Source organism: Triticum dicoccoides, chromosome 5B (genome assembly GCF_002162155.2).
Source record: "Triticum dicoccoides isolate Atlit2015 ecotype Zavitan chromosome 5B, WEW_v2.0, whole genome shotgun sequence".
Taxonomy (NCBI): Eukaryota; Viridiplantae; Streptophyta; class Magnoliopsida; order Poales; family Poaceae; genus Triticum; species Triticum dicoccoides.
In genome coordinates this window covers 331,680,645-331,811,588 of record NC_041389.1, presented here as the reverse complement: position 1 = coordinate 331,811,588, position 130,944 = coordinate 331,680,645, and the positions used below count along the sequence as shown (strand labels likewise).

The 130,944-nt window shown below is 45.1% G+C and overlaps 4 protein-coding genes across 7 annotated transcripts; 1 reads left to right on the top strand and 3 right to left on the bottom strand.

Moving 5' to 3' along the window:
• Positions 1 to 1,989: 1,989 nt before the first annotated feature.
• Positions 1,990 to 4,207, bottom strand: LOC119308740 (ras-related protein RGP1-like). The gene is made up of 2 exons (XM_037584879.1): positions 3,543 to 4,207; positions 1,990 to 2,658 (listed from the first exon to the last, which is right to left on the bottom strand). The coding sequence occupies exons 1-2, from the start codon at positions 3,773 to 3,775 to the stop codon at positions 2,211 to 2,213; spliced, it is 681 nt and encodes a 226-aa protein (XP_037440776.1). The 5' UTR covers positions 3,776 to 4,207; the 3' UTR covers positions 1,990 to 2,210.
• Positions 4,208 to 8,411: 4,204 nt separating this feature from the next.
• On the bottom strand, positions 8,412 to 12,481 carry LOC119308738 (SURP and G-patch domain-containing protein 1-like protein). Of its 4 annotated transcripts, none has more exons than XM_037584878.1 (9): positions 12,363 to 12,481; positions 11,650 to 12,049; positions 10,619 to 10,745; positions 10,402 to 10,508; positions 10,170 to 10,313; positions 9,645 to 9,782; positions 9,374 to 9,553; positions 8,902 to 9,080; positions 8,412 to 8,814 (listed from the first exon to the last, which is right to left on the bottom strand). In XM_037584878.1, the coding sequence occupies exons 2-9, from the start codon at positions 12,035 to 12,037 to the stop codon at positions 8,788 to 8,790; spliced, it is 1,290 nt and encodes a 429-aa protein (XP_037440775.1). In that variant the 5' UTR covers positions 12,038 to 12,049; positions 12,363 to 12,481; the 3' UTR covers positions 8,412 to 8,787. The 4 variants fall into 4 exon arrangements, with proteins under 4 accessions (XP_037440775.1, XP_037440772.1, XP_037440774.1 ...); XM_037584875.1 differs by having other exon boundaries at positions 11,650 to 12,039; positions 12,363 to 12,473; XM_037584877.1 differs by having other exon boundaries at positions 10,203 to 10,313; positions 11,650 to 12,039; positions 12,363 to 12,473.
• Positions 12,482 to 12,636: 155 nt separating this feature from the next.
• On the top strand, positions 12,637 to 17,523 carry LOC119308741 (meiotic nuclear division protein 1 homolog). Its single transcript, XM_037584880.1, has 10 exons — positions 12,637 to 12,762; positions 13,277 to 13,357; positions 14,142 to 14,258; positions 14,611 to 14,649; positions 14,937 to 15,044; positions 15,117 to 15,179; positions 15,259 to 15,310; positions 15,469 to 15,513; positions 15,597 to 15,676; positions 17,164 to 17,523. The coding sequence occupies exons 1-10, from the start codon at positions 12,760 to 12,762 to the stop codon at positions 17,197 to 17,199; spliced, it is 624 nt and encodes a 207-aa protein (XP_037440777.1). The 5' UTR covers positions 12,637 to 12,759; the 3' UTR covers positions 17,200 to 17,523.
• Positions 17,524 to 21,347: 3,824 nt separating this feature from the next.
• LOC119309479 (transcription factor TGAL7-like) lies at positions 21,348 to 102,312 on the bottom strand. The gene is made up of 15 exons (XM_037585470.1): positions 102,232 to 102,312; positions 101,965 to 102,079; positions 101,574 to 101,860; positions 101,243 to 101,479; positions 29,778 to 29,929; positions 29,000 to 29,100; positions 28,456 to 28,520; positions 28,175 to 28,354; positions 27,978 to 28,064; positions 27,636 to 27,695; positions 26,810 to 26,887; positions 26,644 to 26,701; positions 26,227 to 26,495; positions 22,497 to 22,724; positions 21,348 to 21,871 (listed from the first exon to the last, which is right to left on the bottom strand). The coding sequence occupies exons 1-15, from the start codon at positions 102,310 to 102,312 to the stop codon at positions 21,701 to 21,703; spliced, it is 2,169 nt and encodes a 722-aa protein (XP_037441367.1). The 3' UTR covers positions 21,348 to 21,700.
• Positions 102,313 to 130,944: the final 28,632 nt, after the last annotated feature.

Below are 130,944 nucleotides of genomic sequence, written 5' to 3'. Positions count from 1 at the left end.
GATCCGGGTGGCGCGGGGCGCGGGCCGGCGGCGGCGGCCGACAGGGCCCGGAGGGCCTCCCGCGGGCTCCGCAGGGCCGCGGCGGAGGGAGGAGAGAGAGGGTGCGGGCGCGGGTGAGGTGCCGAAGCCGGATTGGCTGCGGGCGGCGGCGGGGTGACGTGGCGACGCCCGATTCGCCGGGGTGAGGTAGAGGCTGGACGTGTCCGGCCGTCGGTGGACATGTCCGGCGGCGCGAGGATGAAGATGGCTAGGGTTTGCACCGCGAATTTGGAAGGGGGAGGCATATATATAGGTAGAGGGAGCTAGGAGAGTCCAAATGAGGTGCGGTTTCGCCCACACGATCGTGATCGAACGACCGAGAGCATGGAGGGGAGTTTGCTGGGTTTTGGGCCACTTTAAAAGGGTGTTGGGCTGCAAAGAGAAAGGGGCTTCTACGGTTACCCGGTTAACCGTTGGAGTATCAAACGACCTCCAAATGGCACGAAACTTGACAGGCGGTCTACCGGTGCTATACCACGGCCTCTTGGTAAACCTCGGGCCATTCTGAGAAAGTTTAACACCCGCACATGAAAAGAGGTAAAAGGGGGCGCCGGAGGACATAGGAGTGCCGGATTGCAAAACGGACAACGGGGAAAAAGCTCGGATGCATGAGACAAACATGTATGCAAAATGAGATGCACATGATGACATGGCAAAATACAACACGCAAGCAAATGACATGGCAACAACGGCGAATAACTGGCAGACACCTGGCGCATCGAATCCGGGGCGTTACACCATTCTTCTTTAATAGTACTACAATATGATACACACGCTCATGCATATTTTAGTGGAAAAAAAGACCATGATACCGTGCACCAATGCCACCGTGTGCCTACTTTGGTGTTGTGTGTTGCTTCTCAATATGTAAACCGGGAGAGATTGAGAGATGGATGTGTTATGACTTGTGAATGTTGTTGTAGATTGTTGTGAATTTTGCACTGCTTACATGCTAGTGCGCACCAAATTCTTTGTTGTTTCTCATGTATGAATGAATATTGTTATTGTGTTGTTGTACATTGTTGTCACAAAAAACCAATGGTTGTCTAATCGCCAGCCTCCTCTAGCCGGAGTCGGTGGGAGCTACCGTGTTGCCGCCTCACCCTCTCCTCAACCTCCCCACCGCGGTGCTGGCCCTCTAACCCCCTGCCCCCTCCCCCAATGTACAATACCAACGACCACCCTGCACCCCCGACCCACACCAGTCAAGTTTCTGACACGCTCCCGCCTTCGACTCTGCAGCATCACCGGCCCCCGCTCGTTGACAGCTCGCACTTGCCATGGAGTCCACGGCTTCCTCGTCCCGTGCTCATGGCGAAGCAGAAAAAAGTGACCGGCACAGAATTTGTTTTCAAGTGCTTGATGTTTAGCGAATGCGGAAATATAATGGCTTAGGGTCCTAGGATTTAGAATTAACGGAGTCAATATATCATCATAACTACACTACAAAATTACAGCCAAGAAACCGTCTATATATCAACCAAAGGATCCTCATAGTGCACTTAAGCCTATATTTAATTAGTCATCATAGCAATACCTAAGTAGTTGCTATATCTTGTTGTTTTTAGTCTATACAATTCAAACAATGCATAATATGGTTCATGCCACCTGTGCTTACCATGCTGTACTCCTGACGAACGGTAAGACAGAGATGAACCGAGTACCAACATTGACAGTACTCTTGCATTAGTATTCAGACATTATTTCTCAATAAAGGGTACTTTATCAACTCATAATGCCATATGAAGCGGATATAAAACAAAACAAGCTCACACCCAGGCTCTATACAACTAGTAGGATGCATGCAACCAAAGTATTCAGATATTTGTATCAGCCGGCCCTTGCAATTTTCCTCATGTCGTTCTGTAGTTCGTTGACAGATATACGCGGCAGCACACGCTTTCGGTCTAGTATGTTTGTGGAGAGCAAAGGGAGAAGAACAGCAAAACCAGCATGAAAGGTTGGGCTAATTACATCCCAAATAGAAGGATTCGTGATAACTGTACGCCACTGTATAATCAGATACAAAATCTAATCATCAACAAGATTACAATTTATGTGAGTCACCTATTCATGTAATTACATCCCTCCTCCCAAGAATCCCACACATTCAGCGTGTCGATGCCGCGGGATCAACTTAGAAACTTTGCCTGCCAGAAACAAGATGGTATCTAGGAGGACATACAACATGCTGCCTTGGCCGGAGGGGCCGGCTCCTGGCCAGGGATGATAACTTTCGTTCCTTTCAGCAAGCTCGAGTTCCCGCCGGAGTTAGCCTCGTCGTTGGCGACAAGGTTTTTCTTGCTGACAGTGCGGTATATCTCCTCGAGGCCTGTCATGAAGGCCCTCTCCACATTGGTGGCCTCGAGAGCGGACGTCTCCATGAAGAAGAGGCTCTCGCGCTCGGCGAACTCCTTGGCATCCTCCGTCGGGACAGCCCGGAGCGAGCCCAGGTCCGATTTGTTCCCGATGAGCATGATAACGATGTTCTTGTCAGCATGGCTTCGCAATTCCTCGAGCCACCGCGCCATATGATCGAAGGACTGGCGCTTGGTCATGTCATATACTAGCATAGCTCCTACTGCGCCTCTGTAGTAGGCACTTGTTACTGCTCTGTACCTGTTACCACATTCAGTGCAGCTGGTTTAGGTGCTGTGAACAATCAAATAAGCAAGCAAGCTGGGGTAGGCTAGTATTACTGTTACCATTCATTTGCAACACCAATCTGTACAGTTCAGTTGCAAAATTAACAAAATATTCATCAACAAACTGCTAGTTATTACTCTTAGGTGCCAAAAGACATTACTATTAGGTACCATAAGCTGATGCTGGGACTTATTGTCTAAGCTGCTTAATGTGCTATACTTCTGTGTTTTACTGCTGCGAAGTTGGTTAAAGTCTGCTGCGAAGTTGGTTAAAGTTTTTCGGCAGATTCTAATCTTACCCCTAACTGAAAATACACAACTATATATGATAATAGGTAACTGTAATTCCTGATAGGTGTCAAAATGTAAGGCATGCTATTCTGATGTAACCGTCTGATCTTACATTATGGTCAAACAAACATCAAATTTGTTACCATGGAAATATTAGCGTTGTTGTAAACGAACATGCTTAACATCTGTAGTATGTCAATTCTAAACACAATTTTCGGTTGAGGACACGTCACCAGAGCAGGGAGACAACGAATAATAATTCCCTTTTAAAGCAGACAGTGTATCAATTCCATCATAATTGCATGACAGAGCAACAATAAGGCCATTTCTCCACAGACAATAATTTCCTTTTGAAGCAGCAGACAGTGTATCAATTCCATCATAATTGCAGAGACAGAGCAAGTAATAAGGCCATTTCTCCACGGACAATGACAAATCCAATCCATCACTATTCCACTCACCAATCCTCATTCATTCATAACCATAACTAGGGAACAGACAAGAAGATAAGATAAAACGCTCGAGGCCGTGACGGTGGGTTTAGGGTTTGATGAGTGATTTACGTACCTCTCTTGCCCCGCGGTGTCCCAGATCTGGGCCTTGACGGTGCGGTTGTCGATCTGGAGGGTCTTGGTCTGGAACTCGACGCCGATGGTGGCCTTGGAGTCGAGGCTGAACTCGTTGCGCGCGAACCGGGCCAGCAGCTGCGACTTGCCGACGGCGGAGTCGCCGATGAGCACCACCTTGAACACGTAGTCGATCTTCTGCCCCATCTCCCCGTAGCCGCCGCCACGAGACATCTCCCTCTCTCTCTCTCTCTCTCTCTCTCTCGGCTCTTAATCTCCCTGCCTCAACAACCAAGACCAGACCAGCAGGACCTCCTCCCAGGATCCCGGCGCCGGTCAAGACGCGGCGGAAGGGCGATCCGTCCCGTCCCCTTTCTCCTTCTTCCTGGCTACTGAAACCGCAGGACTGTCTGTTGCATCAAGAACGCGGAAGGCGGAGGGAGTGCTTGCGATTTAGGAGAAGGGCGAGGGGAGCAAGTGGTGGGTGGGATTTGGCGAAGCGCTGATTTGTTATTTGGAGAAGAAGAAGAAGATGATGGTGGTGGTGGTGGCGGCGATGATGATGATGAATTGGTTTGGTTTGGTTTGTTTAGTGTTAAAAAATTAGGGAGGAGCAGCAGTGTTGTGTTGAAGCGATCAACAGGAAAGCGGGCATGCACATGAGGTGGAAAATCAGCTGCCAAGACGTGCTCATATATATATATATATATATATATATATATATATATATATATATATATATATATATATATATATAATGTACCGGTGCAGCGGTGCTGTTGCCTTCTCTCCTGTGCCACAAACAGTGCTTGTTCTTTTTGGTAAAGAAAAAACGGTGCTTGTTCTCGGGAGAAATTGACCATGACAGTATGGCACACGTATCATCCGACTGCAAAAAAACGTTGCGAACGAGCTTATAACGCATTAAAATACTTTTACGACGTCCCAAGTCCTCGATCGCCCTGCACGACTCGGCACTTGGGCAGCGGTTCTGGTTTTCGTTCGGCGAAATCCCACGTGCTACACTTGTTGCTTCATTCGACACTCATCGTTGTGGACAATGCAGCAGGGTGGCTTTCGGTGCCTGCTGGTGCTGCCGCAGCGAGGCAAGGAAAAGCTTCGAGGCGGCCAACAGCAACGGCGCCATGATCAACGACACTCTTCGTCCGCACGCAACAGCCTTTAATCGAGCAACCAGTTTCCCTTTTGTCCTTCTTCATTGGTTTTGGCTTTTGGAAATGAGGTGGATTATACCATGATAATCCAGCTGCTAATGGTTTTCGTAAATGACCCCTCGTCTATTTTTTTTCCATTAAATTTACTTCTACACATATATTGTTTAAAACTTCCTTTGTCACTGGTTCGACAGTTCAAGATTACAAATTTTAGTAAAGCAAATTTTCGAAAGAAAGAAACATTGGCACTTGTTTTCGAACAAGACCTCGCAGAAGCGGATTTGTAGCACCATGGTGCTCCACACCCCTATACGAACATTAAATCAAAAAATACAGAGAAATTTGAAACAAAAAATCCTGAGATTTTGGGATATCAAATCTAGGTTCCAATCTACTTCCGTATGAAATTTCTTGAAAAAAATACCAGGAAATATATTCGTGGCAAGAAAGACAAAAAATTCTTATGTATAGAAAAAAAACTGTTTGGATGGATTTTTGCTCGGACAGTATTTTTTGGTATTTCTCTCCTTAATAATAAAGCACGGATTAACTTTGTCGGGTTCACCGTCATAATACGTTTCTTCTTGTGGTTTTACGCTTTCAGTTTTTTGAATTTAAAACATATTTGAGGTGGTACTAAATTTTCGTCTGTTTCGTACCTGTAAGAAAATGGCTCGACCATAACTTCATGCCACAAACCATCTCATCTATCCAATATTCATGTACATGGATATTCTCTACAGTCTACAACCTGCCGGACAATGATTCCTCACATTATTAGTCCCACATCGCTCCTTCAAAACAATTTTCATCAATTTTTATACAGTAGAGAGAGTTGCTCAGAATAGATATGAGCAAGACGCCTAAACAGGATCGGAAATTAAAGGAAAGATGAATTTATGAGGAGTGAATTGTGCACGCTCCAAATTAAGGCAGCTTGATTTCAGGAGGTATTAAAGGAACGCTAAATTTCGGGAGTAAAAAAGGAATTGAGGCTGTCTTGGCTATTTAAATTAAAGGAATGGTCGAATTCAGAAAGGATGTGCACGCTGCAAATTTAAAGGAAACGACATGACAGATGGATTTGGAATAAAAAGAAATGGGCAAGTCTAGCGAGCGGCCGGCCTAAATTCTAAATTGTGTGCACGTACTATTCCTGTCTATGCTACAGATTTGGTTTAGTAGTTCCTTTTCTTGCTACGTATTATATGCCAGCATATGTATCTTTTCTTGTGCATGCATATGTATGTGCATGTGTTTGTTCGTATTTATTTTGTGATTTTAAAATTTCAAGAAGGCATAACTTTTAATCCGTGTGTTGAAATTCAGATACGTTTTCACAGTTGAAACCCTCGCGACGTGCTCTTTAAAAGTAGATCCTACATGAGGATGTTTCGACGAACTAGTTTTCCTACCAACTAAACGTCAATGTGTGTGCAACTAGACTACATTGCCGCGCCAACTGAGCATATATGTGTGTAACTAGTCCTGCCAACTAAATATCAATGTGTGTGCAACTAGACTACATTGCCGCCTCGATTGCGCATATGTGTGTGTGCAACTAGTGTTCTGCCAACTAAACATCAATGTGTGTGCAACTAGAATACATTACAAGCCAACTGAGCATATGTGTGCGCAACTAGTCTTCCTGCCAACTAAACATCAATGTGTGTGCAACTAGACTACATTATAAGTCAACTAAACATCAATGTGTATGCAACTAGACTACACTACAAGCCAACAAAACATCAATGTGTATGCAACTAGACTACATTAAAAGCCAACTAAGCATATGTGTGTGCAATAGTATTTCTGTCAAGTAAACATCAATGTGTGTGTAACTAGACTACATTACAAGTAGGGAGGATGGTTGCACATCTATGACTAGGTAGTTGGCCACGGCAATAGACTAGTTGCAAATTAGGTTGTCATGGTTGCTATGTTGCAACCTCATAGGAAGTTGGATTATGCAGCTCTAAAATTTTGTTTTGAAAAAAGTTGCACCATGTAGTACTAAAGTTGCACAACACAGTACTAAAGTTGCACCATATAGCTCCAAAGTTCGCATCAAAAAATTTCATCGAAACATACCCATGCGGGATCTAGTTTTAAAGATCTCGATGTGAGGAGTCCAAAGGTGAAAACGGATCTGAATTCCGATGCAAGGTTTGAAAGATATGACTTTTTAAATTTTTGTGAAAGGTTGTTAACTCAGTCACATGAGAGAGAATAGACATCACGTACTACTTTTCCTTCTAATTATATTCCCTGGTCCACTATTTTAAAGAGCAACAGTCCAAAACCAGTTCAAATAATTCAACACAGATGACACCTGGTCTATGTCTGCGCGGAATCGAGTGGCCAGGAGCCGGCCGCTCGGCTCGCCCAAACAGTGCGTATGCACTTTTTAGATTTTAGGAAAAGAAATTGAGCCTGCACTACGTTTCTTGGGTTCCTGCGTCCACATACTGTTGGTCATGTGCTAAACACTGATAATGTTGATTGACATAAGGCAGGAAAGGGATAAGATGACAGATGAAGGGATGGTAACGGTGTTCGAGATGCTTAGTTTATCAAAGTCCCTACATGGCATTGTTCTTGTGGGGTCTACATGGTATTGTTCTTTTGATGTCAGATCTCTCCTCTACAGACAGTAATCACAAATTTCTCCTTCTCGATAAGAAGTAATCTCATATTTCTCTTTCTTTGCAGAAAGTAACCTCCCTGTGGTAAGATTTTGTTTGCTTTTCCTTGGGAAAAAATACAACTATTTGGTAATATCAATTTCTTAGTAAGGTAAACCGTCCGCAACATGTCAAATATGTGGATTTATTTCATGTGAACACTGGATGATTTTATTCCCTTTTTGCTAACTTGACATATGACATCTTCACAAAATCATTTCTGGTAGCTTCAATCGAATAGCAGTGCTGCTATGCACACGATGGTTTCAAACGATTTGTGCATGATAGTGCATATCCGTTCGTTCAACTGTATCATCAAAGGGTAGCAGACGGCCATCACTCCCGCCGTGCAGCTGTCGTGCATGCCTTTGTCGTCTGCCAAACAGTTTCGATCGGACAGTTCTCCTAGATTTTTCAGCAATTTCATCTCATCCGGTAGTTTGATAGTTTTTTTTAGACTGGAAACAATCTTATGATATTTATTTCTATTCCAAAAAAGTTAATTTGTGTAGCAGACTGAAAACAATTGGATGTTGATGTAATGGTGGTCTGAGATTATTGAGAGTGAGCACATGCGCCTGCGTATGGGTGCTTTCTATTGGTACTAACTCCGTAATTAAAACAAGATCTCATCTTCATAAAACTAGCAAAGGTGTAGATGGTAGGAAGAAGAGATGACGTGACTTTTTGAAGTTCACCATCCAATCCAAGCATCATAAAAGATAAGCCTTACTACTCAAAAACCTATTAATAATTTTTAGGGGAATTTTGACCATCTATGTGACTAATAAAATATAAAATATATGCTATAAAAAGTATACTGTTGACTTTGTGTTCAAAAGAGGTTATCACAGTGTAATGTTTGTGACACAGTTTATATTTTAGTAGTTAAATTTATGGTTAAACTTTAACCCAAATATGAGGGTGCCTAATAAACCACGACGGAGGGAGTAGCCACAAAAAACAACCAACAGCAACTACAACCACACACTCGCTTTGCACTAGCCAAAATAAGAAACAGTAATCAACTGAAGGAAGTCCCAGCAGAAAATCCATAATCACAAAGTTACATTGTCCATCAACAGAGGTAGAAATACATCACCATTTGAAACATCAACTTTGGCATAAAACACCACCGTAGGACACATTCATAGTAGTAGTACTTAAACAAACACTAAAACAGCAAGGCTACTGCAGAACCCCAGGAAGCCCCAAAGCTGTGGCATCCCAAGTTACTTGCTGAATAAATCAACTTCTGGGCTTCTCTGCTGATGAACAAAGCTTTCAATACTGTTAGTCATTTCCCAAAGCAGCAGTTAGTTCTGTGAGCAAAACATTGCAGCAAAATTGGTTTCTTACGTCTCCCCCCGGCTGACCTCCCCTTGTATCAGTAGTATTGTTTCCTTGGGTTGTTCTGCAGGAAATAGCACAACATATATGAGACAAAAGTATATAACAGATCATTCATTAAAGAAGGTCATGGCTTGGCTGGGCAGTATACCAGTGGGTTTGGCCTATGGCGGTAGCCTAGCATCATTCGCTTCTTGTATTGCTCGTAGATGTCATCTTCAGATGACACCTCACCAGGTTGGATAGCACCAACACCAAGGTGGTCCTGTTTCACATCTCCAGCCATAATGGGATCTGCACGGCCACTTCTCTCGCTGCCAAGACCCTCACCTGCACAATAAACTACATTTAGCACCTACAACTGAATTGGGTACAATATCATAGGATTAATTAGGTCACTGAGCGGAAGTGTTCAACAGGGGGGAGGCTAGCGGGAATGCATGCAGACGTAAACTTAACAATTCACCAGCCAGCCAAATGGATTATTAGGAATACGGGATTCATTGTTTCATTTGGGTTTCTTGTTATAAAAGAGAGTCCAACAGGCCAAGTAAGATCCAATGCCAAACAGGCATTTACTAGAACTGGAACTTTGGTGTTTAGTTTTCAATTTGAAGACTAACCTTCCCTCCAGCCCATCTTAGACAGAAGCTTGTGCCCAATATTATCGGCCTGAATCTTAGCCTTCTCTGCAGCTTCTTTGGTAGCCTTTTGTGCTGCAGCATCATTACAGCGTGCCATGAACTTCTCGAGTTCTTCTTGAGGAATGAAGTCTCCCATGTGGTGTCCCTTCTTAGGAGGACCTGGAAAGAAAGAAAAGATGAATAGCAAATATGAAGTCTCTACAGCCTTCAATCAGAGCGACGAACAATAAATGTGAAAAATGTACCCTACCCTGAATAAGGCATGGAGGTGGTGGCATTTCATCTTTTGACTGCCTTGGTGGTCTCTTCCGTTCTTCCTGTGCAGCTTTCTTCATGTAGAATTCCATCAATGCTACTGGATCTGAGGGTGCAGACATACTTTGACCACCTGTAATAACATGAGACAGCATCAACCAACTACAATTTAGAAAACAGAAAAAAGGATCGAACTGCTAGATAAAAGACATATCATCTTCTGAAGAAAACTATAATGTAGGATGATAACAGGATATAGAGTTCAGGTGTTCACATAAAGGCACATCATAATATGTCCATTCTATTCATTAGGCTACACGAATACTACAGTACAGAGCATGCCAAAAAACTCAGAGAAGAAAATCAGATGAATTAAGTGACGGAGCAGAACTGCGAACTCAAGAAAACATTACATAACATGCGTACCCAACTTTGGAATAGTGTGGAAGCAATCAAACCAGAGTAGCACGCAAGCTTAAGAAAAGGAAAGTGATCCGCAAAGACACCTCAAGTAACTTACCATGACTAGATGAGCTTCCCTGGGATGAACTACCTTCATATGCCCCATATAAAGCGGAAGCAGGTGTTTGATAGTTAGATCTTTGTTCAAATGAGCTTCTCTGTGTACCAGTATGTGCTATGGAGCTTGCAGTGCTTGAATTAACTGCATTTTACCAAGAAAATATGCCATCAGAACTTGCATTGATGATAAGTGATACCAAAAGTAATGATATTGTCTGTCTGACACGAACCAATTTTTGAAGCCTGAGCATCCTTTGTCTGAGCATGCACCTTTTCCTCTTCAGCAAGCCGAGTCTCATAATATTTGTAGTCTGAACAGTTCTTATCAAACAGAAACCTGCAAATAACCAAAGGTTAAGAGTTTATTATTGCAATACAATTCCGATCTCCAAATTTAATGTAAGCATTTTTTTTTTGCGTTGATAAGCAAAGCTAGGGCCGTCATACTTGAATGGTGAATCTCCAGGATTCTTCTGGCGTGTAATATCCTCAAACTGTCTCCCATTTTTGGCAACAAAGCTTGCTAATTTGTCAGCAACCTGCCTCACTGTCATATCATTTGGTGGTGCTGAGGCTGCATGTCACTTAAGAACTCATTAATATCAAGCGCGTGAACAAGGGAATGCAAATTACTGCAGTAGCAGTAGCGCCATATTTCCAACCCTTTCAATCAACATCCTTCCCAGCCACGTCGATACAGTTAATCTATAAGCTGCAGCCATAAAAAAAACCAAAACCTTCACAACTTTCTGCTGCTAATAGCATTTGGAACATATTACAGGTGCTGAGAACTGATGTCCATATTAGACAAGCTACTAATGTATGGATGGCTAGGCAAAAGCAGATTTTCACTGGTAGTGTGCAATGTAAATTGATTTTATTAGTAGTTAAATAATAGGAGTTGGAGAATATTACAGATGCCGAGGACCGATGTCCATATTTGACAAGCTACTAATTTATGCATAGCTAGGCAAAAGCAGAGTTTCACTGGTGCAATGTAAATTGATTTTATTAGTTAAATAACACCAGTTGGAGCATATTAGATGCTGAGGACTGAAGTCCATATTTGACAAGCTGCTAATTTATGCATGGCTAGGCAAAAGCAGAGTTTCACTGGTGTTGTGCAATGTCAATTGATTTTATTAGTTAAGTTGACAGGTAAGATTTAAATACTATGATGATTAAAATATCAGATAAGCAGTGTATCTTTGTAAGTATTGCAATTCTCAGGTCAAGAGCCAAGAAACAACTGTTTTTTGCACCAACATGTTTAGCTCAGAATAAGTTCATCACATTTGAGACAATCTTGATCACAATTGAACACATGTGCATAGAAGATACAACATTTCTAATGTTCAAAAATATTTGTCAGAATTCGAAGCCCTTAAAGCTACTACCCATGGTAAGGGCATATGATCTCAGAGAGTATTCATAAGAGAGAAATACAGTAATAGCAGCAAATGAAACAAAATGATTACCAACAACCCTAGCTGGGGCAGCAGCTGAGGGAGCATCAATGGACTTGTGCCGCTTCGCATGATCCCCCCTCTCCACACCGGCAACGTCATCGTCGTCCTCCTCCTCGGCTCCAAACTTGACAGGCACAATGGGGATCTTGTTCTTCTTGAGGCTAAAGGCCAGCTTCCCGCCCGACAAGACCGAGCCGGACTTCTTCACCTCGAGCGGCCCCTTGTTTGCCACAATGACAAGGGGCGTCTTGGGGTTGACAGGCTTGGCCGGCGCAGAGGAGACAGCACCAGTGGTGGTGGCGGGGGCTGCGGGCTTCTCCTTGTCCTGCATCTCCTGCTGCATCTGCTTGAATCTCTCCATGAAGGAGCCGTCGTTGGCGAAGAGGCCCTTATCCATGGCTACACAATCCTTTAAGCTCCAATCAAGACACCGCCATGGTGGTCACACAAAAGGTAACAGGTCTACGGAACATAATCCACCGAAATAAACCCTAGACGCATGCATGCAAGCGATCATCCCTATTTATTTACTTCCGGAAGGATGGGAATCTAGCCTCCCCCTCAGAAAAATTTCAACAAATTTATAAATCTACAAGCAACGACCGGCCGATTCAGCCGAAACTTGGCGTGCAAAAAATGGGGGGAAATTCATCGACGGAGATGCGAGGCCTCGAATCGCTGGATCGGATCGGGCGGGAGGGCGGATGGCAAGGGAGAGTTACCTGATCGAGAGAGACCGGACGGGGGAACCAAACCCTAGAAAGGAATTTGGTGCGATGGGTGGTGGTGGGGAATCGGGGAGGAGAGAGAGAGAATATGACGATGGAATGATGCCGACTCGACTCCGCGTGGGTGGGAGAGGCAGAGACAAGTCGGGTTCCGGGCCCAGGCCGCGGGCCTGCGTCGGCGCAGCCCAGGAGCCCAATTCCTAGGCAGGCCCCGGGGTCCAAAACGCTCCCTCGTCTATAGAAGCAAACCGAAACCGACCGGCCTTCCCCTCTCGCTCTCGCGTCTCTCGGCGGGCGTTTACTCTCCGGCGACGCCAACCTCCCGTCTCCGGCGACCGGCTGCCGCCCCGCCCTCCCTCTCAACCGGCTCGGCGGTGCTCTATAGCCTGCAATGGTGAGTTCCTTTTCCTCCCGACCCTCTTCTTCAGCCTTGCGCACCAGTCGCCGCCGAATTTGGTCGGGGCCGCCGCCGGGTCCCTGAATCGGCTGAACTGGAAGCGAAGTTCCCTCTTGCGCGCGAGGTAGTTGGGTTGTACACCGAGGAGTCTTAGATTGGAGAGGTCGGTACATTTCGGACTGTGAATCTTCCTTCCGGCACTAGGTTTTCCGCTATCACGCTGCCGGCCATCGTATTTAAGGTGCATTTTGCAGCTTACAGCCATATAATTCAGTTTGGCGTAGCATACGTGCTGCCTCGGCAAATCTCAGACTGTCAGTTGCTTGTGGGTCACTGGGTATGCTGCTGGGTGCAGTCGGGGTTTACAATGCCATGGGGCTGTGTTGGTAGTACTACATTCCCTACGACAAATTTGGAATTGTGCTGACCTTTTCTTGTATCTGCAAGCATCTTTATATACTGTAAAATAAATGGATGATGTTTAGCTGATTATTTTCCATATCATGCTTAGTCTAAGAAGAGGGGCCTTTCCTTGGAGGAGAAGCGGGAGCAAATGCTTCAAATATTTTACGAGAGTCAAGACTTCTATCTGGTAAGATCTTCTGTGGAGATTTCGTTGTACTATTCTACCTCAGTATAGCAAGATTAGCTGTTTGCAGTGACTGCTTTTTGTTCAGAAGCAACAAACTCATGGGTTATTTTCTTTCTGGTGCTAATGTGGAAGTTTTAGCTTGAAGATGTACCGACAGGTCTTTTATGTAGTTTAATTATACTTTGGAAAGTTGGTGATTGAAGTAAGCTAGTGATATGCCAGATGCCAAGCTAATTTCTGCAGTTCATTCCTGTTTTCGTGCTATGTATTGATTTTAAAGTATCAAATTGTCACCTCCATCTTACATTATGTATTTTTCCACAAGAAATCAGTATCTGTTTCCAGCTACTCTTCACCATTAATACCTGAACCTACAACTGTATATATTAGTGCTAACAGTATGTATAATACTCCAAAGTTTAGGTTAAAGTTGTAGGTTCAATATGCACATGCAGCGTCATCATTACTACACTGATGGTTAAAGTTTAGGTCAAAGTTATACTTAAAAGTTTAGGCTAAAGTTGTAGGTTCAATATGTACATGTAGGTTCAATATACACTGATGGAGTACTATATACAACTGTATACCAGTGTCATCATGCTTTGATGAACTTCTGTTTTCAGTGTACTTAAAGTTTAGGTTTGGATGCTCATGCAGGCATGCCGCCTTTTGTTTTTTTGCCTTACAAACACTCGTTAATATGTACATAGTTATTGTTTCTCCGTGTAGACTGTTCAATATGTTTTGGTGTTCCATAAATCTCTAACTGTCTTTGCTCTTTCAGCTTAAAGAGCTTGAGAAGATGGGTCCTAAAAAAGGAGTGATCAGCCAGTCTGTTAAGGATGTTGTGCAAAGCCTGGTGGATGATGATCTTGTCTTGAGAGACAAAATAGGAACTTCTGTAAGTTCTTCTGCTTACCAGTTATTGTAGAATTTCTGCTTATATGTTTGTGTAGCATGAATTGGAAAAGAATAACTGTCTTCACACTTCCCGGTCATGTAGCTATTTGCATATAGGATATGCATTAAGTTGATCTATCTTTAATTCACAAAAGGTTTATCGACTTATCGTGTTCTTCAATGATTTAGTTAAGATAATACGTTCTTCAAGATATTGTGCATGAGTCGAACATACTGTAGCTTTGCATGCTGTGTGCATCACAAAGAGAGGGCATGCCAATTGTTTGTTTGACTTACATTATCATCCATGTACCTCTAGTTTCTAGTTTCTGAACTTATTAGTATCCTTGCAGGTGTACTTTTGGAGTCTTCCCAGTTGTGCCGGAAATCAGGTATTGCTATGATAAACTGAACTCTGCTCTTCTTTCATTGCATAATGTCATTATTAAACTTTGACTTTGCATGTATGTATGGTTGGACTTCCACGACAACCAACAACACATGTTGATACCAATTAAGTCCATCACCTGTAACTTCTTAAGAGCGACTTATAACAGTGATGCAGAGTAGAAAAATCTCAATAAATTAATCTCTTTCTAGTGCACTTCCGTATCCTTGTTGATCATTAAATGTTAGAATAGAGATTCAGGCTAATCCTCTTCTTTGAATTTGTTTTTAGCTGAGGACTACCTACAATAAGCTGGAGTCTGATCTTTCAAACTCTAAAAAACGTTACATGGAGCTTCTTGAGCAGAGAGACGACTTGAAAAGAGGCAGGGAAGACACTGTAAGTTGTTCTCCATCTCCTCTATTGAGCTGTGCAAGGAGCATGTAGATCAACTCATGTACATTCCTCTAGGATGAGAGAGAAGACGCTTTGGAGGAGCTGAAGGCTGTAGAGCTACGCCATAAGAAGTTAAAGGTTCATTTACATCTGTTAATCTCTTAATTAGTTCTTATCAGTGCCATGTGCAGCTCAACATTTTCTGTACTCGTTTCAGGAAGAACTAGCTGCCTATGCTGATAGTGATCCATCTGCACTAGAGGCGATGAGTATGAGATCCATCATTCCTCATTTTACTATGGGCGTTGGCACTTGGACATTATTGTTTTGATACATCGCTCTGACCTTGTTTCCATGCAAACATCCCGTTTCATCTTAGTTCTTGCAGTAAATTACTTTATTCTAAACTGTATGGTGATGATTGCAGAGGATGCTACTGAGGTTGCCCATTCGGCAGCTAACAGATGGACAGGTACTATTAATTCCACTTGTCAACTTTATGCTTTCGGTTGCCTATCATCACTTAGGCTAATATCATTTTGAATGAAACTTCAGACAACATCTTCACTTTGCAACAATGGTGTTCAACTACATTCCCGCAAGCAAAAGAACAGCTTGAACACATGTACAGGGAGGTATGTTTTCTGCCCTTCTTGGGTCGATATACGATTAAAATTTGGAAGGGAAATTTGGAAACTAGAGAGATGGCATGTTGTTACTTGACTTCTTGGGTCGATATATGATTGAAACCAATGATTCATAAGCATCGCTTGAAGATTGGAAGAATCAACAGTTTGTAGTTAGTAGAATGCTGCTTGGACATTTTCATTGGTACAGTACAGAGTGGATTGACATGGTTCTGGGCAAGTGCAACAATAACTATTGATGAGCATAAAAAACATTCAAATGGATGAAACCATAAATATAGGAAACTTAAGATCACCTGCCTCATTGATATTACTATATTAGCAAGTAAATTAGCATGCATGTACAGTAAACCTTTATTATCCTTCAAGTCCTTGCTAGCCACAGCTAGATCTTTTTTGCTGGTCAGCCAATATATTTCTTCTTTCTTGTTAACTACCTACACAATGTTCTGGAACTCTTTCTTTTCCTTCAGTAATATTGCTGTAACATGATGGTTATGCTGATTATGTAAGGCTGCGGTACATGAACACTAGAATTTGCTGTATGCTTGCCATTTGGGCTCTAGAACAGGGGTGTAGACACCTGAGAAGAGGAGCGGGGCAGCCTCCATTGCACCGGTGTCACTGTCATCTACTAATTAATACTCCCTCCGATCCGAAGCAAGTGTCGCAGTTTTGAACTAAGCTTAGTTCAACCTTAATTCAAAGCTGCGACACTTATTATGGACCGGAGGGAGTATTAAGTATCACATATTTACAAAGGAATTTGCTCTCGGCCGGTCAACTGACCACAATAACCCAATAGCTAACTTCGGACCAGCTCTATAACTATGAGCCAATAAACCATGTCCATCTGTTATTTGTTCTTGCAGCTCATGTCTCCTATAATAACATAACAAACTTATGACTGCCATCAGGCATAAAAAAGGCTGCGACTAACCCATCTTCGTGGACTAGATGTGGCTTGTGCCATGTATCTTTTATCCATGGAGTAGTGGATCTACGTGAGGCATTGTGTTTATATCCCTCGAAGCTGCTTGCCCACTTAATTGTGAAGCCTTTTTGTCCAGTAGAGCTCCTTCACCGTATGTGTTCAGCTTGATCAATTTAAGTGTTTAAGAAACTAAGAGTAAAATGGCATGCCATGCTGCCGGCATAATCAAATAGGACACCAGAATTCAGAAGTTCCTGCCATCCTTTTACTAGTTTGTGCTTGCTAGGAGATGGAAACATGTGTATAAAGAATTGAATGTTTCGAAGGTGAAGATAGAGTAGTTTTGATGGATTGATTTGATTGATGTCACACGTAACAACTACTAATAAAGTTTGAGATATGGCTTCATCTTGGGGAAAAGCGTGGGCTTGTTTGCACCCTCACTCCCTCAGCAATGCATATCATCATGTCCTCGACAAGACGATTTTATTTCACAAACCAATTCTGCTTTCTTCTGACGTGTATTGTCGTTAAATTTCAGGTGGGCATAACTGAAGACTTTGAGTATCTGCAGTAATGCTCAACAGCCTGCATATGCCCTATTGCAATCATCGTATGCAATCTCCCTCAGCACGTGGTGTTGGATCTAAAGTAGTTCACCAAAAATTGGTGAGAATCACCCGTACCGTCGGCTATTTAACTTTTGAGCAGATGATGCCATTATCGCACATGCTCTGTTATGTAAAAGTCAGATGCCTTGCCTATAATTGTCGTCAGGAGAAAATGTTGTACGATAAAACGGTGCTACAAGATGAATTTGGCACATGCATTTAAGAGATTAGCAATCTGACGAGGAAAAGTAGAAGGATCTGAAATAAGAAGAGACTAGAATGACACGTAACTAACACGACCTTGCGAAAGGTAGAACAGGCCTCTTATTCTATATGGAGGACGTTCCCAAATAGAAATAGGTCTTCTCTCCAATATTCTTTCACACCCTGGCCGCAAGAATCTGGATTTTGTCTTTTGCGTTGTTGTCATGTTTTGGTTACTACTCTCTCCGTTTCTAAATATTTGTTTTTTGAGAGATTTCAACAAGTGACTACATACGGAGCAAAATGAGTAGTATTTTATTTTTTAGCACAAAATACTACTCTAATATAAGAGTGTTTTTGACGCTCGAGGGAGTACCTACTAGAAAAGAAGAAAAAAGAAAAAAAGGTATCCATTGCTGTGACCATTGAGGCTTCGTTTTGCTAAGGCATGTGGGTGCTTAGTATGTCGTTGCTGTTGTAAGCTATGGTCTAACGGCCGTGGAAACCAAAAGCTGGAAAAGTGTGGTTCTTCGTAAGCACAGTCATTGTATTTTATACACCCTCCGTCCCAAAATAAGTGTTTTAACTTTGTACTAACTATAGTATAAAGTTGTACTAAAGTTGTCCCTAATACAAAGTTGTATTAAAGTTGAGACACTTAAGGGAGTATATGTATAAGCACAATTCTGTTATCAAGTTACAAAGGGGGCAAAAAAGGTGGCTAACCACCCATTTTTGCAGTAATTCGCAGTAATACGAAACAAATACCGGAGCTGTTTTTGACTTTGACCTCGTTGCCCACCATGAATTACTAGTACTACATCAGGAAGATACTGCACGATTTTGCAAGCATAGCAGATAGGCCAAAGACCGTGTCATGATGGAACTTCTGAACATTCAGCGCTTTGACATTTGTTCTCAGAGAACATTCAGTGTCTCGTGCTGAAAATAACACCAGGCTTAATTATTCATTTCGATCCTCTCCTGTGGGGGTGACTTTCTCGCTGGTCTCCTGTGTGTGTTCTTAGAGGCTTAGTTTGTTCAGAGTGCAAGTTTCTGCATGAGGGGGTTAACAAGCGAATTTCACTGGTTCTTCCCTTAAAAAAATGACATGCGAATTTTGTAGTAATGGAATCTTATAGGAGATTTTCCTATGGTGTCATTTAGACCGTAGGTTGGCAAAAATAAGTTCTCTGATATGAAAAATAGTGGGAACAGTTAGGAAGTACTCCCTCCGTTCACAAATATAAGATGTTTTTGGATATTTTAATATAGACTACACATGGACTGAAATGAGTGAAGGAACACTAAAACGTATCTATATACATCTGATTCAGAATGAAGTTAGAACATCTTATATTTGTGAATGGAGTGAATAATTTCCTAGCCGTGTGGTAGTTGGTTCATATATAATCTTAGCCCTCATGTCAGTTTTTCCAAAGAAGGCGTGGCTTGGGTATAGTCTATAGTCTATACAACCACATGTTAGCAGGGTTTTAGTTCCTTCTCGGTCTCATGAAAAAAGAGCACTATCATTGTAAGATTGCAGACAAACTGTACTACAGAGGTTGCTAGCTTGAAACGTACGCCTTCCGTGCAATCCAGCCTATTCATATGCTGCAACCATACTGAGTATAACCTTGAACCTTGCTTTCATTCAGCCTATTCATATGTTGCAATCTGTACGCCTTCCGTGCAATCCAGCCCATACTCCAGAATAAGGTCGAGAGGGGCTTTTCGTGAAAGCTGGGAACTGTGATAGATAATTGTTTGATTGTTCTTTTTTGGATTTTGTAAAAAAATGTCATGTGCGTGCTGCTATAAATCCGAGGAAATAACATGTCAATTTTTGTCCAAATATCTGGAAATGAATATTTATGCGGATTATATAGTATGTATGAACATGAACATCAAGAGGACTAACTAATGCCTATGATAGTGTATAATTCCTCTACTAATTAATGTGATAATGTCATTTGTCCATAAATCAGTATTACAGTATTTGTTCAATATTTGTACCACCACTATATTCTTAACCTACTAAGTAATTAAGGACTTAAGTAAATTTTTATTTTCCCGCAGATAAAGTTATATATTTCTATAGATTAAACCGGTGCTTAATTGTCAACTCACCTATTTGGTTGCTGTTCTCCACACCTTGTGAAGAATTACTCATGCTTTGGAAAGTATTACCTAATGTTCTCTGTAGAACAAGCTTGATGTGGATGTGGTTGATAAATTGTAAAGGCAACTATGACAAGGATTGATAATACTATGGTCACTATCTAACAAGAATCTGTGATATACTTTTTGCGTCCTGAATCAACTAATGCAGTCTAGTTTCTTATGATGGGGCAATGAAAGAAGTCTATAGGGGCAACCAGATGAAGGAAGACTCACACAGAGCACAAAGAGGGATGATAAAGTGATAAAAGAGCGACACCCTCGAGAGGAATTGATGGGAAATCTGACATAGCTTTTGTGTGAAGATATACATGCAATAGTGTGTCCTTGAATTTCAAGGTTTAGGTAATTTTCTACACACTTGAAAAGTCCTACGAGAGAGAACATAGAACGAAGAAAATATTGAAGTGTCAAAAATGACAAAGTCATTATCTTGGAATATCCATGAATATCTGGTTTGAACAATGGTGGAATGAGTGTAAAAAATACACTCATCAACCTTTTTTTCTTACACACAATATTTGAATATTTAGACAACAAAATTACGAATATATTTGATTTCAGTATTTTTCAAAGTAGTTCACCAATGATTATCTCTCAAATCACTTGTATGCTCAAGAGGCAAGGGAGATATTTATACAACGCCCACAGTACAATACTGAAGTCTTCCTCAAAAGGGTGAAGGACGGGCAGGCGATTATCCACATGTGTTGCCCCACAGTTGCGCATACCTTTAAGATCATCAAAGGCACTATATTTGCCTTCTGCTTCAGCAACTTTTCATATGAGATCCATCTGTGTATTCACTATTCACCGTATATGATGCCACTTTTCAAAAGTTTTAGATGTCAATTATATGAAATCATGGTGGACATTTGCTGCATACGAAATGTGTTGTGTGTTGAATATAAAATTATGGTGAACATTTGTTGGATATGAAATGTGAATTTGATAATTGTAACGATGAGCAAATAAATCTGCTATTCTGGTCATTGCATTTCACAGGGTTGCGTATATCAAAGTGTGTGCAATGAACACATGAAACACATACGATTATGACACAGCGTGTGCCGCTACGAACCAACACACACGATTTTGACATATATATATATATATATATATATATATATATATATATATATATATATATATATATATATATATATATATATGACATTGTGTGCAATGGACAAACCAACACACACATTCCCCACAATAAAATCGTGTGCGATCAATAAAAATACATGGTAGTGCTTCTCCACGCGCGAACAATGAGGTATACAAACACACATGACTCCTACATAATAATCATGTGCGATGTACGACCTATATCTCACACATACTCGTCTGGCTAAATGTGTGCAATAGCTCATCCCATCACACACGTTCGCTCCGAGTTTATCGCGTGAGATGGGTTCCCCTATTGCACACAGGTAGCCCATATCGTGTGCGATGCACCCCCTATCGCACACCATGGCAAGACGACAATTCACATATCGTGTGCGTTAGAGATTTCTAATCGCGTGCAATGGATGGATCTGCACTAGTGTCAAAAGGTTTAGGCTAGGAGAACATTTCAACCTCTACCCACTTTTGTGGGAAATAAAATAGTTGGTGAACATTTTGAACTTTTTCTCAAAAGTTTTCATGGTGACGGTTTGTTTCAGAATAAAATATTAACCATCCAACATGCTAATCAAGGAACTCAGACATATAATGCTATGACTTTCTTGCAAACATCCGCCAGACCATATCCAACTCAATTTTTCTCTAGATGAACTTAAATTATCCAATAGTTGCTGAAAATCAGTTAGCTAGGAAGAAAAATGGTTGGAATTAAGTCACCACACTAATACCCTAGCATTCTTCTCTGGCTAGCAGCTAACACTGTATGTACACCTTACAAAATTAAGTTGCAAGTTTCACATGTGCAGATCGACCGAGAGCTGAACTCCCACACGTGCATGCACGCACACCCTCTCTCCCAGTGTGCATGCATGCATATGCTGGACCTTAATTAATTAAGCTAAATCTCGCAATCAATCGACCGCTGCTGTTGCTTGTGCCCATGGTCTTCTTCTACGGCGCCGGCGGGCCCTGCTCGTCGTGCCGTGGCCTGGCAGCCCAGAGGGTGCTGACGGCGCGGAGGCGGTGGAAGTAGTCGGCGATGGCGACGAAGCAGTGGGCGGCCTGTCGGACCGTCAGCATGCCGTGCAGCTTGTGCAGGGTCTCCTGCCTCAGCCCATCTGCCTGCGGCGCACAGAAGGAAGGAACACTATTAGTACTAGTAGTTAACTTGGACAATCATTCATGTACACTTGAACAGTGCTAATCGAGAGAAAACGTCGACTTCCGAACGGTTCCATCAAGTGGCAACATAAGATCATGTGGGAGATGATAAACTACGTATGGGCTGGTTCGATCGATCTGTCAGGATCACTCTATAATCAAGCTGCTGCTACTTTTTCCTGCACATTAATTCTTCAAGATCATGATGTCCCAACTTCTCCATCTTGTCATCCCTCAATTCTATGTTAGCGTGCGTCTGTTCGTACGTCTGCAGCGTCTAGCGCACACGTGTGTGTGTGGATGGACGGGCCGGGGGCTTCGATCTCCTTCCGAATTTGACTTGGCGCAACGCGTCTGGCAGGTGGCACCTGCTGGCTAGCTAGGTTTCGCCTAACCTAAATTCGTCCGGCCGGCCATGCCGTGCATGCTGATCCCAACAACCATGCATATGATGACGCAGTGCACGCGTGTGGATGATGCTGGCCGCACGTTCGTCTCACGTCCTAATTAGGGTCTCGTAGTGGGCCCCAGACGCAGCCTGATAGTGATGTGACGTACACATCACATGTGATCATATACTACGCACCTGCCTGACGATGGCTTCCATGGAGGAGATCTTGTTGAGGGCGAGCGACATGTGGCCCATGAAGTTGCCGGCGGCGGCCTCCGGGGAGGCGATGGTGTCGGAGAGGGAGTGCTGGAGGGTCCCCATGGTGTGGTTCAGCGACTCCTCCGTCTCCTGCACCCAGCGCTGGAGGTTGTAGATTCCCAGGAGCTGCCCCTCCGACAGAGACCCCACTTGCTTCAACATTACCTGCATTAGTTAATTAATTATTAAGTAATCCATCATATAGAGTTAAGCGTATATCACTTTTGAGAGCATTTTGAATTTATGGACATCATATAATATGGTTTAGGTTTAGCTTTATGTATATGTACTCAGCATTGATCAGAAATTAGATGCCTAGCTTCTAAATTAGTATATATTGAAAACATATATGTCTATTCTCCACAAAAATGGAAAACAAAAATATATATGGTCCATGTTGGAAAACAGAAATTAATGAGCGCGTCTAGTGCACTTCTTTGAAGGAAAGTGTAGAGCACATTTCATCAACACATATACATGATTTACCCATTCCATCTGGAATATGTATAGAGTAAGCTAAAAAAACACTACCTAATATATGCCAAAAAGTCCACATGAAAAGACACTCAAAACTACGTGATATTCTCTTTCTGAGAACTTGTTGTAGGTGATCTTCTCGGGCCGAGTTTTAGATACACACACGCTTCTAGGATATATGTGCCTACATATATACCTTCTAGAAGGTCAATGATATACAAAAGGATCACAGTTCAGTGAGAAAAAACATGATTGACATTTTTCTCTATCTAAAATCGGTGCATTTTTTGTTATTATTACAAAATTAATTAGTATGCAGGAGATTGATGATTTGTGAGAAGACGGTGTGGAAAATAAAGTTAGACTGATCAATTCACACACGTGACCCATAAACTGAACTGCTAAATAGTTGGTATATGTGCACTCTTTTGATCTGAAATTTTCTCACGCCGAACCGTATTTCATTAGCTATGTTTTGGGCATTTGAATATACTGCTCGCTGGACAGTATAAACCACGTACAAAAGCAAGCATGATAGTCAGTTTCAAAATCCATTTTTTATATACGTTTAACATGAAATATGTGCAGTTCCTGGTTTCAGCATGGCCAAGAATGTTAACTTTGTACAATAAGTGAACGGCAGAAGAATCACTATGTGTTTCGGAAAACTGTCCCCATCACACATCTAACTTCTCCTACACATGTTTCTGGCCAATATTACCTACTCCCCAATCAATCCATTGTGTCTCAACAATGCACATGCATCCAAAAGCTAACCTGCTTGTTTTTTTCCTTCCCCAGTTTCAACTATTCCATCAAGTATGTATTGGACCCTCTTAGCAAAACCTTTTCAGTTTTGGAATAATTTAAGGGACCTCTGGAGTTGTTGACCATGTAATTAGAACGGGCAAAATTAAGATGCGTTTTAGCTTTTCCAAAGCCGGCCTAGAGTTGCTGGAGAATGCAAGTAATACAAGGGGCACATTAGCTAAAAAGGGCAAGGCAGACATTATTAGACATTCATTTTGATGGGAAATTTTTTGGAAGTGGTGACTCAACCTAACATGTCTTTAGGTTTACTAGCACACGCACTTGTCCCAAAATGTATGTTGTACTCGATGTTTCTCACACAAAAAATGTACATAAATGAATGGAATTTTGAGGGAGGGGGAGGGGGGTCAGGAAAGTCAGGGTTTTATGATTTGGGAGGTAAAAAAATAGCTAGAACTATATGTCATAACGTTTGTGTTTTTTTTCACCATGCACATAAAACTTTGAAGTGTCTAGACCGAATTGATTCTTGCGATGTCACGACGATATCGAAATGTAATTGAAACAATCATCTAGCTAGAGATCAATGCCAGAAAATGGCCAACCCCAGGTAGGATATATATAGTGTGGTAGGTTCGAAGTGGCATGTTTCTTGAGTGAATTGATCAAGCAAAATGAAATCAGGGTATTGCATAGATCAATTGACATGTATGTATTGATATTTGAAGGATTAATTGACCTTTTGAGGGGGCGGGGTACCATATAATAAGGAAGAATCTTTCATCAGGTTTGAGATGATTAATTAGTTCTTCATATAAAACATATGATTCCATTTTATAACCGAGTTAGTTACCATATGGTTGCAAGAACTTAGCCGATGAATAAACTACATGCTTCCAGCCCACTATATTGTTTGCAAATGTTGTTCATATGTATTGCCTAGACCATGAGATACTTCTTCATAGTTTTGCACTATATGAGCTTATTTGGTTAAAGGAGAGTAAGAAACACAATCATATTTTCAAAGAATATTATTTTTGCAATCGGAGATTCCCATCTAATATAAACAAATGGCTTTATAACATACTGGTACAATACAGTATTTCCAGTCCCAATGGTAAATGCATGGTTAATCATATTTGGCCGAGACTCTAAAAGGGAGTAGTAGGGGAATCATGGACATTAGGCTCTCACCTTACTAAACTAAACCTACCGGGACCTAGAATAAGTTGACATGATATCAACTAGATGCACATTTATATTTTTTGGGAAAAAAATAGTCTTTCTAGCTGCATCCTAAATCGAAGGGGAGCCTTGGCACAGTGGTACAGTTGTTGCCTTGTGATTATGAGGTCACGGCCGGTTCGGGTCTTGGAAACAACCTATTGTAGAAATGTAGAAAAAGGCTGTGTACAAAAGACCCAAAGTGGTCGGACCCTTTCCCAGACCCTGCGCAAGCAGGAGCTACGTGCAGTGGGTTGCCCTTTTAGCTGCATCCTAAATCAGATGATCTATCTAACTGCAGGGCTAAATCCACTACCATAATGTTTATTGAGTTACATTTCCACATTCAGGGATCGAGACAAGCCCCAAGATAATGGGTCTTAAGGTTGAAATCTGTAAGCCCATAATCCCATGAAAACCTTCTTTAGAAATTCGAAAGAATGACTTTTTTTCATAAATCATAGCCCTAGCCCTACCCCTCCCCCCTTCTAAAAAAGGGACTAACCAGGGCTAGCCCTTGGTGGCATTTTTTTATAGAAGCAACAACCTGAGCACCACAGGGGGGGGGGGTGTCAAGACTCGAACCCGGGTGGGTTGCGCGTGCGCTCCCAGACAACTGACCAACAGAGTGACGCCCTATTCTCCCATGCCCCCTTCCGTCTCCACTTCTCTGAACCATCATGGTTGGCGGCTCTTCCCCACAACCCAATCTAATGGATCTGGGGAAATCAACGCTCACGCTCCTTGTGGTGACGCTGGAATCAATGTCACTGTGACGTGGATGTGGGCAAGGTACTTATTTCACTGTACCCCAAACAAATAACACGAGGACACAAAAACTTAACAAACTAGACAAAGACTCCCACAAGTGCGAAGAGATCTGCCTTCTCTCTTGCCACCCGAGGACTGAAGTTTGGCAGAGATAGAGATATACAAACATGAAAAGTATTGCACATCAAAATCTTTTCCCACTTCCTCGTCGCTCATCAAGGGCCCACAATTTGACCTCCTACGCTTGCTTCCACACCCCCCTCCCCCCTCACCCAGAAAACCACATGGTTGAATACATACACTAGCTAGGAAATACTTCCCAGAACATGAAATTCAATTAAGCGAGAATAGCAACCCTATACCGTCTTTGGTATTGAATGGGTAGGTCTTTCCTTGCAAAACAATCAAACTGTTGTGTGCATACCTTGATGACCTCCGTGGGTCGAAACCCACCCAACCAAAGGAAGCAACGCTCTGCGGGGCTGGCCCACACACCGCATAAGAGATGGAAAATGTCGATCCTGGCAATCGCGGCCTTGAGGTTTAGCAACTCTTCATGATGTGCCATGGCACCACCGACCAACACCTGCACCTGGTTGTCCGGCGCATTGTCGTTCAACAATGCCCTGAGCTGGAAGATCAGCTTGCTGTGCTCTTCCACCCATCTCCCATACTCCACATCAAACATACCAGCTGCCCATCATAGATATCATATGGAATATTAGAAACAATATTGCAACACTTTCCAAATGCATAATTAGAGACACATTTAGAGGATTGTTTCAATAATTCGCAAAATTAAAGGGATTGATTGATTGATTGGTTTTCAGTGTCTCATTACCAAATGAAGGGGCAGAAGGAAGGCCTTGGTGGTGCTCTCCAGTACCCAACAAGACACCCTGCAGTAATTATTTTAGCATGGAGTTTGTCAGTTGTCACGAACTGATTCATAACTCTAGCTAGGATAGTTAATCAAAAAATCAAGTGGTGTTTTCCGTTTTAGTTACCTGTACTCTTCCTGCTTGAACCTGTTGTTCGATCTGGCTTAGCCTAATCCTACTTGTCTCCAACTGTTGGATGTAAGCCTGAAGAATGAAGAGGTAATTACCTCTAATTAGTTCCTTACATAGTTAGATATGCTGCATCAAGGCGTATGGAAATGCACATTCTGTTTCGGTTTCTGAAGGTCCTGGATCTAGAAATATTCAAACAGCGCTTGAATAAAGAGTTCACTCGACGATATACAAAAGTTATTTTCCTTAAATATATCAGGATGATGCATGGAAATTTGGTAGCATACAAAGCTTACTTTTCTGCTACTAAATTAGTCTAATTTCTATATCTGCTCGCACATAATAATGAGAGATAACTGGCACAAATAACCATAGGTCTTGAGGTGCTATATTAGTTTGTAGAGCCAACCAGTCACGGCATGATCAGAATATATTGCACCAGGGAATATCGAAACATAAATAGCGATAACACTCTTGGAAAGTAACATAGTTCTCTAGCTACTTGGTCTGTCAAGTTCAAGAAAATAAAGATATCCCTGAGCACATAAGTCTGTAAGAAAGAGCCAAAAACTGCTACATCACAAATCTCATTTAATCACTACTAGCAGACAATGAAACCCCATTTATTTAGTGAAGGGAAAAGTATAGTTGACTAATGGCGGTGTTAATTGCATATGTTGAACAGCGTATATACATATGTTTGGACCTTAATTAATGCCACATGTATTAATGTATGTTTATGAAGATATGTACATACATAAGTATATGCATGCATGATTTGTTTCTTTAAGTTGTGGTGTTTCTTGGTTGACTGACTCACCTTCTTTCTGAGCCTACTTTTCCTGGCTGCCTCTCTATTCTGTGCAAGCCTCCTCAGTGTCTGCAACATGCACATATAAAATACACACACATGTCAAAGTCAAGAGTCATAACATATATATGCAGCTAGGGTTAACTACCATTTGTATGTATGTGTGTAGCCTGCCTGCCCTGTAGACAGTGACTGTTCACCCTCTCATAATTAGTACTATTCTATAAGAAAACCTCTTCTAATTAGTTATGTTATTTTACCTTTAGACTAAATTAAATTAATATTTTTCAAAATATTTACTATTTGTGAAGATATTTTTTTTAGAAAGAAGGCCTAGGCTAGCTAGTTTACCTTAGGGTCCTGTGTTCTCCTGCTCCCTTCCCTATCTGGGTCTGTGCTAGATGATGTTGCACCCTTCCCACTGCTGGTTCCTTCCTTCTGCAAGCCACATTTGTTACAAAAACATGTGAGACAAAGGGGGGACATTTCTACATATATTTTGCATATACTTCTCTAGATAGGAAGGAAGAGATCATAAAATAAGATACCTTGATGAGACTGGCACTGTTCTTGTTGTCCTTGGCTGAACCAGTCAGCAAGGGTGTTGCATTGGGGCCGCCGGCGGCACCTTGCAGCACTAGCTGCTGCTGTTCAGGCCTCTTTGGAGACGCCTGCTGCGGGTTACCGCCATTAGCAAGCATGGCCGCCATGACTGCGCCGCCATTAATCTACACTTACAAATATATCACCATCACGCCATCCATGAAAAATCAATTAAATTGACCGTATATATTGTGTAATTTGCGTGCATACGTACGCATATACGTACCTTTGCAGCAGGGTTAAGCGGCTCGGCGGCATGCATGGGCTGCGAGGGGAAGATGTTCAGGGTTTCTGCAAGTGGGAGTAGGATTGATTAACAAGATGCTGCAACTCGTAGCTAGAGAGAGATAGAGAAAAAGATGTTGCGTGGTGCTTTGGAAGCTAGCTAGAAATATTGAGCGATTGGAATTAATCCACAATTAAAACTAATCGTTCTTGGAGAAAGTGCTTTCGATCTTAAATACATGTGGTACTTGTAACGCATGCTTGGGGCTGCAATTCAACAGGGTGCATGAGAAGGTGAAAATGGAAAGGAATGTGTGAGAAGAGGAAAGAAGGAATATTTATAGCTTCTTTAAGATCAAGTTCTTGCAAAGGGGGGAGACAGTCTGTTACATGTCACACTCTTCACACAGGAAGAATTACCAAATTAATACCAAGAAGGAACACATCATCAGGAACAAAACACACGAAACCAACAACAAATTAGACACAGCAAACTGGGTGATTAAGCATATGAATATAAGTGGGTTTTTTTTCCGAAAACTTACGTCGTTGTTCCTGAATCGACTGTGGGTCATGACCATCTAGGTAGAGAAATATTGCCGTTTGATCAAAATCTGCCATGTCGTAGCTCGTCGACTCCTTGCTCCTAAAAAGGAAATTGGATGAGGAAACAAGCAATAGTCAGTAGTTGAATACATCAGGAAGCAAGTAGGAACACAACTTTTCTTTAATGGAGCAGATAGAAGAGTCGGTGTGTGAAATCCATTAAAAAAGTTTTGATCTTAGCTACTTGCTGAAAGGTACAAGGAAAAGAATTGTATCCTAATATTTGGAAAATTTGTTGCCCTCTTTCCTTATCTCAACCTCTAAACTATTTCCATGTCCCTAACTAATCACTCGATAAGTAATTTGACATAGTGATAGAGAGCTGGACAGTTCCTCATGTATGTCTGTGTATGAATTCTTCAAAACAATCAAAAACCCAAACTCCACAAGATGTGAAATGACGGTAGAAGAATCTTGATCATTTTGCTAATTAAACTAGTTACCTCTATGCATAGACACACAAGAACAATTCCTTCGGTGACTGAGAAAATAAAATTAAACCTAGAGAGGAAGCGGGTGGAACCAAAAGGTGAGAACAGAGAACTAAAAGGAACAAATATCAGTATGAAGTTGGTGAATTCCTAGCTATTCTATGGAACCAAACAAGCAAAAGTGTGCTGTTCATCTCTTTGCGTGGAGGCTGGGGAGACTCAAGGAGAGAACTCTAGAAAGGCCAAAAGAAGAGGGGAAAACGTATAGCTCGTGTGATCAACTTACATGGAGGAAGAGGCGATCATCGGCGGTGGCGGGGCGCTCCGGAAGCCCAGGGGGAGCTCCGAGGGTTGGTGATGGTGGTGATCTTCTTCTCTGATGCCTCCCACGAAGCCCTTATGAAGGCTCTGACCATCCTCCAGCTCGTCTCTCTCTCTTCACACTATGCACATCTCTAGCAAAAGGATACAAAATCAGACATTAATTGCAACTGACTTCTGTTTGCACTCTTCTTTTATACTTGGCACCAAAGATATAAAGAAAGGGCTGCAGCTTTTCGTCTGGAAGTCACCTAAAATCTTCCCCCTACTCCCCTTATCTTTTGACCAAGAGAGAAGAAGACTTTTAAGAGAGAGAGAGAGAGAGAGAGAGAGAGAGAGAGAGAGAGAGAGAGAGAGAGAGAGTGTTAAGGGTTGAGCAAATACTAGCTAGTCTGTATTAATTGGCAGATTGTGAGAAATTTTATTTCTACCATTCATAATTTGTTCTTCTCATTCTTAACACTTCCTAATCAAGTTTATATCAGTCTTCCACTACATGTCTGCTAGTTTTTTTTAGCTAGCGATGTTGAGCCAAAATATTATTGGAGAGAATTTATTTAATTAATATTTCCTCGTTAAAAGCGTATATATAAGATTTAGGTGGCCATGCGTGCGATCAGATAGGGATCGACAAAGAAGATATGAAGATGTGCCGCCAATTGTAAAGAGGCTAAATCTCCTCCTTACTAGCCTAATATTGAGTGTGGTTTTCTGTAGGTCGAGCTATATGATACCCTCTTATCATAGCCATCAATTTCGACATCGTGATCCGTGCAGGCACATTTGTCTGTTTTGCTTCTCTTGAACGAAACAACATATAAACTTCGAACTTTTCAGAACAATAAAAAATTCTAGGAACAATGTGGAAAAAACTTTTGTTTTTTTTCATGTATTTTAAATGCTTAAAATAATTTTTTAATCAAAAAAAGTCTCATTTTGTATATTTATGTCAGACCAAAAAAGCTGAATACTTTTTCACACATTGAAGTTCTAAAGTTTGTTTGATCTGCAAAGTTTGAAGTCCATATGTTGTTTCATTTGAGAAAAAAAAAGTTTTACGTAGTAAGTTAGCTGGAGAGCACAAATCTCAAAGCAATGTTGTTGGAGGGGTGAGGATAAGGGGTTCCATGTAACTCAAACTTCATAGGAACTTTCTGCTAATTATTTGAACAATGCAAGAAGATGATATAAAAATTTAATGACGGAGAGAGCCATAGGGGTGGGAACATATTAGTCCATATTGATTATATTATTATTGGAAAATATATGTTTGTTTTTTCTCTCCTTATGTGACTACCCGTTAAATCTTAGCATATCATTTTAGCCATTACTTCCTAATTCCATTAATAGAATCATTGTCAATGGTTACAGGTTTGTGAGATATATTGAGCAAATATTCAATTATTCGCTCCTCGCTATACTCATTTATAGCGGATCTTGGGATGGGAGTTGTGTCCTTTAATGTGATCGACTAGGACCGTCAAAGGACAAGATGACATGCTAAAGATCAGAAAAGGTTTAAACCCGGTCTCTTCTTAGTAGCTGGAAGACTATGAGAACTTCCATCTGTGTAATCTCTCATTTTATTTTTTGTGTTTGCCACTTCCAGTTTAGATTTATTTCATATTGGCCATTGTCATCTAATTCGAAAAGGTGCATCTAGTCCCTTATTGGATTTTGACGTTTAATGAAAAATGTTTAATAGGAGTGTTTGACAAAGAAACTACCACTTTAGAGGTTTTTGTCCCCCAAAACTACCATTTTTTAAAAAGTGACCGAAAACTACCAGAAGTTGCTAATTTTGTGACTAAAAACTACCAAGTCAGCCTGGTGACCCTTTCAAGCGATTTAAACGCGTTTTCGACAAGACCTGCCCACCTGTCAGGCCGACGGGCTGCCTAACGGCTAACGGTGACGGCCGGTGGTATAAGTGCATCTAGTGCCCCTTAGTGATTTTGGTGTATTGAAGACTTATAGGTTAAGGGACTTATGCGTTTGTGAGTGTACACAGGTCTATAAGTCTATGAGGAGTTTGATATTTACAGAGAAAGTCGACCCCTAAAAATGAAGTTCTTCGACTGAAGACTTTGGATTTCTGAAGACTTTGAAAGTGAAGAAATTGGTGTGACCTTGAAGACTTGGAATTCATTCGAGGAAAATGAAGCGTGAAGACTTTTGTTTTCGTAGTTTCATTTTCTCTTTCTTGAGTCATAGGAAACATCGTACTGTTAAAGGGGGTCGAGGAAATACTAAGGAAAAATTTCCATGTGATGCTCAACTCAAAATCCTACACCTACCAATCCCTTTGAGTGAAGCCATTGGAAATCTCATACAGTTCAGTCAATTTCTTCAGTGACAGAGACGAAGTTCTTCTGGTCGCTCAGAAATTTGTTCTGACTGAGGAGTTAGGAATTCGCCAGTGCGGATTGCCTACATAGTGAGGAACATGATAGCCCTGAGGAATTTGAGAGTCAAAATTCCGACCGTTGCTGTGCTATGTGCCAGCTATCCCAAAATATCTACCCACCTAACGGTCATATCATTGAAGGACATTTATGTCTTATCATGTCGGGCTGCTCCCTAGGCTAAATAGCCGCCCCCTACAACCACTAGCTAGTTGGCTGCTCCAAGAGAAACTGACACTTGTCATTTGAGAGCATCCCATCCTCCGAGGACTTTGAACGAAAATCATCAAGTGAGGAAAACCCAAACCCAACAGACCTACAAACCCAAAGTGATTGAGCATCACTGAAGAGATTGATCCTGCGTGGATCCGACACTTGTTACCTTTGAAGACTGTGCTTCTTCCAGACGGTTAGGCGTCATGGTCTAGAGCATCCAAGAGGAATTGTGGATTGCCGAGTGACCTAGTCTGTGAAGGTTTGGAAGTCACCTGAAGACTTACCATGAGTGATTGGGCGAGGTCTGTGTGACCTTAGCTCAAGGAGAATACAGTGAGGACTGTGTGTCCTCAGGTTTAAATACCTAGCCGCTCCAACCAGATGTACAACTGAGATAACAGTTGGAACTGGTCTACCAAATCATTGTCTTCACCAAGCTTACTGGTTCTATTTCCTTAACTCTTTCATTTCCTCATTTCAGTTGTTGTGTGCTTGTTCATATCTGTTTGAAGACTTTGACTACAGACTTTGTCAATTTCCTCAGTTCAATTTCTTCAGTCTGTTTGTCTTCATTCTGTGTTATCATGTGTTTACGCTTTCTACACTATGTGCTTGTCTTCATTTCATCATGATGACTATGCTTGTGTTCTGTTATGTTTACTTTTGAGTACTTATTCTGCTGCAAGTAGTTCTTCGCTAAGGAATTTCCTCACCAGCAAATTCCTCAGTGAAGAATTCATAAAAATCGCCTATTCACCTCCCCTCTAGTCGATATAATGCACTTTCAATTGGTATTAGAGCAAGGTACTCCCTTGTTCTGTGTGATTTTGGTTTAACTGCCTGGAGTTTTAGTTATGTCGACTGCAGGTATGATCAAGGTCTCTGCTGGGTGTCCTACCTTCGATGGCACGGACTACCCCTACTAGAAGAATAAGATGCGAATGCATCTTGAGGCAATTGATAACCATCTCTGGTATGTTGTGGAAAATGGTGTTCTCTCAGTCACACCTTCTCTGAACGCTACTGATGTGAAGACATTCAAGCAACTCGATTCTCAAGCGAAGAACATCATATGTGGCGATCTAAGCAAAGGGCAGTATGGAAGAGTGAATGCTTTGGAAACTGCTAAGCTTATCTGGGATAGGCTGTCCAAAGTGAATGAAGGAGTCTCAACTCAACGTGACTCTCGTGTTGACGTTCTTTGCAATCTCTTCAACCGCTTCAAAAGACTCAACAATGAAAATGTTCAACAAACCTTCGATCGCCACACTGACATCTCAAATGAGCTTCAAGCACTTGGTGCCACTGACACCATCGACCATGAGGTGGTGAAGAAATTGCTGAGATCGCTTGATTCTTCATTTGATACTCTGGCACTGATGATTCAAGAACGTGCTGATTACAAGTCACTTGATCCCCCTGATATCCTCGAGAGGCTAAACACTCATGAGTTCCAGCTTGCTGAGAAGAGAGATCTCTATGGTTCGAGATATGGCAGATCACGTGCTTTGAAGGCCAAGGCAGTATCTGAGTCTGAGGATGAAGACTCCGGTAGCAGCCTTGGTGATCCTGATGAACTGAGCCAGGAACTAGCACTGCTCGTGAAGAAATTTCAAAAGTTCTCAAGACGTGGTCGCTTTGGAAAATCCTCAAGGAGCAATGATTCCTCATCCAGTGACTGCAAGGAGAGGCTATGCCACAAATGCAAGAAACCTGGTCACTACATTCAAGATTGTCCTCAGTGGGATAAGGAATCAAATAAGAAGAAATACAAGGATTATAGTTCTGATGATGCAAAGAAGAAGAAGAAATCTTCAAAGTCTTCATCATCAAAATCCTCAAAGTCTTCATCTCACAAGAAGAGCAGCTCCAAGAAGGCTCGGGCATTCATTGGCAAGGAAATGGACTCTGAGGCTGAATCTGAGGAACATGATGAAGAGGAGGCATCTGAGGAGTCCGAGTCTGGTGTGGCGAGCCTAGCTCTCGCTACTGCACTCGTCAGCAAGTCTATCTTCAACTCTGAAGAAAATGGCATCACCAACAAGGCTGATGAAGGCAATGATGACTTCTCTCCCACCTATTGCTTCATGGCAAAGGGTGCCAAGGTAACTAAATACCCCTCCTCTGAATCTAGTGAGGATGAATCTAATGAAAACCTCAAGCCTAGCTACTCTAAACTTGCTAAGATTGCTGTGAAACAACAAAAGGCTTTTGAAAAGGTTCAAAACATGCTAGACAAAAGTGATGATATGTTGGGTGAAGAAATGGATCGCACTAAAACCTTGACTGAAAATCTTCAGAGACTTCAGTCTAGGTTTGACAACCTTCAAGGTCATCATAACACTCTCTTATCTGATCACGAGAAGCTTTCTTATGAATTTCTTCAAAGAAAGCAAGATCTTGAGAAGCTAAGGGTGAGTTATGAAGATCTTCAGAGGAGCGTGATTCATTACTTGCTCAAGAAATCAACGCTACTCAGGAAGAATTTGATCCTCCATGTTTGAAGTGCATTGAACGTGAATCTGCTAATTCTTCACATGAATGTTCAAATGCTTCTAATGCTACAAATTCTTCATCTGTCTCTGATATCACTAATTCCTCATCTCTGATATCACTAATTCCTCATCTGAGGACATTGCTAGTATCACTGATGATGCAGGGCTGAAGGAATTGTACATGACAGGCATATACAAAAGCCTCAAAGGGCATCAGACTCTTTGTGACGTGCTTAAAAAGCAGATCCTCAATAGGAACCCTAGGAAATAGGGTATTGCCTTTGAGAGGAAACTCAATGCTGATGGAACATATTGGAAGCCTAAGCAGTACCCCAAAACCTCATGGGTTGCTTTAAAGGGACCTCTAGTTGATCCATCCAATTTATCTGGCTTTACATGTGAATCTCCTCATTCTTCTGATGAGTCATTTGACTCCAACTATAAACTGTTCAAAAATCAGAATGGTGAAGTATTTGCTAGATATGTTGACACTAACTGCAGGAACGGTTCCCCTATGAAGAAAATCTAGGTTCCCAAAAGTTGCCTTGAAAGTCTTCAGGTGAATGTCCTCATGACACCACCTGTGAAGAATAGGAACTCCAGATAAATTTTTTCATATGGACCGAATTCTTCATATGGATCCAAGTCCTCATACAGACCAAATTCCTCATGTGGATCAAATTCCTCAAAAGGATCAAAATCCTCATATGATCATCATCGTGCTAACCCCTCTGTTTCACAAGGAAGGGCTAAGGGCTATGAATACGAGCATTATTCTTCTAACCATTATGTTCATAAGTCCTCGAAGAATTTCTCTGCTTATTCATATGCTTATCCTAACCCCTCTTATGTGACACGAAGTGGACTGGCTTCTATGCCACCTTTCTCATTTGGTGCTTGCAGAGTGATGAATTCTTTGCCACCCCTTTAGATGTGGGTGGTGAAGAAAAAGAACTAATCTCTTATGCAGGGCCAGGTCTCAGACGTGCTTAAAACATCTGAAGAATTTGCTGGAGACCTGAAAATACCTGAAAGGACGCATGCTAGTCATGAAGAAATGAACTTTCATTTCTCACGTCCTCATACTATTTTATCTGTTCTATTGCTTGATGAAATTGATCTGATGATATTGATGTCATATTCTTCAGTGATGAAGTATATGAGTTCGTAAGGTGCACTAATTCATCTGCAGGATGATCAACCCAAAGCCAATGAGTGGGTCCTCGATAGTGGATGTACAAATCACATGACTGGTGACAAGAATCTATTGATGGGCGCTCCCTTATCAGCATCGCATCTGAAGCATATCATCTTCGCTGACAAAGGCAAAATTCAGTCTTCGAAGGCTTTAGGAGAGGAGACTTGTATATTGTTGATTTCTCTACAGGACCACAACCGGCCGTATGCCTACTTGCAAAAGCTTCAGAAGGCTGGCTATGGCATCGACGACTTGGTCATGCTGGCATGAGGAATCTACACACACTTGCGAAGAAGAAGCATGCCATTAGCATTGAGATGTTGGAAATATGCCCTAGAGGCAATAATAAATTAGTTATTATTATATTTTCTTGTTCATGATAATCTTTTATTATCCATGCTATAATTGTATTGATAGGAAACTCAGATACATGTGTGGATACATAGACAACACCATGTCCCTAGTAAGCCTCTAGTTGACTAGCTCGTTGATCAATAGATGGTCACGGTTTCCTGACCATGGACATTGGATGTCGTTGATAACGGGATCACATCATTAGTAGAATGATGTGATGGACAAGACCCAATCCTAAGCCTAGCACAAAGATCGTGTAGTTCGTATGCTAAAGCTTTTCTAATGTCAAGTACCATTTCCTTAGACCATGAGATTGTGCAACTCCCGGATACCGTAGGAATGCTTTGGGTGTACCAAACGTCACAACGTAACTGGGTGGCTATAAAGGTGCACTACGGGTATCTCCGAAAGTGTCTGTTGGGTTGGCACGAATCGAGACTGGGATTTGTCCCTCCGTGTGACGGAGAGGTATCTCTGGGCCCACTCAGTAGGACATCATCATAATGTGCACAATGTGACCAAGGGGTTGATCACGGGATGATGTGTTACGGAACGAGTAAAGAGACTTGCCGGTAATGAGATTGAACAAGGTATGGGCATACCGACGATCGAATCTCGGGCAAGTACTATACCGCTAGACAAAGGGAATTGTATACGGGATTGATTGAATCCTCGACATCGTGGTTCATCAAATGAGATCATCGTGGAACATGTGGGAGCCAACATGGGTATCCAGATCCCACTGTTGGTTATTGGCCGGAGAGTTGTCTCGGTCATGTCTGCATGGTTCCCGAACCCGTAGGGTCTACACACTTAAGGTTCGGTGACACTAGGGTTGTAGAGATAATAGTATGCGGTACTCTGAATGTTGTTCAGAGTCTCGGATGGGATCCCGGACATCATGAGGAGTTCCGGAGTGGTCCGGAGGTAAAGATTTATATATAGGAAGTCCAGTTTCGGCCACCGGGAAAGTTTCGGGGGTCATCGGTATTGTACCGGGACCACCAGAAGGGTCCCGGGGGTCCACCGGGTGGGGCCACCTATCCCGGAGGGCCCCATAGGCTGAGGGGGCGTGGGAACCAGCCCCTGGTGGGCTGGTGCGCCCCCCTGGGCCTCCCATGCACCTAGGGTTAGAAACCCTAAGGGGTGGGGGACGCCTCCACCTGTCTTGGAGGCCAAGCCACCCCTAGGGCCACCGCCCCCTCCCTAGATGGGATCTACAAGGGGCCGGCGCCCCCCTTAGGCCCCTATATATAGTGGAGGGGAGGGAGGGCAGCTGAACCTGAGTCCCTGGCGCCTCCCTCTTTCCCGTGACACCTCTTCCTCCCCGCTTGCGCTTGGCAAAGCCCTGCCGGGATCCCGCTACTTCCACCACCACGCCGTCGTGCTGCTGGATCTCCATCAACTTCTCCTCCCCTTGCTGGATCAAGAAGGAGGGGATGTCTCTCCCAACCGTATGTGTGTTGAACACGGAGGTGCCATCCGTTCGGCGCTAGGATCATCGGTGATTTGGATCACGACGAGTACGACTCCATCAACCCCGTTCACTTGAACGCTTCCGCTTAGCGATCTACAAGGGTATGTATATGCACTCCCCTCTCTCTCGTTGTTAGTCTCTCCATAGATAGATCTTGGTGACTCATAGGAAAATTTTGAATTTCTGCTACGTTCCCCAACAGTGGCATCATGAGCTAGGTCTATTGCGTAGATTCCATGCACGAGTAGAACACACAGTAGTTGTGGGCGTTGATTTTGTTCAATATGCTTACCGTTACTAGTCCAATCTTGATTCGGCGACATTGTGGGATGAAGCGTCCTGGACCGACCTTACACGTACACTTATGTGAGATAGGTTCCACCGACTGACATGCACTTGTTGCATAAGGTGGCTAGCGGGTGCCAGTCTCTCCCACTTTAGTCGGATCGGATTCGATGACAAGGGTCCTTATGAAGGGTAAATAGCAATTGGCATATCACGTTGTGGCTTTTGCGTAGGTAAGAAATGTTCTTGCTAGAAACCCATAGCAGCCACGTAAAACATGCAAACAACAATTAGAGGACGTCCAACTTGTTTTTGCAGGGTATGCTATGTGATGTGATATGGCCAAAAAGAATGTGATGAATGATATGTGATGTATGAGATTGATCATGTTCTTGTAATAGGAATCACGACTTGCATGTAGATGAGTATGACAACCGACATGAGCCATAGGAGTTGTCTTAATTTATTGTATGACCTACGTGTCATTGAACAACGCCATGTAATTACTTTACTTTATTACTAACCGGTAGCCATAGTAGTAGAAGTAATAGTTGGCGAGACAACTTCATGAAGACACAATGATGGAGATCATGGTGTCATGCCGGTGACGATGATGATCGTGGAGCCCCGAAGATGGAGATCAAAAGGAGCAAAATGATATTGGGCATATCATGTCACTTTTTGATTGCATGTGATGTTTATCATGTTTATGCATCTTATTTGCTTAGAACGACGGTAGTAAATAAGATGACCCCTCATTAAAATTTCAAGAAAGTGTTCCCCCTAACTGTGCACCGTTGCGAAAGTTCGTCGTTTTGAAGCACCACGTGATGATCAGGTGTGATAGATTCTAACGTTCACATACAACGGGTGTAAGCCAGATTTACACACGTGAAACACTTAGGTTCACTTGACGAGCCTAGCATGTACAGACATGGCCTCGGAACACAAGAGACCGAAAGGTCGAGCATGAGTCGTATAGTAGATACGATCAACATGAAGATGTTCACCGATGATGACTAGTCCGTCTCACGTGATGATCGGACACGGCCTAGTTGACTCGGATCATGTAATCACTTAGATGACTAGAGGGATGTCTATCTGAGTGGGAGTTCATAAGATGAACTTAATTATCCTGAACATAGTCAAAAAGGTTTTTGCAAATTATCTCGTAGCTCACGCTTTAGTTCTACTGTTTTTAGATATGTTCCTAGAGAAAATTTAGTTGAAAGTTGATAGTAGCAATTATGCGGACTGGGTTCGTAAACTGAGGATTGTCCTTGTTGCTTCGTAGAAGGCTTATGTCATTAATGCACCGCTCGGTGTGCTGAACCTCGAACGTCGTCTGTGGATGTTGCGAACATCTGACATACACGTTTTGATAACTATGTGATAGTTCAGTTAAACGGTTTAGAGTTGAGGCACCAAAGACGATTTCAAAACGTCACGGAACATATGAGATGTTTTGAATGCTGAAATTGGGATTTCAGGCTCGTGCCCACGTTAAGAGGTATAAGACCTCCGACGATTTTCTTAGCCTGCAAACTAAGGGAGAAAATCTCAATCGTTGAGCTTGTGCTCAGATTGTCTGAGTACAACAATCACTTGAATCGAGTGGGAGTTGATCTTCCAGATGAGATAGTGATGTTTCTCCAAAGTCATTGCCACAAAGCTACTAGAGCTTCGTGATGAACTATAACATATCAGGGATAGAAATGATGATCCTTGAGATATTTGCGATGTTTGACACCGTGAAAGTATAAGTCAAGTAGGAGCATCAATTGTTGATGGTTAGTAAAACCACTAGTTTCAAGAAGGGCAAGGGCAAGAAGGGATACTTCATGAAACGACAAATCAACTGCTGCTCTAGTGAAGAAACCCAAGGTTGAACCCAAACCCGAGACTAAGTGCTTCTGTAATAAGGGGAACAGCCACCGGAATAGAATTACCCTAGATACTTGGTAGATAAGAAGGCAGGCAAGGTCGATGGAAGTATATTGGATATACATTATGTTAATGTTACTAGTACTCCTAGTAGCAATAGGGTATTAGATACCGGTTCGGTTGCTAATTAGTAACTCGAAATAAAAGCTACGGAATAAACGGAGACTAGCTAAAGGTGAGCTGACGATATGTGTTGGAAGTGTTTCCAAGGTTGATGTGATCAAGCATCGCACGCTCCCTCTACCATCGAGATTTGGTGTTTGCGTTGAGCATAGACATGATTGGATTATGTCTATCGCAATACGGTTATTCATTTAAGGAGAATAATGGTTACTCTGTTTATTTGAATAATACCTTCAATGGTCTTGCACCTAAAAGGAATGGTTTATTGAATCTCGATCGTAGTGATACACATTTTCATGCCAAAAGATATAAGTACCACTTACTTGTGGCACTGCCATGTAAGTCATATTGGTGTAAAACGCATGAAGAAGCTCCATGTTGATGGATCTTTGGACTCACTCATTTTTGAAAAGTTTGAGACATGCGAGCCATGTCTATTGGTGTATACGCATGAAGAAACTCCATGCAGATGGATCGTTTGGACTCACTTGATTTTGAATCGCTTGAGAAATGCAAATCATACCACATGTGCAAGATGACTGAAAAGCCTAGTTTTTAGTAAAATGGAACAAGATAGTAACTTGTTGGAAGTAACACATTTTGATGTGTGCAGTCCAATGAGTGCCGAGGCATGCAATGAATATCGTTATGTTCTTACTTCACAGATGATTCGAGTAGATGTTGAGTATATTTACTTGATGAAACGCAAGTCTGAATTATTGAATGGTTCAAGTAATTTCAGAGTGAAGTTGAAGATCATTGTGACAAGAGGATAAAATGTCTATGATATGATCATACAGATGAGTATCTGAGTTACGAGCTTTGGCACGTAATTAAGACATTGTGGAAATTGTTTCACAATTAATACCGCCTGGAACACCATAGTGTGATGGTGTGTCCGAACATCATAGTTGCACCCTATTGGATATGGTGCGTACCATGATGTCTCTTATCGAATTACCACTATCGTTCATGGGTTAGGCATTAGAGACAACCACACTCACTTTAATAGGGCACCACGTAATTCCGTTGAGACGACACCGTTTGAACTATGGTTTGGAGAAACCTAAGTTGTCGTTTCTTAAAAGTTTGGGGCTGCGACGCTTATGTGAAAAAGTTTCAGGTTGATAAGCTCGAACCCAAAGCGGATAAAATACATCTTCATAGGAAACCCAAAAATAGTTGGGTACACCTCCTATTTTAGATCCGGAAGCAAAAGGATTGTTTCTAGAAACGGGTCCTTTCTCAAGGAAACGTTTCTCTTGAAAGAATTGAGTGGGAGGATGGTAGAGACTTGATGAGGTTGTTGAACCATCACTTCAACTAGTGTGTAGCAGGGCACAGGAAGTTGTTCCTGTGGCACCTACACCAATTGAAGTGGAAGCTGATGATAGTAATCATGAAACTTTGGATCAAGTCACTACCGAACCTCGTAGGGTGACAAGGATGCGTACTACTTCAGAGTGGTACAGTAATCATGTCTTGAAGGTCATGTTGCTAGACAACAATGAACCTACGAGCTATGGAGAAGCGATGGTGGGCCCGGATTCCGACAAATGGCTCGAGGCCATAAAAATCCGAGAAAGGATCCATGTCTTTGGAAGAAATACTTGATGGTCGTAAGGCCGTTGGGTACAGATGGATTTTAAGAACAAGACAGACAATGATGATAAGTATCACCATTAAGAAAGCTTGACTTGTCGTTAAGATGTTTTCCGACAAGTTCAAGGAGTTGACTACGATGAGACTTTCTCACTCATAGCGATGCTAAGAGTCTGTTGGTGTCGGTGTCAAAACCGGCGGATCTCGGGTAGGGGGTCCCGAACTATGCGTCTAGGCGGATGGTAACAGGAGACAAGGGACACGATGTTTTACCCAGGTTCGGGCCCTCTTGATGGAGGTAAAACCCTACGTCTTGCTTGATTGATATTGGTATTGTGGATGTTTACAAGAGTGGATCTACCACGAGATCAAGGAGGCTAAACCCTAGAAGCTAGCCTATGGTATGATTGTAATGGTTGTTGTTGTTGTCCTACGGACTAGAGCCATCCGGTTTATATAGACATCGGAGAGGGCTAGGGTTACATAGAGTCGGTTACAATGGTAGGAGATCTACGTATCCGTATCGCCAAGCTTGCCTTCCACGCCAAGGAAAGTCCCATCCGGACACGGGACGGAGTCTTCAATCTTGTATCTTCATAGTCTTGGAGTCCGGTCGATGATGATAGTCCGGCCGATGATAGTTCGGCTGATCATGGTAGTCCGGCTATCCGGACACCCCCTAATCCAGGACTCCCTCAGTAGCCCCTGAACCAGGCTTCAATGACGATAAGTCCGGCGCGTATATTGCTTGGCATTGCAAGGCGGGTTCCTCCTTCAAATGATAGAAGATTGTGAACACCAGGATAGTGTCCGGCTCTGCAAAATAAATTCCACATTCCACCGTAGAGAGAATAATATATACACAAGTTCAATCTGCTGACGCTTTTTGCGGCATGACGTCACGCTACTACCAAGCCATTACTTGAATCGTTTTTTACTCTATCACCTCAGCGCATTTAGCGAAGAGGTTTCCTTGGCACGTCTTGTCGAAGCAGAGATCGTGTTTCCCCTTAATCCGGGATTCTCATCAATACGGACGTGGGTAACCCAACCGCACCATTGATGGTGACGCTTGGGGGATAAGCGAGTTTTACCAGGCCGGTGGGGGACGCGTAGACTTCGCCCGCCCATATAAGGGATAAGGATTCACCTTTTCACCTACGCCTTCTTCCTCCTTTGCTTATCCATCTCCGCGCACTCGAGCTCCAGCGCCCAAGCCCGCACATCTCGTCTCAACCTTCCACAGTTATGTCCGGAGCAAGAGGCAAGTGGATGACCTCCTCCGTTACGGAGGAGCACATCGAACGACTGCGCAGTGCCGGCTACCTGTCCGGCGACATCGCGCACCGGCTGCCCGATGAGGGGCATCTCATCCCCACCCCCAGGCCCCATGAGAGGGTCGTTTTTCTTCCCCACTTCCTCCGCGGACTGGGTTTTCCACTTCACCCCTTTGTCCGGGGGCTCATGTTCTACTACGGCCTGGATTTCCATGATCTGGCGCCGAACTTCATCCTCAACATCTCGGCGTTTATCGTCGTGTGCGAGGCCTTCCTCTGCATCCAGCCCCACTTCGGCTTGTGGCTGAAGACCTTCAATGTCAAGCCGAAGGTAGTGAAGGGCACTCAAGCGGAGTGCGGGGGCGCCATGTTGGGCAAGATGCCCAATGTCCTTTGGTTCGAAGGGGCCTTCATGGAATCCGTCAAGGGGTGGCAATCGGGGTGGTTCTATATCATCGAGCCGCGCGACCCTAAGTGGGCGGCGGCCCCCGAGTTCAGATCTGGTATCCCCACGCAGCTCACCTCCTGGAAAGAGAAGGGCTTGCTGTGGGGTAGTTCGGAGGAGCTGACGGTACTCCAAGCCTGTATCCAAAAGCTGGTGAAGAAGCTCAGGCTGGTTAACGCGGTCCAAGTCATGCTCGTCCGCCGGATTCTCCCTTGCCAAGAGCGGGCATTCAAACTGTGGGAGTTCAATCCAGAACAACACCAGGCGCTGAGCGGGCTCTTCGACACGACGTACGAAGGCGCCTGGAGGGTGCTGTTTAAGGGCGCCGAAGCCCCCGCATCCGCGACTGAAGATCGCGGATTTCGCTCGCAGCGTCAAGCCGACGAGGTAAGTGATTCTACCCCTTTACGGGACACTTGCTTTTCATAGTTTGACTCTATGCGGGTTTTAATTTCCCCTTTTCCTTTGACAGGACTGGATGAGGAAGGCGGAGCAGATTATCTGCCCGGCTCCCATGCCAGAAAACCCAGTAGACGCCCATCTAGCGAGGCTGCTGGTTCCGGCACCGCACGTGGTGCCGGAGAAGAAGGCCAAGAAGGAGGCCACGGGTGCTCGAAAGAGTTCCCGTTTTCAGGTGTTCGACGACTCCAGGGCGGACTCCTCCCCCAAAAACGAGGAGGAGAAAGAGGACTCTCTCCCAGAGGAGGGAGAGAGGAAGAGGAAGGCTTCCCCAACAGGGGAGGCCAAAGGGTCCAAGAGGGGAAGGACTATTCCCCCGGACAGCTCTGCCAACATCAATGTTGGCGAGGAAGAATGGCCTTCAAGGGCCAGGCCTCCGGCGAGATCGTAAGTATCCGGATTCCTGAATGATTTATAATTTCTTTTTCTGCGTCACATAGTGTCATTCTGATGCCGCATGTTGCCTGTAGTCCGGCCAATGATGATCTCCCCGCTTCATCGAGCGGGTCGTTGGCTCCGTCGGATGTAGACTCCATCCCGACCGCCTTCACCCCTCGCGACACCGAGGACGCCGAGGTGGGATCCCAAGAAGGGACCCATCAGGGGGAGGCTCTGAAGGTGCCACAAGGCAGCCTCTCGGACTTTGCGCCGAACTCCACATCAGAACCCGCAGTGGTTCCGGAGTCCGGCCGGCGGCCCCTTCGCACGAAGGGCAAGACCGTGATGCCGGCGGCTTCCGTCCAACCGGAGGCGCCGGACAATTTGTTGGAGGCGCTCCAGAGCGCTTCCATCGAGGAAGAACACCGCACTATTATGAGTGCGGTGATTCAGAAGGTACAGCTCGCCAAGAGCGGGCTGACCGAAGCCTGCAGCAGCCTTCTATCAGGATTTGAGGTAAGAAGATAAAAATATGCAATGTAATACCGCATAGACAGTAGCCCCTGATGCTCGGTTCGGTGTTCGAAAAGAAAAGCCGGACTGAGGATCTGAAAAAAAAAGATATACGCAGGGTTGCGAAAAAATTATGTCAATATGGGTTGCAGGCTGCGCTGCTGACCTCTGCCGCACTGACTGCGGAGGTCGGTGCTTTGAAGCAGGAGCTCGAGTGGTCCGAGCAAGAGCTCGGTCGCGCCAAGAAGCAGCTCCAGGACAAAGAAGGTGAGTAACACCACTTTGAACTTGTACCTTACAGAAAAGGATTTAGGTTGCAACAAAAAATAACAAGGATAACATGGGTACTGTAGGGGCCACGAACGAGGTGGCGACCCTGAAGGAGGCCGTGTCCGCGGCCGAACGCAATGCGGCCGCGGAATGGGCAGAGCGAGAAAAGCAGGAGGCGCAGGTGGCGGTGGTTCAGCAAGAGCTCCAGGCTCTCATGGAAAAGCATGAGAGTTTGGAGTGTGACTCAAAGACTCGAGAGTCCGAGCTTGCCTCGGCTCTCGAAAGTGCCAAGACTGCCAAGACCGATGCCCATAAGTCCCTTCAGGAGATTGAGTTGGTGAGGAAGATAGCGGCGGGTAAGGCATTTTTCATGCAAAGCAAGCATGTGAATGTAAATTACGTGTTACTTACCCGAATTCGGAGCTCTCCAGGGGCGTTTGCAGATCTGCCTCGCAGCGTGTCTGATGCCGCCGCATTCAACCGAGCCGAGGAGGGGAGCTCAATGGAGAAGGTCTTCTGGTCTCAGTATGCTGAGGCCGGCCATCCGGTGCCCCCTAGCGACCAGCTGAAGCAGCTGGTCGAGCTCCACAAGGTGGCCGAGCAGGCCATGAAGGGCCTCATAGTCCGGCTGTGGCCTGGAGAGGCCATGCCTGGGAGCTACTTCGGCCTCGTGCGACGGTTGTTGGATGCGTGCCCCTGGGTGGAGGTTATCAAGCGCTCCGCCTGTATTGAAGGTGCTCATCGGGCCCTTGCCCGCGCAAAGGTGCATTGGGGCAAGCTGGATGCGGAGAAGCTAATCACTGACGCGCCACCAGTGGGCAAGGAATATCGTACGCCCGAGATGTACTATAAGACTGTTCTGAAGGGTGCCCGCAAGATTGCGGATGAGTGCCCCAGGGATGTAATTATTGAGTAAATTCGCAATGTGTTATCCTGTGCGCTGAAAACTTTGTTTATATGCGCTAAGCAACGCTTGTTAATTTAAAATATTACCTTCTGTGCGGCCGTTTATTAAATTTGAGAGATGGCAAGTCGTCGGCTTCAGCCCCCATGCCACGAGTGCTAGGGTGTTCGGGATAAACTTGAGCACTCTTGTTCCCATTTTTGGGTCCATCTAGGGATGCGCTCAACACAACGAACAAGGCAACCGGACTTATAGTGCTTGAACACTCTCACTTAGCCATAGAATTCTATAATTTTAAATTTCAGCGAAGCCCCTAGTATTCGGAAGACCGAATTCGGGGCGCTATCCACGCCTTCATCAGACATTATCCGGAACTTCGCTCGAAGCGGCGTAGGTCTTTAAGGACCCGAAAAGACCTCTCGAACAGCGACCAGTCTCTCGCCTTATCATGACGGTCAGTTTTAGCTTTCTCCACTGAGGCGTTAACCCGGCTCAACCGGGGAGCAATCGCAGTGGTTCTACCAGTGCTACCTTAGCCGATAGAACGGAACGTAAGGTGCCCAACTTGGGAGCCGGGCAAACCCAACTATTGACCCAAGACATGATTCGAAGCCGATTCATATAATGCTATAAGTTCGGGGTGCCGCACTTGTGAAAGTGTGCGGACTTTATCACACCATAATGCGGGGAACATAAGCCCCTGGTGTATTTGGCCGTACCAAAATGTACGGATGCAACATGTCGTAAATGAACATATATATATAAGGTAATGCAATTATGGGCAAAAAATGCTGCATTTTATTCGAGAAGATCTGCTATGAGTGCGAAATGATACAAATAGTGCGGAAAGCAAGGGATTGGATGAATTAAAGGCGTCTCCCTCCAGGGGTAGGCCGCGGAATGGTGTATTTAACAAATTTAATGCTCGTAATGGAGACCACCTGAGTGTTCGTCGCGGCCTTTGTCCCTCCCTGGCTGTTGCATCATGAGTTCGGAAGGTTCGCCGCCGGACAGAGTTCTGTATAAAAAAGAGAGAAATAAAAGATAAAAAAGAGCGACACACTTGGGAGCCCTTGGTGTGGTCGAACCGCACTCTGGGTCTGTTGTGGTTGTGCCTCTCCCCCTATGCTCATGGTATCTCCAGGGCTTAATTATGTACGCGGAGAGTTTGTCTTATAATTGTGCGAGGGCTGGGGTTGAGGCCGCATTGCTACGCGTTCTTGGAACGTGCCAGCTGGTCTTGGTTGATGTTGCTCCGGGCGCGTTTGGCCGTGTCCGGTCGTTTAACGGCCGGACTCGAAAATTGCCTTAAAAGGCTGCTCTGTACTTCTGCCGCGAGAGCCGCTGTATGTTCCTCCGTTCGGAGGGAGCGTTCCATGTTTCCATTGACCGTGATGACTCCACGAGGGCCTGGCATCTTGAGCTTAAGGTATGCATAATGCGGCACCGCGTTGAATTTTGCGAACGCGGTTCGTCCGAGCAGAGCGTGATAGCCACTGCGGAATGGGACTATGTCGAAGATTAACTCCTCGCTTCGGAAATTATCCGGGGATCCGAAGACCACTTCCAGTGTGACTGAGCCTGTACAACTGGCCTCGACACCTGGTATGACGCCTTTAAAGGTTGTCTTTGTAGGTTTAATCCTTGAAGGGTCTATGCCCATTGTGCACACTGTATCCTGATAAAGCAGGTTCAGGCTACTGCCGCCGTCCATCAGGACTCTTGTGAGGTGAAATCCATCGACGATTGGGTCTAAAACCAATGCGGCGAATCCGCCATGGCGGATACTGGTCGGATGGTCTCTTCGATCGAAAGTGATCGGGCAAGAGGACCATGGGTTGAATTTTGGGGCGACTGGCTCCATCGCGTATACGTCCCTTAGTGCACGCTTCCGCTCCCTCTTGGGTATATGCGTTGCGTATATCATGTTTACCGTCCGAACTTGAGGGGGAAATCCCTTTTGTCCTCTGTTGTTCGGCGGCCGGGTCTCTTCCTCGTCATCACTGTGTAGCCCCTTGTCATTGTATTCGGCGACTAATTTGCCTGCCTGCTTGAATACCCAACAATCTCTGTTGGTGTGGTTAGCTGGCTTTTCGGGGGTTCCATGTATTTGACAGGAGCGGTCGAGTATTCAGTCCAAATTGGACGGGCCCGGAGTGGTTCTTTTGAATGGCTTCTTCCGTTGACCGGGCTTGGAGCCTCGGAATCCGGCGTTGACTGCCGTATCCTCATTGCTGTCGCCGTTAATGCGGTGTTTGTTTTTGTTTCGACCGACCTGCCATTGCGGTCCTTGGTATCCGGACTGCCAGCGTTTTTGCTGAGGTTGTTGCTGCGAGCTAGCCAGCTATCCTCTCCCGCACAGAAGCGGGTCATGAGTGATGTGAGGGCTGCCATGGATTTCGGCTTTTCCTGTCCTAGGTGCCGGGCCAGCCACTCGTCGCGGATGTTATGTTTGAAGGCAGCGAGGGCCTCTGCATCCGGACAGTCAACGATTTGATTTTTCTTTGTTCAGAACCGTGTCTAGAATTGCCTGGCCGATTCGTCTGGCTGCTGGATTATGTGGCTTAGGTCATCTGCGTCCGGTGGTCGCACATACGTGCCCTGGAAGTTGTCGAGGAATGCGGCTTCCAGGTCTTCCCAGCATCCAATTGACTCTGCGGGCAGGCTGTTAAGCCAATGCCGAGCTGGTCCTTTAAGCTTGAGCGGGAGATATTTTATGGCGTGAAGATCGTCGCCGCGGGCCATATGTATATGGAGGAGATAATCCTCAATCCAAACCGCGGGGTCTGTTGTGCCATCGTAGGATTCGATATTAACGGGTTTAAACCCTTCAGGGATTTGATGATCCATTACTTCGTCAGTGAAGCATAGTGGGTGTGCGGCGCCTCTGTATTGAGAAATATCGCGACGTAGCTCGAGAGAGCGTTGTCTGCTGTGTTCGGCCCGGCCGGAGTAGTTGTATCCGGCGCAACGGTATTCGTCGTGGGTCTTGGGGTGCCCACGTGATCCATAGATAGATCTGGATTGTCTTGCCTTGTCCTCCAATATATCCCGCAAGTCCGGCGCGTTCCCCCGTGGCTTCATGCTTTTTGAGCGATGCCGGGGTACGGTTTTGGTGGAGGGCTTGCATGCCTCTCTGTCACGGCCACGAGGTGGTCGGTCTGCCGTATTGTGCACTGGTGATGCAGGTTTGTACGCTTCCTCCTCTAGTCGGGGGAGCAACTTGCGTTTTGGGTAACTTTTGGAGGGGCGTTCGAGTTCATACTCTTCGGCCGCGAGGACCTCGGTCCATCTGTCGACCAGTAGGTCTTGATCAGCTTGAAGCTGTTGCTGCTTTTTCTTTAGGCTGTTTGCCGTGGCCATTAGCCTGCGTCTGAAACGCTCTTGTTCGACGGGATCCTCAGGCACGATGAATTCGTCGTCGTCGAGGCTTGCCTCGTCTCCGGAGGGAGGTAAGTAATTATCATCCTCGACCTCTTCGTCTGCCGCCCTCTCGTGAGGGCTTGCTTCTGCCTCCTCCTGCGCTGGATCGTGCTGGAGGGGGTTGTCTTCGGCACTTTCTGGGGTGTTATTATCTCCTGTGCCGGAATCTCTATTCTTGCTGTGGCGGGATTTAGAGCGGCGCCGCTGATGCCGGCGCTTGGGCTGTTTCTTTAAGGAATCGGCCTCCGTTGCTTCTTCGCCGTCCCCATCTTTTGGGGTGTCCACCATATATATTTCGTATGACGAGGTGGTCTTCCAGTGTCCTGTAGGCACTGGTTCTTGATAGTCTCCGGCATCGTCGTCCATACAGTCGATGTCTTCAGAGTCGTAGTCGAGTACGTCGGTTAGATCGTCGACGGTGGCTACGAAGTGGGTGGTGGGTGGGCCTTGAATTTCTTCGTCGTCCGCATCCCAACCATCCTGGCCGTAGTTCGGCCAGGGCTCTCCGGATAGCGAGAGATGCTTCAGTGAATTTAAGATATTGCCGAAGGGTGAGTGCTGAAAGATGTCTGCAGCGGTGAATTCCATGATCGGCGCCCAGTCTGATTCGACCGGCAGGGGCGCAGGAGGTTCGGAGTCCGGCAGAGAGTCCAGCACCTCGGAGTCATGAGCTTTATGCGGGACAAGGTAAGTGTTCAGCTCCATCGCTGTAGAAGTTGCAGCTCCCGAGGCGGTGTCCAGCCATCCGTCCTCGATCTGAGCGATCGGCTCCGGACTATGGGTCGGAGCGGATTCGTGTGCGGCCTCCAAGGTGCTGTCCGGCGGAAGAGTTAGGTCGTGCCTATCGTGACAGCGCGGCACGCTCGGCTGTGGCTCAGATCCATCGAAGATCAAGTCCCCGCGGATGTCGGCCGTGAAGTTTAGGCTTCCAAACCTGACCTGACGGCCAGGGGCGTAGCTTTCGATCTGCTCCAGATGGCCAAGTGAGTTGGCCCGCAGTGCGAAGCCGCCGAATACGAAGATCTGTCCGGGGAGAAAAGTCTGACCCAAGACTGCGTCATTGTCAATTGAAGAGGCCATCAAGCCTATCGGTGACGACACAGAGGAACTCTCAATGAAAGCACCAATGTCGGTGTCAAAACCGGCGGATCTCATGTAGGGGGTCCCGAACTGTGCGTCTAGGCGGATGGTAACAGGAGACAAGGGACACGATGTTTTACCCAGGTTCGGGCCCTCTTGATGGAGGTAAAACCCTACGTCCTGCTTGATTGATATTGGTATTGTGGATGCTTACAAGAGTGGATCTACCACGAGATCAAGGAGGCTAAACCCTAGAAGCTAGCCTATGGTATGATTGTAATGGTTGTTGTTGTTGTCCTACAGACTAGAGCCATCCGGTTTATATAGACACCGGAGAGGGTTAGGGTTACATAGAGTCGGTTACAATGGTAGGAGATCTACGTATACGTATCGCCAAGCTTGCCTTCCACGCCAAGGAAAGTCCCATCCGGACACGGGACGGAGTCTTCAATCTTGTATCTTCATAGTCTTGGAGTCCGGTCGATGATGATAGTCCGGCCGATGATAGTTCGGCTGATGATGGTAGTCCGGCTATCCGGACACCCCCTAATCCAGGACTCCCTCAGTTGGGATTATATTAGCAATTACTGTATGATTTATGAAATCTTGCAGATAGGATGTCAAATCATTGTTTCCTCGATGATATCCTTGAGGAAAGGTTGTATGTGATACAACCAGAAGGTTTTGTCTATCCTGAAGAACGCTAACAAATATGCAAAGCTCCAGCAATCCTTCTGAGGACTGGGGTAAGCATCTCGGAGTTGGAATGTACGCTTTAATGAGATGATCAAAGATTTTGGGTTTATACAAAGTTTATGAGAAACTTGTATTTCCAAAGAAGTGAGTGGGAGCACTATAGAATTTCTGATGAGTATATGTTGTTGACATATTGTTGATCAGAAATGATGTAGAATTTCTGGAAAGCATATAGGGTTATTTGAAAGGTGTTTTTCAATAGAAAACCTGGAATAAGCTGCTTGAACATTGAGCATCAAGATCAATGAGGATAGATCAAAAACGCTAAATGGTACTTTCAAATGAGCACATACCTTGGCATGATCTTGAAGGTTTTCAAGATGGACCAGTCAAAGAAGGAGTTCTTGCCTGAGTTGTAAGGTATGAAGTTAAGAGTTAAAGCTCGACCACGGCAGAAGAGAGAGAAAGGACGAAGGTCGTCCCCTATGCTTCAGACGTAGGCTCTATAGTATGCTATGCTGTGTACCGCACCGGAAGTGTGCCTTGCCATGAGTCAGTCAAGGGGTACAAGAATGATCCAGGAATGGATCGTTGGACAGCGGTCAAAATTGTCCTTGGAGTAAATAAGGACATGTTTCTCGATTATGGAGGTGATAAAGAGTTCGGCGTAAAGGGTTACGTCGATGCAAGCTTTAACACCTATTCGAATGACTCTGAGTAGCAAACCGGATACGTATAGTGGAGCAACCATTTGGAATAGCTCCAAGTGGAGCGTGGAAGCAGCATTTACAATATGACCTGGAGATTTGCGAAATACATACGGATCTGAATGTTGCAGACCCGTCGACTAAAACCTCTCTCACAAGCAAAACATGATCAAACCCCAGAACTCATTGAGTCTTAATCACATGGTGATGTGAACTAGTTTAGTGACACTAGTAAACTCTTTGGATGTTGGTCACATGGCGATGTGACCTATCAGTGTTAATCACATGGCAATGTGAACTAGATTATTGACTCTAGTGCAAGTGGGAGACTGTTGGAAATATGCCCTAGAGGCAATAATAAATTAGTTATTATTATATTTCCTTGTTCATGATAATCGTTTATTATCCATGCTATAATTGTATTGATAGGAAACTCAGATACATGTGTGGATACATAGACAACACCATGTCCCTAGTAAGCCTCTAGTTGACTAGCTCGTTGATCAATAGATGGTCACGGTTTCCTGACCATGGACATTGGATGTCATTGATAATGGGATCACATCATTAGGAGAATGATGTGATGGACAAGACCCAATCCTAAGCCTAGCACAAAGATCGTGTAGTTCGTATGCTAAAGCTTTTCTAATGTCAAGTATCATTTCCTTAGACCATGAGATTGTGCAACTCCCGGATACCGTAGGAATGCTTTGGGTGTACCAAACATCACAACGTAACTGGTGGCTATAAAGGTGCACTACGGGTATCTCCAAAAGTGTCTGTTGGGTTGGCACGAATCGAGACTGGGATTTGTCACTCTGTGTGACGGAGAGGTATCTCTGGGCCCACTTGGTAGGACATCATCATAATGTGCACAATGTGACCAAGGGGTTTATCACGGGATGATGTGTTACGGAACGAGTAAAGAGACTTGCCGGTAACGAGATTGAACAAGGTATCGACATACCGACGATCGAATCTCGGGCAAGTACTATACCACTAGACAAAGGGAATTGTATACGGGATTGATTGAATCCTCGACATCGTGGCTCATCTGATGAGATCATCGTGGAACATGTGGGAGCCAACATGGGTATCCAGATCCCGCTGTTGGTTACTGGCCGGAGAGTTGTCTCGGTCATGTCTGCATGGTTCCCGAACCCGTAGGGTCTACACACTTAAGGTTCCGTGACACTAGGGTTGTAGAGATAATAGTATGCGGTAACCCGAATGTTGTTCGGAGTCCCGGATGAGATCCCGGACGTCACGAGGAGTTTCAGAGTGGTCCGGAGGTAAAGATTTATATATAGGAAGTCCAGTTTCGGCCACCGGGAAAGTTCCGGGGGTCATCGGTGTTGTACCGGGACCACCGGAAGGGTCCCGGGGGTCCATCGGGTGGGGCCACCTATCCCGAAGGGCCCCATAGGCTGAGGGGGCGTAGGAACCAGCCCCTGGTGGGCTGGTGCGCCCCCCTTGGGCCTCCCATGCACCTAGGGTTAGAAACCCTAAGGGGTGGGGGCGCCTCCACCTGTCTTGGAGGCAAGCCACCCCTAGGGCTGCCGCCCCCCTCCCTAGATGGGATCTACAAGGGGCCGACGCCCCCTAGGCCCCTATATATAGTGGAGGGGAGGGAGGGCAGCCGAACCTGAGTCCCTGGCGCCTCGCTCTCTCCCGTGACACCTCTTCCTCCCCGCTTGCGCTTGGCGAAGCCTGCCGGGATCCCGCTACTTCCACCACCACGCCGACGTGCTGCTGGATCTCCATCAACCTCTCCTCCCATTGCTGGATCAAGAAGGAGGAGATGTCTCTCCCAACCGTATGTGTGTTGAACGCGGAGGTGCCGTCCATTCGGCGCTAGGATCATTGGTGATTTGGATCACGACGAGTACGACTCCATCAACCCCGTTCACTTGAACGCTTCCGCTTAGAGATCTACAAGGGTATGTAGATGCACTCCCCTCTCTCTCGTTGCTAGTCTCTCCATAGATAGATCTTGGTGACTCGTAGGAAAATTTTGAATTTCTGCTATGTTCCCCAACAGGAGAATGTCAAATTCCTCAAGGATCATTTGTGCGGAGCCTGTGAAGCTGGAAAGATGACCAAGGCCAAACATCCAGCGAAGACTATCATGACTACCACTCGTCCATTTGAATTGCTTCACATGTATCTGTTTGGTCCTAATCATTATTCTGCAGTTACAAATGATGCATCTCTATATGGCTTTGTTATTGTTGATGATTATTCTCGTTACACATGGGTGCACATTGTCACTTACAAACATGAGGTGAAGGAAGTCTTCAAACGATTTTCCTCGAGGGCTTCAACCAACTTTGGTGTGAAGATCAAGCACATCAGAAGTGACAATGGGACTGAGTTCAAGAATTCCGGTCTTGATGACTATCTTGATGAACTTGGTATTACTCATTAGTTATCTGCTCCATATACTCCTCAGCAGAATGGCGTCGTGGAGCGCAAGAACAGAAATCTTGTTGAGATGGCTCGCACTATGCTTGATGAATACAAGACACCTCGTCGTTTCTGATTGAGGCAATTGATACCGCGTGGCACATCATCAACAGAGTATATCTTCACAAATTCTTCAAGAAGACTGCTTATGAACTCCTCACTGACAAGAAACCCAATGTGAGTTATTTCAAAGTCTTCGGTGCTAAATGTTGGATTAGAGATCCTCATCACAATTCTAAATTCGCACTGAAAGCATATGAGGGTTTTATGCTTGGTTACGGAAAGGACTCGCACACCTACAGAGTCTTCAACAACGTTCTTCACAAAGTTGTTGAAATTGTAGATGTGCGGTTCGATGAAGCTAATGGCTCGCAAAGAGAGCACCTACCTTCTGTGTTAGATGAACCAGCACCTAATGAATCTATCAAGTTCAAGGCTACTGAGGATGTCATTCCTACCGAAGAATCTGCTGAAGAATTCATTCCAGAACATGAAGAACGCCGATCTGGTACACCTGAAGAAAATGGTGCTGAGGAAAATGGTCCTGAAGAAAATGTGGATCAAATTCCTCGACGACAACCCGCTCATCCTCGCGTTGCAAACGAAGTGCAATTTGAGAGAATCATCGATGACATTGAGGCACCAGGTCCTCTCACATGCTCAAAAGCTTCACATTTGTCTAACTTTTGTGGGCACTTTGCTTTTGTCTCTATCACAGAGCCCACTAAGGTAGATGAAGCATTTCTAGAGCCTGAGTGGATTCAAGCTATGCAAGAAGAATTACACCAGTTCGAGCTCAACAACGTCTGGGAACTGGTCAAACGTCCAGATCCTCGCAAGCACAATATCATTGGCACAAAGTGGATCTACTGCAACAAGCAAGATGAAATTGGCCTTGTGGTGAGGAATAAGGCACGACTTGTAGCTCAAGGCTACACACAGGTTGAAGGAATTGATTTCGATGAAACTTTTGCACCTGTTTCTAGACTTGAGGCTATTCACATATTACTTTCTTATGCTAACCATCATGATATCTTCTTACAACAAATGGATGTGAAAAGTGCATTCCTCAATGGTAAGCTTGAGGAAGAAGTATATGTTGCTCAACCCCCAGGTTTTGAAGATCCAAAGCATCCTGACAAAGTCTTCAAACTCAATAAGGCCCTGTATGGCCTCAAGCAGGCCCCTTGGGCGTGGTATGCTACTTTGAAGGAATTCCTCATGAAGAAAGGCTTCAAACCCGGTTCTCTCGACCCAACTCTTTTCACTAAATCTTATGATGGTGAACTGTTTGTGTGCCAAATTATGTTGATGACATCATTTTTTGCTGTACTGACCAATGCTATAGTGATGAATTTGCCTATATGGTGAGTGAAGAATATCAAATGTCTATGATGGGAGAATTGAAATTCTTTTTAGGTCTTCAAATTTGTCAACAACGCAATGGCATATTCGTATCTCAAGAGAAATACCTCAAAGATGTATTGAGGAAATTCAGCATGCAAGATTGCAAAGGGGTCAAAATTCCTATGCCCACAAGTGGCCATCTATGCACTGATGAAAATGGTATCGACTCCGATCAAAAGGTATACCGCTCCATGATTGGCTCTTTATTGTATTTATGTGCATCTAGGCCAGATATTATGCTTAGTGTTTGCATGTGTGCCCGATTTCAAGCTACACCGAAGGAGTCACACCATAAGGCTGTGAAGCATATTCTTCGATATCTAGCTCACACACCAACACTTGGATTATGGTACCCCAAGGGCTCGGCTTTTTATCTCATTGGATATTCAGACTCTGACTATGCTGGTGATCGTGTGGACGGCAAGTCAACATCTGGCACATGCCATTTCCTCGGACGATCTTTGGTCTGTTGGTCCTCGAAGAAACAGAACTGCGTATCACTATCTATAGCTGAAGCTGAGTACATAGCTGTTGGTTCTTGCTGTGCTCAATTGTTGTGGATGAAGCAAACTCTCAAGGACTATGGCATCAACATGAAGAATGTGCCTCTCTACTGTGACAATGAGAGTGCAATTAAGATTGCTCACAACCCAGTTCAGCACTCGAAGACAAAGCACATCCAAATTCGTCATCATTTTCTTCATGATCATGTGTGGAAGGGTGACTAGCCGATATCTTCACAAAGCCCTTGGATGAGAAGATATTTAGCAAGTTGAGGTGTGATCTAAATATCCTAGAATCTTCGAATGTTCTTTGAAAAGGACACTCACCCTAACACTTATGCAAAATTGATGACTTAGATGTGCAACACGCGAAGAAACATTTTTCTTCAATCAATGAAGACTAACACTCTAAGTGTGAAGAAATTAACGAAGAATTTGATTCTCAGAGCCCTACAACAATTATACGCGGTGTCTGAAATCATCATTCTTATACGGTGGGTCACGCCACCACCAAAAGTTGAAAATCTTCAATTTGAGTTTTTCCTCAGTTTTTGAAATTCCTCAATTGTTCAAATTCTTCAACTTTGCATTGTCTTCACTGTCTCCGTCGTTTTTCTTCATTGGCATATATATATATATATATATATATATATATATATATATATATATATGAGTTTATGTCCTCTACAGCATTCACTTATTGCTATTTCTTCAAGCTGTTTTTTCTGCTAAGTGAATGTGATCGGACCCTTCCCCCTCTATGCTAAACTCAACCCTTTTTTCACAAATTCTTCATGTGCGTTCTATTTGAAACTCGTTCAAAATCTTCACTGTGTCCTTGTTAGTTAAAGAAATTGCGAACGGAACTTTTAACTTATCTTATCTAAATTTTTAGCTTTGCCTCTCAAACCGTTCCGCATCCCACGATAATCCTTATCTATTCACCATGATCTCACATGATCGCCACCTCTCAGTATGTGGGTGACACACGTCAAGCGAATGAGAAGGGTCAGGGGCATGTCCGTCCAATTTCTTCAAGCGTACAGTTTTTCACTCCGACTATAAATACCCCCTCCCCTTCCTCACTTCTCTTTTACTCTGCTCGATCTCACTCCCACTCGAGTTTCTCAAACCCTAGCGCTGCCGCTACTTCATCGTCATCGGTGAGGAAGAGCTTCACTGCCTCGACCTCGTCGCCATCGTACTCGCGTCGGCTGTGGATTTCTTCACTCCGCCACCGCCGTAGCTGTCTTCCTCTGCCGAGTTAGGGTGTGGAAGATCTGAACTGATGAACTTCACATCTACACTTGCCAGTTCCTCGTGTTCTTCATCAAGGGTAATTAAAAGTTACTTTTACTGCCCTCTTTGATTCAAATGAATTCTTAAAAATCTTCAAAGGTGTTTATTCTTCAAATCTGCACACACTGAACACCTCACATGTCATCTGCTCTTGATTTGTTTCTCTAAGCAATAATTTTTCTTTAAGATTCCTCAATTGTGTGGATCTTCGATCTATACAACTCTGAAACCTAAGACAAAGAACGCTTGGTGAAATTCTTCAAGACTCATCTGGTCAAATTCCTCAAACTTATTCTTTTGAGAAACCTTCTGAGAACGCATATGACCTCTCCAAATTCCTCGCAACTATACTCTGTTCATAGGTACCCATGTCTGCTGCTGAATCACTAGGTTCTCATCAACTTAACTCATTTGCATCGTTCCTTGAAGAAAACTTGCATACATCTTCAGAGAATTCCATTGTTCAAATCCCTCAGCTGAAGAAAATGGCTGATGGTAAGAAGCCACAGAAGGGTGGAAAGAGGCCTGAGGTCAATACTGCTTTCGAGATCCCTGATGACATATACAAGGATTATTGCACTCCTGATGAGACCAAATTTGGCAAGGAGGACAAAAATCAGCGCAAGGTGCGCATACAAAGGATAGATAGGAGATGGGCACGGGAATGGAGGGAGTACAGATATGTTACTCCCAAGTATATGAAGAAATTCTATCTCAACCCTCCATGCCCAAGACTTCCGTTGGCACCTGGCCAATTGGCAGATCCCACCAGCCTCAAGCGTGGTGAGGGTTATCTTGATGAATGGGCAAAGCGCCAGGCCAAACTGGCCAAACAGGCAAAGGAAGCAGTGAGGAAATCTAATGAAGACTCTACTGCTGCTGCTACTGCTGCTGAGACCTCTGCAAGCAAGCCAAAGAAGGCCATGCCTAAGAAGCCTGCTCACAAGCCAAGGGCTTCTCCCTCAATGCCCTCACGGCCAAGTTCCTCAGCAATGCCCTCGCGACCAGATTCTTCAAAGCCCTCACGGCCAACTCCTCAAATCGCTCCTCCTCCTTCAAAGTCCTCAGTTCCTCCGACAAAGTCCTCAGATGCTCCCAACTAAATCCTCTGCACCTATGCATCTCTCCACGTGCCAAAGGACTACATGCATCTCAATTGCCTCAGGAGCTTCTACGTGTTCCTCAGCTGCACCAAATTTCTCAACTGGCCCCTCTCTACTGAAAAAGGCAACTGCTGGACGAGGCTCTCGACCAAGTCCTTTCAAGTGCCATCTGATGATGATGAGGCTGATGATGAAGAACTTGCCGAAATCATCAGAGACAGGCAGGCCAGGGCCGCTAGAGCCAAAGGCAGCAATGTGCCATTGTTATTGGATCCAAAGTTGATCCTAGATTTCATTGATCTATGGCACAAGGACCCGAACACACCTTTGCCAGAGATGAACCTAACTCCTGGTCAAAGTCATGTTTTGACTACCTTCATTGAAGAAGAAAAATGGAAATATGAAGAAGGAAGAAGAGTGAAGAAAACGCAGTACAAGAAAGAGCGCTTTCTGAGGGAAAATGTTCTGAAGCTTTCCCCTGAACAACTTGTTGCCTTACAAGCTAAGATCGAGCAACTGAGTGATGAATTTGATCGCTACTATGCTGACTGGCTTGGAGCCAAAGGCAGATTTGTGAAGATTACTGATAAATTCACTTCAAATGTTACAGCCCCAACGCAACAAGAAAATCCTCAGGCTGATGCATCTGCACAGCCTACTGAAGAACATGCCAGCACCGCTGATGACAATCAGGCTGCTGAAGAAAATGAAAGTACCAGGGCTAATGACTGCATTCCAGCCGCTGAAGAAATTGCCAGAGCATCCACTAGTGTTGCTCCTGAAGAAAATGAAGAAGTCAGGACAACTGCATCAGTTGTGCCTGAAGAAAATGAACCAAATTCCTCTGCTCCTCCTGCACCAATGCCAACTCCAATCTTTCCATCTGCATCAGATGTGAAGAAGACCAAGGCTGCAGAGCGCGCAACTGTGAAGAAAAGGAAGGCATCAACTTCATCAGATTCTTCAGCTCCGAAGAGGATGAAGCCTTGGACAAGCTCAATTGACAACCCAATTGACGCCGTTCCTGTCTCATTCATGCCATCAAAGGACCTTGTTCCTTTTGATGAAGATTATGTGATTCCAAGTGAATCAGATGAAGAAATTCCTTCTGCTGCTTCGTCAGAGCAGTTGGATGAAGAAATTGAAGTGGATGGAATCCCTTAAACACCAGTTATCTCCTCGCATATGCCTCAGTTTACTGCTGAAGAGGACGGCATTGAAGAAGTGGAAGATGAAGATGTGGACATCGGCTGTACCACACACGTGCTGAATGATTACTTTTCAGAAAGTCAGCATCCCAAATCTCCATAGTTCACCCCACTTCAACAAATTCCTCAGTCCCCTATTGCTACTGAAGTACAAATGGGATCTGAAGAACCTCATGCAACCCCACCTGTCCATGAAGAAATTCCAGCCACTAGTGCTGATGAAAATGTTAATGAAGAATTGAAGACCCATGCTGCCACTGAAGAAGAAGCTGAAATTCCTTAGCCTGTGGAAGCTGAGATTGCGATTCCTGAGGTAGTAATGCAATTGAGCGATACTCCTCACCCCAAGCCAAAGGATCCCTTCTCAAAGAAGCAGAAATTCAAGGCTGATGATTTCTTCGGCGAGCATGTGTTTTTCACTGAATTCAACCCATATGACTCTGCTCGTCTTAGAAGGAAGCGCTTCTGGACTGCCAGCTAGGCAAACTTCTATTCTTCACTGCTATTCAACAAAGACAAAGTCTTCGACCACGAGCATATTCCTCACGTGGACATGGAATCAATGCCTAATATGTCCATTTTGCATCATGCTTTTATATCAATATTTATTGCATTATGGGCTGTTATTACACATTATATCTCAATACTTATGGCTATTATCTCTTATTTTACAAGGTTTAACATGAAGAGGGGAATGCCGGTAGATGGAATTCTGGCTGGAAAAGGAGCAAACGTTGGAAACCTATTCTGCACAGCTCCAAAAGTCTTGAAACTCGACGAAACAACTTTTTGGAATTAATAAGAATTTCTGAGCGAAAGAAATACGCCAGGGGGGCGCGCCCCCTATGTCCTGGGCCCCCTGGTGGGCCTCCGGTGTCCATCTTCTGCTATATCATCGCTTTTACCCTGGAAAAAATCGTGGGCAAGCTTACGGGACAAAACTCCACCGCCACGAGGCGGAACCTTGGCAGAATGAATCTAGGGCTCTGGCGGAGCTGTTCTGTCGGGGACACTTTCCTCCGGGAGGGGGAAATCATCACCAACATCATCACCAACGATCCTCTCATCATGAGGGGGTCAATCTCCATCAACATCTTCACCAGCACCATCTCCTCTCAAAACCCTAGTTCATCTCTTGTATCCAATCTTGTATCAAAACCACAAATTAGTACCTGTGGGTTGCTAGTAGTGTTGATTACTCCTTGTAGTTGATGCTAATTGTTTTACTTGGTAGAAGATCATATGTTCAGATCCTTTATGCATATTATTACTCCTCTGATTATGAACATGAATATGCTTTGTGAGTAGTTACGTTCGTTCCTGAGGACATGGGTGAAGTCTTGCTATTAGTAGTCATGTGAATTTGGTATTCGTTCGATATTTTGATGAGATGTATGTTGTATTTTCCTCTAGTGGTGTTATGTGAATGTCGACTACATGACACTTCAACATTATTTTGGCCTAGAGGAAGGCATGGGGAAGTAATAAGTAGATGATGGGTTTCTAGAGTGACAGAAGCTTAAACCCTAGTTTATGCGTTGCTTCGTTAGGGGCTGATATGGATCCATATGTTTAATGTTGTGGTTAGGTTTACCTTAATACTTATTTTGTAGTTGCGGATGCTTGTAATAGGGGTTAATAATAAGTGGGATGCTTGTCCAAGAAAGGGCAGTACCCAAGTGCCGGTCCACCCACATATCAAATTATCAAAGTACCGAACGCGAATCATATGAACGTGATGAAAACTAGCTTGACGATAATTCCCAATGTGTCCTCGGGAGCTCCTTTCTCATTATTAGAAATTGTCCAGGCTTATCCTTTGCTACATAAAGGATTGGGCCACCTTTCTGCACTTTATTTACTTTATTTACTTGTTACTCATTACTATTTATCTTATCACAAAACTATCTATCACCTACAATTTCAGTGCTTGCAGAGAAAACCTTACTGAAAACCGCTTATCATTTGCTTCTGCTCCTCGTTGGGTTCGACACTCTTACTTATCGAAAGGACTACGATTGATCCCCTACACTTGTGGGTCATCAATGCCTTGCTTCTCTCCAGTCCTCATTGTGCTTCATGATGCAGGATTGCTCAACTTTTGCTCTGACATTGTTGATTGGAATGAAGAGCTTATTCTTCAGTTCTATGCAATGCTGCACATCACAGGTTATGTTGATGATATCAACACTTGGGTGTTGGACTGGATGACCGAAAATACTCATTACAAAGCACCGGCCTCTGAATTACTTCATGCCCTGCCAATTAGTCCTCCACCTGAAGGTTCTCGTTGTCTGTACCAAGAACCTGAACTTACTGCTCATTACATGCAAGTGCTAATGAAGCCTCTGAAGCCCGGTCAAGCCCCACAGACCAAATTCCTTGTGAAGGAATTGCTGTATGTGCCAAGAACAGTCTATCACATTCTGACGAAGACTTTGAGTCCAATCAAAGGCCACGACTCATATGATGAGGAAATTGTTCGCATCATGAAGAATCTGATGTTCAACATCATGCATGGCATCCCTGTCAATTATCATGATTTCTTCATGAGGACTCTGGCAAATGTTGCACTTTCTCCGTTTGAGCTGAAGCCTTATGCTCCTTGGATTATGAGATTCCTCATAACAAGGTCTTCACTCAACTATAAAGCTGATTTTCAGAATCACCTCAGCTACTTGCCCCCGATTGAAGTCCTCAAGCGGACATATTCCTCAGCTAATGAGAAGGGCAAGACACCGACAGTTATTGATGAAGGCATTCGTCCATTGGATGGTCAGTTTCGCAAAGCTGCATCTTATTCCACCAATGATGACTCTGCCACTCATGACTCTGCTGCCAATGCATCCAAGCCTAATCCTCAAACCACTGGTCCTCGTGTGATGACTGACCATGAGCTGCTCCTTAGTCTTCACCAGAAGGTGGATCAAAACCACAAATGGGTTAAGCGTCAGTTTGGTTCTATTCTTCACAACATGACTGCTACACATAATGCAGTGAAGAAAAACCATTACTACCTCCATGAAGTCTTCGATCGCACCTGGGCTATTCTGTCACATTTATATGGTGAAGAAGATCTGAAGCAAATGGGTTTCAAGGAAGATTTTGACTGGTCTGCTCCTCCAGCGAAGAAGTACAAGAAGTTCAAGGTTCCTTCCTTGGTAGCCAATTCATATTCTTCATCACGCGACACGGACGAGTATGAAGACTTGGACGACACTGCGGCAGGCCCTACAATGACACACGACCCCAACAACACTGGCGCTCCTCCATCATCATGATATTCTTCAGGGGCGTTAGTCCTCATTTTCAACCCTTTTGGTCATTCGATGACAAAGGGGGAGAAATTTGAGTTAGTCTTCAAGGGGGTCTATCTTAAATGGGCGTTTTTTTTGCTAAGTTACAACTCTCATTCTTTTGATGACTTTGCTGGATCGAGTTGTAAACTTAAACTCTATGGTGTCCTGATACTTTTGCGGAGGTCTTCTGCATGCTTATTCCTCATTCACCATATTTCATCATGATGAATTACATCAGTCACCATATTTCATCATGCATTTCAAATTCTTCAGATTATAGTTCAAATGCATGTATGAATTACAAGATATAGGGGGAGATCTCCATGATTATACTCTTCAAGTGTGCATTGCTTCAAAAGCAAATTCCTCACTATGCACATCTTCAGGGGGAGTTCTTCTATATCTTGCAATCAAATTCCTCAATATCAGTATTTACACTTCATATGTTTATCCCCGTTGAAAACTTAACCTATATTGTCATCAATCACCAAAAAGGGGGAGATTGTAAGTGCATCTAGTGCCCCTTAGTGATTTTGGTGTATTGAAGACTTATAGGTTAAGGGACTGATGCGTTTGTGAGTGTACACAGGTCTATAAGTCTATAAGGAGTTTGATATTTACAGAGAAAGTCGAACCCTAAAAATGAAGTTCTTCGGCTGAAGACTTTCTAAAGACTTTGAAAGTGAAGAAATTGGTGTGACCTTGAAGACTTGGAATTCATTCGAGGAACATGAAGCGTGAAGATTTTTGTTTTCATAATTTCATTTTCTCTTTCTTGAGTCATAGGAAACACCATACTGTTAAAGGGGGTCGAGGAAATACTAAGGAAAAATTTCCATGTGATGCTCAACTCAAAATCCTACACCTACCAATCCCTTCGAGTGAAGCCATTGGAAATCTCATACAATTTAGTCAATTTCTTCAGTGACAGAGATGAAGTTCTTCTGGTCGCTGAGGAATTTGTTCTGACTAAGGAGTTAGGAATTCGCCAGTGCGGATTGCCTATAGAGTGAGGAACATCATAGCCCTGAGGAATTTGAGAGTCAAAATTCCGACCGTTGCTGTGCTATGCGCCAGCTGTCCCAAAATATCTACCCACCTAACGGTCATATCATTGAAGGACATTTATGTCTTATCATGTTGGGCTGCTCCCTAGGCTATAAATAGCCGCCCCCCTACAACCACTAGCTGGTTGGCTGTTCCGAGAGAAACTGAAACTTGTCATTTGAGAGCATCCCATCCTCCGAGGACTTTGAGCGAAAATCATCAAGTGAGGAAAACCCAAACCCAACACACCTACAAACCCAAAGTGATTGAGCATCACTAAAGATATTGATCCTGCGTGGATCTGACGCTTGTTACCTTTGAAGGTTGTGCTTCTTCCAGACGGTTAGGTGTCATGGTCTAGAGCATCCAAGAGGAATTGTGGATCGCCGGGTGACCTAGTCTGTGAAGGTTTGGTATTCACCTGAAGACTTACCACGAGTGATTGGGCGAGGTTTGTGTGACCTTAGCTCAAGGAGAATACAGTGAGGATTGTGTGTCTGGGACTGTGTGTCCTCAGGTTGAAATACCTAGCCACTCCAACCAGACGTACAACTGAGACAGTAGCTGGAACTGGTCTACCAAATCATTGTCTTCACCAAGCTTACTGGTTCTATTTCCTCAACTCTTTCATTTCCTCATTTCAGTTGGTGTGTGCTTGTTCATATCTGTTTGAAGACTTTGACTGAAGACTTTCTCAATTTCCTCAGTTTAATTTCTTCAGTCTGTTTGTCTTCATCCTGTGTTATCCTGTGTTTATGCTTTCTGTACTCTGTGCTTGTCTTCATTTCATCATGATGACTATGCTTGTGTTCTGTTATGTTTACTTTTGAGTACTTATTCTGCTGCAAGTAGTTCTTCTTTAAGGAATTTCCTCACCAGCAAATTCCTCAGTGAAGAATTCATAAAAATCGCCTATTCACCCCCCTCTAGTCGATATAACGCACTTTTAGGTAGCCGTTAGTTGTGCCGCTCGGTCGGACTGGGTTCGACCAGATCAAAGCTGGTCCGCCGGCTCCCCAATTCCTCAATCTCCCCCGAGCTCACTCTCTAGACCTAGTTGTCAGCTCTCATGGCGACCGTGGATGCAAATCCGGTGACGACGGCATTGGCCGTGATGACGGCGGGGTTGGCGACTTCTCCCAAGTGGATAAGTGGCTAGGCATCACGAGGTTCGCGGCGCAGCAGCCTCCACAGCCAGTATCACAGCCTTCTCAGAAGATAGCTAGGATGGCGCTGCCTCACTGAGGGAGTATTGGATTAGGGGATCCTCGGGTGTCCAGTCTATTCGATATGGGCCGGACTGATGCGTGGACGGCAAGATTGGTGTCCGGATGTACTATTTTCTTCCCTTGTAAACTGAATATGTACAACCCTAGGCCCCTCTGGTGTATATATAAACTGGAGGGTTTAGTCCGTAGAGGCTATCATAACAATCATAGGCTAGACATCTAGGGTTTAGCCATTACGATCTCGAGGTAGATCAACTCTTGTAACCCCTATGCTCATCGAATACAATCAAGCTGGACGTACAGTTTTACCTCCTTTAAGAGGGCCCGAACCTGGGTAAACATGGTGTCCCCATTGTCCCTTGTTACCATTGATCCTTAGATTCACAGCTTGGGCGCCCCTACCCGAGATCTGCCGATTTTGACACCGACATTGAAGCTTCCATTGAGAGCTCTGCTGTGTTGTCAACAGAAGAATTGATGGCTCGCCTTGTCATCGACAATGATGCTATTTCCGAGGAGAAATTTCTCCCTGGTCAACTCTTTGTGTTTGTTGGCTTCGTGCTATGTGCCAACTCGACCGGTCACCTTGAGCAGGTCGACAGCTACGCCCCTGGTCACCAAGATCGGGTTTGGAAGTTTGAACTACATCGCCGATATCCGAGGAGACCTGATCTTCGAGGGGTTCACGGCCTCGGTCGCCGCTCCCCACCCATACGAAGGACGCCCTTCGGATCCACTATCAGATCCCGTCCACGGGTCGACGCTCGTATCTACCTCATCCTTAGATCCGGGGCGGACCACATCGTCCGAAGACGGGAGGATGAACCCCGCCGGACTCTCTCCTATCATGGAGCCTCCAGCCGGAAACCTAGATGCGACCATGCCGTCTGCGAACCCGAAGTCAAACGGGACCCTCCCTGTCATCGGGAAGCCAGACTCGCCAATGGACGTCAACTCCGAACTATCGAGGTCTGCGTCTATCAGGCTCGATCAAGTGGTTATCACCGAGCCTGGCTCCGCAGATCCACACACTCCTATCCAGATTTTACTCCTAAACGAAAAGTTGTAATTAATACAATCTCTCGCCATAATGGAAGTGTCACCTCCGAACTGTTGGGGAACGTAGCAGAAATTCAAAATTTTCCTAAGAATCACCAAGATCTATCTATGAAGAAACCAACAACGAGGGAAAGGAGAGTGCATCTACATACCCTTGTAGATCGCTAAGCGGAAGCGTTCAAGAGAACGGGGTTGAAGGAGTCGTACTCGTCGTGATCCAAATCACCGGAGATCCTAGTGCCGAACGGACGACACCTCCACGTTCAACACATGTACAGCCCGGTGACGTCTCCCACGCCTTGATCCAGCAAGGAGAGAGGGAGAGGTTGGGGAAGACTCCGTCCAGCAGCAGCACAATGGCGTGGTGGTGATGGAGGAGTGTGGCAATCGTGCAGGGCTTCGCCAAGCACCGCGGGAGAGGAGGAGTACTTTTGAGAGGGGGAGGGCTGCACCAGAACTTGGGTGCGGCTGCCCTCCCACCCCCCACATATATATAGGGGCAAGGGAGAGGGGGGCCGGCCCCCTCAGATCCAATCTGAGGAGGGGGCGGCGGCCAGGGGGGTTGCCTTGCCACCCCAAGGCAAGGGGGCGCCCCCTTTTAGGGTTTCCCCGAAGCCCTAGGCGCCTTGGGCCTTGGTGGGGGGGGGGGCGCACCAGCCCACATGGGGCTGGTCCCCTCCCACACTTGACCCATGCAGCCCCCGGGGCCGGTGGCCCCACTTGGTGGACCCCCGGGACCCTCCCGGTGGTCCCGGTACGTTACCGATAAAACCCAAAACTTTTCCGATAACCAAAACATGACTTCCCATATATAAATCTTTACCTCCGGACCATTCTGGAACTCCTCGTGACATCTGGGATCTCATCCGGGACTCCGAACAACATTCGGTAACCACATACAAACTTCCTTTATAACCCTAGTGTCATCGAACCTTAAGTGTGTAGACCCTACGGGTTCGGGAATCATGCAGACATGACCGAGACGTTCTCCGGTCAATAACCAACAGTGGGATCTGGATACCCATGTTGGCTCCCACATGTTCCATGATGATCTCATCGGATGAACCACGATGTCAAGGACTCAATCGATCCCGTATACAATTCCCTTTGTCTAACGGTATTGTACTTGCCCGAGATTCGATCGTCGGTATGCCGATACCTTGTTCAATCTTGTTACCGGCAAGTCTCTTTACTCGTTTCGTAACACATCATCCCGTGATCAACCCCTTGGTCACATTGTGCACATTATGATGATGTCCTACCGAGTGGGCCCAGAGATACCTCTCCGTTACACGGAGTGACAAATCCCAGTCTTGATTCGTGCCAACCCAACAGACACTTTCGGAGATACCTGTAGTGCACCTTTATAGCCACCCAGTTACGTTGTGACGTTTGGTACACCCAAAGCATTCCTACGGTATCCGGGAGTTGCACAATCTCATGGTCTAAGGAAATGATACTTGACATTAGAAAAGCTTTAGCATATGAACTATGATCTTTGTGCTAGGCTTAGGATTGGGTCTTGTCCATCACATCATTCTCATAATGATGTGATCCCGTTATCAGCGACATCCAATGTCCATGGTCAGGAAACCGTAACCATCTATTGATCAACGAGCTAGTCAACTAGAGGCTTACTAGGGATATGGTGTTGTCTATGTATCCACACATGTATCTGAGTTTCCTATCAATACAATTATAGCATGGATAATAAACGATTATCATGAACAAGGAAATATAATAATAATAACTAATTTATTATTGCCTCTAGGGCATATTTCCAACACAAACTACGCCCAGCTTGAACTGGGGGCTGAGAGCAGGGAATTTTACGTCCCACCCACCAGCCCCTTAATAGCCACTGCCGAGGATTTAACCGACATGCTAGATTACGCCTCCGAAGACATTGATGGCATGGACGATGATGTCGAAACCGAACCAGGTCAAAACCCGCCTATCACTGGGTGTTGGACGGCCACCTCTACCTACGACGTACACATGGTGGATACACCTGAAAAGAAGGACGACGATGGCACTCAAGATCCAGATGAGGACAAGCCCGCCGAGGAATCACCAAAGCGTAGGTGTCAGCGGCGCTGCTCATGATCGCGTCGTGCAAGCAAAAGCAATACCGGAACCGGAGATAATGACACTTCGGACAACGCCGAAGACCCCGACCACCCCGCCGAACCTGCGTTCGAGCAGGATGAAAGGAAAGAGGGTCAATACAGCCCCGAACACGCCGATCATGAGTATTCGGAAGACACTGACTATTTATCTGTCTTTGAAGAGGATCTTAGCCTTGGTAACGATAATTTTATCGTCCCAGAGGAACCCCTCGAACAAGAACGCTTCAAGCGACAGCCTATCACCACCGCGTGGAGCCTGAAAAAGAAACAACAACAGCTTCAAGCCGAACAGGATACGCTCAACGTGATGGACCAAGGTCCTAGCCACCGAAGAATACGACTTCGAGCGACCAACAAAGAGTTACCCCAAATGCAGGCTGCTACCACAATTCGACGACGAGGCCTTTGAGACAATACCGTCAAAATACAATCATGCTGATCAACCAGACCGACCACCACATGGACATGACAAAATTGCACATTATGCCGAACATCAGCATGCGCCCCCTCGCCTTAGAGGCAAGGAGACATCGGCTCTAGGCTACACGTATGACTTACGTCAGGACCTGACCAATAGAGCCAGCCATACTAGATAAATCTATGGATCAGGAGGATGTGCCCTAGCACGAGATTACGGCCATCAAGCCTGGCATGATGAATACAATCAAAGTTCGGTGTCAGCACCGAACGCAGATGTCACCCGAACTCCGTCGCGATGTTGCCCGGTAAAGAGATGCCACACACCCTATGTGCTTTACCAATGAGTTAATGCAACACCAATTTATGAAAGGGTTTAAACCCGTGAACATCGAGCAGTACGATGGAACGTGTTGGGGAACGCAGTAATTTCAAAAAAATTCCTACAATCACGCAAGATCTATCTAGGAGAAGCATAGCAACGAGCAGGAAGAGTGAATCCACATACCCTCATAGACCGAAAGCGGAAGCGTTTTATCAACGCGATTGATGTAGTCGTACGTCTTCATGATCCGACCGATCCTAGCACCGAACGTACGGCACCTCCGTGTTCAACACACGTTCAGCTCGATGACGTCCCTCGTACTCTTGATCCAGTTGAGGCCGAAGGAGAGTTTCTCCAGCACGACGAATGGCGACGGTGATGATGAAGTTACCGGCGTAGGGCTTCGCCTAAGCACTACGACAATATGACAGAGGTGTGTAACTATGGAGGGGGCACCGTACACGGCTAAGAGATTGTCTGTTGTGCTTTGGGGTGCCCCCTTGGCCACGTATATAAAGGAGGGAGGAGGAGGAGGCCGGCCTAGGAGGGGCGAGCCTATAGGGGGAGTCCAACTAGGATTCCCAATCCTAGTTGGAGTCCCCTTCCTTTTTCAAGAGGGGAGAGAGGGAAGGAGTAAGAGAGGGAGAAGGAAAGAGAGGGGGGCACCGCCCCCTCCCTAGTCCAGTTCGGACTTGCCATGGGGGGCGTGCAGTGGTACGTCTCCAACGTATCTACTTTTCCAAACACTTTTGCCCTTGTTTTGGACTCTAACTTGCATGATTTGAATGAAACTAACCCGAACTAACGCTATTTTCAGCAGAATTGTCAGGGTGTTGTTTATTGTGCAGAAAACAAAAGTTCTCGGAATGACCTGAAAATCCATGGAGATAACTTTTGGAAAATATAAAAAATACTGGCGAAAGAATCAAGGCCAGGGGGCCCACACCCTATCCACGAGGGTGGGGGCGCTCCCCCTCCCCCTGGGTGCGCCCCCCTATCTCGTGGGCCCCCTGATGCTCCACCGACCTCAACTCCAACTCTATATATTCTGTTTCATGGAGAAAAAAATCAGAGAGAAAGTTTCATCGTGTTTTACGATACGGAGCCGCCGCCAAGCCCTAATCTCTCTCGGGAGGGATGATCTGGAGTTCGTTCGGGGCTCCGAAGAGGGTGGTTCGACGCCGTCGTCATCATCAAGCATCCTCCATCACCAATTTCATGATGCTCACCGCCGTGCGTGAGTAATTCCATCGTAGTTGGATGAGATTTACCATGTAATTAAGTTAGTTTTGTTAGGGTTTGATCCCTAGTATCCACTATGTTCTGAGATTGATGTTGCTATGACTTTGCTATGCTTAGTGCTTGTCACTAGGGCCTGAGTGCCATGATTTCAGATCTGAACCTATTATGTTTTCATGAATATATGTGAGTTCTTGATCCTATCTTGCAAGTCTATAGTCACCCATTATGTGTTATGATCCGACAACCCCAAAGTGACAATAATCGGGATACTTCTCGATGATGACCATAGTTTGAGGAGTTCATGTATTCACTAAGTGTTAATGCTTTGTTCCGGTACTCTATTAAAAGGAGGCCTTAATATCCCTTAGTTTCCATTAGGACCCCGCTGCCACGGGAGGGTAGGACAAAAGATGTCATGCAAGTTCTTTTCCATAAGCACGTATGACTATATTCAGAATACAATGCCTACATTACATTGATGAACTGGAGCTAGTTCTGTGTCACCCAATGTTATAGCTATTACATGAGGAATCACATCCGACATAATTATCCATCACTGATGCAATGCCTATGAGCTCTTCACATATTGTGCTTCGCTTATTTACTTTTCCGTTGCTACTGTTACAACTACTACAAATCTGCTACCGTTACTTTTACCATTGTTACCATTACTATCATACTACTTTGCTACTAAATACTTTGCTGCAGATACTAAGTTATCTAGGTGTGGTTGAATTGACAACTAAACTGCTAATACTTAAGAATATTCTTTGGCTCCCCTTGTGTCAAATCAATAAATTTGGGTTGAATACTCTACCCTCGAAAGCTGTTGCGATCCCCTATATTTGTGGGTTATCAAGACTAATTTCTGGCGCCGTTGCCGGGGAGCATAGCTCTATTGTTTGAGTCACTTGGGATTTATATCTGCTGATCACTATGAAGAACTTGAAAGACGCAAGAACTAATATTTTTCCCTCAACTACGAGGGGAGGTAAGGAACTGCCATCTAGCTCTGCACTAGATTCTCCTTCTACTTTGAGTAAGCTTGCGACACCTAAACCTGCTACTGCTATGAATTCTGATATGTCACATGTTATTGATGATGCCACTTCTGCTATGCATGGTACTTATGATGAAACTACTTCTGTGCGTGATACTACTGTGCCATTAGGTGAATATCTTGATGAACAACTTGCTAGGGTTAGATAGAATGAAATTATTGAAAACGAAATTATTGATGATAGTGATGATGAAAGTTATCCCCCTAATTATGAATTGCCTGTTGTTCCTGAGGGTTATGTTATGGATGAAGAAGCTGCTAGAGCTATTTTTGCTTGCAATGATAGATATGATCTTAAGAAGTTATTAGCTAAATGAAAGCAGCAATCTCTTAATGCTAGAATGAAACCAGACCCCGCTTTTGTTATTTCACCTATCTGTGTTACTGATAAGGATTATGAATTCTCTGTTGATCCTGAGATAATTACTTTGGTTGAATCTGATCCTTTTTATGGCTATGAATCTGAAACTATTGTGGCACATCTTACCAAGTTAAATGATATAGCCACCCTGTTTACTAATGACGAGAAGTCTCGCTATTATTATATCCTTAAGATATTTCCGTTCTCATTAAAGGGTGATGCTTAAACTTGGTTTAATTCCCTTGCTCCTGGTTGTGTGCGTAGTCCCCAGGAAATGATTTATTACTTCTCTGCTAAATATTTCCCTGCTCATAAGAAACAAGCTGCCTTGCGGGAAATATATAATTTTGTGCAAATCAAAGAAGAGAGTCTCCCACAAGCTTGGGGGATGCTTCTCTGATTACTTAATGCTTTGCCTGATCATCCTCTTAAGAAAAATGAAATACTTGATATCTTTTATAATGGACTAACCGATGCTTCCACGGAGTACTTGGATAGTTGTGCTAGTTGTGTTTTCAGGGAAAGAACATTAGACCAAGCTGAATTACTATTGAATAATATGTTGACTAATAAAAATAATTGGACTCTTCCTGAGCCAATTCCTGAGGCAATTCCTGAGCCAATTGAGCCAACTCCTGAGCCTATTCCTAAACCAACTCCAAAGAAGAGGGGTGTTCTATTTCTCAGTCCTGAAGATATGCAAGAGGCAAAGAAATTAATGAAAGAAAAAGCTATTAAAGCTGAAGATGTTAAGAATTTACCTCCTATTGAAGAAATACATGGTCTTAACCTACCGCTTGTCAAAGAAACACATTGTCTTGATAATCCGACATAGGTAGTAAAGGTAAATTCTCTCTATAGATATGATAAAGTTGAAATCCTGTCTACTAAATTTCATAGCCCTTGCTTAGATGAATTTGATGACTTTATGGCTAGACAAGAAAGTTTTTATGCTTATGTTGGTAGAGAATTAAAGAATAATGCCTTCAAGATAAGACGCTTGAGTGATTATATGGCTAGAGTTAAAGGTGAACTTAAACTCATTAGCAGATATGCTTCTATGGTTACCACTCAAGCTGAACAAGTACTTAAGGCTCAAAGTGATTTGCTCGATGAATTAAACAATAAATATGACTTTGCCGTTAGAGTGGCTAGGAACCTTTGTATCATGAAGGCCACCCTAAGAGAATCGAGCAAGATTCTCAGAGAAATAATTTAGAGGCACCTAGTTCTCTAAAAAGAAGAAAAAGAAAAATGATAGGACTTTGCATGCTTCTAGTGAACCTGTTGTAGACACACCTGAGAATCCCAATAATATTTCTATTTCTGATGCTGAAACACAATCAGGTAATGAACATGAACCTAGTGATAATGTTAATGATAATGTTCATGTTGATGCTCAACCTAGCAATAATAATGATGAGATTGAACCTGCTGTTGATCTTGATAGCCCACAACCAAAGAATCAACATTATGATAAGAGAGATTTTGTTGCTAGGAAGCACAGTAGAGAAAGAGAACCATGGGTTCAGAAACTCATGCCCTTTCCTCCTAAACCATCCAAGACAAAGGATGATGAGGATTTCGAGCGCTTTGCTGAAATGATTAGACCTATCTTCTTACGTATGCGCTTAACTGATATGCTTAAATTAAATCCTTATGCTAAATATATGAAGGATATCATTATAAATAAAAGAAAGATATTGGAAGCTGAAATTTCCACCATGCTTGCTAATTATACTTTTAAAGGTGGAATACCAAAGGAACTTGGAGATCCAGGAGTACCAACTATACCATGCTCCATTAAAAGAAACTATGTTAAAACTGCTTTATGTGATCTTGGAGCCGGTGTTAGTGTTATGCCTCTCTCTTTATATCGTAGACTTGAATTGAGTAAGTTGACACCTACTGAAATATCCTTGCAAATGGCCGATATATCAACTACCATACCTATCGGTATTTGTGAGGATGTTCCTGTTGTGGTTGCAAATGTCACTATCTTAATGGACTTTGTTATTCTTGATATTCCTAAGGACGATAGTATGCCGATTATCCTTGGTAGAACCTTTTTGAATACTGCAGGGGCTGTTATTGATTGCAACAAAGGCAATGTCACTTTTCATGTTAATGGTAATGAGCATACGGTACACTTTCCGAGGAAACAACCTCAAGTTCATAGCATCAATTCTATTGGAAAAGTTCCAACTATCATTATTGGAGGTTTTGAATTTCCTCTTCCTACTGTCAAGAAAAAGTATGATATTCTTATTGTTGGGGATGTTCATATCCCCGTTGAGGTAACCTAGTGTTATTCGAAATTTCTCCGGTTCCGTGTTTATTCTGAACGAGTTTGTTAACAAGACTTGATCAACCTTGTTAGTGGATTCATTTTGATGATCATGAGATGGATGAAACTAGAAGGCACAACCTTCTGTACTCTCTTTTTACTTTCTGTTATTTAGAATAAATAAAGCTAAAATAGTATTATCTGTCTGTTTTCTGAATTATCCATGCAATAAAAAATATCCCGAAAATAAAAGTGCTCCAAATGCCCTGCAAATTTAGTATGATTTTTATGGATTATTTGAGGATTTTAGGCACTGAGAACTCTGCAGGGGGGCAAGCACCTGACCACGAGGGTGGAGGGTGCGCCCACACCCCTTGGGCATGCCCCCCTGTCTCGTGGGCCCATGGTGCCCCCCTCCACTTATTCCTGCACCCACACACTCCATCTTCCTCCCAAAAAAATCCCCATCCAACTCAAGCACGAGTTCTAGCTCATTTTGCTGCGATTTTCGATCACCTTGCTCAAAGCTCCATTCATAAAACTGCTTTGGGAGATTGTTGCTTGGTATGTGACTCCTCCATTAGTCCAATTAGTTTTTGTTCTAGTGCTTTATTCATTGCAAATTTTTGCTGCATAGGTGACCCTGTTCTTGAGCTGGCATGTCAAATTTATGAGGTCCCAAGTAATTCTAATGCATGATATAGGCTCTAGGCACTTGTGGGAGTAGTTGCTACCAATCTTGTTTAGTTTGATTCACTTTTATTTTGAAGTTACTAAAATTTTTAGAAATTTTTTAGAGGAAAGAATTATGTCCAGGAGAATGTACCAAGGTGGTTCCTCAACTAAGAGAGGACCTAGGCGTGCTATGCGTGAGCAAGACGATGAACCACCAAGGGAAGCCGAAGTGCGGGCTTGTGAGTGGCCAACAGAAGAGTTTATGGTCAATGCAGGCATTAAGGATGAATTTGACGCATATGTGCGCAATGCCGATCTTGAGGACTTCATACAAGATAAGTGTCCTCAGTACTACCAATTAACTGATTCATTCGTGAGAAGGTTTAAATTTTCATCTTCACGTAATTCTCAGAATGTCCTATTTGATATTTATGATGAATCTTATACCATGGACCTAGAAGATTTTACTACTGCTTGCAAACTCCCATAGTGGGGCAATGTTCATGAACCCCACAAATCTGAATATAAAGATTTTCTAGCTAGTATCACAGTGGGAGAATCTAGGGATATAGCACAAGCTACCATAGGGAGCATTCACTTTTCTGCTATACATTATTTTGCTCTCTTCATTGGTAGATGCATTAACGGTAAAGATGAAGCATGTCACATGTGTGTCCCTGATCTTTGTGTCCTCAAGAGTACTGTGTTAGGTAATAAAGATTACAACTTGGGGGCAATAGTTGCACGTAGGTTGCATAATAATGGTATATCTGGAGATTTATTTGGAGGGATTTATGCGACTCGTGTTGCTAATTATCTTGGTATATCTCCACGAGAGGGCGATATGGATTTGCCTCCCGCTTATTTAGATTATGACGTGATGGTCATACATCATTTTCTTTTGAGGAATGAACAATTCCTCCAGTATCGACTAATCTTTGACAGACATCGCGCTGTCCATGTTACTCTCCCCGCTCCTTCCCTTTTTGATTACCAGGCAAAACGAAGATATGTTGTTACCAGGGAGGAGGCAGCCGAACACGAGGGGTGAGCGGAGGCAGCTCGTCAACATGCCGCAGCTCAGGATGCATTGGCTGCTGCATCTCAATACGACCCCGGTTATAACTTCGGATATCAACCAGGCTATCCTTGGCATTAGACCAACTTAGGCCAAAAGCCTAAGCTTGGGGGAGTACGTATTTCTCACTGACTTTACATTCATGTTCACACACTATTCTAGTTGTCGGTGCTCATACTCTTTCATTGTATTATCCATGCTAGTTTAATTTTCTTTTTCTAGCTTTCTTCTTGTGTGTTTAATAAACCTTAAGAAAAAACAAAAAAAATAGTTAGTTTAATTCCATGCTTGTAGTAGTAATTAAAACGAAAACCCAAAAAGATTTCTCGTTCTTCTTTTTGCTTGTTGGGAGCTTTCCCGTGTAAATAGTTTTACTTTTCTTTGGGGGTCGAGAGTAGAAGACCATAATGAAAATGCTTAGTGGATCTCATATGCATGATTGTTGATTTAACTTAGAGCCCATATTACTTTGTCCTCTCTCTTGAATTGAATGCTTGCAGATTCTAGCTTAGTCCAATGCACGTGCACTATTATTATTATACACACCATTCGGTCGTGCAAGTGAAAGGAAAAAATGACGATATATGATGGACTGATTGAGATGAGAAAAGCTGGTATGAACTCGACCTCTCTTGTTTTTGTAAATATGATGAGTTCATCGTTCCTGATTCAGCCTATTATGAAGTAAACATATTTGCAAATGACATTTAGAGATCATAGTTACTTATGCCATGCTTAATTAGCTATGAGTTTATAATGGTTTACCTTGCGTGCCAACATGCTATTAAAATGGTTATGATGTGGTATGATGGGATGGTATCCTCCTTTGAATGAATTGAGTGACTCGACTTGGCACATGTTCACGCATGTAGTTGAAAACAAATCAACATAGCCTTCACGATATTTATGTTCGTGGTGTATTATATCCTACTCATGCTTGCACTTGGTGTAAATTAATTTTAATGCATGTTCATGACTGTTGTCGCTCTCTCAGTTGGTCGCTTCCCAGTCTTTCGCTAGCCTTCACCTATACTAAGCGGGAATACTGCTTGTGCATCCAAACTCCATAAACCCCAAAGTTATTCCATATGAGTCCACCATACCTTCCTATATGCGGTATCTACCTGCCGTTCCAAGTAAAGTTGTATGTGCCAAACTCCAAACCTTCAAATGAAATTCTGTTTTGTATTCTCGAGCATCTCATGTTTCAACTAGGGCTGCCTGTATCTTCCATGCTAGGTGGGTTATTCTCAAGAGGAGTGGACTCTGCTCCTCGTTCATGAGAAAATGGCTGGTAACCGGGATGCCCAGTCCCATGATCAAAAATATCAAAGAAAATCAAAATAATTAAACAAAACTCCCCCAGGGCTGTTGCTAGTTGGAGGCACTCGTTGTTTCGAGCAAGCCATGGATTGATGCTTGTTGGTGGTGGGGGAGTATAAACTTTTACCATTCTGTTTGGGAACCGCCTATAATGCATGTAGCATGGAAGATATCACCATCTCATAGTTGTTGTGTTGACAGTGAAAGTATGCCGCTCAAAATGTTATTCATCTCTATTTTAAAGTGGAGATCTGGCACCTCTACAAATCCCTGCTTCCCTCTGCGAAGGGCCTATCTATTTACTTTTATGCTGAGTCATCACCTTCTTATTAAAAAGTACCCGCTGGAGAGCACACTGTCATTTGCATTCATTACTATTAGTTTATATTGGGTATGACTTGACTGGATCTCTTTTACCATGAATTACAATGTTTAGTCAGTCCTTGATCTTTAAAGGTGCTCTGCATTTATGTTTTGCGGTCTTAGAAAGGGCTAGCGAGATACCATCTTGTTATATCATATTATGATTGTTTTGAGAAAGTGTTGTCATTCGAGTTTTATTATTATTGCTCGCTAGTTGATTATACCATTGATATGAGTAAACATGAGACCTAAGTGTGATTGTGAGTATGGTTAGTTCATAATCTTTGCTGAAAACTTGAATGTTGGCTTTACATATTTACAACAACAAGAGCAAACCGAGTTTGTAAAAGTTTTTCTTTATCACTTTCAGTTTATCAACTGAATTGCTTGAGGACAAGCAAAGGTTGAAGCTTGGGGGAGTTGATACGTCTCCAACGTATCTACTTTTCCAAACACTTTTGCCCTTGTTTTGGACTCTAACTTGCATGATTTGAATGAAACTAACTCGAACTGACGCTGTTTTCAACAGAACTGCCATGGTGTTGTTTATTGTGCAGAAAACAAAAGTTCTCGGGATGACCTGAAAATCCACGGAGATAACTTTTGGAAAATATAAAAAATACTGGCGAAAGAATCAAGTCCAAGGGGCCCACACCCTGTCCACGAGGGTGGGGGCACGCCCCTCCCCCTAGGCGCGCCCCCTGTCTCGTGGGCCCCCTGATGCTCCACCGACCTCAACTCCAACTCTATATATTCTGTTTGGTGGAGAAAAAAATCAGAGAGGAAGTTTTATCGCGTTTTACGATACGGAGCCGCCGCTAAGCCCTAATATCTCTCGGGAGGGCTGATCTGGAGTCCGTTCGGGGCTCCGGAGAGGGGGATTCGACGCCGGCGTCATCATCTGTTGGGGAACGTAGTAATTTCAAAAAATTTCCTATGCACACGCAAGATCATGTGATGCATAGCAACGAGGGGGAGAGTATTGTCTATGTACCCAACGCAGACCGACTGCGAAAGCGATGACACGACGTAGAGGAAGTAGTCGTACGTCTTCACGATCCAACCGATCAAGCACCGAAACTACGGCACCTCCGAGTTCGAGCACACGTTCAGCTCGATGACGATCCCCGGACTCCGATCCAGCAAAGTGTCGGGGAAGAGTTCCGTCAGCACGACGGCGTGGTGACGATCTTGATGAACTACAGCAGCAGGGCTTTGCCTAAACTCCGCTACAGTATTATCGAGGAATATGGTGGCAGGGGGCACCGCACACGACTAAGGAACAGATCACGTGGATCAACTTGTGTGTCTAGAGGTGCCCCCTGCCTCCGTATATAAAGGATGGAGGAGGAGGAGGCCGGCCAAGGCAAAGGTGCGGCCAGGATAGGGAGTCCTACTAGAACTCCAAGTCCTAGTAGGAGTCCACCAAGAGGGGAGGAAGGGAGAAGGAATAGGAGGAGAAGGAGAGGTGGCCGGCCCCCTTTTCCCTAGTCCAATTCGGACCAAAGGGGAGGGGGGGCGCAGCAGCCTTTTTCCTCTTCCCACTAAAGCCCATCAAGGCCCATTACTTCTCCCGTAACTACCCGTTACTCCAAAAAATACCCGAATCATTCAGAACCTTTCCGATGTCCGAATATAGTCGTCCAATATATCGATCTTTACGTCTCGACCATTTCGAGACTCCTCGTCATGTCCCCGATCTCATCCGGGACTCCGAACTCCTTCGGTACATCAAAACTCATAAACTCATAATATAACTGTCATCGAAACCTTAAGCGTGCGGACCCTACGGGTTCGAGAACAATGTAGACATGACCGAGACACGTCTCCGGTCAATAACCAATAGCGGGACCTGGATGCCCATATTGGCTCCTACATATTCTACGAAGATCTTTATCGGTCAGACCGCATAACAACATACGTTGTTCCCTTTGTCATCGGTATGTTACTTGCCCGAGATTCGATCGTCGGTATCCAATACCTAGTTCAATCTCGTTATCGACAAGTCTCTTTACTCGTTCCGTAATACATCATCTCACAACTAACATATTAGTTGTAATGCTTGCAAGGCTTATGTGATGTGTATTACCGAGAGGGCCCAGAGATACCTCTACGACAATCGGAGTGACAAATCCTAATCTCGAAATACGCCAACCCAACATCTACCTTTGGAGACACCTGTAATGCTCCTTTATAATCACCCAGTTACGTTGTGACATTTGGTAGCACCCAAAGTGTTCCTCCGGCAAACGGGAGTTGCATAATCTCATAGTCATAGGAACATGTATAAGTCATGAAGAAAGCAATAGCAACATACTAAACGATCGTGTGCTAAGCTAATGGAATGGGTCATGTCAATCAGATCATTCAACTAATGATGTGACCTCTTTAATCAAATAACAACTCATTGTTCATGGTTAGGAAACATAACCATCTTTGATTAACGAGCTAGTCAAGTAGAGGCATACTAGTGACACTTTGTTTGTCTATGTATTCACACATGTATTATGTTTCCGGTTAATACAATTCTAGCATGAATAATAAACATTTATCATGATTATAAGGAAATAAATAATAACTTTATTATTGCCTCCGGTTAACACAAAAGATTTTCATTGGACCCGATGCACTAGGTATGACACCTAGATCGGATATGAACTCCTTCATCCAGACTCCTTCATTTGCTGCTTCCGAAGCATCTATGTACTCCGCTTCACATGTAGATCCCGCTACGACGCTTTGTTTAGAACTGCACCAACTGACAGCTCCACCGTTTAATGTAAACACGTATCCGGTTTGCGATTTAGAATCGTCCGGATCAGTGTCAAAGCTTGCATCAACGTAACCTTTTACAGTGAGCTCTTTGTCACCTCCATATACGAGAAACATATCCTTAGTCCTTTTCAGGTATTTCAGGATGTTCTTGACCGCTGTCCAGTGATCCACTCCTGGATTACTTTGGTACCTCCCTGCTAAACTTATAGCAAGGCACACATCAGGTCTGGTACACAACATTGCATACATGATAGAGCCTATGGCTGATGCATAGGGAACATCTTTCATATTCTCTCTATCTTCTACAGTGGTCGGGCATTGAGTCTTACTCAACTTCACACCTTGTAACACAGGCAAGAATCCTTTCTTTGCTTGATCCATTTTGAACTTCTTCAAAATTTTGTCAAGGTATGTGCTTTGTGAAAGTCCAATTAAGCGTCTTGATCTATCTCTATAGATCTTAATGCCTAATATGTAAGCAGCTTCACCGAGGTCTTTCATTGAAAAACTTTTATTCAAGTATCCCTTTATGCTATCCAGAAATTCTATATCATTTCCAATCAGCAATATGTCATCCACATATAATATCAGAAATGCTACAGAGCTCCCACTCACTTTCTTGTAAATACAGGCTTCTCCGAAAGTCTGTATAAAACCAAATGCTTTGATCACACTATCAAAACGTTTATTCCAACTCCGAGAGGCTTGCACCAGTCCATAAATGGATCGCTGGAGCTTGCACACTTTGTTAGCTCCCTTTGGATCGACAAAACCTTCTGGTTGCATCATGTACAACTCTTCTTCCAGAAATCCATTCAGGAATGCAGTTTTGACATCCATCTGCCAAATTTCATAATCATAAAATGCGGCAATCGCTAACATGATTCAGACAGACTTAAGCATCGCTACGGGTGAGAAAGTCTCATCGTAGTCAACCCCTTGAACTTGTCGAAAACCTTTCGCGACAAGTCGAGCTTTGTAGACAGTAACATTACCATCAGCGTCAGTCTTCTTCTTGAAGATCCATTTATTCTCAATTGCTTGCCGATCATCGGGCAAGTCAACCAAAGTCCATACTTTGTTCTCATACATGGATCCCATCTCAGATTTCATGGCTTCAAGCCACTTTGCGGAATCTGGGCTCACCATCGCTTCTTCATAGTTCGTAGGTTCATCATGATCTAGTAGCATGACTTCCAGAACAGGATTACCGTACCACTCTGGTGCGGATCTTACTCTGGTTGATCTACGAGGTTCAGTAGTATCTTGTTCTGAAGTTTCATGATCATTATCATTAACTTCCTCACTTATTGGTGTAAGTGTCGCAGAAACAGTTTTCTGTGATGTACTACTTTCCAATAAGGGAGCAGGTACAGTTACCTTGTCAAGTTCTACTTTCCTCCCACTCACTTCTTTCGAGAGAAACTCCTTCTCAAGAAAGTTTCCGAATTTAGCAACAAAAGTCTTGCCTTCGGATCTGTGATAGAAGGTGTATCCAATAGTTTCCTTTGGATATCCTATGAAGACACATTTCTCCGATTTGGGTTCGACCTTATTAGGTTGAAGCTTTTTCACATAAGCATCGCAGCCCCAAACTTTCAGAAACGACAACTTTGGTTTCTTGCCAAACCACAGTTCATAAGGCGTCGTCTCAACGGATTTTGATGGTGCCCTATTTAACGTGAATGCGGCCGTCTCTAGAGCGTATCCCCAAAATGATAGCGGTAAATCAGTAAGAGACATCATAGATCGCACCATATCTAGTAAAGTACGATTACGACGTTCAGACACACCATTACGCTGTGGTGTTCCGGGTGGCGTGAGTTGCGAAACTATTCCACAGTTTTTCAAATGTACACCAAACTCGTAACTCAAATATTCTCCTCCACGATCAGATCGTAGAAACTTTATTTTCTTGTTACGATGATTTTCAACTTCACTCTGAAATTCTTTGAACTTTTCAAATGTTTCAGACTTATGTTTCATTAAGTAGATATATCCATATCTGCTCAAATCATCTGTGAAGGTGAGAAAATAACGATATCCGCCACGAGCCTCAATATTCATCGGACCACATACATCGGTATGTATGATTTCCAACAAATCTGTTGCTCTCTCCATAGTACCGGAGAACGGTGTTTTAGTCATCTTGCCCATGAGGCACGGTTCGCAAGTACCAAGTGATTCATAATCAAGTGGTTCCAAAAGTCCATCAGTATGGAGTTTCTTCATGCGCTTTACATCGATATGACCTAAACGACAGTGCTACAAATAAGTTGCACTTTCATTATCAACACTGCATCTTTTGGCTTCAACATTATGAATATGTGTATTACTACTATCGAGATTCAATAAAAATAGACCACTCTTCAAGGGTGCATGACCATAAAAGATATTACTCATATAAATAGAACAACCATTATTCTCTGATTTAAATGAATAACCGTCTCGCATTAAACAAGATCCAGATATAATGTTCATGCTCAACGCTAGCACCAAATAACAATTATTTAGGTCTAATATTAATCCCGAAGGTAGATGTAGAGGTAGCATGCCGACCGCGATCACATCGACTTTGGAACCGTTTCCCACGCGCATCGTCACCTCGTCCTTAGCCAATCTTCGCTTAATCCGTAGCCCCTGTTTCGAGTTGCAAATATTAGCAACAGAACCAGTATCAAATACCCAGGTGCTACTGCGAGCATTAGTAAGGTACACATCAATAACATGTATATCACATATACCTTTGTTCACCTTGCCATCCTTCTTATCCGCCAAATACTTTGGGCAGTTCCGCTTCCAGTGACCAGTCTGCTTACAGTAGAAGCACTCAGTTTCAGGCTTAGGTCCAGACTTGGGTTTCTTCTCTTGAGCAGCAACTTGTTTGCCGTTCTTCTTGAAGTACCCCTTCTTCTTCCCTTTGCCCTTTTTCTTGAAACTAGTGGTTTTGTTTACCATCAACACTTGATGCTCCTTTTTGATTTCTACCTCCGCAGCTTTCAGCATTGCGAAGAGCTCGGGAATAGTCTTGTTCATCCCTTGCATATTATAGTTCATCACGAAGCTCTTGTAGCTTGGTGGCAGTGATTGGAGAATTCTGTCAATGACGCAATCATCTGGAAGATTAACTCCCAATTGAATCAAGTGATTATTATACCCAGACATTTTGAGTATATGCTCACTGACAGAACTGTTCTCCTCCATCTTGCAGCTATAGAACTTATTGGAGACTTCATATCTCTCAATTCGGGCATTTGCTTGAAATATTAACTTCAACTCCTGAAACATCTCATATGCTCCATGACGTTCAAAGCGTCGTTGAAGTCCCGATTCTAAGCCATAAAGCATGGCACACTGAACTATCGAGTAGTCATCAGCTTTGCTCTGCCAGACGTTCATAACATCTGGTGTTGCTCCAGCAGCAGGCCTGGCACCCAGCGGTGCTTCCAGGACGTAATTCTTCTGTGCAGCAATGAGGATAATCCTCAAGTTACGGACCCAGTCCGTGTAATTGCTACCATCATCTTTCAACTTTGCTTTCTCAAGGAATGCATTAAAATTCAACGGAACAACAGCACGAGCCATCTATCTACAATCAACATAAATAAGCAAGATACTATCAGGTACTAAGTTCATGATAAATTTAGTTCAATTAATCATATTACTTAAGAACTCCCACTTAGATAGACATCCCTCTAATCCTCTAAGTGATCACGTGATCCAAATCAACTAAACCATGTCCGATCATCACGTGAGATGGAGTAGTTTCATCGGTGAACATCATTATGTTGATCATATCTACTATATGATTCACGCTCGACCTTTCGGTCTCCGTGTTCCGAGGCCATATCTGTATATGCTTGGCTCGTCAAGTATAACCTGAGTATTCCGCGTGTGCAACTGTTTTGCACCCGTTGTATTTGAACGTAGAGCCTATCACACCCGATCATCACGTGGTGTCTCAGCACGAAGAACTTTCGCAATGGTGCATACTCAGGGAGAACACTTCTTGATAATTTAGTGAGAGATCATCTTATAATGCTACCGTCAATCAAAGCAAGATAAGATGCATAAAAAGATAAACATCACATGCAATCAATATAAGTGATATGATATGGCCATCATCATCTTGTGCCTGTGATCTCCATCTCCGAAGCACCGTCATGATCACCATCGTCACCGGCGCGACACCTTGATCTCCATCGTAGCATCGTTGTCGTCTCGCCAATCTTATGCTTCCACGACTATCACTACCGTTTAGTAATAAAGTAAAGCATTACATCGCGATTGCATTGCATACAATAAAGCGACAACCATATGGCTCCTGCCAGTTGCCGATAACTCGGTTACAAAACATGATCATCTCATACAATAAAATTCAGCATCATGCTTTGACCATATCACATCACAACATGCCCTGCAAAAACAAGTTAGACGTCCTCTACTTTGTTGTTGCTTGTTTTACGTGGCTGCTACGGGCTTAAGTAAGAACCAATCTCACCTACGCATCAAAACCACAACGATAGTTTGTCAAATAGACTCCGTTTTAACCTTCGCAAGGATCGGGCGTAGCCATACTTGGTTCAACTAAAGTTGGAGAGACAGTCGCCCGCAAGCCATCTCTGTGCAAAGCACGTCGAGGGAACCGGTCTCGCGTAAGCGTACGCGTAAGGTTGGTCTGGGTCGTCTCGTCCAACAATACCGCCGAACCAAAATATGACATGCTGGTAGGCAGTATGACTTGTATCGTCCACAACTCACTTGTGTTCTACTCGTGCATATAACATCAACATCAATAACCAGGCTCGGATGCCACTGTTGGGTTTCGTAGTAATTTCAAAAATTTTCCTACGCGCACACAGGATCATGTGATGCATAGCAACGAGAGGAGAGTGTTGTCTACGTACCCAACGCAGACCGACCGCGGAAGCGATGACACGACGTAGAGGAAGTAGTCGTACGTCTTCACGATCCAACCGATCAAGCACCGAAACTACGGCACCTCCGAGTTCGAGCACACGTTCAGCTCGATGACGATCCCCGGACTCCGATCCAGCAAAGTGTCGGGGAAGAGTTTCGTCAGCACGACGGCGTGGTGACGATCTTGATGAACTACAGCAGCAGGGCTTCGCCTAAACTCCGCTACAGTATTATCGAGGAATATGGTGGCAGGGGGCACCGCACACGGCTAAGGAATCGATCACGTGGATCAACTTGTGTCAACTTGTGTGTTTAGAGGTGCCCCTGCCTCCGTATATAAAGGAGCCAAGGGGGGAGGAGGCGCCGGCCAGGAGGAGGTGGCGCAGGAGGAGTCCTACTCCTACCGGGAGTAGGACTCCCCCCCAATCCTATTCCAACTAGGATTCCCAAGGGGGAAAGAGGGAGAGGGGTGGCCGGCCACCTCTCCTAGTCCTACTAGGACTAGGGGAAGGGGGGAGGCGCGCAGCCCCCTTGGGCTGCCCCTTTCTCCTTTCCACTAAGGCCCATGATGGCCCATATGGCTCCCGGGGGGTTCCGGTAAAATCCCGATTTCACCCGGACGTAATTCTTCTGTGCAGCAATGAGGATAATCCTCAAGTTACGGACCCAGTCCGTGTAATTGCTACCATCATCTTTCAACTTTGCTTTCTCAAGGAACGCATTAAAATTTAACGGAACAACAGCACGAGCCATCTATCTACAATCAACATAAACAAGCAAGATACTATCAGGGACTAAGTTCATGATAAATTTTAAGTTCAATTAATCATATTATTAAAGAACTCCCACTTAGATAGACATCCCTCTAATCCTCTAAGTGATCACGTGATCCAAATCAACTAAACCATGTCCGATCATCACGTGAGATGGAGTAGTTTCATCGGTGAACATCATTATGTTGATCATATCTACTATATGATTCACGCTCGACCTTTCGGTCTTCGTGTTCCGAGGCCATATCTGCATATGCTAGGCTCGTCAAGTTTAACCTGAGTATTCTGCGTGCGCAACTGTTTTGCACCCGTTGTATTTGAACGTAGAGCCTATCACACCCGATCATCACGTGGTGTCTCAGCACGAAGAACTTTCGCAACGGTGCATACTCAGGGAGAACACTTCTTGATAATTTAGTGAGAGATCATCTTATAATGCTACCGTCAATCAAAGCAAGATAAGATGCATAAAAAGATAAACATCACATGCAATCAATATAAGTGATATGATATGGCCATCATCATCTTGTGCTTGTGATCTCCATCTCCGAAGCACCGTCATGATCACCATCGTCACCGGCGCGACACCTTGATCTCCATCGTAGCATCATTGTCGTCTCGCCAATCTTATGCTTCCACGACTATCACTACCGTTTAGTAATAAAGTAAAGCATTACATCGCGATTGCATTGCATACAATAAAGCGACAACCATATGGCTCTTGCCAGTTGCCGATAACTTGGTTACAAAACATGATCATCTCATACAATAAAATTCAGCATCATGCCTTGACCATATCACATCACAACATGCCCTGCAAAAACAAGTTAGACGTCCTCTACTTTGTTGTTGCATGTTTTACGTGGCTGCTACGGGCTTAAGTAAGAACCAATCTCACCTACGCATCAAAACCACAACGATAGTTTGTCAAATAGACTCTGTTTTAACCTTCGCAAGGACCGGGCGTAGCCACACTCGGTTCAACTAAAGTTGGAGAGACAGTCGCCCGCAAGCCATCTATGTGCAAAGCACGTCGAGGGAACCGGTCTCGCGTAAGCGTACGCGTAAGGTTGGTCCGGGTTGTCTCGTCCAACAATACCGCCGAACCAAAGTATGACATGCTGGTAGGCAGTATGACTTGTATCGTCCACAACTCACTTGTGTTCTACTCGTGCATATACCATCAACATAAATAACCTAGGCTCGGATGCCACTGTTGGGGAACGTAGTAATTTCAAAAAATTTCCTACGCACACGCAAGATCATGTGATGCATAGCAACGAGGGGGAGAGTATTGTCTACGTACCCAACGCAGACCGACTGCGGAAGCGATGACACGACGTAGAGGAAGTAGTCGTACGTCTTCACGATCCAACCGATCAAGCACCGAAACTACGGCACCTTCGAGTTCGAGCACACGTTCAGCTCGATGACGATCCCCGGACTCCGATCCAGCAAAGTGTCGGGGAAGAGTTCCGTCAGCACGACGGCGTGGTGACGATCTTGATGAACTACAGCAGCAGGGCTTCGCCTAAACTCCGCTACAGTATTATCGAGGAATATGGTGGCAGGGGGCACCGCACACGACTAAGGAACAGATCACGTGGATCAACTTGTGTGTCTAGAGGTGCCCCCTGCCTCCGTACATAAAGGATGGAGGAGGAGGAGGCCGGCCAAGGCAAAGGTGCGGCCAGGATAGGGAGTCCTACTAGGACTCCAAGTCCTAGTAGGAGTCCACCAAGAGGGGAGGAAGGGAGAAGGAATAGGAGGAGAAGGAGAGGTGGCCGGCCCCCTTTTCCCTAGTCCAATTCGGACCAAAGGGGAGGGGGGGCGCAGCAGCCTTTTTCCTCTTCCCACTAAAGCCCATCAAGGCCCATTACTTCTCCCGTAACTACCCGTTACTCCAAAAAATACCCGAATCATTCGGAACCTTTCCGATGTCCGAATATAGTCGTCCAATATATCGATCTTTACGTCTCGACCATTTTGAGACTCCTCGTCATGTCCCCGATCTCATCCGGGACTCCGAACTCCTTCGGTACATCAAAACTCATAAACTCATAATATAACTGTCATCGAAACCTTAAGCGTGCGGACCCTACGGGTTCGAGAACAATGTAGACATGACCGAGACACGTCTCCGGTCAATAACCAATAGCGGGACCTGGATGCCCATATTGGCTCCTACATATTCTACGAAGATCTTTATCGGTCAGACCGCATAACAACATATGTTGTTCCCTTTGTCATCGGTATGTTACTTGCCCGAGATTCGATCGTCGGTATCCAATACCTAGTTCAATCTCGTTACCGACAAGTCTCTTTACTCGTTCCATAATACATCATCTCACAACTAACATATTTGTTGTAATGCTTGCAAGGCTTATGTGATGTGTATTACCGAGAGGGCCCAGAGATACCTCTCCGACAATCGGAGTGACAAATCCTAATCTCGAAATACGCCAACCCAACATCTACCTTTGGAGACACCTGTAATGCTCCTTTATAATCACCCAGTTATGTTGTGACGTTTGGTAGCACCCAAAGTGTTCCTCCGGCAAACGGGAGTTGCATAATCTCATAGTCATAGGAACATGTATAAGTCATGAAGAAAGCAATAGCAACATACTAAATGATCGTGTGCTAAGCTAATGGAATGGGTCATGTCAATCAGATCATTCAACTAATGATGTGACCTCTTTAATCAAATAACAACTCATTGTTCATGGTTAGGAAACATAACCATGTTTGATTAACGAGCTAGTCAAGTAGAGGCATACTAGTGACACTTTGTTTGTCTATGTATTCACACATGTATTATGTTTCCGGTTAATACAATTCTAGCATGAATAATAAACATTTATCATGATTATAAGGAAATAAATAATAACTTTATTATTGCCTCTAGGGCATATTTCCTTCATCATCAACAATCCTCCATCACCAATTTCATGATGCTCACGCCGTGCGTGAGTAATTCCATCATAGGCTTGCTGGACGGTGATGGGTTGGATGAGATTTGCCATGTAATTAAGTTAGTTTTGTTAGGGTTTGATCCCTAGTATCCACTATGTTCTGAGATTGATGTTGCTATGACTTTGCTATGCTTAATGCTTGTCACTAGGGCCCGAGTGCCATGATTTCAGATCTGAACCTATTATGTTTTCATGAATATATGTGAGTTCTTGATCCTATCTTGCAAGTCTATAGTCACCTATTATGTGTTATGATCCGACAACCCCGAAGTGACAATAATCAGGATACCTCTCGGTGATGACCGTAGTTTTAGGAGTTCATGTATTCACTATGTGTTAATGCTTTGGTCCGGTACTCTATTAAAAGGAGTCCTTAATATCCCTTAGTTTCCATTAGGACCCCGCTGCCACGGGAGGGTAGGACAAAAGATGGCATGCAAGTTCTTTTCCATAAGCACGTATGACTATATTCGGAATACATGCCTACATTACATTGATGAACTAGAGCTAGTTCTGTGTCACCCTATGTTATAGCTATTACATGAGGAATCACATTCGACATAATTATCCATCACTGATCCAGTGCCTACGAGCTCTTCACATATTGTGCTTCGCTTATTTACTTTTCCGTTGCTACTGTTACAACTACTACAAATCTGCTACCGTTACTTTTACCACTGTTACCATCACTATCATACTACTTTGCTACTAAATACTTTGCTGCAGATACTAAGTTATCCAGGTGTGGTTAAATTGACAACTCAACTGCTAATACTTAAAAATATTCTTTGGCTCCCCTTGTGTTGAATCAATAAATTTGGGTTGAATACTCTACCCTCAAAAGCTGTTGCGATCCCCTATACTTGTGGGTTATCACGCGGCCACCCCTTGAGGCCCTTCTCTCCTTTCCCGTATGGCCCATTAAGGCCCACTACTACCACCGTCGAATTCCCGTAACTCTCCGGTACTCCAAAAAATACACGAATCACTTGGAACCTTTCTGATGTCCCAATATAGCCTTCTAATATATCGATCTTTACCTCTCGACCATTTCAAGACTCCTTGTCATGTCTGTGATCTCATCCGGGACTCCGAATAAACTTCGGTCATGAAATCACATAACTCATAATACAAATCATCATCAAACGTTAAGCGTGCGGACCCTACGGGTTTGAGAACTATGTAGACATGACCGAGACACATCTCCGGTAAATAACCAATAGCGGAACCTGGATGCTCATATTGGCTCCTACATATTCTACGAAGATCTTTATCGGTCAAACCGCATAACAGCATACGTTGTTCCCTTTGTCATTGGTATGTTACTTGCCTGAGATTCGATCGTCGGTATCATCATACCTAGTTCAATCTCGTTACCGGAAAGCCTCTTTACTCGTTCCGTAATGCATCATCCCGCCACTAACTCATTAGTCACATTGCTTGCATGGCTTATAGTGATGTGCATTACCAAGAGGGCCCAGAGATACCTCTCCGGAACTCGGAGTGACAAATCCTAATATCGATTTATGCCAACCCAACAAACACCTTCGAAGACACCTGTAGAGCATCTTTATAATCACCCAGTTACATTGTGACATTTGATAGCACACAAGGTGTTCCTCGGTATTCGGGAGTTGCATAATCTCATAGTCAGAGGAACATGTATAAGTCATGAAGAAAGCAGTAGCAAAATAAAACTAAACGATCATTTATGCCATGCTAATGGATGGGTCTTGTCCATCACATCATTCTCCTAATGATGTGATCCCGTTCGTCAAATGACAACACATGTCTATAGTCAGGAAACATGACCATCTTTGATGAACAAGCTAGTCAAGTAGAGGCATACTAGGGACACTCTGTTTTGTTTATGTGTTCACACATGTACTAAGTTTCCAGTTAATACAATTCTAGCATGAATAATAAACAAGTATCATGATGTAAGGAAATAAATAATAACTTTATTATTGCCTCTAGGGCATATTTCCTTCAGTCTCCCACTTGCACTAGAGTCAATAATCTAGTTCACATCGCCATGTGATTTAACACCAATAGTTCACATCATTATGTGATTAACACCCATAGTTCACATCACCATGTGACCAACACTCAAAGGGTTTACTAGAGTCAATAATCTAGTTCACATCGTTAATGTGATTAACACCCAAGAGTAATAAGGTGTGATCGTATTTTGCTTGTGAGAGGAGTTTTGGTCTACGGGTCTGCCACATTCAGATCCATAAGTATTTTGCAAATTTCTATGTCTACAATGCTCTACATGGAGCCACTCTAGCTAATTGCTCCCACTTTCAATATGTATCTAGATTGAGATGCAGAGTCATCTAGATCGGTGTAAAAGCTTGCATCGACATAACTCTTTACGACGAACTCTTTGTTACCTCCATAACCGAGAAATATTTCTTTAGTCTTCTAAAGATAATTTTGACCATTGCCCAGTGATCTACTCCTAGATCACTATTGTACTCCCTTGCCAAACACATAGCAAGGTATACAATAGGTCTGGCACACAGCATGACATACTTTATAGAACCTATGGCTGAGGCATAGGGAATGACTTTCATTCTCTCTCTATCTTCTGCTGTGGTCGGGTTTTTGAGTCTTACTCAACTTCACACCTTGTAACATAGGCAAGAACTCTTTCCTTGACTGATCCATTTTGTACTTTCTTCAAAAAACTTTATCAAGGTATGTGCTTCGTGAGAGTCCTATTAAGCGTCTTGATCTATCCCAATAGATCTTAATACTTAATATGTAAGCAGCTTCACCGAGGTTTTTCATTTAAAAACTCCTTTCAAATACTCCTTTATGTTTTCCAGAAAATTCTACATCATTTCCGATCAATAATATGTCATTCACATATACTTATCAGAAAGGCTATAGTGCTCCCATTCACTTTCTTGTAAATACAGGCGTCACCGCAAGTCTGTATAAAACTATATGCTTTGATCAACTTATTAAAGTGTATATTCCAACTCCGAGATGCTTGCACCAGTCCATAGATGGATCGCTGGAGCTTGCACATTTTGTTAGCACCTTTAGGATTGATAAAACCTTCTGGTTGCATCATATACAACTCTTCTTTAAAGAATCCATCAAGGAATGCAGTTTTGACATCCATTTGCCAGATTCCATAAAATGTGGCCATTTCTAACTTGATCCAGACGGACTTAAGCATCGATACGAGTGAGAAAACCTCATTGCATTCAACACCTTGAACTTTGTCAAAAACCTTTTGTGACAATTCGAGCTTTGTAGATAGTAACACTACCATCAGTGTCCGTCTTCCTCTTGAAGATCCATTTATTCTCAATGGCTTGCTGATCATTGGGCAAGTCCACCAAAGTCCATACTTTGTTCTCATACATGGATCCCTTCTTAGATTTCATGGCCTCAAGCCATTTTGCAGAATCTGGGCTCATCATTGCTTCCTCATAGTTCGTAGGATCGTCATGGTCTAGTAACATGACTTCCAGAATCAGATTACCGTACCACTCTGGTGTGGACCGTACTCTGGTTGACCTACGAGGTTCGGTAGTAACTTGATCTGAAGTTTCATGATCATCATCATTAGCTTCCTCACTAATTGGTGTAGGAATCATTTGAACTGATTTCTGTGATGAACTACTTTCCAATTCCGGAGAAGGTACAATTACCTCATCAAGTTCTACTTTCCTCCCACTCACTTCTTTCGGGAGAAACTCCTTCTCTAGAAAGGATCCATTATTTAGCAACAAATGTCTTGCCTTTGGATCTGTGATAGAAGGTGTCCCCAACAGTTTCTTTTGGGTATCCTATGAAGACGCACTTCTCCGATTTGGGTTCGAGCTTATCAGGTTGAAGCTTTTTCACATAAGCATTGCAGCCCCAAACTTTAAGAAACGACAGCTTAGGTTTCTTGCCAAACCATAGTTCATACGGTGTCGCCTCAACGGATTTAGATATTGCCCTATTTAACGTGAATGCATCTATCTCTAATGCATAACTCCAAAATGATAGCGGTAAATTGATAAGAGACATCATAGATCGCACCATATCTAATAAAGTATGGTTACGACGTTTGGACACACCATTACGCTGTGGTGTTCCAGGTGGCGTGAGTTGCGAAACTATTCCACATTGTTTCAAATGAAGACCGAACTCGTAACTCAAATATTCGCCTCCGCGATCAGATCGTAGAAACTTTATTTTCTTCGTGATGATTTTCCACTTCACTCTGAAATTCTTTGAACTTTTCAAATGTTTCAGACTTTTGTTTCATCAAGTAGATATACTCACATCTGCTTAAATCATCTATGAAGGTCAGAAAATAATGATACCTTCCGCGAGCCTCAACACTCATCGGACCGTGGTTTGCTCCATTGTTCTGGAGAACGGAGTCTTAGTCATCTTGCCCATCAGGCATGGTTCGCACGCATCAAATGATTCATAATCAAGTGATTCCAAAAGCCCATCAACATGGAGTTTCTTCATGCACTTTACACCAATATGACCTAAACGGCAGTGCCACAAATAAGTTTCACTATCATTATTAACTTTGCATCTTTTGGCATCAATATTATGAATATGTGTATCATTATGATCGAGATTCAGTAAACCATTTATATTGGATGTATGACCCTAGAAGGTTTTATTCATGTAAACAGAACAACAATTGTTCTTTGATTTAAATGAATAACTGTATCGCACTAAACATGATCCAATCATATTCATGCTCAATGTAAATACCAAATAACATTTATTTAGGTCCAACACCAATCCCTAAGGTATAGATAGTGTGCGATGGTGATCTTATCAACCTTGTAATCACTTCCAACACACATCGTCACCTCGCCCTTAACTAGTCTCTGTTCATTTTGCAACTCCTGTTTCGAGTTACTAATCATAGCAACTGAACTGGTATCAAATACCCCGGGGTTACTATGAACACTAGTAAAGTACACATCAATAACATGTCTATCAAATATACTTTTGTTCACTTTGCCATCCTTCTTATCCACCAATTATTTGGGGTAGTTCCACTTCCAGTGATTAATCCCTTGCAGTAGAAGCACTCAATTTCAGGCTTGAGGACTAGACTTGGGCTTTTTCACTTGAGCAGCAACTTGCTTGCATTTCTTCTTGAAGTTCCCCTTCTTCCCTTTTCCCTTTTTCTTGAAACTAGTGGTCTTGTTAACCATCAACACTTGATGCTCTTTCTTTATTTCTACCTTCGCTGATTTCAACATCACGAAGAGCTCAGGAATTATTTTTGTCATCCCTTGCATATTATGGTTCATCAAGAAGTTCTAGTAACTTGGTGATAGTGACTAGAGAACTTTGTCAATCACTATCTTATCTGGAAGATTAACTCCCACTTGATTCAAGCGACTGTAGTACTCAGACATTCTGAGCACATGCTCACTGGTTGAGCTATTCTCCTCCATCTTGTAGGCAAAGTACTGTTAGAGGTCTCATACCTCTCGACACGGGCATGAGTCTGAAATACTAATTTCAACCCTTGGAACATCATATGCTCCATGGTGTTCAAAACGTTTTTGAAGTCCCGGCTTTAAGCCGTAAAGCATGGTGCACTAAACTATCAAGTAGTCGTCAACTCAAGTTTTCCAAACGTTCATAACATCTGCATATACTCCTGCAATAGGTCTGTCACCAAGCGGTGCATCAAGGACATAATTCTTCTGTGCAGCAATGAGGATAAACCTTAGATAATGGACCTAGTCCGCATCATTGCTACTATCATCTTTCAACTTAGTTTTCTCTAGGAACATATCATAAATAAAACAGGGAAGTTATACGCGAGCTATCGATCTACAACATAGATATGCAAATACCATCAGGACTAAGTTCATGATAAATTAAAGTTCAATTAATCATATTACTTAAGAACTCCCACTTAGATAGACATCCCTCTAGTCATCTAAATTATCATGTGATCCATATCAACTAAAACATGTCCGATCATCATGTGAGATGGAGTAGCTTTCAATGGTGAACATCACTATGTTGATCATATCTACTATATGATTCATGCTTAACCTTTCGGTCTCAGTGTTCCGAGGCCATATCTGCATATGCTAGGATCGTCAAGTTTAACCCGAGTATTCTGCGTGTGCAAAACTGGCTTGCACCCATTGTATGTGAATGTAGAGCTTATCACACCCGATCATCACGTGGTGTCTTAGCACGACGAACTGTAGCAACGGTGCATACTCAGGGAGAACACTTATACCTTGAAATTTAGTGAGGGATCACTTATAATGCTACCGCCGATCTAAGTAAAATAAGATGCATAAAGGATAAACATCACATGCAATCAATATAAGTGATATGATATGGCCATCATCATCGTGTGCCTTTGATCTCCATCTCCAAAGCACCGTCATGATCACCATCACACCTTGATCTCCATCGAAGCATCATTGTCGTCTCGCCAACTACTGCTTCTACGACTATCGCTACCGCTTAGTGATAAAGTAAAGCAATTACATGGCGATTGCATTTCATACAATAAAGCGACAACCATAAGGCTCCTGCCAGTTGCCGATAACTTTTAACAAACATGATCATCTCATACAACAATTTATATATCATCACGTCTTGACCATATCACATCACAACATACCCTGCAAAAACAAGTTAGACGTCCTCTACTTTGTTGTTGCAAGTTTTACATGGCTGCTATGGGCTTAGCAAGAATTGTTCTTACCTATGCATAAAAACCACAACGATTTTTCGTCAAGTTTGTTGTTTTAACCTTCAACAAGGACCGGGCGTAGTCACACTCGATTCAACTAAAGTTGGAGAAACAAACACCCACTAGCCACCTGTGTGCGAAGCACGTCGGTATAACCAGTCTCATGAAGCGGTCATGTAATGTCGGTCTGGGCCGCTTCATCCAACAATACCGCCGAATCAAAGTATGAAATGCCGGTAAGCAGTATGACTATTATCACCCACAACTCTTTGTGTTCTACTCGTGCATATCATATCTACGCATAGACCTGTCTCTGATACCACTGTTGGGGAACGCAGTAATTTCAAAAAAATTGCTATGATCACGCAAGATCTATCTAGGAGAAGCATAACAATGAGTGGGGAGAGTGTGTCCATGTACCCTCATATACCGAAAGCGGAAGCGTTTTATCAATGCGGTTGATGTAGTCGTACGTCTTCACGATCCGACCGATCGTAGCACCGAACGTACGACACCTCCGTGTTCAGCACACATTCAGCTTAATGACGTCCCACGTACTCTTGATCCAGTTGAGGCCGAGGGAGGTTTCATCAGCACGACGGCATGTCGACGGCGATGATGAAGTTACCGTCATAGGGCTTCGCCTAAGCACTACGATGATATGACCGAGGTGTGTAACTATGGAGGGGGGTACCGTACACGGCTAAGAGATTGTCTGTTGTGCTTTAGGGAGCCCCTTGGCCATGTATATAAAGAAGGGAGGAGGAGGAGGCCGGCCTAGGAGGGGCGTGCCTATAGGGGGAGTCCAACTAGGATTCCCAATCCTAGTTGGAGTCCCCTTCCTTTTCCAAGAGGGGAGAGAGGGAAGGAGTAGGAGAGGGAGAAGGAAAGAGAGGGGGCGCCGCCCCCTCCCTAGTCCAATTCGGACTTGCCATGGGGGTGCGTGCGGACACCCCTTGAGGCCCTTCTCTCCTTTCCCGTATGGCCCATTAATGCTCACTACTTCCCCCGGCGAATTCCCGTAACTCTCTGGTACTCCCCAAAATACTCAAATCACTCGGAACCTTTCTGATGTCCGAATATAGCCTTCCAATATATCGATCTTTACCTCTCGACCATTTCGAGACTCCTCGTCATGTCTATGATCTCATCTGGGATTCCAAACAAACTTCGGTCATCAAATCACATAACTCATAATACAAATCATCATCGAACGTTGAGCGTGCGGACCCTACGGGATCGAGAACTATGTAGACATGACCGAGACACATCTCTGGTAAATAACCAATAGCGGAACCTGAATGCTCATATCGGCTCCTACATATTCTACGAAGATCTTTATTGGTCAAACCGCATAACAACATACATTGTTCCCTTTGTCATCGGTATGTTACTTTCCTGAGATTCGATCGCCATATCATCATACCTAGTTCAATCTCGTTACCGGCAAGGCTCTTTACTCATTTCGTAATGCATCATCCGCAACTAACTCATTAGTCACATTGCTTGCAAGGCTTATAGTGATGTGCATTACCCAGAGGGCCCAGAGATACCTCTCCAAAACTCGGAGTGACAAATCCTAATCTCGATCTATACCAACCCAACAAACACCTTCGAAGACACCTGTAGAGCATCTTTATAATCACCCAGTTATGTTGTGACGTTTGATAGCACACAAGGTGTTCCTCTAGTATCCGGGAGTTGCATAATCTCATAGTCAGAGGAACATGTATAAGTCATGAAGAAAGCAGTAGCAATAAAACTAAACGATCATTTATGCCAAGCTAACAGATGGGTCTTGTCCATCACATCATTCTCCTAATGATATGATCCCGTTCATCAAATGACAACACATGTCTATAGTCAGGAAACCTGACCATCTTTGATAAACAAGCTAGTCAAATAGAGGCATACTAGGGACACTATGTTTTGTCTATGTATTCACACATGTACTAAGTTTCCGGTTAATACAACTCTAGCATGAATAATAAACATTTATCATGATGTAAGGAAATAAATAATAACTTTATTATTGCCTCTAGGGCGTATTTCCTTCAGATCGATGGATCCTACCGTATGGATTGAAGATTTTCTTCTCGACATTCACATGGCTCGCAGAGATGACCTCCACACCATTAAATACCTCCCTCTAAAGCTGAAAGGAACAGCACGACACTGGTTGAATAGACTCCCAGAGAACACCATTGGAAGTTGGGAAGATTTAGAAGATGCTTTTCGGCCCATCTTTCAGGGCACTTATGTCCGGCTACCGGACGCTGATGACCTAAGTCACATAGTCTAGCAACCCGGAGAGTCAGCTCGCAAACTTTGAAATCAGTTCCTAATTAAAAATAACCAAATCATGGACTGTCCAGATGCCGAAGCCTTAGCGGCATTCAAACACAGTGTCCGTGATAAATGGCTCGCCCGACACCTCGGGCAGGAAAAACCGAAGGCCACGGCAGCTCTTATTGCACTTATGAGCCTCTTCTGTGCGGCGAAGATAGCTGGTTGGCTCGTAGAAGCAACAGTTCCAGCGACCCTGGCACCTGTGAGGCCAGGGATGGCAATGGTAAACCACAATGCAACAAAAACAAGTGTTGGAACAATAATGAAGAAACAGGTGATACAGAAGTAAATGTCGGATTCAGTGGTTCGAACCCCGGTCAGCAGAAGAAGCCGTTCAAGGGTAATAGAGACGGTCCATCCAACTTGGACAGAATACTAGAGAGGTCTTGCCAAATTCATGGCCCCCCTGACAAGCCTGACAACCACACCAATAGAAATTGCTGGGTTTTCAAGCAGGCCTGTAAATTAAATACCGAACATAAGGAGAAAGGACCTCCAAGCAAGGACGATGATGAGCCCGGTGAGCCGAACACTGGGGGACAGAAGCAATTTCCTCTCGAGATGAAAACAATAAACATGATCTATGTTACCCACATCCCCAAAAGGGAGCGCAAATGCGCATTAAGGGACGTCTACACCATAGAGCCTTTCGCCCCAAAATTCAACCCATGGTCGGCTTGTCCGATCACCTTTGACCGCAGGGACCAACCAACTAGTATCCGTCACGGAGGTTCGGCGGCCCTGGTACTCGATCCTACCATCAACGGATACCATCTCACTAGAGTCCTTATGGACGTCGACAGTAGCCTCAACTTGATCTATCAAGATACTGTCCATAAAATGGGTATCGACCCGTCAAAAATTAAGCCTAGTAACACTACCTTTAAAGGAGTGATACTTGGCGTGGAGGCCCACTACACGGGCTCCTTAACACTGGAAGTAGTATTCGGCTCTCCAAACAAGTTCCGAAGCAAAGAATTGATCTTTGACATCGTCCCTTTTTGTAGTGGTTATCACGCACTGCTTGGACGAACGACTTTCACCCGCTTTAATGCAGTCCCGCACTATGCTTATCTGAAGCTCAAAATGCCTGGACTGCATGGCATCATCACAATAAATGGAAATATGGAGCGCTCCCTCCATACTGAGGAGCACACCGTGGCCCTAACAGCCGAGGTACAAGGCGGCTGCATCAAGCCGAACAACTTATCAGTCATCAAGACCCAAGACATTGCTAAGTGAGTCTGATCCGCACCATAGTGTGATAGCTCGGTGGATCTGGAGCTTGAATAGCAGTTTAGCCTCCGTTGACCGCCCCATAAGGTTGCGGCATACGTACCGCGCGTACATAACTACGCACTTAAAATACCATGGGCAACGCCGGAGGCACACTGCGGAAAAGGTCCATAGTACGGCTTGACCCTATTCGGACCTTAAATATTTTTTCCCACTGCAGGTTCATTAAAAAAACCTACCCACTCTACAGTTGTATGGGGACTCCTCTCTAGGTCCCTCTTTCTTGGAGATGACCATCAACTCCTCCTCTCAAAGGATTCCCTACCAAGGAGAAATGGCACAGATGTGCGGCAAGGCATCATTGGGATCTTCAAACCACTACTTTTAGGCCCTGTGTTAACCTTTCCCTTGTGTAAACTTTTGGCATGTAACATGGCCTCGATATTCATGGAATTATCTGTAACAACACGTCTCGACGTATTAATCAGGGTATAAAGGAAGCAGTTGATCACCACTTTTGTTTGGCACTCATTAATTTTATATTATCGTCTATATTCCCTCACTACTTCAAACTGCCACACATGCTTTAGTCCGGCCTTAACACCGGGGGCTGTATTTGGCCCTGCACATTTTAAGTCCGAACACCTATAGGGACTCTTCGGCGCTCCCGGGTATTGCATTATATGCATCGGCTCTGAATCATGTCTTTGGTGCATAGTTGGGTTGCCCGGCTCCTGTGCTTACCACCTTATGTACCGCTCGTTAGGCTAAGGTAGTAAAGGGAGAACTACTGCGATTGTATTTCTGGTTTGTCTGGTCAAGTGCCTTAGTAGAGAAAGCCGAAAACTGACTGTCATGATAAGCGCGAGCTGGTCGGCGATCCGGCAACTTAGTATTATACTAGAAATCATTAGCGATTCACCCCGTGTTATATGAGGGGCTGGTCTTCGTCCAGCCGCATGAAAAGGCACCACAGTCCGGATAGCCGCACATGAACCAGGAGCTAGTACTTAGCTCCACATTTAAAAATCCTATGGCTAAGTGAAGGTAATAAAGCCGCATAGTCTGATTGCCTGGTTCAGCTCGTGGACACCTCATTTACGGACCAAGACGTTGGATAAAGTGTGGTCACGCGTTATGTAGAACATCCCTGTAGCATCTAAATGGGGGCTGAAGCCGATGACTGGCAACTTTCGGAAATATAACAATAAATAGCCGCACAGGAGGAAAAATAATTTGAAACAAAAGGCGCAAGCATATATATCTCACAACACGGGTTCATAAAATGGTTTGTACAAACCCGAACACATTCAATCAAACATCACGTCCTTAGAACATTGGCCTTCTACTACTCGGGCTCCTTCTAGGACCTCATCGAAGTACCTCTCCGGCTTCCGATGATCTTTGCCTTCGGGCAGACTTGCGGATGCCATTTCGGTGGCCTTCATCTTCGCCCATTGCATCTTGACGCGGGCGAAGGCCATCCAGGCACCCTTTATGCAGGCCGAACGCTTTCCAGCATCAATCCGTGACCGTGCATCGACAAGACGCTTCACCAAACTGAAGTAGCTGCAGGGAATAGGCTCGGTTGGCCAGAGTTGGATTATTAGATCTTTCATGGCCAAGCCGACCACCCTATGCAGCTCCGTCAACTGCTTCAGCTGGTCGTTAAGAGGCGTCGGGTGCTCCGACATGAGAAATTGCGACCATAATAGCTTCTCGGTCGAGTTCCCCTCGGGCTCGAAAGAACTTTGCGGCATCAGCGACACTCCTCGAAAGATCCACAAACGTGCCTGGAGAACTCCACACTCGTGTAAGCAAAGCAAACCTCTTACCTCCAAAGATACTCTGCAAAAGAAAGGCCTTACCAGCCGCTATTTGTCTCACCTGCTGGATCTCCTCGCGAGCACTCCGAGATTCAATCAGAGCCTCTTTAGCATCATGGAGAGCGTTGGCAAGCTCGGACGACTGGTCCGAAGTCTTCTGCTCCAAGGTTTCGCACTTGCTGATGGCATCCTTGAGCTCCTGCTCAACTTCGGCCACCCGAGCTTCATGTTGGCGGTGGGAAGTTTGCTCGGTCTTCAGCTCTGCAGCCGCTTTGTAAGCGGCCGCCTTATTCGCCTCCGCCTCTTTCTTGGCCTGGGCGAGGGCACCTTTGAGGGTCTCGACCTCGACTGCGCCAACTATGATCATAATCAAAAATTCTACGAGTTAACCTCTCAATATACATATCGCTTTTGATATGAAATTAAATTCCTTCTTAACATTGTATGCATACCTTGTGTTTCATCGAACCGCTTGTTGATGCGGTCGATCTCCTCATCGGCCACCTGAAGCTTCCGATTGAGTTCGGAAACTTCTGCGGCATGGGCGGTAGCCGCCAACATGGAGGCCTGTTACAATGGTAGCACCGTATGTTACTATCCCAATTACTATGTGGATCCTCTGTACGGTTTTCCTAAACCGGATAGAGCCTCAGGGGCTACTGTCTATGTACATGTTTATTCTTTTATATGAAAAGTTTTTAGAACATTAGGTCGCATACCTCAAAGCCTGTAAGTAGGCTGCAAAAGGCTTCATTCAGTCTGTTTTTAGCAGACTGAACCTTCTCCATAACCACACCCATCAGGGTGCGATGCTCCTCCACGACGGAAGCACTTTGCAGTGCTTCCTCCAGAGCACGAGGCGCCTCCAGATTAATGGAGGCTATCGATGGAGCTGCTCCTCCTCCCCCCTCTTTTGAAGGGGTCTGCTTATCCGATCCGGAGCCACGCTGGTCTCCGGAATGGTGTTCGACGGGGGCCCAGATTGTTGGGGCTCCCCACCATCGGTTGTCATGGGGGTCGCCTCCCCCAGGTTTTCGGCGACCGAGGTGTTAACCTCAGGTGCTTTCTCGATAGCTCCGTTCGCCCGCCCCCCTCGGCCAGGAGAGGTCCTTCAGGACAACACTTCGGTGTACTCCATGGTGATAGGCAAGGGGGCTCGCAGCGGCGTGTCACTCTCTTCCTGCTCGATCGGCAGGGAGTTCCCCTCTGATAATGGAGTTTGCGGGAGCTTGCAGGGACGGCTGAAAGGCAAATAACAAAACAACTTAGGTAACGGAAGCAGGAAGACCTAAGATGAACAGTAATTTTCTGAATATTTATGATTCGGCCCAGGGCTTCACCCTAGGAGGTCTCTTGGGGACTAGTTTGGACTCTGAGTCTGAACTGTCCAGGAGGGCTGCTACATCTTGAGCTTGCGTTGGTTTTCCTTGAAGAGGAAAGGGTGATGCAGCAATAGTAGCGTAAGTATTTCCCTTAGTTTTTGAGAACCAAGGTATCAATCCAGTAGAAGGCTCCTCAAAAGTCCCACGCACCTACACAAACAAACAAAGAACTCGCAACCAACACAATAAAGGGGTTGTCAATCCCTTCACGGCCACTTGTGAAAGTGAGATCTAATAGAGATAGTATGATAAGATAAATATATTTTTGGTATTTTATAATATAGATGCAAAAAGTAAAGATGCAAATAAAAGTAGATTGGAAGCAAATATGATAAGAGATAGACCCGGGGGCCATAGGTTTCACTAGTGGCTTCTCTTAAGATAGCATAAGTATTATGGTGGGTGAACAAATTACTGTCGAGCAATTGATAGAAAAGCGAATAATTATGAGATTATCTAGACATGATCATGTATATAGGCATCACGTCCGCAACAAGTAGACCGACTCCTGCCTGCATCTACTACTATTACTCCACACATTGACCGACTCCTGCCTGCATCTAGAGTATTAAGTTCATAAGAACAGAGTAACATATTAAGCAAGATGACATGATGTAGAGGGATAAACTCAAGCAATATGATATAAACCCCATCTTGTTATCCTCGATGGCAACAATACAATACATGCCTTGCAACCCTTTCTGTCACTGGGTAGGGACACCGCAAGATTGAACCCAAAGCTAAGCACTTCTCCCATGGCAAGAAAGATCAATCTAGTAGGCCAAACCAAACTGATAATTCGAAGAGACTTGCAAATATAACTCAATCATACATAAAAGAATTCACAGAAGATTCAAATATTATTCATAGATAAACTTGATCATAAACCCACAATTCAACGGATCTCGACAAACACACCACAAAAATAGTTTACATCGAATAGATCTCCACAAGAGAGGGGGAGAACATTGTATTGATATCCAAAAAGAGAGAAGAAGCCATCTAGCTAATAACTATGGACCCGAAGGTCTGTGGTAAACTACTCACAACTCATCGGAGGGGCAAGGATGTTGATGTATAAGCCCTCCATGGTCGATTCCCCCTTCGGTGGAGCGCCGGCGAAGGCTCCAAGATGGGATCTCACGGATACATAAGGTTACGGTAGTGGAAATTGTGTTTCGGTTGCTCCCTGGATGTTTTCGGGGTACGTAGGCTTATATAGGAGGAAGAACTACGTCGGTGGATGCCCGAGGGGCCCACGAGACAGGGGGCGCGCCCTATAGGGGGGGCGCCCTCCTATCTCGTGGAGGCCCCGACTACTTCTTGAATTGCACTCCAAGTCCTCTGGATCACGTTCGTTCCAAAAATCACGCTCCCGAAGGTTTCATTCCGTTTGGACTCCGTTTGATATTCCTTTTCTTCGAAATACTGAAATAGGCAAAAAAACAGCAATACGGGCTGGGCCTCCAGTTAGTAGGTTAGTCCCAAAAATGATATAAATGTGTAAAATAAAGCCCATAAACATCCAAAAGGGGTAATATAATAGCATGGAACAATCAAAAAATATAGATACGTTGGAGACGTATCAAGCATCCCCAAGCTTAATTCTTGCTCGTCCTCGAGTAGGTAAATGATAAAAAGAGAATTTTTGATGTGGAATGCTACCTAGCATAATTCTCAATGTAATTTTCTTTATTGTGGCATGAATGTTCAGATCCAAATGATACAAAATAAAAGTGAAAGAACATGCGGTGCCCCCATGTTTGGTTTTGGCAATTGATGACAATCTCTATGGACTAATGGTTGCCTTGAGTTATATTTGAAGGGTTTGTCCATAGGCTTTTCTTGGAGTCCATTTGTTGGTTTCAAGGAGAGTTTGTGATGACCACGGTGCTATGAAGGAATTATCCAAAGATCGGTCATGTGAGTGATGAGCTTACAAGCATGTCTTTAAGAAGAAGATTGTGTGATCATTCATGTCTACCTTCAAGACATCATCCAAATGAAGAGAGTTGGAAAGATTCAACACACAAAGTGCACAAGATGTACCGAGGGATCAAGTGATCCCATGGTATGGTAAGCATTGTCCATTACGCTTTGTGTGCTAAACCATGGTCTTCGTGAGAGTTCTTTGTGGGGTTAGGTTGCGATGTGCAAGTTCAAGTGATGCATCACGAAGAGATCAAGTGCTTGAAGCTTGCCGTCCATTGTGGTGACAATGGACTTGTGAAGATGAGCGGAAGAGTGGCTCACCCATGGTGGAGTATGGGGGAGCAATCAACTAGTCTTCATCGAGCCAACGCAATCAAGAAAGGTGGTCCATGTTGAGGAGGAGTAGATCGTCATCATCTAGCTCAAGTGGACTTTGTGCAAGGCAAAGGTTTGCCCTTGATAGGTTTTCTATTTTACCGGTCTCATGGTAGTTGTGGGAGACCGGGTTATAGGATTGATTGTCGTACTATCAAGGGGGGCTCTCGATCAGTTGCTTGATCGTATCGTTCTTAGAGAGCTCAAACCATTGCATCCTTGCATCATCTTTATTGGTTCTTGTTTGGTTCTTCTCCTTGCGAGATTTGGAGCTTATTGTCATTTTTATGACAAGCTCGAGTTCATCGAAAACGGAGTTCACATGCTTCTTCTATGATGTTTTTGATGTTGGAGGGTATGCCGGTTCTTCTTTGTTGGAGGTTTCACTCCTTTGTTTGTTAAGCTACCTCCCGTGCCTCTATCCAACAAGCTTGAGTTTGCTCAATTCGGAGCTCATTTGCAGATATGGCAGTTCTGGTTTTATTGTTTCCCTCTGTTGTCTTCTCTGCAAAATGAAGGACTCCTAGTGTTGCTGAACTGGGGCATGCGGTAGTACTGCTCTCCGGAGCGGTAGTACCGCAGGCCCTTGTGGTAGTACCGCAGTCCCCTGCGGTACTACTGCAGGTGCTCACGGTAGTACCGCTTTGTGGGAGCGGTAGTACCGTGGCCTCAGGCCAGGCGCAGCTGCTCGAGCGGTAGTAGGGGCAGATGTAATTTTTTACATCCACGCCCTACGCGGTAGTACCGCGCCGCGGGCGCGGTAGTACCGTGGGCTCTGGCCAGGCTTAGCAGCATGAGCGGAAGTAGGGGCAGATGTAACTTTTTACATCCATGCCCTACGCAGTAGTACCGCTCTTCGTGTGCGGTAGTACCGTGCCGGATGTTTGCGTAGGTCCTCCCTCAGTGGAAGTAGGTACGGAAGTAATTTTTTACTTCCGTGCTTTCTCTGCGCCTAGTGTTGCCTGCCTTACGGTAGTACTGTAGGGGCGCGCAGTAGTACCGCTCCGGCGGTTCTATCGCTCGTTGCCCTGTGCAACAGACCTTCATTTGGCCAGTGCTGCACATGCGGTAGTACCGCAACCTGCAGCGGTAGTACCGCAGCCAACCGCGGTAGTACCGCAGCTCCGTGCGGTAGTACCGTGTCGTCCGGGCTGAGTGAGGGGATAACGGTTGGATTTCTCCCCACCTATAAAAGGGGATCTTCTTCCCCTTTGAGACTTATCCTTTGAGCTCGTGTTCTTCCCCCATTGTTGACCTTCTTCGAGCTTGCTAACTCTCAATCCCTCCTATGATTCTTGCTAGTTCTTGAGGGAAAAGAGAGAGGAGATCTAGATCCACGTTTCCACCAATCACTTTCTCCTCTAAGTGAGGGGAACCCCTTGGATCTAGATCTTGGAGTTCTTCGTGTTCTTCTTTCATTCTTCCTCTCATTTTCCTCCCTAGCATTAGTTGCTTTGGTGGGATATGGGAGAGAAGGACTTGGGCACTCCGTGTGCCCTTGCCATTGCATTTGGTGCATCGGTTTGAGTTCTCCACGTGATACGTGGAAGTTACAAGTTGAGAAGCTTATTACTCTTGGGTGCTTGGTGCCCTTGAGCTTGTTCCTCTTGGGTGCTTGGGTGCCCTAGACGGTTGGTGGTGTTCGGAGCTCAATCATTGTGGTGTAAAGCTCCGGGCAAGAGTCGGGGTCTCCAATTAGGTTGTGGAGATCGCCCCGAGCAATTTGACAGGTAACGGTGACCGCCCCCAAGGGTTGCCAAAGTGTACGGGTTCGGTGACCGCCCCCAAGGGTCGCCATTTGTACGGGTTCGGTGACCGCTCTCAAGGATCCCTTAGTGGAATCACGGCATCTTGCATTGTGCGAGGGCGTGAGGAGATTACGATGGCCCTAGTGGCTTCTTGGGGAGCATTGTGCCTCCACACCGCTCCAAACGGAGATTAGCATCCGCAAGGGTGTGAACTTCGGGATACATTGTCGTCTCCGCGTGCCTCGGTTATCTCTTACCCGAGCCCCTTTACTTATGCACTTTACTTTGTGATAGCCATATTGTTTCTTGTCATATATCTTGCTATCACTTAGTTGTTTACCTTGCTTATCATAAGTTGTTGGTGCACATAGGTGAGCCTAGTTGTTGTAGGTTTTGTGCTTGTCAAATTACCCGCTAGGTTTATTCCGCATTTGTTCAAGCCTTAACCGTAATTATTTTAAAGTGCCTATTGACCTCCCCCTCTAGACGACATCCACGTTCTTTCAAAAAGTTCATATTAACATGAAAATGGTGATACTTCAAGCATACTAATAAAAGTAATCATGTCTTCTCAAAATAACATGGCCAAAGAAAGTTATCCCTACAAAGTCATATAGTCTGGCTATTGCTCTATCTTCATCACACAAAGTATTTAATCATGCACAACCCCGATGACAAGCCAAGCAATTGTTTCATACTTTAATAATCTCAAACTCTTTCAACTTTCACGCAATACATGAGCGTGAGCCATGGACATATCACTATATGTGGAATAGAATGGTGATTGTGGAGAAGACAAAAAGGAGAAGATAGTCTCACATCAACTAGGCATATCAACGGGCTATGGAGATGGCCATCAATAGATATCGGTGCGAGTGAGTAGGGATTGCCATGCAACGGATGCACTAGAGCTATAAATATATGAAAGCTCAACAAAAGAAATGTCGGATTTCGGGTTCTGGCAGACCCTCTAGATTCAAACACTAGGGTGCGCGCGGATATTTCGCTCACTACCTACCTGCACCTCACCGCCTCGCTATGATCTAAGCTACGAAAGGAACAACACAAGAGACACGGAGTTTATACTGGTTCAGGCCACCATTGTGGTGTAATATCCTACTCCAGTGTGTGGTGTGGTGGATTGCCTCTTGGGCTGATGATGAATCATACAAGGAAGAACAGCCTCACGAGGGTCTGTTCTTGAGCTGGTGCGATGAACTGCTTGGGTGAGTTCAGTTGCTTCTCTCCCTCTCTCTAGTTGATCTCTAGCTGCCTCTACCGTGGGGGTGGCTAGTCCTATTTATAGGCAAAGGCCCTGGGCCTCTTCCCAAATATTGAGCGGGAAGGGGGCCAACAATTGGCCATTTTGAAGGGGAACATCTAGTACACTTATCCTCACTAAAGTTGGTCCTTGCCTGTCAAAGGCTCTGGTGGTGACGCCGGCTTGGGCTCCACAATTACCTCCTTCCTGCCGTTGCGATGGTCTTGGTCTTGTTGCATCGAAATGGATGCCTTTGCTTGATGCTCTTGCCTGCGCTTGCTCCCTTTGCACCAAAGAGGAAAGGGAGGACACTGCGCGTGCTGGCGCCCACCTAGCGCCCTTGGTCGTCACGGCTTGCATCATGGGCACCTCGTGAGGTACCCCGCCTTGATCTCTCCGCCTCCTCGCGAGCCAGCCTGACGAGGCCGTGCCTGAGGAAGCTCCTTGTCGTCCACCCCGCGAGGGTCTTGAGCTCGTGCTGATGAAGATGGGCCACGCTGGGCCGCCCCTTGAGCCACGCCGCATGCCGCAGGCAGGCAAGTCTGGGGACCCCCACTCCCAGAACACCGACAGTAGCCCCCGGGCCCAAGGCGCGCCCGGACTTGGCTGAGCCGAGAAGCGAAGGGGCAAGTGCGAAGCGTCGTAGGCCCTAACAGCCTGCGGCCTCGGGCGCCGCGTGGTGGTTGGTTGGTCGTGGGTGCCTCAGCAACTGCATGAATCGACAAAAGAGCGGCATCTGCCTAGGCTTTGCTTCCCTTGCTTCCTCCGGTCATTGCCCAGATCCCCTTTATTCCGCCCTTCCTTTCTGCCTCCGAAATCTTCAGATCTACTTCGACCGCACGCCCTAGAAAGACATGGCGCCTCGCCAAACCCCGGCTGAAGCTTGGTACTCACCCGCCGTGGACTCGCCGAACGTGTCGGAGACGAGCCTTGCCCGGGTGCGCCGGATGGTGGCGGTGCAAGGCATCGACGGGGCAAAGGTGTTCAAGGCCGGCTCCGCCCTTTCTGAGGGCCAAGGGAGCACCTTCTATCGGCTCTTTGTAAGCGCCATTGCTGCCGGTATGGTGCCTCCCTTTTCTGAGTTTTTCTTCTCTGTCCTCCACCATTACGACCTGCAAGCTCGGCATCTCCAACCCAACTCCGTTCTTCTTCTGGCGATCTTCGCCTACTATTGTGAGGCTCACGTCGGAGTGCAGCCCTCAGTGGCCTTGCTGCGCCACTACTTCTCCCTCCGGCCCTCTCGTGGTCCCATCTCTGCTTGTGCGAGCTTTGTCGCGTATGGCGGCTCCAACGCCATCTCGAACCCGGGAAGAGGATTGAGGGCTTCAGAAGCAAGTGGGTCATGGTAGATGCTGGGCGCATCCACCCTCGGCTGATTCTGCCCATGGAGCAGCCCACGAGCTCCGATGATTGGTCTCGCGCAGAACTCGTGGACCCTCGCGTGAAGCCAGTGTTGGAGAAGATCGACGCGGATCTGAGGCTGGGCAACATGGCGGCGGCGAAGCTGACTGGTGCGTCGCTCTTGAGGGAGTTCCTGGAGCACCAGGTGGCCCCGCTTCATAAGTACTCGCTTCCGCTGTGGAAGCCCCGCCCAAGCCCCGCAGTCTTGGCCGACGAAGATCTGGCCGCGGTCCTCCAATCTCTGGTCGGAGGAGACGTGGCGAGGCTGGAGGGCGCCCCTGTACCCCTGTTCCTTCGAGATGACTGGGAGCAGGTGGTGGACTCCATGCCTGTCTTCAATGGGGACGGCCTCATGCCCATGGATGTTCCGGAGGACCTGGCGGCCCTGGTGATGGTGAACGTGTCCTCCGGCGACTCCAGCGAAGAGGAGGAAGAAGAGGAGCGGGAAGAAGGCTCTGACTCCGAGGCTACCAACGGGGAGTCGAGAGCGCCCCTTCCCCGGCGCAGGCCTCGCGCTCTCCGCCTCTTGCCGAGCGACGATGAGGAGGGCGACGAGCGAGGTGGCGAGGGCTTGCCGCCGATCCAGAAGAAGGACAGGACTGGGCTGGTCCCCCTTGGGTCTGCCCCGGCTCCGAGGCGACCCGCAGACGCGCCTCCTGCTCCTGAGCCTCTCGATGCTGATCCCTGCAGCCGGCTCTCGGGCTTCAAGTATGGCCGGAGGTTGCTCGAGCTCGCGAGCGATGACCAGTAAGTGCTTGATTCTTGTTTTATTCCTTGCTTGGTCGCTGAGGCTTGATATCTGTATCTATTGGCTAGGCTGGCGCCTGCGGCGAAGAAGCTGAAGGGGGCTCCTGAGGTTTTGTCTGGGGCAACGCCTCTGCCCACGAAAGGAGGTGACTGCAAGGCACGGGCCTCTCCTGCCCGGTCGTCCTCGCGAGGCCTGGTGGAGCTGGCTGGGGCGAGCTCAGCCCCCATGGCCCAAGTGACTCCTAAGGTATCCTTGCCTGACGCCACCGCCACCGCTGTTGGGGCGCAGCAGGTCCCGCCTCAGGATAATGTGGTTACCCTGCCGTCTTCTCCTCCTACTCCACCAACTGCTGTCTCTCCGACTCCTCCCACCGTCCTGGATCGCACTACTGCTATACTGGACCAGCTGCGGCAAGATCTTCTGGGCGCCGACCCTCGCCTGGTGGCCGGGCGCTTGGAGCTGGCTTCTGGATGGATTCGCTCTGACGCTTTGATTCCAGCGGCGCTGGTTCAGGTCTCGACGGCCTGCAACAAGGAGAAGTAGGCCGTCCTCAGGGCGAAGGCCGCTCGCGACGCCGCCTTGGGGGAGGCGGCTGATGCCCGAGGTCGCTGCAAGGCGCTGGAGAGCGAGCTGTAGGGCCTGCGGGACCAGCTTGCCAAGGAGATCCGCATCCGCCGAGAGAAGGAGGAAGACATGAAGGCTCGCGAGGCGGCCGTCAAGTACCGAGACACCAAGCTTAACAAGCGCCGTGACCGCCTGGGCGCACTGGAGCAGGAGTTGGAGGCGTGGAAGGTCGAGCTGGACGGCAAGCCGCGGGTCCTTGCCGAGGACCGCAAGGCCTTCACGGAGATGGAGGTGAAGGCTCGCACCTTGCTGAGGTCGCTTTACGACAGCGGCATGGAAAGCCCGCTGGCCGGCGCCGAGGACGGCCTCGCCAAGCTGCTCCCCTTCCTGATCCGTGCTCTTGAAGATGTCACCCTTGGCCTTGGCCCTACGGCTGAGGCCGAGGCGCGTGTCCTGTCTTCTGCAGCGCTGACGCTGGTCATTACCCACGTCTACCTTCGTGATCCCAACGTCGACCTCGACGGCCTGCTGGAGCCAGCGACCAGCGAGCTTGCCGCTGCCGCTGCTGAGGCCGTGAAGGGTTGTGCGGAGGCTCTGCTGTCGAAGTTCCGGGCCTTCAGCACCAAGCCGAAGCGAGGTGTTGCCGGTCCTGCGGCTTCACGAGGCGAACCTGCTCCGCGCAGCTCCGCCGCCAACAAATGACTCCGTCGTGGCTCCTGTCCTACTTTCAGCTCCTGCAACATGCATCATGCCTCGGGGAGGCGTTTAAACTTGTGTTTGGTGTCGTGATAACAGTTATGGACTGTAATATTTGCTTTTGAATTCCTTGAGATTTGCACTCTTCCTACTTGCTTATGTTCTACGCCGGCAGAGCCCGGCCCCGCGCATACCTCAGACGCCGTTAGCCCCGACCGGAAACCAGGACGGGACCAAGGAGTGAGGGGCTACGTGACAAGTTAGGCTCCTGAGTCACGATGCTCAGGAGTCCCCCTTGGCGCATGAACAGCAAGTAGGGAGGTGGGATGTGGGGGTGAATCTACCGTTCTACGTCTGCAGAGCCCGGCCCCGCGCATACCTCAACTGCCGTTAGCTTTTCGGAACTAAGGAGTGAGGGGCTACGTGACCAGTTAGGCTCCTGAGTCGCGATGCTCAGGAGTCCCCCTTGACGCTCAAACGACCTTCGTACCTTGGCTCCGCTCGGGGAGGGACGTGCGACGAACCAGGCCCGAGGGGCCTGGCTGGGTGGCATGCGTCTTGACGTGACCCAGGTGCAGCCCCCGTGCCCAGCCCCCTCGCGCGGCACTCCCGAGAGGAGGCGTTGCGATGAGGCTAGACATTGAGCTCTGGGCTCCCTGAGGTTGATGCGGCCGGGGGCCACCCTCAGTTGTTTATCACCAGCGCGGAGCATAGCGCTTCTGTATGTGTACGGGCATAGCCTCTCCTCGGTAGTGTCGTCAGCCAGCGGAGCATGGTGCTTCCACTGGTGCATGGGAGGGGGCTCCCCTCTGGGAGGAGCCCCCGGGGCGTGTACAGCCCCGCCCTGACACGTGGCTGGCACGGTAGGGCCTGAGGAGGTGTATCTGGGCACCCGTAGCCAGCGCGGGACTCACGGGGCCCTACCTCAAGGCGGGTTGCGCCTAGCACTAGGCCTTAACTTGTGATGTGTTCCTGTAAATTTGGCTAGATGCCGACGCTCTACGTCCTCGGGTCCCGGCCCTCGAGCGGGTCTCAACCGTTGCTGGTTTGCCAGGTTGCGATGCCGTGGACAAAGCCAGAGGGTGAGGGTTGGAGAGCCAGTAGGAGCCCTGAGTCACGATGCTCAGGTACCCCCCTTTAACGTGCAAGCTTGGTTAGATGTCGACGCTCTACGTCCTTGGGTCCCGGCCCTCGAGCGGGTCTCAGCCGTCGCTGGTTTGCCAGGTCGCGATGCCGTGGACAAAGCCAGAGGGTGAGGGCTGGAGAGCCAGTAGGAGCCCTGAGTCGTGATGGTTCGGTACCCCCCCTTTAACGTGCAGGCGGCCGACATGAAGGAAGAAGAGGTGCCGCGGACAGGCATCAAATAACAAGCATGATGGGTCGAATGCATGGCCCGAAAATAAATGCAAGAGGGGTACGTGCCGCTAGGCCTGACCCGAGCGACTTGGGGATGATGCAGCCCGAGGGGCGCCCCCAACACAGTAAGCTAGGAACATAAAGTAAAAAAGGGGATACATGCCGCAGGGACAGACCCACGCGGCCTGGGAATAATGCATCCCTGGGGGCGCTCCCAGCTGGAAACGAAACTTGAAAGATGTCACCTAATAGCGTTGAGGACGAAGAGGTGTTGAAGTAGCCGACATCACGGGCTACGGAAGCCGATCTTCACGAGCCCCCAGGCCCAGGAGCCTCGGGAGGCTCCGGAGGCGCTGGTGGCTCCTCGCGGACCATCTCCATCTCTGCCAGGACTGCGGAACGCCTGGCCTCCTGAGCCTCCAGGATGCTCCTCATGAGGCGCTGGTACGTGGCGGCCGCATTCAGCAAGCCGTAGGGCATCCGAACGTAGCTATGGGGAGGGCATTCGCAGCGCCCCATGCGTGAGGGCCAGAAGCGCTCCTGAGAGGCGGCTCAGTTGAGCCCTGGGATGTCGATGCAGATGCGCAGTCCACCATCCTCGCCTGGATGGGGAGCTGCGGCGGGTAAGCGGCGGCTGCCACTCATGACTCTAGACTCCTGCAACTCCTACGTGATCTGACTGACGAACTCCTGAGGGTTTTTCCCTCCTTGCCTTGATCCTTCCTGAAGGAAACGTGGTCTAAAACACGCCTCCAAGTGGTGCCCAAGCGCCTCCCTCGTGACCTTAGCAAGGTCGGTGGCCCTCCAGGAGGGAGCCCCCGAGCCTTGCTTGAGGAGGGCGCCGGGCGCGCCTTCCTATGCGACAGAAGGAGGTGCCCCCTGAGAAGGCACATACCCTAAGGGGCCTGCCTCCTGAGGGGTCGGGCCTGGCGATGTCTTCTTCTTCTTGGGAGCAGTCTCAGGGAGCCTCCCGCTCCCGCGATCTGGGTCTTCAAGTGATGCGGCCTGAAAAGCTCGCTCCAGGGAGCACACTGCGTCTCTTTCTTCACAGGGCACCGTGATGACTCCGCCACTTCCTGGCATCTTGAGGACATTGTAGCCGTGATGAGTCACGGCTATGAACTTGGCGAGAGCTGGGTACCCGAGGATGGCATTGTATGGCAGGCGAATGTGGGTGAGGTCGAAGTCGATGAGCTTGGTGCGGTAGTTGTTGCGCGCCCCGAAGGTGACAGGGAGGCGGACCTACCCAATCGGAACCGTGGAGCCATCGGTGACTCCGGAGAAAGGCTTGGTTGGCTAAAGCTGATCATAAGGCACTTGGTGATTGTTCAATGTCTCTACAGACAGGACGTTGAGCCCTGCTCCACCGTCGATGAGGGTCCTGGTGACTTGCACGTTGCTGATGACTGGGGAGCAAAGCATCGGAGGACTCCGGCTGTGGCCGCGCACTTGAGCTGATCCGCTGAGCTGAACGTGATGGCGCATGCCAACCACCTGAGGGGGCGCGTGGCTTCGAGCTTGGGGAGGACTGCATTCACTTCGCGAGCGAACTGCTTGAAGATGCGTTGAGAGGCTGGGGCTTGAGCTCCGCCCAGGATGCAGGCGATCGCGCGTGGCTCCTGGAAGCCCCCAGCCCCCTCATCCTGATGATGGTCCTTGTTTCTCCTTGGCTGCGGCGGTAGTGGAGGGAGGCCTGCATTTCCTTGTGGACGGTCCCCATGAGGCTGATCCCTCCAGTCTCCCTCGCGAGGCTGATCCTGCCAGCAATCCTCGTGAGGTCGGTCGCGCCACCCTTGGCGAGGGCCACGGTCTTCCCAGCATCCTGTGTTCCTTCCTCCTCCTCGGCCGAAGCCTCGATCGTTGCGGTCGGGGCGTCAGCCGATCCTCCCTTCTCGCACGGCTCGGAGCTCTTGATATTCGTTGGTGTTGTGGGTGTGGAGGTCGTGGTACACACAGTACCGGCTGCCTTTGAAAGACTCGGGCTGATCTCTGCCCCTCTTGGTGTCTGGCTCTGCCGCAAGCACGGCAGCCCCCTTGCGCTTCACGTCCTTGGCCTTGGACTTCTTCTCTTCTAGGTCTGGGGCTGGCAGCTCGAGGAGGGAAAGGCGCCCTTCCTTAGCCCTGGCGCACTTGGTCGCCAAGTTGAACAGCTCAAGGAAGTGCACAGATCTTCATGCATCGCCAGCTCCTCCTTCATCTTGACGTCACGCACGCCGTCGGAGAAGGCTGAGATGATGGCCTCCTCGGTCACCTTGGGAATCTTGAGACGTGCATTGTTGAAGCGCTGGATGTACTTCTGCAGGGTCTCCCCTGGTTGCTGCTTGATGCGGTGCATGTCGCTCACGGCGGGTGGCCGATCGCGAGTTCCTTGGAAGTTGGCGATGAAACGGGTGCGCATCTCGTCCCAGGAGGAGATCGTGCCAAGAGCCAGGTTCAGGAGCCATGTGCGGGCCCCTTCCTTAAGTGCCATGGGAAACCAGTTCACCATGACCTTCTCGTCCCCGTTGGCGGCTTCGATGCCCAGCTCGTAGAGCTGGAGGAACTCCGCAGGGTCGGCCGTGCCATCATAACAAGGAGGCAGGTCTGGCTTGAACTTGTAGGGCCACGCGACGCTGCGCAGCTCGGTGGTGAAGGCGCGGCAGCCTGCTGTGGCCGCGGGAGGCCTTTGGTGACGAAGAGCTCGGTCTTGCGGGTCCCCATGCGTTGCAGCTGGGAGCAGCGCGGGGTCTTGGCGTGCTGTAACAGGAGCGTGGTCGCGACGGGCCGGAGCAGGGAGCACTCGGGCAGCTTCTTGGGGGCGAGGGACCTCTTGGCAGCTCCGCTCTTGCTGCGCTGGTGCCGAACGGAGTGGGTTCCGCCCAGGGGCCACGCGCCTGGGGCCAGGGCGCCTTCTTGAGGGGGAGGCGGCTGAGGCGCCCCTGGAGCTTCATTGCCCGCGCAGGACGGGGCGCGGTGCAGCGAGAAGGACGGCGCGGGGGAGCCCCCTGCGGCGCGGACGAGCTCGGCGACACGGTCGAGCCACTCTTTGTAGACATTGTCGACTGGGCGGTAGTGCAGGAGCTCGTTTGCCGTGATGAGCGCAGCTCGAGCCTCCAGCTGGGGCGCGGGACGAAGAACCAGCTGGGGCGAGTGAGGGGGTAGCAGTGCGGCCGTCTCGCCTCATGGACGGATGCTGGGACGATGCCTGTTGCTCGTTCCCCACCGGGCCGATGGCGGCGTTGATGGCAGGTGACGGGGAACGGCGGGGGTGGCCGCCGACAGGGGCTGTCTGGGCGACGCGGGAAGCGAGAGCGGCTCGGTGCTCGGCGTGGGCCCGACGAGCGTCTGACATGGATGAGATGGTCGGTGAAGAACAGGGCGGCAGAAGACGAATTCCGATGTACCCCTACCTGGCGCGCCAAATGTCGGATTTCGGGTTCCGGCAGACCCTCTAGATTCGAACACTGGGATGCGCACGGATATTTCGCTCACTACCTACCTGCACCTCACCGCCTTGCTATGATCTAAGCTACGAAAGGAACAACACAAGAGACACGGAGTTTATACTGGTTCAGGCCACCATTGTGGTGTAATACCCTACTCCAGTGTGTGGTGTGGTGGATTGCCTCTTGGGATGATGATGAATCATACAAGGAAGAATAGCCTCACGAGGGTCTGTTCTTGAGCTGGTGCGATGAACTGCTTGGGTGAGTTCAGTTTCTTCTCTCCCTCTCTCTGGTTGATCTCCAGCTGCCTCTACCCTGGGGGTGGCTAGTCCTATTTATAGGCAAAGGACCTGGGCCTCTTCCCAAATATTAAGCGGGAAGGGCGCCAACAATTGGCCATTTTGAAGGGGAACATCTAGTACACTTATCCTGACTAAAGTTGGTCCTCGCCTGTCAAAGGCTCTGGTGGTGACGCCGGCTTGGGCTCCACAATGACCTCCTTCCTGCCGTTGCGACAGTCTTGGTCTTGTTGCACCGAAATGGATGCCTTTGCTTGATGCTCTCGCCTGCACTTGCTCCCTTTGCACCAAATAGGAAAGGGAGGACACTGCGCGGGCTGGCGCCCTTGGTCGTCACGGCTTGCGTCATGGGCACCTCGTGAGGTACCCCGCCTTGATCTCTCCGCCTCCTCGCGAGCCAGCCTGACAAGGCCGTGCCTGAGGAAGCTCCTTGTCGTCCACCCCGCGAGGCTTGGCCCCTCGCGGGGGTCTTGAGCTCGTGCTGATGAAGATGGGCCACGCTGGGCCGCCCCTTGAGCCATGCCGCAGGCCGCAGGCAGGCAAGTCTGGGGACCCCCGTTCCCAGAACGCCGACAAGAAACTAAGTGGATGTGCATCCAACTCGCTTGCTCACGAAGACCTAGGGCATTTTGAGGAAGCCTATCATTGGAATATACAAGCCAAGTTCTATAATGAAAAATTCCCACTAGTATATGAAAGTGACAACATATGAGACTCTCTATCATGAAGATCATGGTGCTATTTTGAAGCACAAGTGTGGAAAAAGAGATAGTAGCATCGTTCCTTCTCTCTTTTTTCTCTCATTTTATTTTTTTCTTCTTTTTTTTCTTTTTTTTCTTTGGCCTTTTTTTCTTCTTTTTGGCCTTTTTTTTCTTCCTTTTTTTTCTTTTTGTAAAGTCCGAAGTCTCATCCCGACTTGTGGGGGAATCATAGTCTTCATCATCCTTTCCTCACTAGGACAATGCTCTAATAATGAAGATCATCACACTTTTATGGATTTACAACTCAAGAATTACAACTCAAAGCTAGAACAAGATATGACTCTATATGAATGCCTCCGGCGGTGTACCGGGATATGCAATTAATCAAGAGCGACATGTATGAAAATTGTGAAGGTGGCCTTGCCACAAATACAATGTCAACTACATGATCATGCAAAAAGCAATATGACAAAAGTAATGCGTGTCATATGAACGGAACAGTGGAAAGTTGCATGGCAATATATCTCAGAATGGCTATGGAAATGCCATAATAGGTAGGTATGGTGGCTGTTTTGAGGAAGATATATGGTGGGTGTATGGTACCGGCAAAAGTTGCGCGGTACAAGAGAGGCTAGCAATGGTGGAAGGGTGAGGTGCATATAATCCATGGACTCAACATTAGTCAAAAGAACTCATATACTTGTTGCAAAAATCTAGAAGTCATCAAAAACCAAAGCACTACGCGCATGCTCCTAGGGGGATAGATTGGTAGGAAAAGACCATCGCCCGTCCCCGACCGCCACTCATAAGGAAGACACTCAATAAATAAAATTGTGCTCCAACTTCATCACAAGGCGGTTCACCACACATGCATGCTACGGGAATCACAACCCTCAACACAAGTATTTTTCATAATCACCTCAACTAGCATGACTCTAATATCAGTACCTCCATATCTCAAAACAATTATCAAGCATCATATTGATCATAGCATCCAATTTTTTTCTATGATAGTTTTTATTATACCCAACTTGGATTCTCATCATTCTAGGACCAACTTTGTAACCATAGCAAATACCATACTGTTCTAAAAGACTCTCAAAAATATATAAGTGAAGCATGAGAGACTAGCAATTTCTACAAAATTAAATCACCACCGTGCTCTAAAAGATATAAGTGAACCACTAGAGCAAAAACTATCAAGCTCAAAAGATATACGTGAAGCACATAGAGTATTCTAGCAAATCCTAATCAAGTAGGCTTCTCCCAAAAGGTGTGTACAGCAAGGATGATTGTGTTAAACTAAAAAGCAAAGACTAATATAATACATGATGCTCCAAGCAAAACACATATTATGTGGCGAATAAAAATATAGCTCCAAGTAAAGTTACCAATGAACGAAGACGAAAGAGGGGATGCCTTCCTGGGGCATCCCCAAGCTTAGGCTTTTGGATATCCTTGAATATCTTGGGGTTCCATGGGCATCCCCAAGCTTAGGCTCTTACCACTCCTTATTCCATAGTCCACAAAAGCTTTACCCAAAACTTGAAAACTTCACAACACAAAACTCAACAGGAAATCTTATAAGCTCCATTAGTGAAAGAAAACAAAACCACCACATAAGGTATTGTAATGAACTCATTCTTTTTTTATTTTGGTGTTAAACCTACTGTATTCCAACTTCTCTATGGTTTATAAACTATTTTACTAGCCATAGATGCATCAAAATAAGCAAACAACACACGAAAAACAGAATCTGTCAAAAACAGAACAGTCTGTAGCAATCTGTAACTAACGCAAACTTATGGAACTCTAACAATCCTACCAAAATAGGAAGTCCTGGAAAATATGTTTATTGATCATCATCAAAAATAATAAACGGAAAATCACGTTTCTGTGATTTAACAAAACTAAATTCGTGCGTGCAAAATTTCTGTTTTTCAGCAAAATCAAATCAACTATCATCATAGGTTATCCTATAGGTTCTACTTGGCACAAACACTAACGAAAAGATAAAAACACATCTAAACAGAGGGTAGATGCAAGATTTATTACTAAACAGGAGTAAACACAAAAAAATAAAGAAAATTGGGTTTCCTCCCAACTAGCGCTATCGTTTAACGCCCCTAGCTAGGCATAAAAGCGAAGATAGATCTAACGAGTGCCATCTTTGGCACTAAATTCATAAGTAGCTCGCATGATAGATTCATAAGGTAATTTGACTTTCTTTCTTGGAAAGTGCTCCATGCCTTTCTTTAATGGAAATTGAAATCTAATATTCCCTTCCTTCATATAAATAATCACGCTGTTCGTTCTAAGGAAAGATCTACCAAGAATAATAGGGCAAGAAAGATTGCAATCTATATCAAGAACGATAAAATCCACGGGCACCAAATTTCTATTTGCAACAATGAGAACATCTTTGATCCTTCCCATTGGCTTGATAATGGTGGAATCCGCAAGGTGCAAATTTAAAGAGCAATCATCAAGATCATGGAAACCTAGAATATCACATAAAGTTTTTGGAATCGTGGAAACACTAGCACCCAAATCACACAAAGCAAAACAATCATGATCTTTAATTCTAATCTTTATAGTAGGTTCCCGCTCATCATTAAGTTTTCTAGGTATATAAACTTCCAAATTAAGTTTTTCATCATAAGATTGCATCAAGGCATCAACAATATGTTTGGTAAAAGCTTTATTTTGACTATAAGCATGATGAGAATTAACAACGGATTGCAACAAGGAAATACAACCTTCTAAAGAACAATTATCATAATCAAATTCTTTGAAATCCGAGATAGTGGGTTCATTGCTATTTAAAGTTGTGACCTCTCCAATCCCACTTTTACCAAATTTAGCATCAAGATCTAAAAACTCCGAATTCTTGGGATGCCTTCTAGGTAAAGTTGACTCATCATCAGTCCCATAATTATCAAGATTCATATTGCAAAACATAGATCTAATAGGACACGCATCAATAACTTTAAGATCCTCATCATTATTTTCATCTAACTTTTCTGGTTTGGCGGCCATCTTATTGACTCAGGTGGCTTGCTTATCAGAAATTTTGGCTATAGCATTTTCAAGCCGGGTAATTTGAGCATTAACACCATAAAATTCTTTATTCATATCATCAAGCTCTTTGTTCATAAACCCCAAAAAACCTTTTTGTTCCTTTAGCTCTTTTCTAAAGAAATTATTATGCTCAAATTGCAAATTCATAAAGCTTCTAATATTTGATTCAATCTCTTCCAACCTTCTAAGAAGGTGGTCAGAACCCTTAGGCAAAGCCATAAGGACAAACAGGCACACAAGCAAGCAGAAAAAGGCAAGCGAAAGAGAGGAGGAGATTGGGAAAGAGAGGGCAAATAAAACGCCAAGGGTGAAGTGGGGGAGAAGAAAACGTGAGGCAAATGGCAAATAATGTAAATGTGAGGGAGATGGGTTTGTGATGGGTACTTCGTATGTCTGGACTTGAGCGAAGACCTCCCCGGCAACGGCGCCAGAAATCCTTCTTGCTACATCTTGAGCTTGCGTTGGTTTTCCTTGAAGAGGAAAGGGTGATGCAGAAATAGTAGTGTAAGTATTTCCCTTAGTTTTTGAGAAAGGTATCAATCTAGTAGGAGGCTCCTCAAAAGTCCCACGCACCTACACAAACAAACAAAGAACTCGCAACCAACGCAATAAAGGGGTTGTCAATCCCTTCACGGCCACTTGCGAAAGAGAGATCTAATAGAGATAGTATGATAAGATAAATATATTTTTGGTATTTTATAATATAGATGCAAAAAGTAAAGATGCAAATAAAAGTAGATTGGAAGCAAATATGATAAGAGATAGACCCGGGGGCCATAGGTTTCACTTGTGGCTTCTCTCAAGATAGCATAAGTATTACGGTGGGTTAACAAATTACTGTCGTGCAATTGATAGAAAAGCGAATAATTATGAGATTATCTAGGCATGATCATCTATATAGGCATCACGTCCGCAACAAGTAGACCGACTCCTGCCTGCATCTACTACTATTACTCCACACATCGACCGACTCCTTCTTGCATCTAGAGTATTAAGTTCATAAGAACAGAGTAACACATTAAGCAAGATGACATGATGTAGAGGGATAAACTCAAGCAATATGATATAAACCCCATCTTGTTATCCTCGATGGCAACAATACAATACGTGCATTGCAACCCTTTCTGTCACTGGGTAAGGACACCGCAAGATTGAACCCAAAGCTAAGCACTTCTCCCATGGCAAGAAAGATCAATCTAGTAGGCCAAACCAAACTGATACTTCGAAGAGACTTGCAAAGATAACTCAATCATACATAAAAGAATTCAGAGGAGATTCAAATATTTCTCATAGATAAACTTGATCATAAACCCACAATTCATCGGATCTCGACAAACACACTGCAAAAAGAGTTTACATCGAATAGATCTCCACAAGAGAGGGGGAGAACATTGTATTGAGATCCAAAAAGAGAGAATAAGCCATCTAGCTAATAACTATGGACCCGAAGGTCTGTGGTAAACTACTCACAACTCATCGGAGGGGCTATGGTGTTGATGTAGAAGCCCTCCATGGTCGATTCCCCCTCCGGCAGAGCGCCGGCGAAGGCTCCAAGATGGGATCTCGCGGATACAGAAGGTTACGGCGGTGGATATTGTGTTTCGTTGGCTCCCTGGATGTTTTCGAGGTACGTAGGCTTATATAGGAGGAAGAAGTACGTCGGTGGCTGCCCGAGGGGCCCACAAGACAGGGGGCACACCCTATAGGGGGGGCCTCCTATCTCCTGGAGGCCTCGGCTGCTTCTTGACTTGCACTCCAAGTCCTCTGGATCACGTTCGTTCCAAAAATCACGCTCCCGAAGGTTTCATTCCGTTTTGACTCAGTTTGATATTCCTTTTCTTCGAAATACTGAAATAGACAAAAAAAACAGCAATACGGGCTGGGCCTCCGGTTAGTAGGTTAGTCCCAAAAATGATATAAATGTGTAAAGTAAAGCCCATAAACATCCAAAAGGGGTAATATAATAGCATGGAACAATCAAAAATTATAGATACATTGGAGACGTATCAAGGGCCAGCTTCCCTCTTTTTGGTGCCTGCCCCTCCGGGTCTTCAGAGGTCGTCCTCTTCTTCTTCCTCCCCTTATGAGGGGAGTCGCTTTCCGCCTCCACCTAATCTTCTTCCTTGTCTCCCTCATGGGAAGAGAGGGCTTTGGTCTCTCCGAACATTGTGTCCGAAGGACCTTTGTGGAGGGGGCCGCCCTTGGCTTGCTTGCCTTTCTTCTTCTTGGCCTTCTTCTCCGGCGCCTGATAGGGTGCCGGGACCAGCATCTCCATTAGCTGGCGTGTGGCCTGATTCACAGGCAGCGGTGCCAGACAGTTGATCCGCTCCGCCTTCACTTTCCAGCCCTGTACAGAAGGTAGGCGATGTAATCTTTATTATATTTGAAGTATTGACCGGATAGGTCTTCGGAAAGATTATGCTCACTGTCGAGGCCGGGTTCTTGATGTCGAGTCCAATGTCCTCGGTCTTCATCGGCTAACTTTTCTGGGCCTTGAAGGGATGCTTCCATATATCTTCGTGCATGGTGCCAAAGAAGCGCTTCAAGGTCTGTGGCTCCTCTGGATTGAACTCCCACATGGGGGAGGCCCGAAGTTGGCTGGGAAGGATACAACAAAAGAGCATCACTTGAATCACGTTTGTGAGACCAGTGTTTGCACCCAACATGTTGGAGATGCGTTTCTTTAGCATCTTCACCTCTGGTTGGGAGCCCCAATCAAGGCCCTTGGTGGTCCATGAGGTGAGTCTCGTGGGGGGTCCGGATCTGAAGTCAGGCATGGCCTCCCATTTGGCGTCGCGGGGTTCTGTGATGTAGAACCACTCACTACAAAAAAATACACTTCCGTGATGATACATGTTTGTCACAGTAGGTCGTGTTTTTTGTCATGCATGTACATCCATGACGATTTTATGACAGAATCAAGATAGGCATACCTGTGCTGTCGTAGAAGTGTTCCATGACATTACCAAAATTATCATCACGGAAGTGTCCACTTCCATGACGATAAATCACGCATCACAGAAGTGCTTTCGTCAAGGGTGACCGACACATGGCATCCATCGTAACAGTACGCCGTTAACCTATCGGGTCGGGTTTTGGATCCGATAACCCGTTAAGAGCCCCGACCAATGGGGATTTTCCATGTGTAAAATCATCATTGGCTGGAGGAAACACGTGTCGGCTCATCATTGGGACAGATGTCATCCACTCACTGGACAGAAGGCGCCTATGATACGTCGACACGTGGCACGACCCAACAGTGGCCCATTCCTGTGAAAAGGCCGGCCCGTTTGACTTGGTCAAAAGCTGGCGGGCCGGCCCATGGAAAGCCTGTTAACGACATGTTAGCATATAGCCCATTTACAGCTCGCTAACCCAAGGCCCGTTACGCCCTATGCGAATTAGGCCCAGTAGCGTCATCTGGGCCATCCAATATGATTCCAGCCCATTTTCACTTATGGCCCATGAATGGCCCATGACGTCTTTCGGCCCATATGAGGCCCTTTGTAATTCTTGGCCCATTAGCGGCCCGTGCTGAAACTGGCCCATAATGAACAATGTATTACTTTACACCCATTAACGGCCCATGGTGAAACTGGCCCGCAATGAATAGTGTACCACTTTATACCCATTAACGGGCCGTTATTCCGTTGGGCCGTTTCCAACCCAAGTTAACTTTCGGCCTTCTGAGGGCCCATTTATCCTTGGGCTCATTTGCAGCATTCGGTTACTTACGACCTGTTACTCTCATTTTCTGCTTGTGGGCCAAATTCAGCCTGTCGTTACAGTCGGCCCATTTGTGGTCCGTTAGTCTGTTGGACCATTTTCATAGCATCACCAAATACGGCCTATTAACGGCCCGTTATGGTCAGCCCATAAAACGTACGATTTCCATTATAGGCCCATCTACGGCCCATTAAAGGCCCGTACAAGACCCATAAATGAGTCAGCGGCGCATGGACCATACATGACGTAGAAGGCCCATGGATCCTACAAGACGTAGTAGGCCCATGGATCCTACGAGACGTAGAAGGCCCATGGATCCTACGAGACGTAGAAGGCCCATGGATCCGACGGCCCGTGAAGGGCCATGGTCGGGCGAGTTGGCCCCCGTTTGAACGATATAGCATATTCAAAGAATTATCTTACTCAATACTATCACCTCTAAAAAGCATACACTATACAACAAAGAGATCAAGGCATAGAAGGGTAGAATAATCCTACACTATACAATAAAGAAACTACAGCCGATTATACCCACTGGGCATTATGGTTCGGCACAGGTGATAATAAAGCATACACAAACAACAAATTACATACACTGGGCAAATACAACTCATACATCATGGATGCGCATCAACTTAACTCCATTTGAACTATAATCTCTTCAGAAAATAGGATTGGCCGGATTCAGATAGCACAAATTTCAGTCTGCAAATCTCCAATCCCTTCATGGTTACCTCGGTGTCTTGTGTCATTTTTTTGGACTCCTGCATCTAATAACTACATGTCCAGTCTCAACTTGTTGATTATACGTTGACAATCATGTACACATTGTCTTGCCACCTATAGTTGATGCTCGAGAACATCATCACATTCCAATTCCAATCCATAAGCATTCGGTAACGGCCATGCCGCACTGCTCACAGATTTTTGTGTTGATGTCACTTCATCCTGAAATGTTTCTATAAGTACATATGACTAGGGCAAAAATATAGTTACAACAGTGAAGCGAACAAGACACTATTTTGTACTACATGGCAAAACAGGACTAACAATAATGTTACATGCCACTTTCACACAAAAAATGTTACACATCATGAAGCATAAGTAGGTGATATTTTAAAAATTATAAAAAAGATAGTCTGTGCGGCCTGCATACAGAAATCCCTCTTAGCTCACCAGAGGAGCATGATGTTGGGGCCCAATCGAAAACACAGACAAGTTACAAATTTAGACAGCACGTTGCATATAAGTAAGCAAGCAGTTGGCCATTCTGTACGTCAATTAAAGTCTTAGGAAGCATAATGAACAGCAGAGAGTTTCATACAAACATACTACAGCAGGCAAAACTATGCAATCATTAGCGTAGTATAAACTAGATTGTGAGCCTCATGCAATAATAGTTGGTTAATAGACTTCAAAGCTTCAGGCACACTTCGGTAGAGTAATTAAATGGTAAGGCCTTTAATTATGTCAACTAATAGTGATACAAGTACCGAACATCAGGCATGATTATTTTGGCATCTCATTAAGTGTGGACAAATAAAGCAATTGAAAAGAGAAAATTAACTATGCCTGAAACAAACAAGGAATTGAACTGTTGAGTTGCATACAGTGACTTACCTTAGCAGGTTGAAGAGGCTCAGCGGAGCTCCTACTTCTCTTGCAAGGCTCCTTCCTAACATCTTGTACTTGGAAATCCTCAATCTTATCTTCATTGCACCCCCTCTACAAGGTGACACAAACTAGTTACTCGTCTCCTTGGAAGATAAATATGATACTTTCCAGTCTGTGAACACAAAAGGATGAGATTATAACAAAACAACACCACATAATGAAACATGCCGCATCTCTTGCACTTGCACACAATGAAATGAGCATTTACTATGTCTGCACTATGTAAAAACTAGGCATACCTTCGAACTGGATCTCCAAGTACTCTTGGAGAGCCTACTGTAGTGTACAGCCAAACCTTTATGTCACCTATGAGTTAGACAAGGCCCCACTACAGCAGCCTTTAGTGTTTAAATCGTTGACAAGCTCTGTTAGAGTGTTAGGTCAAGAACAACAAGTAATCAAAGCAAACAGTCCTAGTATGGCTGGCTGATGCAAACAAGCAATTGAATAGATGTGTGAGCAAATCTTACGTATCAAGGAAAGAAGCAAAGAAGGAGGCTTAAAGACCATCACTTGACTTGCCAGATTTAAGGGGCATTTAAACATCATGTGCAACGTATGAACTAACATAAACATTGCATATTCCAGATTCTACAATGGAATGCGCATGTATTAGGTTATGCCATGTATGATGATGCCTAAATGTACAAATAGCAGGCAGGAGTGATTCATCATTGCACGCACAATTGAATTGCAGGTTAAGGGCAAGTTCGATTCCGCCTTTTCAGGGCATATTGTCAAAATAAGCCATAAAAGATGTAAAGAAGTCATTTTTGAGTTATGGGCTTGGGCTTAACTAATTTCGCTTTGGAGGGGGGTGTTTCGGGTAGAACCTCACTAAAAATTGAAGGGAAGGGGAATAGTAAAATGACTCTGTTGTCTGCCTATATTACACTCAAAATGCAACTGCTGACGCCCGTGTCACACCTGACACTCAAGTAAAAACAAACACGCAAGCATTTGTTGCCCTGCCCTCTTGCATCTCCTCTCCCCTTTCCCTCTACCTCGATCCCCTGCCTGCAGCACTAGGGTTCCTCCAGCGAGCCGTCGCCACTGGTCCCATCTGGCCTAGTCCTCGATGATGCTATGTCCAGCTAGGCTACATGGCCGGCGGGTAGGGGCAAATCTCCCTGGTTGCTCCTCCCTCTAGCGATGCCCCTCATTCTCATGGTCTCCAGCAGCTGCTCCACTGTGGTTCATCCAACACACTACCCCGGCGGGCGCTGCACAACTACAGCTGATGCCACACTGCGGTAGAAGGCACCTCATTCCCCCTCCCCTCCTCCTAGGCCATGGCCTTGAGGTGCTGTTGAAGGATGAGCTCACCCAACAAGGTGAGGATCTCCTCTGATTTTTTGCCAAATTTTCATTCTGATTCACTATATGATGAATTGCTATGAGCTGCTTCTGCTGCTGCTATATGATGCATTGCTATGAGCTGCTCCTGCTACTGCTATATGATGAATTGCTTTGAGGTGCTGCTGCTGTATGATGAGTTGCTATGAGCTGCTGCTATATGATGAATTGCTATGAGTTGCTGCTGCTGCTATATGATGAGTTGCTACAAGCTGCTCCTGCTGTTGCTATATGATGAATTGCTATGAGCTGCTCCTGCTGCTGCTATATGATGAATTGCTATGAGTTGCTCCTGCTGCTGCTATATGATGAATTGCTATGAGCTGCTGCTGGTATATGATGAATTGCAGACTACTGCTGCTGTATGATGAGTTGCTATGAGCTGCTGCTGCTGCTATATGATGCTTTCAGGTGGTGCTGCTATATGATAATAACCAGCCACTTGGACCATCGAATTTCAATAAATAATTGTTCTTCATTTAAATGTGGGTCATGCGTTCTTCGTTTAAATTAGGCAATGGGATCTCTATGGAAAACATTGACCAAAGTAGATTGTGCCAAGTAGATGGTATCTTTGTATTTGCATTTTGAGTAAATAGTGATGGTCTGTTTTCCTATCATATTAATTACTGCACTGGGTTCAATTTGTGATGTTTGCAAGTCAAATTAATTTCCATATGGGCAGCAAAATGAAAAATATATAATGCAATCTAGACTTTCCACTGATCATACCAAAGATAAGCTGAAAACGCAATGAAAAGAACTGGTTGGCTTATTACATGGAGCTTATATTCACAGGTGCTTATTTTCTTAGGATAACTCGTAATAACTATCCCTAAGAAACCTGGCTAATAGAACTGGCATACAAATAACATGTCACGATGATTGCAATGTAGGAGTGACGTACCATAGCACACTGTATAGGCTCACCACTGCCTCTCCTTTTTTTGCGATGTTCCATGAAATTGCCACATACATCTTGTACTTTTTCATTGTGTAACCCTATCTGTAAGTTGACACGGCTAATTTCAGACATCTCTACATGATACTACATTGCATATCCCTTGCGCATATTTAAACCACCAATTAACGATTGTGTGCGTACCATAAACTAGCCATGACTCTGTATGCTGGACTAGCAGACACTCTAAGGGAGCCTAATGTAGTGCACTGGAATTCCTACATGCCACCAACGATTTTTTGTAATGTACTGCCCCTGTTCCTAAATATATGTCTTTGTAGCACTAGTGCAGAACCGGCCTTTAGTGCCAGTTTGTAACAGCCTTTAGTGCCGGTTCTCCAACCGTCACTAAAGAGTGGGGACTAAAGGTCTCCCCCCCTTTAGTACCGGTTCGTCACGAACCGCCGCTAAAGTGCGAACATGTGGCATGAGCCAGGCCCGGGTGCGCGTAGGGCTTTAGTACCGGTTGGTAACACCAACCGGTACTAAATGTTTGGGTGTTTTTTATTTTTGCTTTAGTTTGTGTTTTGAATTTAATTTAGTGATTGTTTTACATTATAATGAGTTGTTAAATCATTAGGTGAAAGTACCGCAGATTAGTTTCGACTGGAGGATATCTAGCTAGCTATATGTAGCTAGCTATAGCTAAGTGATCAAGTATATATATATATATATGCCATATCGATATTATATACTTGATCACCTAATTAGGTGATCAAGTATAATATATATGGATATGGCATATATATATAGTTGATCACTTAGGTAGGATCCATCCAGCTAAAACTAATATGTGGTTTCTTTCATTAAATGATATAATAATTACTCATCATATCATCATATTATTAATATAAAAACTCTTGCATCATATCATCAACATACTCTAGAGCTAGCTAGCTAAAAATCATCGTAGTCGTCATTATCACTATTTAATCATCATAGTCATTACCGCTATCAAATCACCACCAACAGTAGCTTAAAGAAGAAACATTCACTTGTACCAGAAGCAAAAATATCATCGAGTTCAACATGATTGTCATGATATTATAAGCGTTCATATATAACACCACAAAAGCAAATCACTCTTTCAGATTAAGTCAGAACGAAGAACACGGACATGAAAGGACAAGTACTAAGAGCAGCATGCTAAATCACTCCTGCTAGCTACTCTCTCTCTGGTAAAATAGCATAGAACATGTATAACTCTCCTGATTCATCAAACTGGAGCATGCCGATGAACCTGTCTCCTAATCATGGGTTGCGCTTCTCATTGCTGCCCCCTAGTACTTCTCTGTGATCGTTAACAATTTTCCTCCAATCTTTCACTATCAAGCATTCATCGCTTCTAGAAATCCTGAATGCATTAATGTGCAATGCAGGATATCTTGGCCGTAAGCTAACAATTGACATGCGACCTTTAGTCTCGATCCCCTGAGGCACAACTGTCATTGGGAGTCCCTGTTGAAGAACATCGTATAGTACTTAATTAATATACTTAGCAATGAAAGTTTAGCAAAAAAATTATGTATGCAAAAGATGCACTGAGGACAAATAGTAAAAATCTTACCATCATTCCTAAATAGATGTGACCGTAGTTCAATACCATCACTATTGGTCGCACATTTTGAGTACTAATATTTCTAAGTGCAGGAAGAAAATTTGTCTTGACAGTATGAAGATCCTCAAGCCATGAAACATAATGACTTATCTCCTCGCAGTTTAGTTCAGCTCCGGGACAGTAGTAGGTCCTGTCTACCAAGCGCCGGACATGTTTGGTTGAATGGAGATAAGCTGTCAATATAAATTATAGTTGTCAATTATTTTTGAATAAGCAATATCAAAAACAAAAATATAGTTGAGAAGAACTCACATAATGGTAGAATTGGAGGCGTCTGCACATCGACCCATATGTCTCTATTACCTTCAATATCATCTTCCGGACGAATATCAAAGGTGATAACCATACCAGGCTCAAATGCATAAGTCTTGCATAGTGCTTGCCAAGTTTTGCATTCAAAATAGGTGTACGTGTGTGCATTGTATATTTTGACGTTGAAAGTATAACCATGCTCAGTTTTCAGGTAAACTCTCTTTACCTCCATAGTTTCCATATCATTGAAACCTATCTTATCCAAGACAAAAATTCTTGCATGGCAGGGGATGCGCTAGTAGAATAGTGAAAATCAAAATTATAAGTCAGGCAAATGAAGCATATATATATAAGTCATGCTTAATTACGAAAACAGACACTTGTCATTGTGACTTACGGTATCGAATTCGAAGGTCTCATCCAGCTTGATGCTGAATCGCCTATCATCAACAAGGAAATTTCTGTCGCACTGGCCACGCTGGTCTTCACAGTATTCGCACATAATGAAATTTTTTCCATCATCAGACGACATTTCCTATGTTCATATAGGCGAAACATTAAACACTTACTAATTCAACTAATTCAACTAATTCAACTAAGCATTTACTAAAAATAAACTAGTTATATTAATTCAAACAATCTCATATACCTAAATTTTAATTAGTTCAGATAATTACCTAATCTCATATATACCTAAATTTTCTTGCTAAAAATAAACTAGCTAGTTCTATTAATTCAACTAGTTCAACTAAGCATTATATTTACTAAAAATAAACTAGTTCTATTAATTTAACTAGTTCAACTAAGCATTTACTAAAAATAAACTAGTTCTATTAATTCAACTAGTTCAACTAATCTCATATACCTAAATTTTCT

Coding starts and splice junctions, on each gene's coding strand:
- LOC119308740 (XM_037584879.1), bottom strand. CDS start 3,775: ATGTCTCGTGGCGGCGGCTACGGGGAGATGGGGCAGAAGATCGACTAC. Junction 2,659..3,542: donor GACACCGCGGGGCAAGAGAG/GTACGTAAATCA, acceptor ATGTGGTAACAG/GTACAGAGCAGTAACAAGTG.
- LOC119309479 (XM_037585470.1), bottom strand. CDS start 102,312: ATGGGTGTGGTTATGGAGAAGGTTCAGTCTGCTAAAAACAGACTGAAT. Junction 28,065..28,174: donor ACAGTGCCAGTCTCATCAAG/GTATCTTATTTT, acceptor TGTGGCTTGCAG/AAGGAAGGAACCAGCAGTGG. Junction 27,696..27,977: donor GGAGAACACAGGACCCTAAG/GTAAACTAGCTA, acceptor TGCATGTTGCAG/ACACTGAGGAGGCTTGCACA.
- LOC119308741 (XM_037584880.1), top strand. Junction 14,259..14,610: donor GAGACAAAATAGGAACTTCT/GTAAGTTCTTCT, acceptor GTATCCTTGCAG/GTGTACTTTTGGAGTCTTCC. Junction 15,045..15,116: donor AAAGAGGCAGGGAAGACACT/GTAAGTTGTTCT, acceptor ACATTCCTCTAG/GATGAGAGAGAAGACGCTTT.
- LOC119308738 (XM_037584878.1), bottom strand. CDS start 12,037: ATGGATAAGGGCCTCTTCGCCAACGACGGCTCCTTCATGGAGAGATTC. Junction 9,783..10,169: donor GGGAAGCTCATCTAGTCATG/GTAAGTTACTTG, acceptor ATGTTATTACAG/GTGGTCAAAGTATGTCTGCA. Junction 9,554..9,644: donor ACCTCCATGCCTTATTCAGG/GTAGGGTACATT, acceptor CTTTCTTTCCAG/GTCCTCCTAAGAAGGGACAC.